Below are 135,637 nucleotides of genomic sequence, written 5' to 3' on the forward strand. Positions count from 1 at the left end.
GCCGCTGCCTTACATCAGCGGCTACCTCCACTCAAGGAATTTGTGGGCGAGGATGGCGACTGGGGCGGCTTCCAGCGGCGCTTCCTCGCTCACCAGGAGGTGGCACAGTGGACAGACGCCGAGGCTCTCCGCGCGCTGCCAGCACTTCTCGACAGCGACGCCCTCGCCACTCTAACATCGGCTTCGAAGGAGAGGCGCTCCACGCTGCAGAAGGCGATGCAGGTGCTGTCGGCGGTATATGGTCCACCATCGGACTGTCGCCAACTCTTTTACGATCGCCAGCGAGGGACGAAGGAGTCGCCCCTGGCGTACCGCACAAGCCTCCTGGCACTGGCGAAGGAGGCCTTTCCACGAATGGATGACGAGGGTGTCGACGCCATGGTGACAGAGAAGATACTTTTGCTGGCGGACGACTTAGACATCGTCATTGTCGCACAGGACGATGCAGAGATGTGCTCCCTCCAAGCGGCCCGTCTTCTCCACGCAAACCTGTCCTCTCAACGACGGAAGGCCAGCAAGGCGGCGAGCGGGCGTGCCGTCGCTGCAGCCACCCTCCCGGCGGAAGAGGTTTGCGCCATCGACCATCAACGGCAGCATGGAGCGGGAGTACGGGAGGACCGGGCCGGTTCAAGCCGTCTACAACATCCATCGTCGTCACCAGCGCTTCCACGCTGTTACAACTGCGGCATCCGGGGCCACGTCGCCTCGGGGTGCCGCTCTCCTGGGCAGCGCAGGACGACACCTCAACGGGACGCTGGCCCTCGTCACAAGCTCCACCATCATAATCCGGCGAGTCGCGGCACCCCTCATGCTTGGCCCACGCACACGCCCGTCACACACTCAAACACCGCAGCGAAGGGGGGGCCAATATCGCGTACCATGGCACCAACACGCACCGCTCTGGGTACTCAGATTGAACCCAGCCAGTGGTCCGTGTTGGCCCATCGGGTTGTAGCCGCGTCGTCAGGGTCGTCGGCCGTTGTGGGCCACATCGATGGGGTCGAGGTGCGCATCCTGGTCGATACAGGAGCATCGGCGACCATTATTTCGGAGTTGATTTATAACATTCTCCCTGCCCAAAGCCGTCCTTTGATGCCTGTTAACGTGCCATTCTTTGCTGCTAACGGGGGTTCACTTGGCATCATCGGACAAATTCGTGCCCAAATTTGTGTCGGGGATATTAAATTGTCTGGGCCGATTTTTGTTTCCTCCTCGCTGGCGGTTCCGTGCCTGCTGGGGACGGACTTCCTGGCCAAAATGCCGATTACGATATTAATCGACCAGGGATGCATTGAGCTCCCATCGGGCCGACGCATGGCGTTTCTGCCATCCCCCGCTACGAGCCGGACGGCGTTCGCGACGGTGCCGGCGTTCGTAGATAGAACGGTGCGCGTTCCTCCGGGGGCGCAAATGTTGATTCCCTTGAAACTTCGGCGGCCCTTCGCTAAGGGCATTGGGGCTCAAGGGGTTCTGTTGGGACCGTCTAGGGCCGGGGTCAGTGGACCTGATTTACTCCCGGCCCAGACCATAGTGAGAGGGGAAGGAGAACCCTTCATCGCGGTCCTCAATGTGGGCTCGCAGACGGTGGTGGTCCCACAGGGGACCGTGCTTGCTCACGCAACGCCGGTGCCCTGTGAGGAACCCGTCGCGAGTCATGTCGGCGCTGTCCCTGCACCGCGACCACATTCGGACAGCGATGAAGGGTGGCTCGAGGCGCTTTGTGCGGGATCGACGGACCTGTCAAATTTAGAGCGTCAACGTCTTAAGACACTACTAAGGGAATTTTCCGACGTTTTCAGTCGGGATAAATACGATTTGGGCTGCACTAATCTGCTGCGTCACCATATTGATACGGGTGACAGCGCGCCAATACGCCAGAATCCTTTTCGGTTGAGTCCCGCCGAAAAGGACCATGTCAAATCGGCTGTTGATGACATGCTAGCCGCCGACATCATTTCTCCCTCCAACAGCCCTTGGGGAGCGCCGATCGTCCTGGTTAAGAAGCAGGACGGTTCGTTGCGGTTTTGCGTTGACTTTCGGCGCCTTAACAAAATTACGGTTGCCGACGCATACCCGCTCCCACGGATGGACGAATCGCTTGACGCCTTGGCGGGAGCGCGATTCTTCTCCACATTGGACTTACTTTCGGGATTCTGGCAGCTTCCTCTGGACGATGATTCAAAGCCTAAAACTGCTTTCCGTACTCCGCACGGCCTGTTTCAATTCAACCGGTTGCCGATGGGCTTACACTCAGCGCCGGCAACTTTCCAGCGGTTGATGGAATTGGTTTTGGCTGGATTGCAATGGGAGTCGTGCCTGATTTATTTGGATGACGTTATTGTCTTTGGCAAAACTTTTGATGAACATCTCCAGAGGTTGCGGGCGGTTTTCCTAAAGATGCGGGCTGCTAATTTGAAATTTAAGCCCCAAAAATGCCATTTGTTACGCGAGTCGGTGCGTTATTTGGGCCACATCGTGGGACGCTCAGGTATTTCTACCGATCCCGCCAAAACGCAGTGTGTAAGCTCCTGGCCGACTCCCACCTCAGTGGGAGAGGTTAGGAGTTTTATTGGGTTTGCGTCGTATTATAGACGCTTCGTCGCTAATTTTGCGACTATAGCAAAACCCCTACACGCTTTAACATCAAAAGGGGTTCGGTTCTGCTGGGGTCAGGAGGAGGAAGCTGCTTTTTGCTCCCTTCGGGACGCTTTGGTAAACGCTCCTCCCCTGATTTACCCTGATTTTTCAAAACCATTCTTGCTCGACACCGATGCGAGCAACACGGGTATTGGGGGCGTGCTCTCCCAGGTGGTTGACGGCGTGGAACGTGTGGTTGCGTACGGCAGTCGGGTGTTGTCTCCAGCGGAGCAACGATATTGTGTCACCCGTAGGGAACTGTTGGCAATTGTCCATTTCATCCAACAGTATCGCCCATATCTGTACGGTCGGCATTTCACCGTCCGCACAGATCATGCGGCACTGCAGTACGCCCTGAGGGTTCAACAGCCATCGGGACAATTGTCCCGATGGTTGGAGGTCCTCCAGGATTACGATTTCCAAACCACATACCGTAAGGGCGTTCGCCACACCAACGCGGACGCTCTGTCGCGCTTGCCAACCACCTCCGAGTGTGCATGCCTCCTGGGGTCTGGACGTTGCAGACCTCCAGGGGACACATCGGTTCCTGTCTTGGCGGCCGCCAACGACGACGATACAGTAGTTACTAATTCGATCGAACAACAGGGCAAAGATTCCCTGTTGGGGTTGCCCGTCATTGACTGGGGGCGCCTCCAGATGGAGGATGTGTCCCTCCTCGGGTGGCGACGTCGCGTTGGCGGTGCGGCGGGGGGAAAAAGAGGTGGTTCCGACGCATGGGAAATGTGCCAAGGCCTGCTGATGCATTGGGACGGGAAGTCGCGTCGACATCGGCTGGTGGTCCCTACTGGGTTGCGGGGCAGGGTGGTATGGGCCGCTCATGAGCGCCTCCTACACCTGGGGACCCAAAAGACTCTCGCCTTGCTGCAACTTGATTTTTATTGGCCTGGCATGACGAGGGATGTTGGGGATTTGTTGGGATCATGCCCTCGATGTGCACAACGCAAACCGCCGGCACGGGAGTCTAACCCGCCCTTGCAATCGATCAAAGTGTCCAGGATAAACGAGCTGGTCGCTCTGGACATTTTGGGACCATTCCCCGCCACCCCCAGGGGGAATAGATATTTGTTGACTGGTGTCGAGTATTTTACACGCTGGCCTATGGCCTGGCCTCTGGCCAACCAGTCGGCAGCAGCCATCGTGGAGGCCTTTGTTCAGGGTTATGTCCTGGACAAAGGTGCTCCGGAGAGGCTGCTGACCGACCAGGGCAGAAATTTTTCCGGTAAACTACTCAGACAAGTCTGTGATCTCCTGGGCACAAAGAAAATTCGGACCTCCCCATATCACCCACAAACTGACGGGATGGTCGAACGGTTGCATCGCACCATCACGTCCATGTTATCACAACAAGTTTCGGACTCGCAAACGGATTGGGACCTACAAATTCAGGGGGTCTTGGCGGCGTACCGGATGGCACCCCATGCAGCTACGGGGTTTTCTCCCTTTTACCTCATGTACGGCCGAGAACCAGACCCGCCTGTTCGTGCCCAGTTGCAGATCCCCGTGCCGCAGGGAAAAACTAATCTGGCTGACCACGTTAAATTTAATCTGGACAAATTGACCGAGGCACGGGATGCTGCAATGCAAAACTCTGACCTCCGTCAGAAGGCGAATGAGCGCCTCAGATTGAGTCGAGCGCACATGCTGCAGTGGAAGCCGGGGGACAAGGCATGGCTGCACTGCCCCCAGGTGCCACTGGCAACCTCCTCTAAACTGGTGCGGCCGTGGCGGGGCCCTGTGGAAGTGGTGGAGGTGTTACGACCGCAGTGCGTGCGCATCAAGTGGGGGAAGCGGCGATGGTTCGTGCACCCCTCTAGGTTAAAACCCTTCTCTGCGGTACACAATCACACTTCACACGCGCGTGGCCAAGCATGTGGGGGGTCGGCCGACTCGCTGGGTCCGTCTCCGTCGCTCTCACCTAATGCCTTGCCGGCTGTGCCACCTTCAGGTGCATCAGGAGTGACGGGCTCACGCCCAATCACCCCTCCTGCGGATACCGAGGGTCACGCGGAGTCGGATGAATGCTCACCCCAAGACGGACAATTGCCACCTGATGGTCCGCCACACGCGGTTACCCCGTGTGAGGGGCCCGCTGCAAGGACGCGCGCTAAAATGCGCAAACTGTTGTGAGGCCGGAAAATGTGTACATAGCTGTTGTGTTCATTGGATGTTGTGTGGGTGGTGTGTTCCCCACTCCTCGGATGTACATATGTTGGCTTCACCGTGTGTTGTGTGTGCGTGGTGGGTTCCCTGCTGATTGTATATAGGCTGTTTTTTTTACGGAATTCGTATTTATTCGGGGGGGGTGCGACGGGTTGTTTTCTCATCTTGCTGTTGCGTTCTTGTTCTGGTTCCTGTTATTGTTCAAAAATAGTGAGGCACACGCGCGGTCAGGGGGTGAAGGCACCTTTATTGTCAAATTTTTGTATGTTGGCAGCCGGGACGGCTGCATGCTATGCGGGGGGGAGTGATGTAGGGGTGTTAGAGAGAGAGCCCGTTATGCATGGCAGCCTATGGTAAACAAACACAGTAGGCGGGGCTACATGTGTGCACGAGCAGGTGCCCTCTGCGACGTCCGCGCCAGACACCCTGGGGGGTCGATTCGGTCATTATGATCCCCCGGGGCCCCACCCCTCAGGGAGGGGTTGGGTATAAAAGGGGAATGTATCGAGGGGCTCGGGAGTGTTGTGTTAGCTAAGAAGAGGAGACGGAAGACGTCCTAGATAGAGCCCTGGTCTCCCCCTGGCACGCCGTCCTTATCAGGACCGCGCAGGCTCGAGCCAGTGGCGTGGTACCAGAGCCAGAGCCAGTGCTGGTCTGGACTCTGGGTACCGGGCCCGACTGACCAGTGTCGGGCCAAGATAGCCTCCCCTAGCCCATTAGAGGAGGACTCAGAGGCAGGCTAGGGTTAGCCTAGAGGTGTGTCCTCAGATAGACGGGTGAGGGGGCCGATACCCCCTCAGTGTGTATGTCACAACGTGTGGTGTTAAATAAACAAGTGTGCCTCCAACTCCGGTGTGAACGAGTCATAAGCGTTACTACAACAGTAATCACCAGGTTTAACACGGCAATCACCAGGTTTAACACGGTAATCACCAGGTTTAACACGGCAATCACCAGGTTTAACACGGTAATCACCAGGTTTAACACGGCAATCACCAGGTTTAACACAGTAATCACCAGGTTTAACACGGTAATCACCAGGTTTAACACGGCAATCACCAGGTTTAACACGGTAATCACCAGGTTTAACACGGCAATCACCAGGTTTAACACGGTAATCACCAGGTTTAACACGGTAATCACCAGGTTTAACACGGCAATCACCAGGTTTAACACGGTAATCACCAGGTTTAACACAGTAATCACCAGGTTTAACACGGCAATCACCAGGTTTAACACGGTAATCACCAGGTTTAACACGGCAATCACCAGGTTTAACACAGTAATCACCAGGTTTAACACGGCAATCACCAGGTTTAACACGGTAATCACCAGGTTTAACACGGCAATCACCAGGTTTAACACGGTAATCACCAGGTTTAACACGGCAATCACCAGGTTTAACACAGTAATCACCAGGTTTAACACGACAATCACCAGGTTTAACACAGTAATCACCAGGTTTAACACGATAATCACCAGGTTTAACACGATAATCACCAGGTTTAACACGGTAATCACCAGGTTTAACACGGTAATCACCATGTTTAACACGGTAATCACCATGTTTAACACGGCAATCACCAGGTTTAACACGGCAATCACCAGGTTTAACACGGCAATCACCAGGTTTAACACGGCAATCACCAGGTTTAACACGGTAATCACCAGGTTTAACACGGTAATCACCAGGTTGAACATGGTAATCACCAGGTTTAACACGGCAATCACCAGGTTTAACACGGTAATCACCAGGTTTAACACGGTAATCACCAGGTTTAACACGGCAATCACCAGGTTGAACATGGTAATCACCAGGTTTAACACGGCAATCACCAGGTTTAACACGATAATCAACAGGTTTAACACGGTAATCACCAGGTTTAAAACGGCAATCACCAGGTTTAACACGGTAATCACCAGGTTTAACACGACAATCACCAGGTTTAACACGGTAATCACCAGGTTTAACACGACAATCACCAGGTTTAACACGGCAATCACCAGGTTTAACACGACAATCACCAGGTTTAACACGACAATCACCAGGTTTAACACGGCAATCACCAGGTTTAACACGACAATCACCAGGTTTAACACGACAATCACCAGGTTTAACACAATAATCACCAGGTTTAACACGACAATCACCAGGTTTAACACGGCAATCACCAGGTTTAACACGACAATCACCAGGTTTAACACGGCAATCACCAGGTTTAACACAATAATCACCAGGTTTAACACGACAATCACCAGGTTTAACACGACAATCACCAGGTTTAACACGGTAATCACCAGGTTTAACACGACAATCACCAGGTTTAACACGGTAATCACCAGGTTTAACACGGTAATCACCAGGTTTAACACGACAATCACCAGGTTTAACACGTCAATCACCAGGTTTAACACGGTAATCACCAGGTTTAACACGGTAATCACCAGGTTTAACACGGTAATCACCAAGTTTAACACGGTAATCACCAGGTTTAACACGGTATTCACCAGGTTTAACACGGTAATCACCAGGTTTAACACGGTAATCACCAGGTTTAACACGGTAATCACCAAGTTTAACACGGTAATCACCAAGTTTAACACGGTAATCACCAGGTTTAACACGGTAATCACCAGGTTTAACACGGTAATCACCAGGTTTAACACGGTAATCACCAGGTTTAACACGGTAATCACCAGGTTTAACACGGTAATCACCAGGTTTAACACGACAATCACCAGGTTTAACACGACAATCACCAAGTTTAACACGGTAATCACCAGGTTTAACACGGTAATCACCAGGTTTAACACGGTAATCACCAGGTTTAACACGGTAATCACCAGGTTTAACACGGTAATCACCAGGTTTAACACGGCAATCACCAGGTTTAACACGGTAATCACCAGGTTTAACACGACAATCACCAGGTTTAACACGGTAATCACCAGGTTTAACACGACAATCACCAGGTTTAACACAGCAATCACCAGGTTTAACACGACAATCACCAGGTTTAACACGACAATCACCAGGTTTAACATGGCAATCACCAGGTTTAACACGACAATCACCAGGTTTAACACGGTAATCACCAGGTTTAACACGGTAATCACCAGGTTTAACACGGTAATCACCAGGTTTAACACGGTAATCACCAGGTTTAACACGGCAATCACCAGGTTTAACACGGTAATCACCAGGTTTAACACGACAATCACCAGGTTTAACACGGTAATCACCAGGTTTAACACGACAATCACCAGGTTTAACACAGCAATCACCAGGTTTAACACGACAATCACCAGGTTTAACACGACAATCACCAGGTTTAACATGGCAATCACCAGGTTTAACACGACAATCACCAGGTTTAACACGACAATCACCAGGTTTAACACAATAATCACCAGGTTTAACACGACAATCACCAGGTTTAACACGGCAATCACCAGCTTTAACACGACAATCACCAGGTTTAACACGGCAATCACCAGGTTTAACACAATAATCACCAGGTTTAACACGACAATCACCAGGTTTAACACGACAATCACCAGGTTTAACACGGTAATCACCAGGTTTAACACGGTAATCACCAGGTTTAACACGGCAATCACCAGGTTTAACACGGCAATCACCAGGTTTAACACGGTAATCACCAGGTTTAACACGGTAATCACCAGGTTTAACACGGTAATCACCAGGTTTAACACGGTAATCACCAGGTTTAACACGGCAATCACCAGGTTTAACACGGCAATCACCAGGTTTAACACGGTAATCACCAGGTTTAACACGGTAATCACCAGGTTTAACACGGTTATCACCAGGTTTAACACGGTAATCACCAGGTTTAACACGGTAATCACCAGGTTTAACACGGCAATCACCAGGTTGAACATGGTAATCACCAGGTTTAACACGGCAATCACCAGGTTTAACACGATAATCACCAGGTTTAACACGGTAATCACCAGGTTTAAAACGGCAATCACCAGGTTTAACACGGTAATCACCAGGTTTAACACGGTAATCACCAGGTTGAACATGGTAATCACCAGGTTTAACACGGCAATCACCAGGTTGAACATGGTAATCACCAGGTTTAACACGGCAATCACCAGGTTTAACACGGTAATCACCAGGTTTAACACGGCAATCACCAGGTTGAACATGGTAATCACCAGGTTTAACACGGTAATCACCAGGTTGAACATGGTAATCACCAGGTTTAACACGGCAATCACCAGGTTTAACATGGTAATCACCAGGTTTAACACGGTAATCACCAGGTTTAACACGGCAATCACCAGGTTGAACATGGTAATCACCAGGTTTAACACGGCAATCACCAGGTTTAACACGATAATCACCAGGTTTAACACGGTAATCACCAGGTTTAAAACGGCAATCACCAGGTTTAACACGGTAATCACCAGGTTTAACACGACAATCACCAGGTTTAACACGGTAATCACCAGGTTTAACACGACAATCACCAGGTTTAACACGGCAATCACCAGGTTTAACACGACAATCACCAGGTTTAACACGACAATCACCAGGTTTAATACGGCAATCACCAGGTTTAACACGACAATCACCAGGTTTAACACGACAATCACCAGGTTTAACACGACAATCACCAGGTTTAACACGGCAATCACCAGGTTTAACACGACAATCACCAGGTTTAACACGGCAATCACCAGGTTTAACACAATAATCACCAGGTTTAACACGACAATCACCAGGTTTAACACGGTAATCACCAGGTTTAACACGGTAATCACCAGGTTTAACACGGCAATCACCAGGTTTAACACGGCAATCACCAGGTTTAACACGGTAATCACCAGGTTTAACACGGCAATCACCAGGTTTAACACGGTAATCACCAGGTTTAACACGGTAATCACCAGGTTTAACACGGTAATCACCAGGTTTAACATGGTAATCACCAGGTTTAACACGGTAATCACCAGGTTTAACACGGTAATCACCAGGTTTAACACGGTAATCACCAGGTTTAACACGGTAATCACCAGGTTTAACACGGTAATCACCAGGTTTAACATGGTAATCACCAGGTTTAACACGGTAATCACCAGGTTTAACACGGTAATCACCAGGTTTAACACGGTAATCACCAGGTTTAACATGGTAATCACCAGGTTTAACACGGTAATCACCAGGTTTAACACGGTAATCACCAGGTTTAACACGGTAATCACCAGGTTTAACACGGTAATCACCAGGTTTAACACGGTAATCACCAGGTTTAACATGGTAATCACCAGGTTTAACACGGTAATCACCAGGTTTAACACGGTAATCACCAGGTTTAACACGGTAATCACCAGGTTTAACACGGTAATCACCAGGTTTAACACGGTAATCACCAGGTTTAACACGGTAATCATCAGGTTTAACACGGTAATCACCAGGTTTAACACGGTAATCACCAGGTTTAACACGGTAATCACCAGGTTTAACACGGTAATCACCAGGTTTAACACGGTAATCACCAGGTTTAACACGGTAATCACCAGGTTTAACACGGTAATCACCAGGTTTAACACGACAATCACCAGGTTTAACACGGTAATCACCAGGTTTAACACGGTAATCACCAGGTTTAACACGGTAATCACCAGGTTTAACACGGTAATCACCAGGTTTAACACGACAATCACCAGGTTTAACACGGTAATCACCAGGTTGAACATGGTAATCACCAGGTTTAACACGGCAATCACCAGGTTTAACACGGTAATCACCAGGTTTAACACGGTAATCACCAGGTTTAACACGGCAATCACCAGGTTGAACATGGTAATCACCAGGTTTAACACGGCAATCACCAGGTTTAACACGGTAATCACCAGGTTTAACACGGCAATCACCAGGTTTAACACGGCAATCACCAGGTTGAACATGGTAATCACCAGGTTTAACACGGTAATCACCAGGTTTAACACGGCAATCACCAGGTTGAACATGACAATCACCAGGTTTAACACGGCAATCACCAGGTTTAACACGGTAATCACCAGGTTTAACACGGCAATCACCAGGTTTAACACGGCAATCACCAGGTTGAACATGGTAATCACCAGGTTTAACACGGTAATCACCAGGTTTAACACGGTAATCACCAGGTTTAACACGGCAATCACCAGGTTTAACACGGCAATCACCAGGTTGAACATGACAATCACCAGGTTTAACACGGTAATCACCAGGTTTAACACGGTAATCACCAGGTTTAACACGGTAATCACCAGGTTTAACACGGCAATCACCAGGTTGAACATGGTAATCACCAGGTTTAACACGGCAATCACCAGGTTTAACACGGCAATCACCAGGTTGAACATGACAATCACCAGGTTTAACACGGCAATCACCAGGTTTAACACGGTAATCACCAGGTTTAACACGGTAATCACCAGGTTTAACACGGTAATCACCAGGTTTAACACGGTAATCACCAGGTTTAACACGGCAATCACCAGGTTTAACACGTCAATCACCAGGTTTAACACGGTAATCACCAGGTTTAACACGGTAATCACTAGGTTTAACACGACAATCACCAGGTTTAACACGGTAATCACCAGGTTTAACACGGTAATCACCAGGTTTAACACGGTAATCACCAGGTTTAACACGGTAATCACCAGGTTTAACACGGCAATCACCAGGTTTAACACGGCATTCACCAGGTTTAACACGGCAATCACCAGGTTTAACACAGTAATCACCAGGTTTAACACTTTAATCACCAGGTTTAACACGGCAATCACCAGGTTTAACACGACAATCACCAGGTTTAACACGACAATCACCAGGTTTAACACGGTAATCAGCAGGTTTAACACGGTAATCACCAGGTTTAACACGGTAATCACCAGGTTTAACACGGTAATCACCAGGTTTAACACGACAATCACCAGGTTTAACACGGTAATCACCAGGTTTAACACGACAATCACCAGGTTTAACACGGTAATCACCAGGTTTAACACGGTAATCACCAGGTTTAACACGGTAATCACCAGGTTTAACACGGTAATCACCAGGTTTAACACGACAATCACCAGGTTTAACACGGTAATCACCAGGTTTAACACGGTAATCACCAGGTTTAACACGGTAATCACCAGGTTTAACACGGTAATCACCAGGTTTAACACGACAATCACCAGGTTTAACACGGCAATCACCAGGTTTAACACGGTAATAACCAGGTTTAACACGGTAATCACCAGGATTAACACGGCAATCACCAGGTTTAACACGGTAATCACCAGGTTTAACACGGTAATCACCAGGTTTAACACGGCAATCACCAGGTTTAACACGGTAATCACCAGGTTTAACACGGTAATCACCAGGTTTAACACGGTAATCACCAGGTTTAACACGACAATCACCAGGTTTAACACGGTAATCACCAGGTTTAACACGGTAATCACCAGGTTTAACACGTCAATCACCAGGTTTAACACGGTAATCACCAGGTTTAACACGACAATCACCAGGTTTAACACGGCAATCACCAGGTTAAACACGGCAATCACCAGGTTTAACACGGCAATCACCAGGTTTAACACGGTAATCACCAGGTTCAACACGGCAATCACCAGGTTTAACACGACAATCACCAGGTTTAACACGGCAATCACCAGGTTTAACACGGTAATCACCAGGTTTAACACGGCAATCACCAGGTTTAACACGGCAATCACCAGGTTTAACACGGTAATCACCAGGTTTAACACGGCAAACACCAGGTTTAACACGACCATCACCAGGTTTAACACGGCAATCACCAGGTTTAACACGGTAATCACCAGGTTTAACACGGCAATCACCAGGTTTAAAACGGTAATCACCAGGTTTAACACGGCAATCACCAGGTTTAACAAGGCAATCACCAGGTTTAACACGTCAATCACCAGGTTTAACACGGTAATCACCAGGTTTAACACGGCAAGCACCAGGTTTAACACGGCAAGCATCAGGTTTAACACGGTAGGATTTTGCCCGGTCTTTGCACCAGGATAGGCTCAGTGCCGAATCGAGTCAGTGCGGGGCCTGTAGCATATGTTGCAAAGGGGCCCTAAATAAAAAAACACATTTTTACTTGCATAGTAGAGTAATTGTATTTTTTCATTTGCGAAACAGCCAGATAATACAAATCGTTAACCTTAAAACACCCAGTTGTTCTAAAAAGTTGAAGACGGTATAGTACTATAGTAATAGAGCAAGTGCTGAATCACTGAATATAAACAATTCTATTGTTTATATTTATTTAAAGATGCGCATTTTGATGTGACGTCACATTTTTCACCCCCCCCCCCCTCGTCACAAATGTCTGACCCCCCCCCCCCCCCAGGTGCGTGACGTCATTTATGGACGGTCCTGAGATAGGCTCACAGTGATCAACATCGCATTTTACTTCTCCATTTCAGAGCGAAGACGACGCAATTCTGGCCAATCGCCCGATAGAGCTGTTTGTTGCAATCGCCAGCGAAACGTCGTGCTCGAATTGTAGATGTCGTGGGTCTTGTCTCCAGCACACCACCGGTGGGTGTGCTTAAGTAGCAACGAATTGGAACGTTTTGCTTACGTGACAAACTTTACTAATTGGTAGGCTCACAGTGAGACTAGGCTCTGAGGAAAGCTGTCTCTGGTGTGGACCAATCAACATCAAGGACAGTGCACATTATCAGAGTTGTGTTTTTGTTTGCATTATGACTGCAGGTATTGTGGTCTATGCAAACATGACTCCTATTTTTTACTGGCAAATGAGGTTCCAATGGTGGTGGTGGCGGGTTTAACGACACATTTATATTTTGGCGATCGAACCCAAAGAGAAACCTTTATGACGGTAAGAACCGCTCACTTCACTCGTATTTGTCGTGTGGCGGAACAGTGGGGGAAGGAGGGAGATTGTCCGACTGTGTATTCATCGCCATCGCCTCCAGTGTACAACTGTGGTCATCCATAACAGACCGTACAACATATAACGACGCGATGCCCGATCCACACACACGAAGCAGACATCGCAGCGATGCACTCCGCTGCTCCTGACTCGGTTATCTGGCTTGAGCACCTGAATGTGAAATTGTAGTCGTTGCTCTGCATCAGCCATACGAAAGAAGACTGCCTCCCATTGCTTGTCGGCACGTCTAACCGCAGTGAGTGAGTGCGGGAGGGACCAGCGGTTGCTGGGCACATATCCGTGATGGGCAGCGCAGGGCGGATTTCTCATCAGCTGCAGCGATTTGGGGGCAGATCGATGTAGCCAGGCCGGGTGGATCAAGCGGTGGTGAGAGCGGTTGGGGGTTGACTCGGCCCATCATCCCTCCGGGATCAATAAGTACCACTTTGTGGGGAAGTCAACAATGATTGACCTCAATTGATAGATTCGTCCCACCATGGGAATGTGGAATTTACACCACTGGCTCAGGGCTGTAAAACAGATAAGCACCGCCTCGTTTGAGCAGATCGCTTTAATGGACAGAATCGATTACACTGTGGTGGCGGAAATTGATTGATGTACAGTAGAGTTGTATAGAAGTCGTGTAGTAATGTCAAATTTTTTGTTCGTATTCTCGGATTGTGTGCATGTGCTTTTTGGCTGCTTTTTAATGGAAGCGACGAGTTTCTTATTTTCGCTAATCAGGTAAAGACTTCAGCTGTTCGCGGAAGATTCTTATATTTTAGTGAATGTGTTGTATCCCTTGCTCGGTACTTGTTTTTTTAAATGTTTGATTTTAGTTCGTCTGTGTGGGAAGGCAATTTACAAAGTGGGATTTGTTCTCCACATTCACAGGGGGTCTAAGCGTTTTCAAAGTGTGAGAATTTTCCAAAGCTCGTTACAACGATCCACATGGATTGATTGCTTCGAGTCGTTTAATAAAAAAAACTCTTCAAAATCGTTTACACAAACCAAACCGAGAAATAAACATGCACAATTAGAAACGAGCGTTCGATGCATTTATTGTTTTTTAAAGCGCTTATTTTTCTATGTTTTACCAATACAATCAAAAGATCAATTCTAATTGCTCCCATTTCTTCAAATGCAATTTCTCCAGTTAACATTGTTCAAATTAAGCAATAAATTGTGTGGGTTTTAGAAAGATTGCATGCAGGTTTTTAGAAACGATTATAGGCTCCCTGCTGATCCCATGAGCGAGGTACACGGTGCATCACTGCACATCACAACCAGAGGCCCATTCCCACCCGAGCAAAGACTCCGGCGTTAAAATAAAACCTCCCCAAATTTCCCATTTACTATACGCAACTATTACGAAGGGTCGCAGCGTGCATAAGAATTTATCAAATATTATTATCCTTCAGAAAAATATGCGGCGATTATTGTGAAGATCAGGGTGGCGATGAAGCCGTTTCCCCTGATGAGGCCGGGTGGTGAATCACCAGGGCTCCGCTTGCTTCTCACTCACAAACCGCCCGTGGGGCTCGCCGGCTCCCGGAGGCAACAGCGCCAGGAACAGCGGCGTCTCCGCCCCCTCCTCGGGGCTCTTTGGGGCTTTTGGTCCAGCCATGTCTGTGCGCACCCAGCCTGAGCGGACACAGATAGTTACAGACATTAGGCTGTGTACAGATGCGCGAAACACTCAAACGTTACGAGAAGCTCGGTGTACACGTGCAGCCTTAGGCAGCAGTAGCAGCAGCATGTCCGTATGAAGCGCGCCATCGTTACAATAAATAATGGGAGCAATTAATACTTGGCAAAGCTGTTTAACCCTGGTGGAGCGCTCTGTTTTTTTTTTGCATGGGCTGCGCCGAGACGGAGAGCATTGCACGAGGCTTCAAAGGCTTCGCCAACACGCGAATGGCTCCCAATGACTTTCCACGGCCAACATGAACACACGGATAAGTGGTATTGCAGAGAAGTGCATGTGCACATGTACTCGTACCCATGGAGTTATATCGAAGTAGTGATGAATTAGAAAGTGAGGCTTATGATGCACGATTGATTTTTGGGTTCGGTCACATTTCTGTTTCGAGATCCTCCATCACTTGACAACCAAATTAGATTTTCACGTGGTGTACACACATTTAACGCCCCAATTACTGGTGCTTCAGCTCATTTATTGTTAAGATGACTGGTAAGATAAACTATAACGTCCACAACCAAACTTCGCCATGAGATGCGACATTTCGCTTAAAACTGAATCATCTTCAGGACAAGTTCCAGGAATTCGGAATAACATTCAGAAAGTCATGACCTCACAAAACACCCAATAAGATTTAAACTAGATATCAGAGGTGGGACAAAGTCATTGTTATGCAAGTCCAAGTCGAGTCGCAAGTCATCAAATTCATGACTCGAGTCTGACTCGAGTCCAAGTCACATGACTCGAGTCCACATCTCATAGGTGGGACAAAGTCATTGTTATGCAAGTCCAAGTCGAGTCGCAAGTCATCAAATTCATGACTCGAGTCTGACTCGAGTCCAAGTCACATGACTCGAGTCCACACCTCTGCTAGATATTAACCATATTTATATCTAGTTTAAAATTCATCTGAGCTAACGATTAACAGTATCCACGATATTAATTAACACTCAATATGAATCCTATTCTGTTGTAGATGTCACTGCCCCCAAAGAAGTGTACTCGGGCTTCAGTTGTTCACACTATGGGTTCCACAATCCTAGACCTTTAGTCACGACTTTCAGATGACTTCTGCTCAGATGTTACCCATCTTCCACACAGAGTGTTTGGGAGATACACTATGCCATATAGGCAGCAACGTGCGGAATGCAGTTTGCTGCGTGAGGTCGGGTCAACATGAGTATTTTATTATCACAGTCGGGGGTCGTGGTTATGGACTACATAAGCCATCAAAATCAGCAGTTCAGACGAGGTCACTTCTTTCAACATCTGTCATCCTCATTGCAGGAGAAGCCAAGGTCAGTGTGTGGTAGTCTAGCAAAGTCGGGCCTGTCAGATGGGGCCCGATAGCTATGCCCTGCATCCTAGCGTCTCTTTGTGTATCTCTGCATTTGTCCCCATCTCAGCGGATCTGTTTCAGTAATTGCGTCTGTTATGTCTGTAACTATATCGTTTGTGCGCATCTCTCAATATTTGCCTTTGTGCATTGCCCGCGCTGATTCTATCACTGTCGCTCAATCTCTCGTGTCCCTGTGCATCCTGATGTTTATTCTTAGTGAGCTTCTGTCTCTCTCTACTCCAAGAAAATATTTTTTTTCTTCTTCCTGAAGGTGCATCCAGACCATCTGTGAATTCAAATGCTATCAGCAATGTAGGTCACAAACTTATATAGCGATAGCAAGCAGCCTTGTATAAAAGTGCGAAAGTTGTAATCAGATATAAAAAGGAGTATAATTACGTAATTTATCTGCACAGGGTGTGAAGAAAGAAGCAACGTGCTTTGTGCGGAAGGTGAGCAAGGAAAACATTTGCATGCAAAGAGATGCAAGCGGCAAGAGTGGGTTGATCGTAAAACAACGACCTCCGTTGACTAAGCACCTGATTGGGATGGCATCTCAAGACACCGTGCAAAGCGAGGAAGGACTCAGCTGGGTGTGAAAAACTTGACAAGCCAATAATAAGAATGGGGAGGATTAATGCGAGGGACTTATGAAGAGCGCTGATTACAGAAGCACCTGCGCAAGAGGCAGAGAGAGTCACAGAGCTGGATCGTCAGTAAGGCAGACAGCTTTTGATTGGATTCTGCCAAGAAGTGTGACTCTTGACTTTGACGCATCACCCCGCACGTGGAAGGAGTACTCCAGTCTGGGCAAGACTGGTGGATTGTAGTTAGAGGAGGCACTGCTTCCTACAGATTATTTTCTTGAGAAACGACCCCAAGCTGCTGTTATATGTTTGTGTCTCTCTCTCTGGCTGTACGTCTCCGTATGTATCGCACAACTGTGTATTTATGTCCGTGTCTGCAAGTCTCTCTGCCGCTTTCTCTTTATCTCCCACATTCAAAGTTGCTCTGTCTTTCAATAGCTCCGTCTCCCTCCGAGTGTCTATCTTGACTTCTCGTTTTTCTCTCTCTCTCCTCTCACAGCCTCAATAACCAAATTGCTGTACTTGAGCAAATAAATAGCAAATAATAATGACCGTAAGGATGCATTTCCGAATTGTGTTCAATGTAATGCCTCAGTTTTCATATGCTTGGCTGTGCAGGGGAGCACTTTGGCACAAACTGTTCAGGAAAGTTGCTCATCTTAACCGAGAAACTCACTATAGCCGAATTCACTTCCACTGGACACTTGCTCTGCCAACTCCCTCGCTTTATCCAAATCGCGCATAAATACGCACTTGTTTTTAAGGGCTTATTTATATTTCTTGAATTGTTTTGGGGTTGGATTTTATTGGTGCGAGCCTGACGGCGTGTGTTTTGTACAGTGCCTTGTGATTGGTGCTTTAACATCAGAACCAAGATGCAAGTTTATGGTTAAATTTGCAATGAATTAGTCTCTGCAATGTCGTGAGCAAGATCATGCCTCAACGTAGCAAATCAGAACATATCCTTACTTTCTAACCGTATTTTACAAGTCACATTCCATTTTACACATACCTGGACAGCAAGCATTCAGCAAGATGTTGTCATTCGGTCGATTACGACTTAATTCTCTTGCATGGATGAGTGACATCACAGTAACCCCGATTTTGGACACTCCGTAGGCCGAATTCGCCCATCCGTTGTCTTGGTGCCGTCCTTGCTTTAAGACAGATGACAATCACTTGGTGGTAAGTAAAAAGTGCTATAATGTGGTTAACAAGCAGATTTGTGTTGGCACAAACACGCAAAATGTATGGTATATTCTCAAACCAAGAAGACTAATTCTTGGCAACAAATGCACAGTGTGCATAATTAACCGTCATGCTCCCTCGTTATGAAAGGGCAATGATTACGGCACAGACACAGTTCATCCACTCAGCGGAACACATCACGGGCAGAGACAACGTACGCTCAATCCTCGCAGTGGCTTTTGGCTAGCCATCCAACAAAGAAGGTCACTGCTTCGCATGCTTTGAGATGCGCTTCTGCGGCCGTCTGGAAAGCTCTTCCTTCTGATATTAGGTAGCCACTGGAGCTATGCACTTTTAAATCTAGATTGCCAACTAATTTATTTAGAATTTATGTTTGTGTCTAGTTTGTTGTCCTTCCCCCGCACCTCCGGTTAGCACGGTTGGATACGTACGGTGCGAAAGAAGTTTAACATACATACGTAGAACGTAAATCCTGGATCACTCGCACTCTTGCTTTCCCAACAGAGGTAAGCCCTACGTGTTTTGCAGTCTGATGGGCAAATAGATATCGTGCTTAATCCATCAAACTTCCAAAGACTTAAGATTATTTGGAGATGCTACATAAGCGGTGGTGCAAAAGCACAATACAAAACTCACATTCGTCAAAAACACTGTGGCCTTAAAAGAAAACATTTCATATATATATTTTTATTGAAGGCTTAAATAAGTAACTTGGGAAGTTGCAATGAAACATGAATTATCCATCACTGTACTCTATTAATACTGTATTTTAGAACACACTGTATTGTCTCGATACTAAGTATGACTGACACAGGCTATAGTACTTACTGCCCTGTTTTACATCGTGTTACATTTGCAAAACACAGTGAATGTGGACTTGTGATCTTTTCACATTCATCCCACTGTATTTACACACCCATGCAAAACCCATATACACTTCCTCAAGAAGCTATCAGCAGCCATTCATAGCAACCCAATTCGCTGCCTATTGGGGCATCAGAGCCAATCACAGTGATCTGATCCGCTGCCTATCGGGGTTTCGGCATCAGAGCCAATCACAGTGATCTGGTCCGCTGCCTATCGGGGTTTCGGCATCAGAGCCAATCATAGTGATCTGGTCCGCTGCCTATCGGGGTTTTGGCATCAGAGCCAATCACAGTGATCTGGTCCGCTGCCTATCGGGGTTTCGGCATCAGAGCCAATCACAGTGATCCGATCCGCTGCCTATCGGAGCATCAGCAGCCAATCACAGTGATCTCGCAAGGATGGTTCTGCACTGTGATGGTAAACCCAAGAGATGAAACATTCTCATCATAGGCAAATCTGTGACAAAGCCTAGTAAAATATGTTTAATAACAAGACTGTTTACAATGGGTAATATAAAAACTAAGATGAATTAATAATAATTTACGGTCTTTATCCAAAAGCAACATATCAACTAATCGACGTTGCGTACGATAGCTACGTGACGCTACGTCCAGTAGGGACCAGAAATGGTGGCCTCAGCAAGGCTGCACTGCTGCAGATTTGTGCTTGCCGGTGTGTGCAGCCAATGCAGCAGTGCAGCTGCTGCACGTAGACGAGTCTCAACACCCGAGGTCGTCTCAGGCCAGCATTTCCTGCTTCGCCTGTGCCTACAACACACGTGAGAGGCCAGGTCTCAATCTCCCTCAAGCTCTTGTCGTGTGGACATGCACAGCGCCTGAGCGCGCTGGCCTATCTGACAGGTCTCTGGGGCATCATCAATTAGATCTAGATTAAATACTACAAGGTTAGTCAGGCAGGCCATCGGTGCACTGACATGTACATGGGAGTGAACTATATATAGAGATTGCACCTTTCATTCAAAGAATCAAAATATTTATTTGGATTGGAGGAATCCGATGTGTTATAAAGCTACTTTTTACAGATGTCCAGTAGTTTCACAGATGTCCAAAAGGAGTGTGGCCATAAGATAGCTGCATCTAATTAGTTGTAATATTTGCTGGGAATCCAAATTATTAGAATGTAAAATGCAAGACAAAACATAACATGTTCAAAATGTATGTCGTCAAATGCAGAATTATCATCGCCACAAAACTTTACATCAATGAGGGAAAACAGTCAACTTACCTTTGCGTCTTCGACGAAGTGATTCATCAGCTCGGTGAGTTCCTCTTCGGTGATCGTTTCACTGCGAAACTGGGCCTGGAGCTCAGCGCTGCAGGCAGCCAGCGCGCGTTTACTCTGCAAACTGGACACATTCACCACGCGTCCTCCAGGGCGCACCAGCTTCAGGAGAACCTTCGACACCGCCAGCGTCCCAAAATAGTTGGTTTGCATCGTTACCTCCGCCTGTGTTCCAAACGGTGTCGTGTCAGCCACTAGTACAAGGAACAAAACACATGTAATTTAGCGATACACCGCACGAACAATAACAAAAATTACCAAAAATCTCAAACAGGACACTCTGGAATAAAGTCATGAATAGTGAAGCTACTGCTGTTCTGTTTATGGCAACAGAATACTAAGTGTATCAATTTTGGAGATTGTCCATTTATAATCTCAATTCCAATTGAACAACAAAAGTACTAGGATCACGTTGCTTCCAGGATTATCTTGAATAATGAGATTTTATTTAGACAGAGAAATCTCAATAAGTTTAAGGCCATCAGGAGGGTCATGATGCATAGAAGTTTTGCCATGAAATTGTAACGCGATGCTCAATGTTTCGCACTCTTATAACCAACGCCAACATTTTGATATTAAGCAGCGATGGCGAGATGTTAACTCCCTCGCCTGGCATACAAGAGGTCGTGGGTTCGATCCCGGCCCCGACGCCTGTATATTTGGAGTTTGCACGTTCTCCCTGCGGTCGCGTGGACTTTTCTCCGGGTCCTACGGTTTTTCCCTAAACATTTAGAATCAACACGAGTTCAGAGTATTTGACTGCTATAAATTTCCACATGATAAGCCACTTCGTTGAGCTGTCATTTTTGACCGAGTCTCTCTTGAAAAAAAGAGCTATACCATAAACCCTCGCTATGCGCAAGTTTTGCAAACTCGCGAGTTACTAAATGCATTACCATTCCCCCTCCCCATTTTCCCCCTTGAACAAGGTTTCTGCATTCGCGAGCATTTTCAAGAACGTAACCCTCGCAAATAGAGGGTTGACTGTATAGCCCAGTGGGCCTTACCTGGTAAAAGAGAAACGTTTACAATTTTTTTTATAGTTTTAATTTAACCCAACTCTACTGGATATTGCAACAATGACATGGGTAGAAATGGGTCTTGAAAAGTCGAGAGCGTCATTGGATGCGGAACGAATTTTTGCTATCCCGCGGGGAAGTGAATGCAACGGACGACTCTTGACCATGCGGTTTGCTGTTTGATGTTTGCCACATAGCGGAACACATTGTCAACAGTTCAATAGCAATGCTTTACTTCCTAGTTTGTTAGGAAAATATGAACCAAAAAATATATATTTTTGTTGACGAGTGGTAATTTCATAACAACACATTCAAGTATTGGGATCCACATTGTATCATTTATGTAGCAGTCTTGGCTTTTGCTTCACTGCGATACCATCAATGGACTTGCCAAAGAGCCTATTGACACAGCATGGGCCTAATGAGTGAACTAGCTCCTGTACCTATCCAATTCTCTTAATACCATTCACGCCACACGTCATCCGAATAACGAATAAACATTTCCCACACAGATTGGTTATTGCAGCGAGCGCAATAACCATTAAATACGTGCCGTCTGCTTCACAGTCAACGTTAAAGATCCTCTGACGTCATTCGAAACGAGTATTCTGTGCTGGCGTCTTGGGTCCCAATTTGGCAAATGACTCAATTGGGATTACACATGGCAGTAATTGCCCCCTACTGGTAGACTAATGCCCGCTTGCAGATCAGGTGTGCCGAGTCACTTCATGCTGTACTGAGACAGCTGTCACTTTCTCACATGTGCAGCAGACGAGATGCAAGTCACCGTTTACTGCGTTGTAAAGCACTCCGAGAGGCCGCGGTGTGAACGGCGCTCTATCAAAAACAAGTCATTGTCATAAATCATCATCATTGCCACATATTGCTATGCCTGGAAAATTGACATCAGTCTATCCATATACACTTCATATGTTATGAAAAAATACCGACAAAACTCCTAATCCGACTGCTATAAAAAACCCTACCACAACAGCGCTTACAATGCCAATTCCCAGACCTATTGTAATTTTTTAGTAAGACTGACAACACACACTTTTGAAAAAAAGTGCTTTTATTGAAAAATACTAAATTACCATGAGGCTGCCTGCGTGGCTTCGAGACGCGCGTTGAGGTGCGCACGCCTGCGGATGTCGGTGCCTGGCAGAGCAAGCGCATAGTGGGCCACGCGCGCTCGGGGACGCGTGCCTCCCGGCTCGAGGAAGCGTGTGCACGCAAACGTGTGTGCACGTTTGTGTGTCGGCGTGTTTCCACACGAGCGCTTCTGGACCGCCCAATCCTCCAAACAAAGTGGAGGCTCGCTTAATCGACTGGGCCTGTCTGCCATCTTTTAGTTGTCCTTGAAGAAGATGGATGAAAGCAGTCTCTTAAAATTACGAGCCACGTTCACTCATCGGTCTCGACGTGACATCCTGCCTGCTCTGATGAATGAAAACTCTCCTCTGCTTTCAAGCCCTTGACAGAATGGCTTTAAAATAGTAAATTCTGTCGATTTGCCATTCAAACATGGAAAAGAAGTAGCTTCGGGATAATCATGTTCTGTTAAAACAGCCAACTTTTTTTAATTACACAACAAAAAGATTGATATTTCAAGGCATATCCAAGTAATTAAGCAATGCCCTCAACCACACAATAGAGATGCTGCATACATGTTTAATTAAAAACATAATGGGCTGGTGTAAGCAATATTCCCTTCAGATAAATATGAAAACAACATTTGCAGTTATTTGGGACTCGTTAACAGCTGGTCGGAATATCACCGAACAGGGAACATTGCAGGCTATAAAAGACCAATCATGCAGAGACCCTAGACTTTGGACATCACCCTGGACTCAAATCTGTTTTGTTCAATCATGATACAGTCAAATCTGAAAAATGTAATCTAGGTCAGACTGCTTGTTTGTTAAACATCCTCTGCCAAGGGTTGAGACGATCCTCTTGGCTGGTTCTACTGAGGCTCAATTATCACAAAATATGTTTTTTCCCTGGGTCTTTCTGCAAAGGGACTCAAGAGGTAACCAGATGCACAGCTCTGAAGCACACCTTATTTTAAAATTCTGGGATCAGGTGACTCCTCTCTGGAAGAAAATGCGCTGGATCCCGACATTTGAGATGCCAGTTATTGATCCCATTATAATCGCATGAAGTGCTCCGAGAATTGGCCTCTACTCAAAGTGTATTTCTATCATCGCCCAGTGAGGCAAATCATCTTCATGATCAGTACCCATGATCAATCCACTGCTGGATGACGGCCTCCCCCAAGAGTGAGGCAAACTCATTCTGGCGATCGCCAACTTCTCCACGAATACCCAGAGACTTCCAAAAGCTGCTCTGTCTGCACACCTAACCATGCAATAGCTACCCTTAAGCCTTAGGTTTAAATCCAGGAAGCCGTTATGGATACGCGTCTCTAAAAATAAAGACAAAAGCACTCGATGGTCTGAATGTTGGGCAGCTAAGAACGTGGTAAACAAAAGCATCATTGAGGACCCGACCATGGAAGTACCGATATTCTCTCATGACAAATGTGGACCACACTGGCGCAGCATGGGAGATGCGCCTTGTCGTACACGTTGCTCCACAAATGGAATATCAAAGAATTGCCAAACTGCGACTGTGGAAAAGCCCAAACGATAAAACACATCACCGACAAGTGCGCCATTCACGCACACCCTGGCGGTATTGCTGCGATCCACACAGATTAGTTGAAGCATTCAACTTTGACAAACTGTTTCTTCCCCCCCCCCCTCATGCCATACGAAAGAAGAAGAACCTGTGGTTCAGTCCCCAAATATAAATCAGTTTATGGCATTCTCGAGACTTTTTATTCTTCATGCATACATCAGCTCACCCCAGACAAATAGCATTGTAGCTGGTTTTGATGAAAAAGATAGGAAGTTTTGTTGGAATTGTTCCTACTACTAGCCCATGAGGAAAGTGTGTTTGTGGATTGGTTGTCATTTCTCCATGTGCCATAGTAGTTCTACAACAGCTGGTTCACTCACCCGGCCGCTACTTTGTCTCGGCTGCACTTTGGGACACGTTTAGAGTGAAGTACAGCATAAAAAGATAAGGATGATAATCAATAAAATTTATAAAATGTTCCTCTAAAACTTCGCGATTTTAGATTTTGTGTAAACATAAAATGCACATTTTAAACTTTATATATATAAATTATATGCTGTATTATGCTGCAGGTTATGTTAAATGTGCAATCTTATTTAAATAATTTCAAATATCACTAATCACATTGCCAAGAACGTTAATTTTTATATCACAACAAAGGCATTAAATCATGAACTACAATTTGGAACTTAACCCGAGTAAGAAAGGAAAAGATACCAGGCAGCTTTACTGCTTCGGAGAGTCGTGCTCATGTCAAGTCCTGCAGAGAGATTCTGGCTGTGAAGCTGGGAATCCACCCGTGATGAGATCTGAAGTGAACTGCAGTGAGTTGTCTCAACTGATCACCATCGGCTATATTTGGGTTTTGTTTAACTTGGCCCCACGCTACGGTGTAGAGAATTGCGAGACGATGGAGATGCGTTTTTTTTAAACCACTGTTCAGAGCCAGACCTTTTGAAGTGGCTCGTTTTTCGAGATACAAGCAGGACAAAAACGGTGATACAATCCAAAAAAGGTGGTCAATAATAAATTTAAATGTAATTGCATTTGGTAAAAACAATAGAATATTTATTTATACTGGAGGAATCCGATGAGCCATGAAGCTCTTTGTCACACATGTTCAGTAGGGACGGGGTCAGCAAGTTACAACAAACAATGCAAAAACCCTGATAGGAGTGCAAAGTAGAGAAAAGGTAAGCAAGTCACGCAACAAATATATAAATAGAAATAAAGTATACGGGTGCAAATTGCATACGTACGTAAAATCCTACCGATTTTTCAACAAATGCATGACAGAGAGGCCATGTGAAAGAGTCAAGCAAACGAGCCACACCGATCTGGACAGAATTAAAGTGAAATACTCTTTCAGCAGCAAGACTGAAATCAATGGCACTGATATAACAATTATATAATCCTCAAATCATTAACAAAACACAGCATACATTTATGGAAACACCACACCCCAATGACAATATGAATGATCTTGGTCATGTTTTTCTCGAGTAAACTGACACTTTTGTATACTGCTCACCTTTGAACGCGATGCCGGCATTGTTAATCAAAACGTCGATGCCTCCGTACTTCTCGCGCACAAAGCCCGCGAAGCTGTCGATGCTCTTCTTGTCAGTGATGTCCAGCTGATGGAACACTGCCTCCTGGTCCCCGTGAGTCAAGGTGGACAAGGCTTGGACGGCGCGCTGACCATTTTCTTCGTTACGCGCCGTCAATAATATGTCTCCGGTCCACTTGCCGCAGAGCCCTTTCGCAACGGCCAAGCCAATGCCCTTGTTGGCGCCTGTAACGACCGCTACTTTCTTTAACATTTCTCTGTCAAAAGAGATTTATATTGCACATTTCATTATTGGCATTTTTTTTTGGTTATAATTATTATTGAGAAATTTAATTTTTAACCATACCCACAAACGTAACAAAATATACATTTATGGAAAAACACCATTGGCACTTTATCAGAACTGAATGCAACTAGAAATACACTTAACATGATCGTATCTCATCGTTGATATATAATGCATGCGCAATGTTTATTACGAAGGTCATTGGGGTGCATTGGTGACTGCACATGGCAGTGTTAAGCATCACCGGGCTACGGGAAGTTTTTCCCGCCACCACTGACTGGATGTGCTTGTTCAGTCTGTTCATGATAGGTCACAGATACAAGCACAGGCGGAGCCAGTGGGGGGGGGGGGGGTGGCACGTGCCACCCCAATGATCCGATCCAAATCCCTAATTTCGATCGGATCATTGGGGTTTATTCGTAATAAATTGGCATTTTTCGACCCCCACTGCCACTGTGTAGCATATTATTGTGCCAGGGACTCTATGAGATGATAGGACAATAGTCTAAGTCCATAATTGGCAATAAGTAACGGCAAAGTAGTTATAAGCGACTCACAGAATTGTGCGCAGTTGTGTATACAGTACACGACTTCCCTGAAGGCATACCTTCAGCGAACGCGATGCCGATCACACACGGTTCGAATTCGACCCTCGATCGATGGCTGCGCCATCGCCGCACACGCGTCAAATAAAAAGCAACGGACAAGTCCTTACTTACTAACAACTTCTATCATTTTTCATTGCTGGAGGGGTTGCCACCCCCAACTGAAAATCCTGGCTCTGCCATTGGTTACAAGTATCAAAAATAATTCTGAATAAACATGCTTATATCGAATGGACTGCCTTAAGGCAGCTGATTATAGATGGTTTTTTTAATGACCAGGACACAAATTGCCTAGTTGAAGTTGGGCCCAGTCAGGGTCATAAGCCTTATATAATACAATCCTTGTTTTAAGTTTGGTTAATGGCTGTTACTTAGTTTTATAGATTTTCCAATCAGTGGCATTTAAAAAAAAAATGTGGCTTGAAATCATAATTCCACCACGTTGGGCAAAATGAGCATGTTGTTACAGTGAGTGCAGCCTCTGCTCAAGTTCAGCACATTGTGGGTGACCGATCACTACGAGGGAATGGCTCTTTGCAATCGCCCTCCTCACCTGCTTCTCCATGCCCACCTCTTTGCTCCATCTCCCCACGTATGATCTCCCCGTCTGCCAGGCCAATTCCCCTCATTCACATCGTGTCAGCGTGTCTCATCTCTCTTGCCTCTATTTCATTTTACACCATGTCTTAACAACAATCCTCTCACCTCCTCTCACCTCACCTCCCTCATGCATTTTCCTGTCTGTCGTGTCTCGTAAGTATCTCTGCTCACTGCCAGTCGGCACCCCATCCCCATTAGAGTGTCCAATTGCCAGTGCGGGTCTCGCCGTCAGATCACACCTCCACCTGCCAGAGCCTTCTGACCACCATAGATGCCGGCACTGGCCATTCACCTCATTGGGTATATTTAGCTGAAAGCAAACCTCTCCTCAGTGCACACCCAGAGTAGAGGAAGCACGGCTGAGTGATGCAATGGGACCGGACTGTCCCATGGAAGACTCATGAGAGGTGATGATGGTGATAGTTAGAGGGGGGCATGTGGGTGACTCACAAGTGATCCGGATCCGCTCTTCAAAAGCTGGAGTTCTCCACACCCTGGCCCAACACAAAATAGGACAACTTAGATGGGTTTGACGCAGCAATACAATATGAGCAGATGTTCACTTCACAGTCTCAATTCAAAGTTTTTCTGTGTGTAAATTAGCATTAGAGCAGCATTCCACATTCATATGGTGGGGACATGTTCATAATAAACTTTTCTGGGTGAGATCGCGTTATTTATAAATGTGTCGTAACCATCCACCACCCGACATGGCCAATCAGCAAAAAAAGTGTCACGTTGACAAAAGACAAATAGTTCACTACTTTAGCCCACCGGTGTGTTGTAGAGTGAAACCACAACATTTACAATTTTTGAGTACAACGTTTCGCTAGTAATTGCATCCAGCATTATCGGGCAATTCGCTAGATGCTGGATGCAATTGCTGATTGGCCGTGTCGGGTGGTGGAGGGTTACACCACATTTATAAATAATGCGATCTAACCCAAAAACGTTTATTATGAATAATATTGGTCGCGAAAGCCTACGTGTTAAACAGGGGACATGTTGATTCACAAGATAACCACAATTAACTTCCCACATAGTGTTATTCATTTTATAGATCATAGAGGAATAATGGGCTGTGTCGAACTGACAACCATCCAAATGAGTCGAAATCTGCTCAGAGCTACCCATATGCAGCGTGCCCCATGTTGTCCTCTTCCTCCCCGTGATCTGAAAACATGTAATTTTTTTCATAATTGATTTCTGGGTGAAGCCAAGTAATTATATGGGTAATCTAAGTCGTAAGACCTTCCAAACAAATTCAATCGTCACACGTACATGTGCTAAACGTTCCAATTATTGTTTAAGCTCACCGTGTCGTTCATAGCAAATCTCACAACCAAATTTTGCGATTAGATTCGCGAAGTCCGACACCGCGCCAAACGACGCCGTTTTGGCTTCACAGTAATGCCTGCATTACGTCCGTACGAATACGAACCGTTAAATTTCAATGACTGCAACATCAAAGGAATCATGGCTTATTTAAAACCAGAAAGGCCAAAACAACTGCGTCTGCCAACAAGATGTGTTACCGTCACATGGATGCCATCTGCAGCCTCAAGTTGTCGGCTCCTAATCTCGCACTGATTCACTCTGGAATTCCCTTCCATGGTCTCTTTTGCGAAGCTCTTCGGGAACAAAAACGTTGCTCAATTCGAGAAACGCGTTAACTTCTCACCTGTTACAACACCTACAGCGATGTTTGTTGATGGCAGTTGAACACTTTGAACCTCTCACTTTTGAATGTTTTTGTATCCTTACAAAAGCCCAAGTGTTAAATGTTATGTTAATGATTAACCACTTACACAACCGTTGCTTAACCGACTGGCTCCGTCGAGTCGCATACACGCTCCCAGTGTGACCCCTTATCCAGGCCTTCACAAACAGCGCCATACGACACACCCTGACAGTACATGTGCAGTACTAATGCAGTACTGTAACAATACATATGCAGTACGCTGTTTCAGTGTTACAATAATGCATATGCACTGTGTAACAGTGCACTGTGTAAAAGTGCATAGGCGGTAGTGTACCACAGAAACTCAGAGTACTGCATGTACCGTATTGTGCAACCACTGTTACAGAACACATTTATTATGGTTTTAGGACACATGCGGAACTATTGTACTTCTAATTTTACACACAAACTGTGACAAAAAACACATAGGTGAATAATTGTACAATTTTCCCAATGGGATTGTGAATATCATACTTCACACCACGCCGGTCGGTGAAGGTTGGCGAAGGCAAGAAAGATTAGATTTTAAAATAGAGTAAAAAAAAATTAAAAGTAAAGATTTTTTTTATTTTAGCAGGTAAGGTCCACTGGGCAATGTAGCTCTTTTTCAGAGGCGACCTAGCCACAAATGATAGCTCAACGAAGTGGCTTATCACATGGAAATTGATAGCAGCCAAATACTCTCAACGCATGTTTCTAAATGTGGAGGGAAACCCGAAAGACCCGGAGAAAAATCCATGCGACCACGGGCAGAGAGAGACAAGCAAACTCCAGATATACAGCTGGCGTCAAGGTCGGATCAAACCCACGACCTCCTGTATACCAGGCGAGGTAGTTAACATCTCCTAGCGACCGTGATGATGATGAGAGACGAGCAAAATTCAAAATATACAGCAGGCGTCAGGGTCGAGAGTGAACCTACGACCTCCTGTAGACCAGGCGAGGTAGTTAACATCTCCTAGCCAACGTGATGATGATGAGAGACACCGCAAACAAAAAATATACATGTGTTAGGGTTGAGATCGAACCTACGACCTCCTGTAGACCAGGCGAGGTAGTTAACATCTCCTAGCCAACGTGATGATGATGAGAGACACCGCAAACTCAATATAAACATGTGTCCGGGTTGGGATCTAACCTACGACCTCCTGTAGACCAGGCGAGGTAGTTAATATCTCCTAGCCAACGTGATGATGATGAGAGACAACGCAAACTCAATATAAACATGTGTCAGGGTTGGGATCTAACCTACGACCTCCTGTAGACCAGGCGAGGTAGTTAACATCTCCTAGCCAACGTGATGATGATGAGAGACAACGCAAACTCAATATAAACATGTGTCAGGGTTGGGATCTAACCTACGACCTCCTGTAGACCAGGCGAGGTAGTTAACATCTCCTAGCCAACGTGATGATGATGAGAGACAACGCAAACTCAATATAAACATGTGTCAGGGTTGGGATCTAACCTACGACCTCCTGTAGACCAGGCGAGGTAGTTAACATCTCCTAGCCACCGTGGCGTCCGAACAGTCGAAGTTGCCCCATTGTAGGAGCAGCACGATCTGGCAGACTCCAAAACCCCCCATCACTCACCCTCCAAAGTCGGGAATCTCTTTAATCACCGAGGGGGCGAATGCGACTTAAAAAGAGACACCTTCTATGGGAAACACATTGCGACTTGTCACCGAGACTTGGATCTCGCTTCTCGCCCTGCACACAGGTGACTGTGGACCGCTTTGGTGTATATTGTATAGGCACCAGGTGACCGCTTTGGTGTATATTGTATAGACACCAGGTGACCGCTTTGGTGTATATTGTATAGACACCAGGTGACCGCTTTGGTGTATATTGTATAGGCACGCAGGTGACTGTGGACCGCTTTGGTGTATATTGTATAGGCACGCAGGTGACTGTGGACCGCTTTGGTGTATAATGTGTGCAGGCATTGAAGCGCGATCCGAGTCTCGGTGTCCACTCGCAATGTGTTTGGAAGTCGTGTTTGTCCCCCCCCCGCTCGGTGATTAAAGAGATTCCCGAGTTTGGAGGGTGAGTGATGGAGGGTGAGTGATGGGGGGTTTTGGACAGGGGCGGTTTCTTCATTAGGGCGATTGGGCGACGCACCACCAATGTCATTCAACCACAGAGTCACGCTAGCCGTCACTGTGCCTCTGGATATAGTCCAATCAGCGTCATGTCACGTTCTGTGGAGTACCGCCTCTTTTTGGGCGATTTCACTCCGGCTGAGAATCGCCCAGAGTGGTCCCATAGACTTACATTCAAAGATGTTTTTTTTCTAACGGGGGGCGCTGCAATGCATTCTCTATGGCTTCCGGGAAGGCTCGCACTAACGTGCTTACGTCATCATACGTAAGCACGTTGCATCCAACAATATTATTTGTCGCCACCTAGTGGAATCTTTAATAAAATAAACTTGAGTGGATTGTATTAATAGTGAGTATAGAAACAAACAAGATGTATTGTAAGAGTCACTTTATTTTTCATTAATATTAAAGAAGTGAAGTTGCCTTTACATGCTTAAGCTGTTAATTTATCCTTTGCATGGGTGGACCTTATCCTTATAAATCATCCAGACATTTGCCCCCACTGAGAGATTTTGCAGGAGCCGCCACTGGTTTTGGAGTCTGCCAGATCGTGCTGCCCCTACAATGGGGCAACTTCGACTGTTCGGACGCCACGGTGGCTAGGAGATGTTAACTACCTCGCCTGGTATACAGGAGGTCGTGGGTTCGATCCAGACGCCTGTTGTACATTTTGAGTTTGCGTTGTCTCTCTCATCATCTTCATCACGGTGGCTAGATGTTAACTATCTCGCCTGGACTACAGGAAGTCGAAGGTTCGATCCCAACCCTGACACGTTGTATATTTTGAGTTTGCGGTGTCTCTCTCTCTCATCACGGTGACTATGATATGTTAACTACCTCGCCTTCGATCCCGACCCTGACGCCTGTTGTATATTTTGAGTTTGCGATGTCTCTCTTCATCATCACGGTGGCTAGGAGATGTTAACCACCTCGCTTGGTATACAGGAGGTCGTGGGTTCGATCCCGACGTCTGCTGTATATTTTGAGTTTGCGTTGTCTCTCTCTCATCATCACGGTGGCTATGAGGTGTTTCTTGCTGTGGATTTCACACTTAATGATGATTGCTTGTATTGCAGTCGAAACTGCAGTCGTGTGAATTTTTATTGTATTAAATTCGTATAATTTTATTATTTCCCTTCTACGTGACTTTACCGAAAGAACCAAGAATATGAATCCCTGCAGTCACGAAAGCTTTAAATGAAATAGTTTTAGTTGAGTGCGATAAGTTTACAGGTCACCTCGTGGTCGTACAACAAAAGGCAAAGCTCCCCCGTGTAGCCTTAACAGACGGCTGGGGCAAGAGGCGTCAGCGAGCACCACCTAGGAAAGCTACCGGGGCAAGGCACACGAAGAGGGTGGACAGCACGCCCGACCACCTTTGTCTCCCCCAGAGACCAGGTACTCATTTGAGGCTGAGTCGACCTAGGCAAGGTCCCGGGACAGGGTTCAGATGTGATAACCACGTTGCTGGAAAGATTATTTGACAAAATAGTTAAAGATTGTTAATGGTGATGGTACCGGTGAGTTGTGTAGATGACGATGTTAATGCTGATTGTGTTCATGACGATATAGTTGTTATGTAACGGTGGGGTTTATGATGTGATTATGGTGATGTGAATAGTGATGTGATTCTGATGTGCATGGTGATGTTATGATGATGTGAATGGTTATGTGATTATGATGATGTGATTATGATGATGTGAATGGAGGTAGTGATGTGGTGATGATGATGTGAATGGTGATGATGGTGATGTGATTATGATGTTGTAATGATGTGAATGGTGATGATGATATGGTGATGATGTGAATGGTGATGATGATATGATTATGATGATGTGGTGATGATGTGAATGGTGATGATGATGTGAATGGTGATGATGTTGTGATGATGAAATGGTGATGATGATGTGAATGGTGATGTGAATGGTGATGATGATGTAAATGGTGGTGATGTCGTGATTATGATGATGTTGTAATGATGATGTGAATGGTGATGATGATGTTGTGATGATGATGTGAATGGTGATGATGATGTTGTGATGATGATGTGATTATGATGATGTTGTGATGATGATGTGAATGGTGATGATGTTGTTGTGATGATGTTGTGGTGATTATGATGATGTGGTGATGATGATGTGAATGGTGATGATGTTGTTGTGATGATGTTGTGGTGATTATGATGATGTGGTGATGATGATGTGAATGGTGATGAGCGTGCGCCGCCTCACCGCAATCCTGAAACTCGGAAGAGGAGAGGTCTCGGCAGCCAATCAGGGCGCGCGACTTGACGTCACCCTGCGAAGTCGAGGCAATGACGTCATGGCGCGTTGATAAAGTGACGTCATGGCGCGTTGATAAAGTGACGTCAAAACACGTCGAGACAGTGACGTCAAAAACGTTGAGACAGTGGCGTTGTAGCGTACCGAGATAGTTGCGTCATAGACTGTCAAATTTATCGTGACGTCATCGACGACAAGCTAGTGACGCCATAGCGTAGCTATACAGTGGCGTCATAACGTGTCGAGTTTATCGGGACCTCATCCCGCGTGTCGATGCGAGCGTGACGTCATCCGTTGAGTGCAGATGCGGCGACCGGTGACATCTCCACAATGGATAGGTGTGGCGTCATGTCTCCGCGCTCGCTCAGACAAGGATAATGGTCGTGTTAAAATAATTCAGAAACATGATTCAACTGCTTCCCATATCTCTCCCTCCACGCAGCAAATATAAGCATATACGCATTCATTTATTTTTTTAAAATAAAATGAAACATAATAGGCGACGTTTCGGGCAATTGCCCTTCACATCACGTTGTCTGAAACGTCGCCTTTTAAGTTGTTTTTGTTCCTTAAGACACTGTTGGTTTTTTGACGAACGTGTTTGAGTTTGATTTTTTTTTATGTCATTTTGGATCATTACACAAACATACCGTGCCAACCCAGGCGGTTTAACCGTATTATTGTACTGGGTCATTGAGTTTTCAGGTCCATACGGCGCACAGCCGTTTCAATAGGGCAACATTTAGTGTCTATTCGTGTTTTTCCCTTGTGATGGGACTTTACAGGATGAACGTTGAGATTTATAAGGGCACTGGGTGACCAATAAGATCTGAATTGGTCTGTAAAAAGGTTGGCACTGATAGGGTTTGTGCATAAATGACTGGAGCGCAGCCGTGCAATTGGTGGTTTGCGTTGGAGGTGGTATAGCAGGGTAGGTCGGTCGGTCTCGTCACTGAACCTGTGGCTCCCGGGACCTGCAGGGCGACCCGAGCTCCACCATCAACACCCACGCTCACTGCTCGCCCTCCTCCTACCCCCACCACGTGCCGCCCTCTTCACCCATGTGCCGCACAGGGACAGCTGCCTTATACAAATAACTGCGGCTTGGGGGTCCCCTAGGTGTAACAAAAAACAAAAAATGCAGCTGTAGGTCATTGGAATGATTGAATACTAAACGACTAACTTTTTATTTTACCAGGTTAGGCCGACGGAGCTGTACAGCTCTTTTTCAGAAGCGACCTGGCCACAAATGATAGCAGCCCAACGAAGTGGCGTTATTGTCATCACGTGGAAATGTATAGCAGCCAAATACTCCCAACGCACGCTTCTAAAGTTTCTAAATGTGGTGGCAAAACTGGAAGACCCGGAGATTTCCTGTAAGGCTTTGGGTTTCTCAGTACAGCATCCTGAAAATGCAAATCCGTACACAGTAAATCCAAAGAGCTGAGTTTTATTTTCCTTGCCGAAGCTTCATAGGTGCTCGTTAACCGCACTTGCCCCGACATCGTGTCAAGAGCTATACGGGGCATCTTTGTCTTTGTGTGGAGCACAGTGGCGGGACACGCCCTCCATTCATTCCCCCCGGCAAACAATCGCACATCCCTCCGCACATCATCTTCATCATCATCTATCTACTTCATCTCTCTCTCTCTCACTCTGCCATCGTCAACCATGATCCTGTGGTGCGTCTGCTGCTTGCTGGACGCGATGGCGAGAGTTCTGGGAGTGCCCGGTAAGGCGCACGCAATCGCCCACGAGCAGAACGAGAGAGACATGTGTGCGTGCATCTCTCTCTCTGTCTCTGACTCTCATCTATACCGAACAGAGAATACCGTGATCATCGGCGTGGGGCGTCGTGGGGACAATGAGCCCCACAGTAAATAAGCGGACCCCCCCCCCCCTCCGCATAGCGAAGAGACAGGTATTGGGAGAGAATGCGTATTGCATTGTCTGGTTACTGGTTTATTGAGTGTGGTACATACGGACACGTGTTTGCTGGCATTTAACCCCCTACGCTGGGGATGACGGATGCGGCTGTGTGGGCCACGCTGCCTGCACGCTGCGTGGGCTATCGTGTGGAGCTGGTACTCTTGTTGAATCTGTGTAAGACGAATAGCCCAGCAATCTTCCACGTCCCTTTAATAAGGATGTTAACGGAATTGTTCATATTCTAGCTGGGACGGTCGGCTTCGATTGTACAAAGATAAGTTGTTTCCTGCCCAAATGATTATGTATAATCAATGAGGTGGTGCTCATCTCCGATTAGCACGGGTGGCCACGCACGGTGCAAAGGAAGTTCTCCAGTTTACGACCCTGAGCCAGTGGTGTGGAAAATTCTTTATTCCTATTGCCATGGCGAGTTTATCCCCAATAAGTGGCACGGTACTTATTTTCATGATCTCCACAGGGAGGGATAATTGGATAAGTTTCAAACCCCAACCAGATTTTGAACTCGCATCCTTCCGACTGTGACGAGTCGCTCGCTCTACCACCGAGCCACTCAGCCGGTTTGACCAGAGTACGTACGTACAGGGGACATCTGGAATGACATCGCCACAATCTACCACACACCTGAGACTCGCACATACACTCTTGCACTCTGCTGCGTTACACTCCTGTTCACTATGGCAGGTCATGATTTAGCCTATGTTTGCGGAATAGATGGAGATACGAGATGTAAGCGCCGAATTGTATTCTTGTGTGTGCCAGCAATATGTTAACGAACTAGATGCCAATGTCGAGGTCTGCTGGCCACGACAAGAGGATTTCAGGAGAGAATTCGTGTAATTTTGCTCCGTTGAAGGAGCGCAGACGACAGTGGTTTATTATAATGGTCCATAGTTTTGCTTGCATGGCAGCAATCTCTTTGTCTCTCTGTCTGTGGGTTTGCTATATCGTCCATAGTTTGTGTTGCATGGCCACAATGACACTACTCTGGCTTTTCTCTGACTTTCCATTCACGAAGGGGATGTGCGATTGATGATTACACCGCCGTCTTCGAGGAAGAATGTAAAAGCGAGGAGGTGCGATTGATGTTTGGGTCCTCGAATGAGATGTTGATTCTGTGAACCAGCATTCTTCGGGATCTGGGTGCGATACTGGGGTGGTGACAGCACCCCGATCCCAGAAGGTGGGGAGGGGGGGGGGGTCTGCTAATTCGTGCTGCATGTAGCCGAGACTGGCGATAGACTTCTCGGCGTCACATTTCACCCAGCTCCGTGTCGTGACAGGAGTCTCTGTCTTGTGTAGCAGCTGTGCGCTAAGCATCGGTGGGAAGAAACAAAATCCTAATTCTGGGCAGAATGCCCGTCTGTCAGCGCCGTCAGATTTGAGTGCCATCCCATTGGGGGCAGCATTTTAAAGGGGATACTTGTTCGTCAATAGCCGTGCAGAATTCCTCGGAGGAGAGATTTTATTTTGCGTGCACCGTTTGACAGCACCTAGTTATCCAGAGTCGCTCCATTCTGCGTAACTGTTCTTTTTTAACTTCTTGTGGCACAATAGAAATTGACATCCCCATCCACCCAATTATTTATTTAGTAGTAAAAGTGTAACCGGGTTTGTTTATATTGCTATAGGTTTCAACAACACGTGTGTGTGTGTATATGGGCAGTCTATCGATTCCGGTCAATGGGTGGGTGGTGGGGATCTTAAGTCGCCTTTTGTACCCCAGCCACGTGGCTAATGGAGGCCTTATGCCGACCTGCTCAGTGTGATTTACGCATTGTTGCATTTTACAGACGTTCAAAATCAATGTCATTATCGATCTGGAGCCCCTCACCTCTTCAGCTCGAACGTGCAACATTTATCGAACGAGTCACACGCGGCTGGTGTTTGGGGCTGTTTTGCACGCGTACGTGGTATTGTCCAGCGGTGCATGTGGTCATGTCCAGCGGTGCAGTGGTCTTGTCCAGCGGTGCACTTGTCGGCTCGCTGAAGGAGGGATGAGCGTGATGTGGTGCGACTCATGACCGTAGTCAAAGAGGAGGCAGCAGCAGGCTCCTGAGATGTATGTTGCAAGGCCGTGGCCAACATTGGGGGGGACCAAATCTTCCAGGGGGTCTAGGCCCCCCCCCCTCCAGAAAAAAATCTAAATTTGGAAACAAATTTCCTGCCATTTCCTGCCTAAAATATTAAAAAATTCACTAACACATGGAATTGACTTGTTTTACAATAATATCAAATAGTGTATTGTATTACATTGCTCTGTTTTTTTACCTTTTCTTGTTTCATTGTAATGACAGAGATTATGGCTTTATAAAGTACAACCATAACCACAATCATATAGACATAAATCTATGCATTGTTATATGAAGACAAGTCCAGATATTGTGGCCAAGGTTTAGCAAATTTTAGTTTTTATTCACATAGCATAGAATTTTTTAAAATATATTTTGTTTATAGCAATATATTGGGTGGGACATTTTGAACATATTTGAATATTGGGGGGGGGTGTGTCCCCCTCCCCCCAATATATTATAATATTATAATTACGGCCTTGGTATGTTGAACTTCTTTCGCATCATATGTAGCCAACCGTGCTCATCGTAGGCGCGGATGAAGGACAACAAACTAAACACAAAAATCAATTCTAAAGAAAAGCGTTCATGAGATCCCACCAGGGTGGAATCAGTACAGATCTACGTACAGCCCACACACATTAACAGAGAGGCTTTCATGGACTGTTGGGGCAAGTTCTGTTTAGTGAGCACCTGCGAGCGAAGCGTGGCACGGCGGCACAAGCCGGCGGCGGGGATGGTGGTTGCACCGTCACCGAGAAGCGCAGGACTGGTAAGAGCGCCCGCTCGGGGTGTTTGGTGGGTGGGCCTCCCGTCAGGAGTCTGGTTGGTCAGCTCGGGCCAAGGGGGGTGGGTGGGAATTGGTTGTGATGTCTCCCTTCGTGAATCGCACCCCAGGTCAGCGACTTGATGATGGGTTCCAGTACGAGGGAGGCGACGACCCCCGAGTGTCCAAAGACCCCCCCCGTGTGTGCCCCGCTAATGGTTGGGATGTGAGCAGACTGCTGGGTGGGGTAGAGAAAATGTATCATTTAAGGCCCTTTTCTGCCGATGGTGGTCGCCGCACACTGTAATGCTAATGGGGGGGGGGGGCTGTTTGACCATACTTCACCACTCTGATCAATGTATTTAACAGATTAAATGTTTACTGAAAATGTAAGCACATTTTCGTTGCAAGTGTGCATGTTTTTTTGTGATATACACCCAGAATAAAAATAAAATACAGTTTGATACTGAAAAACATGACGCGTTAATTCAGCCCAGCTGAGTAAACTGTGCCACACCAATGCAGTAGCATATCTTATCTCTTTTCTATAAGAAATTTGAACAACCTGCTATACGGCTCTGTTTGTGAATTGTATACTCTATAATAGTTGTTACTGCGGGGTGAAATATTGTGTTATAAAGAAATCAATAAATAAAAAATGCACGGCAAAGTAATATTTCCTGTGCAGAGTTTGCTATTTCTCAGACAAAATCAAGTGCCTATGTTTTTGTATTTCAGTTGTTGAGGGTTGCATAACGAGTCGGTGTCTTTACGCTCGGACAATCTACGGGGTTTCCCCCGTGATGATGGTCGTGAGCCAGTTGTTGACATTATACATTGCCATGGCAAGACCCATGAGATTATCTCCATATATATAAAAGGCAAAGTTGTGATTATGTGTGTCTGTTCAAAATGTTTAGCGTACTTCCCGACGTGAAACAAACTTTTAATTTGCCATGTGGGTACTTTACAGACTGTACACCATGCAAAAATTCTAAAAATACACTTTTGGGGGGGGGGGGGGCTCAATAATGCATATATTTTTTGCACGGCAAGCGAGCTGTGACGTCAAATCTGTCACGTGACCCGCGCACGTGGAAGCGTAACGCATTGTAGTGTAGTGGTTAGCGCGCTGCGCTACGAACCCGTCCACACGAGTTCGATTCCCGCTCACGGCCACCAGCGGTGACGATTATTTTAACCGCTCCTGGGCCTCCCCTAGGTCGACTCGGCCTCAACCGAGTAACTGGTGTGGTGTGTGAACATCGCCACTGGGGAGACAAAGGCGGCCGGGCGTCGTGAATCCAAGCTAGTACCGTAGATTATATGTTACAGTCCCACAAAGTGATATTCACTTTATCGTATCTATATTCAACTTATTTCGCACAATACGTAGCCAACTGTGTTAATTCGAGGTGCGGGGGAAGGACAACACACTTAAGGGGCCGTCCATAAATGACGTCACGCGATTTTGGCCGATTTTGTACCCCCCCTCCCCCCCTCGTCACACGTCGTCACAAATATGACGTCACAAAGCTCTGCCCTCCCCCCAAACCATATTTCCATTTTGAAAATAAAACATGCTTCAAATCGCTTTAAACTATTGTCATTGTAGTGCGTATTTAATGTGGCACTGCACTCTGATGTTGTAGGAGAAAACATGGATTAAAAAGGAGGCGTTGGAAGCTGAAATTTAGCATAAAATTCACTTGAAAATATTCAACGTCTAACTAAAACTGCAGATGTTCAGAATATTCTCTTGACATTTTCTTACAATTATAAAATATTAAAAGTAATTATAACAAAAAAAAATACTTGAAACTTTGTAGTAGAACGAAGCAAAATGGAGAGTACAATTAAAACAATGACATATTCATTCCGCAGAATGAAAAGCCCTGGTAGAATCATTAAAATGAAAATGTTTAATAACAATCATAATTTTTTTAAAGAAAATGTATGCGTCTCCATTCTCCAATGGAGAAGCAGAATGCTCCTTCATGGAATATATAAAAGATGACCTTAGTAAATTTAAATAATAAAATAGTTAATAATGAAAATTTATTTAAAAAAAATTGTGTTGTTATAACTATTATATTGTTTATATTTATTTATCGTCACACATCGTCACAAATGTCTGACCCCACTCCCCGCCCCCCCCCCCCGCTAAGTGTGTGACGTCATTTATGGACGGCCCCTAACACAACAAAAAGGGGTGATGAAGGGTGATCATCTGAATTGCCCCCCAGCTGGAACATGCATCACCTGGTTGAATGGCCACCGTAATGTTCCACGTGGGCACCGTGATGAGGTTGTGTGTGGTATTGGTTTTTGGATGAAGTGCCATGTTTCATACGGAGTGCCCTTGCCAAGAAGACCTGGTAACCCAGCAGCATTCATTATCACCAACATCACAAAGCGGGGAGGTGAGCACCACCTCAACGATTGCTTGAGCAGGAAATCACTTTGGCTTTTTTTTGTTGTGACTTTGTTTTTTGTTCTTTCAGCCATTTCATCCTCAATCCCAGCCACAATCGCAAGCGTACGGTAAAACACCGCACGGCTAAAATCTCGGTGGCCGAGAGAAGACCTCAAACAGAATGCAGGCCTGGCCGTTTCAATCCCACTGTGTTCACTGGCTTCAAAAGAGTTTTACGCGCGTGCACACGATACTCGACACGATACTCGACACGGTGTTTACTGGCATCATGGAACATGCGGCATTTGTTATCTTCATGTTTCATGAAATTAGCGCTTGCTTATAAACTGCCTCGGTGATCTTGTTGTTGTTTACCATAAGGATCGCTGCTACTGTGATTGTATATTTGCTGTATTCATTAAAATTACAAAGAAAAATCTTAAATGAAGGGTACAATATATTTCGATTTAAAGCTTTCGTGACTGCATGGATTCATATTCTTGTTTTTTTCCGTAAAGTCACGTAGAAGGGAAAATAATAAAATAATAAAAAATAAAACATAATAAGATAAAATTCTCACGATGTTTCGGCCAAAACGCAAGCAGCCGTCCTCAGGTAAAGAACGAAAAATATTTGTTTGAAAAAAAACCCCTAACTTTTACTTGAATAATAATCGTTAAAATGTCTCTCTAACACAAATATACTTTGTCAGTTGCTGGCGGTTCTCCTCTGGAAGACCGGATGAATGGGCTTGAAGTCACAACGCCAGCGTGGATAATAAACCAATCGTCTGCCACTGTGAGTAATGCTCACCTCCAGCCAGTGTCAGCTGGTATTTACTAATCAAGACATCTGTGTGCATTAAGTGATTTCGCCCTGTGTTTGTGTGCTCGCTGCCCCTAACCAACGACAATCAAGGGGGCACGCCGTGCCCGATCTCATGAGAGCCCGGAAGCCAGTGCAGGGCTGAGCCTGGGTGGTGCTGGTGATGGGCGGTCACCACCGTGCACAGAACAGGGTGCTGTAGGCAGCTGCTATGGGGCGACATCCGCAGATCGTAGTGCAGGCAGTACAGCGCTGTGTTTCCACGCTCAGAAGGTTTATGCTTCCTCTTCGCAAACCCACATTGACCGGCATTGGTGAAGTATAGAATAGTATGGCAGTGGGGATGCCCTCATCCAGCAGTGGATTTACAAAGATGACCTGTACGTGTACATCCGCTGCTGCCCGTACGGTATCTATGCAAGGGCTCGCTTGGCAAAACGGAACGTTTGTGCCAAGCTGCTCGCAATGGCCGATTCGGTGACTCACTCGTAAACTCATGCACTGAGGCACGGCTACACGCCAGCGGATGAAGCGTCATTTGAGCTGCGTTGTAAGAGAGGCTGCAAACAGATCCTGTTAACGTTCGTGTTAACCCTCGAGTCTGAATGAACCCTTGGGCTAATTTCACGAAGGCTGTTGAGAGGCATTTGGGAGGTTCCTGCGAAGAGTAAGCGTGTACATATGGAGAGGAATGAGGATCTTGCGAAGGGGTTAATGTAAAATGACTGGCTGGAGCAGAGATGAGAGTGAGGAAACAGAGAGTGGTCCATTAAGGAGATTAAACCGTCAGCAGCTGCAATAAAAGGATCGAGATTTGAGAGCGAAAGCGATTGGGGGTGTAGAGGAAGGACATAAATAAGTAGTCGCTGCACAACACTCTTCGTGTTTTCCAGGTGCATCCTGAAAATGCAAACATCGTGGTGAGGATTGCAGGAAAAAGATTGATTCTCCAAATCAAGAGGAACCGGTGAGCGCTGCGGTTTCTGCCCTGAACCATTGTAAGATGGCATGGATAATGCGGGGGAGTATACCTTCACTGATGCGTGCAGTATTCCCCAGTGTGTCATGCGAGTCATGGCCGGCAAAGTCATACCCGACGCACATCAAGGGGCACTGTACTTATGTACGTGTACGATTCTATTCCATTTGAAAATGATACGTTAAGAATGCTTTTCGAGGGTAAGTGGAAGGGGAGGGTATGAGGAGGCGGAAGGCCGGGTAACGATGCCTGTGGAGCAGAGGTCGCAACCGGGTACCCGATACCCGTACCCTACCCGATACCCGGCTACCCATACCCTACCGGGTACGTGTACCCGTTTGCGACCCTGGTGCGGCCGGGTACGGGTACGGGTAGACCGTGAGTCACTGGTGAGTAACCGTTTGTCACTCATTTCCCAACGTCTTGTCTCTTCTCACAATTCAAGTTCCTAGAATCAACCCACCCGCGCCTGCAACATGGCTTCATCCCAGAGGTCGCAATCAAGTACCCGATACCCGTACCCTACCCGTACCTGGCCGGGTACGGGTAGGGTACGGGTACGGCCGGGTACAGGTACGGGTACCCGTTTGCGACCCTGGTGCGGTAGGGTACGGGTACGGCCGGGTACAGGTACGGGTACCCGTTTGCGACCCTGGTGCGGCCGGGTACGGGTACGGGTAAGGAATCAAAACCCGTTTGCGACCTCTGCTGTTGAGCTGAGCCCAGACCTTTGTGACTCTTTTGAGGGTGGCGACTCAAACCTCGGTGCTCTGGTCCTGTTTCCAGCCCGGAACGGGGTCGTTCCTGGGTGGCTCCCAGGCCAGCAGAGCATGGCTCCCAGTGTCCATGGAATATTAGGAATTTGGGACCTTGTCTAAGAACTTGCATTGGAGAGTACAAGTCTGGGCGACTCAATGGAGCTGAGCACACATTGCGTTCCTGTGAGCACCTTTTTGGGGTGAATCTGTTGAAGGGTTCTCAATGTTGTGAGTGTGAAGATGCAGCGTACGTGATGTTCGCACACACTCCTCATGACGGCCCGAGTTGCGTACGACGCCTCGGTGTGCGGCGCGCACGTCATCGTGGCGATTGAGACGCGTATGGTAACGTCGCGTTTGGTTTTGACTTTCAGGAAACTTTTGCCGCCTACGTTTACAGTAACGCACCACCTCGCCAATGGCTCGCTCATCACAGAGACGCCCTCGTTGACACTGGTGAGTCTCTCCTGTGCACCGAGCGGATTTACATCTCTATCGGTGTCTGGGCCCTGAGAACTCCTGGACCGCTCCAACAATGTCATTAAGTCGAAATGATAAAATATATGACCATGACCCAACAATTTGACTTGTCAGGCCGGACCATGATTAACTGCTCTACCATTTATAAATGCCCATCATGTCACATGTCCTTGTTTTTAATAAATTGTACAACAGATTGGAAGGTGCTGTTAGGAAAGGGTCTGTGGGTGGTATGGACTGGTGAGCGGTGAGGGTCAGGTGAATGGTCAATGCTGCATCCCATGATGGCTGTACACACCTGCCCTGCTGGGCGGTGTAATTTACCTCCTCGTTGTGCAGAAGCGTCCAGTGAGTGTGAAATTCGGCTTCCATTTGTCTGCCAAGGTGTTGCGACCTGGACACGTAAATCAGTGGGAGTGTTTGCAGTATAATGGGCACTTTATTTTGAGCCCCCCCCCCACCCACACTTATCGCTGGCATTACCAAGGCACTCTTTAAAGTCCATGAGCGCTCGCATACCTGGCTGATGATGCCGATGATGGTGGTGGTGGTGAGGCTTCCAATGAGTTGTTTGATGGAGCCGCCCTCTTTTTACACCACGGCACTTTACACGTGATAAGCGAATCGAGTCACATCCCATCTCAACCATTTGAATGGGCGCCCCCCCAGTGGCCAATTGTCCCTTTGCGGCACAAGGTAACTTCACGGTAACTTCAACACAAGTTAACTTCAACACTTGACCTGCAATACAACATTGGTCTGCCGGTAGAGGAGCGGGGGGGCGGGGGGGGGGGGGGGTTGGACAACGGTTGCTATGCGTAACCCAGTGGAATAATTTTTAAAACTTGTCGATTTCGGCCCGTGAAGGCGGCGCGTGACGGCCTGCTCGTTTGAAATCACATCACGGGATCTTCAACGTCCGCTGCGCAGCAGATGGCGCATATTCCATGGTTGATGCACCCCGCAGTAATGACCAGATGCAAGGCGTTTCCAGTGGTGACTGTTGCGTGAAGGATAATTGAGTGCAATGAGAGCCGTGAAATGCATAATTTTCACGGCGACATTGCTCACCACGAGGATCAGTCTGTGCTGCCTCGGTGGAGTGTGGGTAACGGACAGGTCCCTTGATTGTGCTTTTACAGAATCACTGCCTTTACCACGGACGCGTGGCGGGTGAGCGCGACTCCCTGGTGGTGCTCAGTACATGCGAGGGGCTCAGGTAAGATCGCCACGAATAGCCAGCTGCACGCACGAGACAGACAAAGATCCCCCCTATAGCCTTAACAGACTTTTGGGGCAAGTGCTGTTATCGAGCCCCTACGAAGGCGGGCACGGTACACAAAAGGGTGGGTGGCCACCACCACACCCGACTGCCTTTGTCTCTGCACTAGCGATGTTTTTACATCACCCCAGGTACTCATTTGAGGCTGAGTCGACCTAGGGGAGGCGGATGACCGGTTCAGATAATTGTCACTGGTGTGTTGGCCTTGAGCGGGAATCGAACTCGGGTCGCCGGGTTTGTTAGTGCGGTGCGTTAACCACTGCGCCACCGCTCCCCATGCAGTGCACACGCATGCACACACACACACGAGCACAAAGTGGTCGTGACATCCACTGTGACTGCTGTGCAGCATTCACCGCGGCCTTGATGGGCTCCATGTGTCCATCACGCTTCGGTTGTATGAATAGTGAGCGATTGATTTAACCCGCACGATTCTGCACGTTGAATGCCATTGTCTAGAATCGACGGAATCGATTGCCCCCATGCGTCATTACATCCCGAGCGTGCGTGAAAGGGCAGCGATGGACTCCCTTGCAGGCAGAGCCGGCCCAGCCACTAAGCGACCCTTGCAATTGCAAAGGGCCCCGTGGCCAGCAGAGGGCCCCCTAGAGTCACTGCTAGCTAGTGGGTGAAAAAAATCATACATCAAAGGGGCCTCCAACCAAATTTTGCTTAGGGCCCCCAAAGGTCTAGGGCCGGTTCTGCTTGCAGGGGAGGAGGGAGGGCATGTCGCTGACTCGCAGGCACCGTCACGGTGGAGTGCAGAGTGAACACATTTCACACCACTCTCAAATAATCATGATCGGCAGCAGTAGCCGTGATCTGCCCACTGCTGGATGAAGGTCAAGCTGTCGCCATCGCTCACAGGTCTGCGATGTCACAAGTCCAAACGAAGTGAATTATATTATTTATAATGTCACTGCATACAACTAGTTGGTTGTGGTAGCTGCGACCAGACGATTGGATATTCGCATGTAGACTGTTCTAGTGACTGCGTATTGAAGATGGGGGAGGGTTGGTGTTCGGCGGCGAACGCCACGCCAGCTCTCTCCAGGGCGTTTTTAAACTCGAGCGACACTCGTGTTCTGAGGGGAAACGGCAGTAAGCGCTGGCTGCAGGGCCAATCGGATTCATCCCGCCACAAACCGTTTCTACGTTTCCATATTTTTGTTTGTAGATACGAGTTGTGGATAAGAATATCAGCACCCGATATTCTCACCTCAGATTCGCATGGTAGGCGACATAGGGTACGAAAGACGTTCAACCTCCATAAATCAGCAGCAGGAGCAGCAATGAGGAGCTGCATGAATATATATTTTTTTGCATCATGGCTGATGTTTCTGCCAGAAACGGTGCCATTTTCTCCACCCACAAACAATAGGCTGCTTCAGTTTCTAAATCGGACACCACCTCACGTCAATTCCACGTGGAGAATAAAATGTATCAGAAGAAAATGTGAACACTGAGGACTATGCCTCTTAACGACATATGTATGTATAATCGATGACATGTAACCATCTGTGCAGGGGAGACGAAGGTGGCTGGGTATAGTGCTGGTCCCACAACCCCCCTGGTGCGCCGTGCTAACCTGAACAGGTCCTCACGAGCGGCACCTGTCTCAAGTTGAAGCCGATTTTGTCGCAGATCTCCGAACGAACTCCTCGCCCTCTCCGCTTGCAGGGGCTCCATCGTCGTCGGTGCAGATCACTTCCTCATCGAGCCGCTGGGAAGACGCGGAGAGTGCGGGCGGCATGCTGATGAAGACAAAGTGGACGGGAATTCTGAGGAACACGATACCGACGAGGGGATTGTGAATGCCGCGGGCACCGTCGGCGGGGCGGTCAGAGGGCCTTGCTTTCGTCGTCGCCGCGGCTACCACTATCACTGCTGCCCTCGTCACGCTGTGTCACGGGCTAGGGATCGCCAGTCCGGGCACGGAGGAGGCCTCGGTGTGGCGTACGGCCACACGAACCTCACCCAGGCCGGCGCTGTCGCTCAGTCAGGCCGGGCTCGGACGCGGGCGCCGCACATCCGCGTGAGTGGCCACGGTCGCGGAACGTCAGGCCTGTTAAACAGGGTCCTGCCACGTGAACAAGATAAAACACGTGACGTATGTTCGATGGTCAATGTCAATAGAATAACAATTGTGGGAGTTTCGATTATTGCCCCCATCACTCCCTTACTCCGTCCAGTAGCTTGATGAAAGAGAAGAGGGGAGGTTTGAGATGGTGAGATGGTCGGCACGTGGGCAGGGAAGAGGAGCACCAGTTGGGCCACGTTCAGAGTGCCGGAGACCGGGAGATGAGGCTCAGGGGAGGAGGAGGAGGAGAGGTGTTGGTGAAGGCTGTGGCGTCAGGAAGCAAAACGAGTAGGCAGCACTTTACCATCCTCACAGCTGTAAACACTACTCCTAGATTATAAAATCAAACAATGCAACATTTTTTCTCCAATATTTAAAGTAAAAATTTGCGTTTTAAAATAATTATGAATGAGCTGATTTAACCTTGCCTGCCTGTTACGATATCCAATCGCTACAACACAGCTTTTGTAACATAATGAGCTCGATCCGCCAGCCCGAGTGCTGTTTCCTCAAAACCGCACAATCCAGGCTCCCTTTGTCTCCTGTCCATATATATTTAATTATTTATCCAGGAGAGCCACGTTAAGTCAGGAAGGTCCTGCTACATTTGGGGTTTTTTTAAAGGTATTTTCAGCTAATTAATGAGCGTTCATACAAGTGATAGGAAACCACAGTATCTGCAGAGGGGGAAACACATTATCCCATCCAGACGGAATGGGTGGGAATCCACATTTTGTTGTTCTGCCTTCTGGCAAGCCAGGGTACGGCCTCCCCTCTAAGCCCACAGGAAGGGAGTTTAGCAACATTTGTGTGATCCACAAACCTTTCCCCGCACCTCCGATTTGCACCGTTGTCTACGTACGGTGCGAAAGAAGTTCAACATGCGGTGTACACATAACGCTCGCCACCTCCACAGCACTGACTTACAGGCAACCACGTGCAGCGTAGCGCCCCCCGCCGCTCGGCTAAAGCCTCCTGTCATCTCGAATGCCGCCTGGGTGATGCCGTGAACGGTGCCGGGCACTGTGTTTCAGCTCAAGCGCAGCAGCGCGTGGAGGGCTGCTAAACACGTGGAGCTCGTGCTCGTCGCCGACCATGCCGAGGTGCGTTGGGTTCACGCGTGCTCTCGCGTTTGGGGTGTCGTGGTGGCGAGACGTTAACTACCTCGCCTGGTATGCAGGAGGTCGCGGGGTTTGATCCCGACCCCTGACGCCTGTTGTATATTTGGAGTTTGCGTGTTCTATCTCGCCGTGGTCACGTAATTTTTTCTCTGGGTCCTCCGGTTTTTTCTGCATATTTAGAAACTTGTGTTTAGAGTATTCGGCTGCTATAAATTTCCACGTGATAAGCCACTTCGTTGACCTGTCATGTGTGGCCAGGTCGCTTCTGAAAAAGAGCTATATAGCTCAGTTGGCTTTACCTGGTAAAAAAATAAAATAAACGTTAGTTTAGTAAAGTCACGTAGAAGGGAAGTAATAAAATAATAAAAACAAAACGTAATAAAATAATATAATTCCCTTCTACGTGACTTTACCGAAAGAACCAAGAAGATGAATCCCTGCAGTCACGAAAGCTTTAAATCGAAATTTAAACGTTAGTTTAGTTTAAATAGTTTGGCATTGGATTTGTGTAACGGTTCACTGGTGTCCACCACCGCTGCCGCGGAAAGGGGAGTAGAGTCAAGGATGCAATGCTCGGTAAAAGTGAAAGGAACGGGAGAGGGAAGAGAGCAGAGAAGGAATGGGAAACGAGAAGGAAAAGGATGGAAAAGGAACGGAGAAATAGGCGCAAAGAGGTCAGAAAGGATGAAGAGCGGGAGGAAGAGGAGCCCAACAGAGACGAAGAGGGCGCACGGCTCAAGGTGAGCAGCAGGAAGTACGTAGGAGTGCCAGGCAGGGGGGGGGAGAAGGAATCCACCGGGCCAAGATGTCGGGGATAAGAAGGTGGAGATGATGATGAGAGGCTAGGTAAGAGAGGCAGAAGAGCGAAGGAAGGAGCAGACGTGAGCTGCACAAAGGAGGAGCAGCAGCGTCTGTATACACAGGGGGCGGGGAGAGGGGGTGGCTGCACAGAAGTCACGGGATTTACGAGAGCTGATCTCTATATAGATGTCCACCTTAATCGACGAGCTCATGTTGGGTGAATCTCGGCAAAAGTGTGAAGTCATGCATGCCGTATACGTTTGTGAAAGCGCGATGTGTGGAGCACAGTTCAGCATTGTGTTACCTTTCCCAAAGATGGTGAAATGCCTGGAAGTCAACCTGGCTGTGCACTTTATACACCGTTTATTAAACCTGTCGCAGTTCATGAAAATGGGACACGACTACTGGAGGACGGCGCTGCGTATGATGGAGATCGCCAACCACGTGGACAAGGTACAACGGCCACCTCTGCTGCATGAAATAATAAAACGTAAAACAACTGGGCTGTTCACTATGTGTGGCGATGAGAAGACATCTTCCCGTGCCCACGAGGCCTGTCTGGGGAATTCGAGAGCATCTTGCACGTGGTGCGGTAATGCAATCGGAGTGGGACTTGAACGCACGGAAACATTTGGCCCCCATAGTGCAGCTCACCGCGTTCCATTTCGCTGTTGTTGTTCTAAAGCTCCGGCAGAGGGGGACATCGTGGGCTGTATCTTGGGGTAAATTTGGTGACTTTGCTCCGTTCGCTGCGCCCGTGTCTACGCCAGTTTTACAGGGCGCTTGGAGTGCGCGTGCCACTGGTCGGCGTGGAGATCTGGTCATCCGGGGATGAGACCCCCGTGCCCCATGACCCCTACCAGGCCCTCGCCCACTTCCTGTCCTGGCGAAGAAAACATCTCCTGCCCAGGAAGGAGCACGACAACGCCCAGCTCGTCACGTGCGTCCACAACGCAGGAGGATGCCACATCCTCAAAAAATGTGCAACGTTGGCCCAAAGTTGGCGTGCGGTTGGAACCGTCGGCCCAACGTTGGCCCAACATTGGCACAACGTTACACGTTTACTGGGTTGTGCAGCTGCGTATCTAGCAGAGTTGTTGAACGGCAACCAGTGAACCGGTACTTGTTTTCAGAAACTGTTACCGGTTCCAAAAGTCAGGAACTGGCAATCGTGTCAAGTGGGCATGCCGGAACCGCCCACGCCGATTGGCATAACCGGACGTGCAAACTGCACGGCAGCCCAAGTCACCGTGGTGTCTATTTGCCCTCGTTCCTCAGTTAACGGGGGGTAAAGGTGTATTTGGCCATATATGCGGTGGCTAAATACCAATGTCGAGGGCTGTTGGCCAGGACGAGAGTGCTTCAGGAGGGAGAGTTCGTGTAGATTTGCTATTCCTCTGTTCAAGGAGTGCAGACTGCAGTGGGTTACTATTTTGCCCATAGTTTGGGTTGTATGGCCAACGTAAAGTGGAATGTTTGTCGCTTTAGGCACTTCCATGTGCGCGGCAATCCGGCAACCGGGTTTTTAAAATGTGGTCACCGGAAATGCAAGTAAATAAACAAACACCCGCGTAACAACGCCGGCGTGAAGCTTGCGTCTCGTGTGCCGAGTGTGCTGAGAGAAACTCGAGTAATAACGGCGCCTTTTCTCCTGTCTCCAGGGGCGCCAGGTTCACCGGCGTGACGGTGGGCATGGCACCACTTATGGGGATGTGTTCGCGCGAGCAGTCCGGAGGCGTGAACATGGCAAGTCATCAGTATCATCACCATAATTGTCGCGCCGATAATGGCGACACGAGCGTGTTCATACAGCGGCGCCATTCACGCCGACTGCATCGCGCAAAGCTGCACGTTGCGCGACACGCGGAGACGTGCCTAGACGTCAAGATGTTTTCAGCCGATTTAATAACGAGTTTCATACGTGGGGGAGGAGCGAACCACGGAACGTCCGGAGAAAACCCAGGCAAGTGAGGGGGTCAACATTTGATTCCACACAGATGGAACAGATGGATATTAGTCCACACACTTGCTGTACCGCCTTCTCTTGGCAAGGCAGGGTATGGCACCTTGACGGCCACAGGGAGTTGAGCAACATTTGTGTCATCCACCAACCTTAATAGGTGATGACAGCGCAGCAAATGGGTTTCTGGCGATCTGTCCCTATGAATGTTGAGCATTATCTCCTTGCAGGCATGGGTTTCCATGTACATAACACTCGTTAGAAGGAAATGGGCCAAATGTTCCACTTTAGCAAAAGAACTGAGACTTGGTAAAGGTTTTCGAGATATAAACAGATAACTTTGGTTATGAAGTTCTATGCATAGGGGAGGGCATGCTCAGGTCCAGGCAAAATGAGGGTTTAATGCAGAAAATGTAATAAATGCATGCACTAGTTGTGCCTCCCGCACCTCCGATTAGCGTGGTTGGCTATGTACGGTGTGAAAGAAGTTCAACATACATACATGTGCTTGATACGCTATCAGTGTCCGGCGTGGAAAGCTTCATTTGATCAATTCGTTGCGTTTGGCGATTGTTGCATCCATCTCTGCATAGGACCACACGGAGAGCGTACTCGGTGTGGCCTCCACCGTGGCGCACGAGATGGGCCACAACTTCGGACTGAACCACGACGGGGATGCCCGTCGGTGCCCGTGCCAGCACTCGGCGCAGCAGGGCGGCTGCATCATGGCGCCTGCTACTGGGTTCGTAACGCTCCTCTGGCAGGCGAGGCTGCGTTGGCTGGATCATGTCGCCCTAATGCCCAGCCACCACATGCCCAAGTACCTTTCTGTCTGGCAGGATAGAGGGGGATAAAGGGACACGGCATGGGCAAGAGATGAGATAGAGCTGATGCGGTACAGGAGGATGTGGAGCTGAGTAGATTTGCCTAAGACTGATACTCCCAGCGGTGTCAAGATTGGCCTCTTTGGAGGGCGTTCGTGAAGGGCGCTACTGGGCAGTTAGAGGCAGTCACCCTCCACAACAATGGAAGGCAGAGGAGAGACGCTCAAAACAACGAGCCGGGTGGCTAAAACGCAGAAAGTTGGCACAGTGGAAAGCAGAGGTGGTGCATCTGCTAGCCATCACAGTCAACCATTGGCATCTGGGTCTGTCTCGTGACCTGCCAGTAACAGGCCTTCCAACAATCCACATTGCCTCAAAGTGCACCTAGCCTGGCACAAGAGCTGTGGGGATGCCATCGACAATTTGTGGCGAACACCAGTGACGATTATCTGAACCGGTCCTGGGCCGCCCCGAGGTCGACTCAGCCTAAATGTTTAAAAACATCACCACTGGGGAGACAGACGGTCAGGCATGGTCCTGGCCACCCACCCCCTCATGTGCCGTGCCAGCCTTCATAGGTGCTCGCTAACAGCACTTGCCCCAACAGTCTGATTAAGGCTATATGGGGGATCGTTGTCTTTGTCCCTTGCAGGCACCCGTACCCCCACGTGTTCAGCTCGTGCAGCGTGCGTGCGCTGCGAGCCTCGCTGCTCGAAGGGGGCGCCCCCTGCGTGTTCAACGCCCCCGACGTCACGGCGCTGTACGGCGGCGGCCGCTGTGGCAACGGCTACGTGGAGGACGGAGAGAGCTGCGACTGCGGAGAGCCACAGGTGTCATTGTCATCCTCATCATCATCGTCGTCGTGGAAACAACGCATCTCTCTCGTGATAAATTATCCAGAAGAGCTACGCCTAGTCGTAGGACACTTTTTCAGGGGGGGTCCCTGCATTGGGTTTTTATTTATAGATTTTTTTTCAGCCGATTTATTATACACGTGGGAGGAAACCCACGTGTACGAGGGGACAACACACTATCCCATTCAAATGGAAAAAATAGATTAGTCTAGACTTGCCTGCACCACATTATTCTAGCGAGCCAGGGCATGGCACCTCCCCGACTGCCCAGGGGAAAAGGAATTGGGCAATGTTTGTGCGAGCCACCAACCCTCGCTGCTGCCTCCACAGCACTACTGGATCCAACGTCCCATAGAGCACCGTAGCCACCACCAGCACGGTCACCGCTGCCTGGCTAGAGGTGCGTGTCGTTGTGTGCTCTAGGAGTGCGACAATCCGTGCTGCAACGCGACGTCATGCGCGCTGGCGCTGGGAGCAGACTGCGCGCACGGGGAGTGCTGTGACAGGTGCAGGGTAAGTTGCTAATGACAGCGTTTGTTGCCTATGTGGTCATTACTGCTCTGATGTCTGTTTTGTTGTTTTTGCTCTAATTTATATTTTCTTTGTTGCAGTTAGTTTCGTATTATTATTGTTGTTTTTGTCAGTTTGGTGCCCCCCAGGTCACTCTTGTGAATGAGATCTCACCCAGTCACACAAAATAAACCTTTAAACTTTTGAGCAGGTCCCGTGAAAAAAAATCTGACACGCTTAATATTCATTTCCCGCGTCCTCTCCACTCTACCTCCCCTCTGCACACGCACCATCCGTCTCCCCCCCCCCACCAGCTCCAGGGGCCAGGGCACCTCTGCCGCGAGGGAGCGGGGGAGTGCGACCTCCCGGAGTTCTGCACGGGGACGGCGGCGCAGTGCCCCCAGAACGCCCACGCGCACGACGGGCAGCCCTGCCGGGGGGGCGGCCACTGCTTCACGGGCACGTGCGTCACGCTCGGCGCGCAGTGCCTGCGGCTGTGGGGGCCAGGTGACTCCACGCTGCGACGCCACAACACAATGTCACACCGCGATGTCACGTGATGCCACAACACAATGTCACAACACAATGTCACGTGATGCCACAATATTATGTCACGCTGCGATGTCACACCATGATGCCACGCCGTGTCGTCACAATGACGCCACACCGCAATGCCACCCCTACGGGCCGCGCGCATGGCCACGCAGCTGCGAGCGGATCCTCCATGCTAACCAAGAAGCACGGCTGCAGACCGTGGCCGCCCGCTGTCCTCGATCAAAGACAAAACGCCACGAGGACAAACGTTAACATTCTTACATTCGCTTGAACCTGTGCTGCCCATTTGCTTTGGTTGAACTTAAATGGGTGCACCACAGTCAGTCGATGGGCAAGTCGCATGTGATGGGGTAAAATGTGGGTACTGACATTCGATGAGTGTGTTCGAGTTAGAGGGGTTGTCTGGAGTCTTCTCTAGTGGAGGCCATTTGGCCGGCAGTGGCGTGGGGTGAGAAATGGCAGGGCTGCGCCTTTATTAATTACACTACTGTTTGTCTCAGGCGCAGATGATGTCTTATTTGATGTAAAGTATGTAAGCAATGCTATGTCGTCCTCTTGTCCAAGAATCCTATTGCGTATGCAACCAGGAGAGCGGAAATTCATTCCTCAGTGTTAAATGAGTACCTGGTGCCGTGTGTGTGCACGTCAGCACTGGGGAGACAAAGGCGACCGGGCGTGGTGCTGGCCACCCGCCCAGTCGTGTGCATTGCCAGCCTTTTAATAGGTTGCTCGCTAACAGCACTTTACCCAACAGTCTGTGAAGGCTATTTATTGGGGGGGATCTTTGTCTCTGTGATTATAGGTGCTTACGCTGCCCCGCGCGAGTGCTTCGTGGAGGTGAATGGAGCAGGAGACAAGTACGGAAACTGTGGCAAGGACACGTCTGGGGAGTACGTGACCTGCACGGAGGAGTAAGTGCTGCCTGACAAGTCCCCCCTGCGGTTCCAGTTGAATCATTTCCTCAATCTCCATTCACCAAATTCTGGCCCCAATTCAGAGCGATCTCCTGCTCACGTGAGCACTGAGGTGCTGTGCGCATCTCCTGTCTACAACCCCGAGAAAATGGTGGAAATTCCACATTCCTATGGCAGGGGGCGAATCTATCCATGGGAAAACCATGGCCTGTTGACTTCCCGATAAAGTGGAGCTTATTTTATTGTCCCCGAAGGGATGATGGGCTGAGTCAAGGCAGCGAGGATTTGAACTCGCGGCCTTCTGATTGCGAGCCGCCCGCCCTCCTGCCGCTGAGCCGTACAGCTGGACTTCTTGATTGGCTATGAAGAAGACTCTCCGTTTGTTTTTTAGGCTGCACTTGCAGCCAATTTATAGCAACCACTCCCATATATTTTCGAAAATATCCTCTTGCAAGTGAGCATGTTTCCATGGCGGTAAATCTGAGAAAATATGTTTTCGCATGCATGCTTTGTTGTCACTTTAATTTACTTTATAATTTTTCCCACGTATTTTGTGCCTCGTTTCTCTATCCACATTTTTTGTCCCCCCCTTGTTACCTCCCCCAGATCTCCCTTGCAATACGGATTTTGGGTCTAATCGGTGTTGTTGGTGGCAAGTCACGGTGGAAACCGTTTCCACCGTGACGGTTGTGCCAGGGTGGCATTTGCCGGGTTGGTGCTGGAGTCCGACGCGCTCCTCCCCATCGTTGGGGTGACATGGGCAAGGCCCGTGCGCCACCTCGGATGGCAGACAAAAGTAAGACAGAGGGGAGGTGCCCGGCGGTTCCATTAAGGAGTCGTGATGTCATCGATAAATTCGCCCCCGTTGGCGTCCGTGGATCAGGGCTGAACTGGGTGCCACTTGATGTGGAGGAGTGGCGTTGCTTCCTTAGATGGACACCACAAGTGAGTTCGTGAAATACTGTTCGAAACTATTCTGTGGTTATTGCCTCCACATTTTGTCCATGCACAGAGACCTTTTTGTCTCAATGTAAACCTTGCTGGCCACCTGTATTCATAAGAATATTATTGCATGTGCTTATATAGTTTGTCGTCAAACTAGAAGCCATATCTAAGAGGGCCCTTGCCTATAAACATCTGGCAGCTCACCAGCATTGGTTAAAGCGAGGCTGACTCTGCTGATGAGGCAATGAATGTCAAAACTGGTCCAGAGTTTGCTTGTGTTGAACCAATGCTACTGAAATTATGCACTTCAAGAAGGCCACGTGGCTGATGGGATGTGTGGAGGGCTCAGGCATATGTGATGGAGGCATTGTCTGCTTATTTATTGTTTATTTAAGTCTTTGTTTAACACCCGACCATTTTTGTCTGTCCTCCATAATCACTGTGTACTTGCCATCTTGCTCCGGCTGGCGCGTCCTAAGTCAGACCACGGCCCCGCGTGCCGCGTGCCTCGCCGTGTCTGCGTGCACCTCTGGAACAGGCACGCCCTGTGCGGCAAGTTGCAGTGCGAGGGAGGGGCAGAGGCCCCTGTGGTGGGAGGAGGGGCCGTGACCATTCGGACCACGGTGCCCACGCGGGGCGGCCGGCGCGTGCTCTGCAAGGGCGTTCACGTCTACTCGGACATCCCGGACCCGGGCCTCGCGCTCGCCGGAACGACGTGCGGACCGAGGAAGGTATTTTGCCAACGCCTGATATTCCTCTGTGCCTTTTTAAATCCTTTATATTAAGTTCGCTTGCGTGCTTGCTTGCTTGCTTAGGACCGTGCAAATCTTTCGCTCGTCATTTAACCCACTTCCCGTGATCCAATCGAGCTGACATTTTCCACACAGACTCGTTGTGCGAGACAATTAATGTTTGTGAAAAAAATGTTAATTTTTTTTAGACTTTTTAGGCAAAAAAATGTATTTTACATTTATTCAAATACGTCACAGTGTAGGAGCCCAGAGTGTAACCCCTCCACAGGCCGTGGCGGAGTAGCGCAGTTGGTAGCGCCCTCGCTTCCCATGCCAAAGGTCGCGGGATCGATCCCCGCGTCCTCCACAGGCGAATATATTTTTAAATCCTTTATATTAACTTCGCTTGCTTGCTTAGGACCGTGCAAATCTTTCGCTCGTTTTTTAACCCACGTCCCGTGATCCAATCGAGTTGACATTTTCCACACAGACTCGTTGTGTGTGACAATTAATTTTCGTGAAAATTTTTTTCCAAAATTTTACACTGTTTAGGGAAAACAAATTAAATATTTAATTACCAATTGCTTAATACTGGCAGATAATCATCTGACCCATAGGTGGCAGCCATCTCAAGCCAGAGGACGAGAAGACTCTAGCCGCCACGCATATAAAGGATTTATAGTGAAAAACTTTGTTTTTACGGGTTTACTTGTTTAATTGCCCACCGCAGCTGCGTAAGAAGCAACCGGGCGGCGGCAATGGTAGCTACGCTGCACGTGGCCTGTAATGCAGCACTGTGGAGGCAGCGGCGAGGGTTGGTGGATCACCACGCCAATGTTGTGAACCTCCCTTCCCGTGGTCCTCGAGCAGGTTGCATACCCTGGCTCGCCAGAAGGCAGTATAGCAAGTGGACTCAAGTTTCAAGTTTAATTTATTAGGTATAGCCCTGTGAGCCATGCGGCTCTTAAGTCGGGTGCAACCGCAACAAACAAAATATGAACGGAGAACATCTTAAAGCGACGAAACATCCTGGATAAACCAGCAAATGTTCCAAAAAAACAAACGCTGTGTGCAAAAATCCCAGTGTGATGCAAGTCAAACAATAACAACCATAATACAATTTAGATTACCCATCTGTTTTCGAAATCACCAAGATAACGCTATAAAAACAATGTAACAACAGTAATCATAGGAACTGTCATTTAAATTGAACAATAAACGATGTATATAACATGTACAACCAAACATTGCAGCGGATAGTGTTGTGCCCTCGCAGAAGGTGTGGGTTTTCTCCAGGTGCTAGGTTTCCTCCCACTTGTGTAAACACTCAATAATTGGCTGAAAACATCTTCAAATAAAACACACAATGCGGCAGGACCCTCCTGGAAGGTCCACCCTGGGCTCAGGGCTGCGATGAAGTGGGGCTCCGAGTGAGCGGCCGGCTGGCCAGCCTCACGGAGTCCCCACCCCAAGACGGTCGCCGTGGAACTGAGCAGAAGGTGGCAGCCCGTGGACTCCTCGCACTCAGTCAGCGATGAAACCAATGTCTTGTCTATCATTTGCTCACAGCCTGCTTAGCATTGCATACCCATCTCGAGAGCTCTCGAAATAATCCTACAGCTGTGTTCCTAAACAGTTTTCTTCTTTTACCAGATCTGCCACAATCGGGAGTGTGTTAACGTTTCTACCCTGGGATTTGAAGCGTGCTCATCAAAATGTAACGCTCATGGGGTAAGTGTTCATTGTGCACAATCTCGCACCGCTCAAAACACCACGCGGGCGGCAGGGTGGTGGCAGCACAGCGGTGACGCTCGCACCTCAAAGCAAGAAGGGCCTGGGCTTGATTCCCGACTCTTTCTGTGTGGAGTTTGTACGTTCTCTCCCTGTGTTCTGCATGGGTTTCCCCCTGGTTCTCTGGTTTCCTCCCTTAAATAAAATAACATACGAATGTAACTGGCGTTGGCCAAACATCCCAATGCTGAAAAACTGCCTGCAAATTACTCTATCGGATTACAAACAGCAACATCGCTCCCAACTGGGATAACTTGGCAGGACCCTCCTGAAAAAAAAGTCTTGAGACCCAGTGAGGGGTTTCTGGGTAAACAAACGAAAAAAGAATACATGTGAAAATGTATGCACGAGTCCAGTATCTGGACATTTTCAGTATTTAATGATGCAACATTTAAACCTCATGGTGGGACCCCGGGGTCCCATAAGTCCCCGACTCTCGCATAAACATTATATTATAATGTAATAAACAAAAACTTTGCTCTTTTTCACCAATGGATTTGACGGATGGTGGCAAGTGTTGTCTTGTTAAACTATGCCTTTAAAACTGAAAACTACTTACCTGCAGTACCTCTTTAAAGACACTATACAAAAAAGTATTTACACCCCTCTGTCAATCATCGTGTTTCTCAGTGTGGATTTGTGAACACACTTTGTAAACATATTCTTAGGTTTTTTTCGGTAAAGTCACGTAGGTAAAACATCAAAATTAATAAAAATAAAATAAAACAAAAATCACGACGTTTCGGAGGCAACACAAGTCTCCGTCATCAGGTGGGACCGTCACAGCCGGATTAGCTGCATCAAGTGAGGCAATGATTCAAGATGTAATCCCTTAATAAGTATAACCCGTAAAAACAAAGTTTTTCACTATAAATCCTTTATATGCGTGGCAGCGAATTTAATATAAAGGATTAAAAAATATATTCGCCTGTGGAGGACGCGGGGATCGATCCCGCGACCTTTGGCATGGGAAGCGAGGGCGCTACCAACTGCGCTACACCGCCACGGCCTGTGGAGGGGGTTACACTCTGGGCTCTTATACTGTGACGTTCAGCCAAAGCCAAGAATGAGTTCTATTTGAATATATGTAAAATATTTTTTTTTTGCCTAAAAAAAAACGAGTCTGTGTGGAAAATGTCAGCTCGATTGGATCACGGGAAGTGGGTTAAAAAACGACCGAAAGATTTGCACGGTCGTAAGCAAGCAAGCACGCAAGCAAGCACGCAAGCAAGCAAGCATGCGAACTTAATATAAAGGATTTAACAAGTTTAACCCGTAAAAACAAAGTTTTTCACTATAAATCCTTTATATGCGTGGCGGCCTGAGTCCTCTCGTCCTCTGGCTTGAGATGGCTGCCACCTATGGGTCAGATCATTGCATGGCAGCATTAAGCAATTGGTAATTAAATATCATATTTTTGTCCTAAAAAGTGTAAAATTTTGGAAAAAAATGTTCACCAACATTAATTGTCACGCACAACGAGTCTGTGTGCAAAATGTCAGCTCGATTGGATCACGGGAAGTGGGTTAAAAAACGACCGAAAGATTTGCACGGTCGTAAGCAAGCAAGCAAGCGAACTTAATATAAAGGATTTAAAAAGCAAGTTGAGGGGGAGGAGAGGGGGGGGGGAGCTCATCAGAATGTGGTAGCCAATGAATGGAACGCATCGGGAGGGGGAGGGGGGGGCGGGGCCAAAAGAATGCACGTCGGCGTGGACGCCGTTGGTGTTGCACAACGCATCGGGAGGGGGAGGGGGGCGGGGCCAAAGAATGCACGACTGCGTGGAAGCGGTTGCTGTTGCACAACGCCAACGCATTGGACAGAGAGGGGGAGGGGGAGGCCTGATACACATGATAGAAAAAAGAAGAACGAAAATGCCCATGTTTATACCAATGCTGGCTGAACAATGAAGAGAGTACTGTTAAACACTAGGGATGTTAACACTCGGTAACGTAAAGTAAGATAGTGCCTGTCAGATAAGATGGCCAAAAAAGTGTAATTAAGTCTTTTTTGCGTGGTTGATAACATCTTTCCAATGATTACTAAGTTTGTACCCCTCATCACGGTTAAAATTATGTCTGTGTTTGTATATTTGTATGGCTTCGTGTACAAACCTTTGATGGTAGCCGGGAGGTTTGCAGAGAACCTTGGTCTCGGAAAAGACAATTTCATGAGAGTACACCGAGTTGTAGCAATGATCGGCAACGGCCGAAGAATCGGTTCTGCCGTGTTTCAGATCTGACTTGTGCTCGCGGACACGATCAGAAACATGGCGTTTCGTTTCTCCAATGTAGCAATCACCACAAATGCAACTCAATTTGTAGACTCCAGGATACTGTAAGTCAGGAACGACATCCTTCACAGATGGAATCAGATCACGGATTTTATGCACTGTACTGAATCGGACTTGGATCTTATGTTTGTTTAGAATTTTGGAGATCTTTTTGGTCACGCCTGCTATGTATGGTAACGTGATAGTTTTGGTCGGAGCTTCATGTGGCTGTTCCTGTGTGGTGGGAGAGACAGCGTGGCGGATAGTACGGTCAGAGTATCCGTTCATCCTGAGGGTCCGATGTACATGTCTTAATTCACCGGTCAGGTGGTGTTGGTCAGAAATGCCATGGGCTCTATGGTATAGCGTTTTGATGAGAGAATTCTTTGTAAACAGTACATCAAATAGTACGCGTTTTCAATGGGCTGTTCATATTGTAACAAGCGTTTATACCAATGTTACTCTACAGAGTAGTGGGTCGCCGCTCCTCTTATGCGCATTGATACGAGCGGTATGTAGGGACTATGGCTTATCCGCAAAAAAAAAACCTATCTGCACAGATGCATATGGACAAGAGAAGTCTTATCAAACAGGAGGAATTAACGGTGCAATGCATCTCATCTGTTAAATATCTGCAGGTAGTAGGATTGTCATTGATTGATCCTGGCTGCAGACATTGGTAGGTCACAAATAATAATGAAGATAAGAGAGCAGTTTCACTGTATTATGCATACCGTTATGGCAAATAAAGGACTTAAGTCGTATAGGCAGTTTGAGCAGCTTTGGATAAGAGTAATGATCCTGCCCATACCCAAGCATGGAGTGCATTCACTTGTTCAGCTCTTCTGCGCATTCGTCCTCACTGCTGTGCTTGGACGACAACAGAATGATCCGCGCCAGGTGGGTCGCGGCGTTTATGTGCGCGGTGGGACGGAGTCGCCAAAAGTAAATTAATTACAATTTTGACTTCCGTTTATTCGGGACCCCGGGGTCCCGCCATAAGGTTCATATCTCGAGCAGTTTTGTTTATGAAGCCAGATTTAAAGAGATTATCGGAAAGTAAATGTCAATACCGCGTGTGTAAATCTCTTCGGAAAGGAGCTCTTGTTAATCTCTCCCCGTGCTCTTGCGGCTGCCCGCGCCTGCAGGTTTGCAACAGTAAAGGGAACTGCCACTGTGACCCTGGCTGGGATCCGCCGCTCTGCGATCAGCCGGGCAATGGGGGCAGCGTCGACAGTGGGCCCGTTCCTCCGGCCACCGGTCAGTGGCAGGGCAGCAGCATTTCCTCCCATGCCGCGATCCCCAATCACCTAGTTGCCCATCCTTCTTCTTGGTTCTTTCGGTAAAGTCACGTAGAATGGAAATAATACAAATAAAACATAATAAAATAATTATCACGACGTTTCGGCCACAACGCAAGCAGCCGTCCTCAAGGGAAGAACAGGTCTGTCGATAAGACAGTCTGTTCTTCACCTGAGGACGGCTTCACCTGAGGACGGCTGCTTGCGTTGTGGCCGAAACGTCGTGAGAATTATTTTATGTTTTATTTTTATTATTTTATTATTTCCATTCTACGTGACTTTACCGAAAGAGCCAAGAAGATGAATCCCTGCAGTCACGAAAGCTTTAAATCGAATTTGCCCATCCTTGTTGGCAATGATCTCTATATATTATGAACTTCTTTTGCACACGACGTAGCCAACCATGCTAATCGGAGGCAATATGGTTCAGGAGCTAAATAACAAACTGCTAGAGGCACGGTTTTGTAATAACCAGGATTGGGAAAATGTATGTTAGAATTGCAAGTTTGTAGATGACCACAAAAATACTTTAAAAAGTCACCTTCCCATATTTGTCTCTCCAAAATACAAATATTTTCTTTACACATCTCATCAGCCACACGGCCTTCCGGGAGTGCATAATTTCAGCAGCATTAGTTCAGCACAAGTATTCATGGGACTAATTTTGACATTTAGTGTCTCATCAGCAGTCACGCTTGCTTGAACCAATTCCAGATATTTATAGACAATGACCACCCTCTCTGTTCAATATGGGGCCCCCAGTATTTACCAATGAAGCGGCATTACCTTGCCATTGCAACGTCTGCTCTCGGGTCGCGTGGCTCTAGCGGTGAGGGAAGCGAGACAGAGATGTGTGGTGCAACGGGGGGGCGCGTGTGCGTTGTTTCACAGGCGCCGGCGTGGTGGCCGGTGTGGTGGTGGCGAGCCTGCTGGTGCTGGGGATTGCACTCACGGCGCTGGCCATCAAATGTCTCCGTCGCCCAGACTGGTCGGTCACCACGGTCCTCGGCTCATTTCGGTAAGTGCCGATACTGCGGCGTCAACATTAGTGCCGTTCTATTCTTGCGAAGGCTATACAGTTGGGGAGCTAAATAACAATGTCGAGATCTTATGGCCTTGAGAGGGCTTCAAGAGAGTTTGTTTAGTATTGCTATTCTGTTGAACGAGCACAGACTAGTGTTTTTCTTATATGGTCCATTGATTGAGTTGCATGGCCACAATGGCGCAACTGTGGCTTGTCTTCAATTTTATATTCATCAAGTGTGCATCGGCCTTGTTGATGGTTACACCAGTGGCTGAGGAGGAATGTCAAAGCCATGAGGTGCAAAGTGACGATACACACAGTGAGCTGGGAATATGCATGCTTATGACGAACAATTTTATTTATTTTATTTGTTAACGTGGGTTAAACATTCAACCATCAGCTGTTTTACAACAATGACCCACAGAGGAGCTTGAAGAATAGGAAGTCACATCAGCGTATGTATCATGACATTACACACACCGAGTAGCAAGTTAAAACACCGCGAAATGTCAACGACAGCAAGGATACTGTAGCCATGGTGACTTGAATTCCCCAACATCACGATGGGCAGAAGTGAGCCCCCCCACCCCCGCCCTGTCTGCCTGGACAGAGTGAGGCGGCGAATTGGGTGCACAGCAGAGTCTTTGAAGAGTCACATTCCTCCAAAAATATACCAGGCATCATTTCGGGAATTGGTCCCTTTATAGCAAACAGCAGAAAGGCCATTGCCTGAAATATGACTTGAATATTTCTAGAGCTTCCTTTTTAAGGCTACAAGTATTATTGAGGAATGAAGTGAATTATTGTCATTTTTCTTGTACTTCACTGCCAATGCCAAATGACTAAATAATTAGGTCTGTATACGGCAGATACACAAGAAAAGCAGCATTTCCAAGGTTCGTGAGGGGATGAGTGTTAGGTCAAGCGTTTCATTTGCAAGCAAGTGTTGTGTGTACATGTCGGATTGTGTGTGCAAGTGAGCATACACAGTCCCACATGAGTAGAGCGTGGTTAGCGCAATACACTACGAACCCGCCAACCAGGGGTTCATGGCCAACATGAAGTGCCAAATATATAAACTGAACTTTGGCCTCCTAGGTTGACTCGGCCGTAAATGGGTACCTTGTGCGGTACATACACATCACCAGTGGGGAGACAAAGGTAGCCGGGCGTAGTGGTGCTAGCCTTCTGTTGGCTTTCAGAGGTGCTCGTTAACAGCACTCACCTTGCCTGTGTGATGCACCATGTGTCACTGTGGTCGGGGTTGGAATGACTGAGGCTGCTTCTTCCTTTCCAAGGCATGGATGGCTGTGAGTGGAGGTATCCCTTTCACATCTCCTGCGCAGAACTCCTCTCACACACAGAAGTGCGAGGAGGCTTCTGTGCCACCACTGTGTGTGAGGTGGGGTAGGGGCGCAGCCGTTGAGAGGTTGCGGTGCAGCCCAAGGGGTGTGTGGTCACTGCTCCATTGCTTTGTGTGACCCTTGGAAAAAACGACTTGAGTCTCAATCAACTCTCACTTGGCTTAGAGCAAACATGACTTAAAACATGTTACTCGAATCTCACCCACCCTCCCTCCCAGGCCTATTGCTATAGTGTTTCCCAGCACTCATCATTAGGTCCTCCCCTTGGTGAGCAACCCCTGGGCAACATCCTCACGTGGGAGTTGCTGTTTTCTTGTACCTGTGGATACAGGCGTCGGTTTCCCCCAGACTCACAGGGTATACACCTTCACACGTCAGCCTTGAGTCGCCGCACGTCACCTCTTCACTCTCAACGCACGATTCAGTTCTTGCTTGAACACACCGCTGTCCGTCTTCATTTGATGTTGCTTGTGGATCACTTGTATCCTGAAAAACCATTGTCTTGGCAGTAGCAGCAGCTGATTCAACCGAAGACTCAGTATTTTTGTCGCAAAGTTTGTGCAGCTCTTGAGACAGACTGCGTACGCGAGAGGACATTTGGCAGCTGACGAGAAGAACGATGTTGCCACCAACTCGTAGCACCCTGGAAGAAAATAATAATAATGTAGAAGTGACGGAATATCGAGACCACAATAATCTAAATGTTGAGAATTTATCGACCGATTAAATTATTTATAGCATGCAAAAGTACTCAAACAGTTATCATCGTTGTCAGAAGTTATAATCAAGCCACTGAGGGATGAAGGTCTCCCCCACGCCTCCTTTAGTCTCAGGACTTTTTCTAGGTTCCCTGTAGGCAGTCGGCGAGTCCCACTCTCAGTGTGCGCACGTTCAAGGAGGAAAGAATGTACACTGTCCTTACAAAGTAGGATAGCAGCCTGCTTGTGGTGCTGCCTCGTGCTGGCATCTTGCTGCCCCTGCAGGTTGGTGTCAAACTGGACTTCCCCAGATTCCCAAAACCCTTCGCATAATCATTTGGTGGAGGCGTTTGTCACCACACCAGGCCTCGGTATGCGAAGGTCCCATTGGCTTGAACTTTACGGTACAGTTAAAGAGTTTTGTGTTGGAAAAGTGAAAATTAAAACAATACCACCAATTATTTCAGACTTTAACCAAGCAGTGTTTCAACAACTAAGATCTGGCACAGAGTAATAATTGACAGTAAAAGTTAGCGTGGAAAAAACTATGAAGAAAATATTTGAAGCAAATTATTTTGCCAAAATAATTCCCGGAGAAAATAGCTCAACCGTCACTTTTCATTAATGGCTTGTCTGTAGCGGCTGTGTTCCATACATCTACAACGTCATTGTTATGTGGGTGTACCAAAAGGGCTCTTGTGATTTCCATCACATCATCTCCCTGCCTAAAATCTCGTGCAGTAGCGCGGCTCTCCATTGGTGGTTTTGAGCTAGCGATGGGAATGCCGCATGGCTGGCGTGGCAGCCAGTTTCTTTGTAGAACAACCACCAGAGGTCGCAACCGGGTACCCGATACCCGTACCCTACCCGATACCCGGCTACCCGTACCCGGCCGGGTACGGGTACCCGTTTGCGACCCTGGTGCGGCCGGGAACGGGTACGGGTAGGCCGTGAGTCACTGGTGAGTCACCGTTTGTCACTAATTTCCCAACGTCTTGTCTCTTCTCACAATTCAAGTTCCTAGAATCAACCCACCCGCGCCTGAAACATGGCTTCATCCCAGAGGTCGCAATCAGGTACCCGATACCCGTACCCTACCCGTACCCGGCCGGGTACGGGTACCCATTTGCGACCCTGGTGCGGCCGGGTACGGGTAAGGAATCAAAACCCGTTTGCGACCTCTGACAACCACTCGGGCCTGCCACGAGGTGGCACTTAGGAGCAAGCCCTGACTGGAGTTTGAACTTGGAAGTCTCTGGCTCTGCTGCTGCTGCACCGTGGCCCCTTGGGCACGCGTGCCTCGACAGGTTTCGTCAATGGACCCATCAGCGACGACGATAACATCGGGTGTAGGAAAGGTGCATGATTGTTTCAATTTGGAATTGGCTATGATATGATTCATATTCTTAGGTTTTTTCGGTAAAGTCACGTAGGTAAAAAACGACGTGATTTATTTTTGTTACTTTTATTAATTTAAATTTTTTACCTAATGTGACTTTAACGAAAAAACCTAAGAATGTGAATCCTTGCAGTCACGAAAGCTTCAAATCTATAATATGATATGATTTTTAAAAAACTACAGAAAGGTAGCATTCTCACGCCAGGCAATACGACATTGACTAAAAATAATTACAAAACATGCTTACCTCATCATTTCTTGTAATATTTTTGGCATTAGAGTCTTCATCTCTTCATCACTGCTATACTTCTGTCCAAAAGGAATGTCACAGATGATGACATCAATAGCATTGCAGGGGATCGGCAGGGCTAAAAGACAGCAATGTTCACATACACAACATTCCATAGTCATGTCTCAGCCATAATGGGATCAAACTTTATAAAAAATAGACATTCAAAAGTGACACAATCAAAAGTTACTCTAGGCTGCAAAGGGAAAATATACAAACATGCACAGATTGCCATATTTCACCTGTGACAGAAGCTTGAAGCAACCCAACCCTATGATCCAGTTCTGCAAAGTGAATGTTCTCTTGTGCTTGCGCGAGTTGCTGTGCGTCCACATCTGTTCCAAGGCAGCGCACGGTCTGGAAAAACATTTTTGTTGCGTAAATCTGTGCTCTTGCCTGGTGCGACCACAATGATCCAACAATGATATTTACGTACATTGTGTTACGGACTGTGGACTGAACATAATTCATATAAGTCATACTTTGTTCGTGCTTTAAGACAAATGTGTGTGTGAATTTGTGTTTGTTGTTAATTGAGCTATTGATCTCCTTGGGCCACGCATTCTATCACATCCCAGCTCAGGCATTCTCAAAGGAGACCCCCCCCCAACACCCAGTAGCAGCTGCCTCTGTGCGGAACAAGTTGACTCGGCACTTGGCCTGCAAGCGGACAATAGTTTACCAATAAGGGGCGATGCTTGCTGCTCTGAGTTATCCCGATTGAGTAATAAATTGACACCGGTATCAGTGCCCAAGCAGTGAGGTTCACTCAGCTTGTAAATCCCATGGATCGTTTAGTTTGCATGGTAGCTTCAATGATGGCCAAGACGTTTTTGGATGTTTGGCGAATTCCTTACGGAAGAAAAATACAGGTGGCCTATAAAGCACCCCACTCACCTTCCATGCCATAGCAGCCTCCAATAGCAGTGTCCCCATGCCACACATGGGGTCCATGACAACTGCATGTGGCTGACAAAAAACACACAACACACACATTAGTGACTCCTGTGCATCGCACTTTAGCCACGCATTCGCTTTGAGCATTAAGCAGTTACTAGCTGTAAGATGCATTGATGGTTTGAACCTCCATTAAGAAAATTGTTGATTACTGATGACATCAATATACCAAACATACAAAGTTGTTTGTGTAATTAATTCAGATGTAATGCGTAGGTTTTTCACAGACACGATCTGGTCGATTTTATGTTTTAAGGCCCTCCCACCACCTGACATAGCCAAACAAATAAAATTCTCAATTCTTAAAGTCTGTCCCCAAGATGCTTGGCAGTTTCAAGTGAAATGCCGTCATCTGATATATTGCCTGAAACTGACTGAAACATATGGAGCTGTTTGGCTTCGGCGTAGCCTGAAACGCCCTGCCCTGTCCCCTCTAGCGGTATCGCAGTAGTTAATAGCTCAGTAGTTAATAGCTCGGTGGGCTTCACCTGGTAAGATAAAAAATTGTTTAATTTAATTTGTATATATTTTTTAAGTGATCTGTTTACCTTTCCTACACTTTGCACTCCGATCGTGTAATAATCTTCTGACCCGCTCCTTACTGGATATCTGTGAAAAAGAGCTTTGTAACTCATCGGATTCCTCCAGTATAATTCTGATTCTGACAGCCCACGTACCACGAGCTTAACAATGGGACATTCACGTCCCTGGCTCGCACAGTACCTGGATTCCCGCGAGGCTGGCCATAGCATACGCCACGGTGGAACGCAAACCGGAGCGAATGCAGTACCCTCTTTTTGACAACGGAATCCTGGGAAGAACATAACAACTTTCATTGATTTTGTTCATATGCAATACAATTAAACATTTGGAAACATTATGCTCTGCACTTTAAAACAAATTTCTTTAGAATTGTGCTCTTTGTGTTTAGTTGTTGTCCTTCCCCCACACCTCCAATTAGCACGGTTGGCCACGTATGGTGCAAAAGAAGTTCCACATATGTACATAATAAAAATAAAATATTTTTACATCATTGACAGCTTGAATAAAAGCGAGAGATTAAATAATGTTTGTTTTGTTAGTGAAACATCGAGTCAATATCTTGCAATTCTTGGGAATAGTTTTTTTTTCTCAAATGTATGTTATCTGTGGACTGTCAACAATTTGCATACAAAGGTCGTAAGTTGTCTTGTCCTGGTATTCTACTTCGTGATTCACAGATAACAGGAAGAAACAATTGGTAAATATCCAGGAAGATTGGAGGATTATCTGGATCCTATGGATAACTGGAGTCAGGATAAGACAGCCACACACAAAACTTTTATTTTTGATGACATAATTGAGATTGTGAAATAAACAGTTTATGTACAATTGGCTTAGATAAGGTGTGAGCTGCTGCTGACTCACCGTGTAACAGGAAACGCCACAACGCAATACAAATCATTCAAATGCACGAACACCTGCAAAATAACACAGCCAAGTACAGGGCAACCGACCGTGAATACGAGGGACAGTGTAATTTATCAACTATCATGCCTTATGAATGGAGTTGGCCAAACATCCAAATAGAGAACCCCACAGAGCTTGGCAAATTGTTGGCGCTAACTTTGGCTGCCTTCCCGCTTGCCTGTGGTTTCCTGTGCCTCCGAATCGTTTTCTCTCCGCATGACAGTGAATGTAAACTGTGCGTGCTACAATGGTAAAATTATTAATATACGGTGGAATAGGATAAATAATCATTTAATTTTCATATGTATCCAAAAGGAGTTAAACATTTATTTTGGCCAGCGCGATTTTGGTAGAGTGGGGCACAATCACATGCTTCAGATCGCATTCAATCATCTGATCGTGAACCAGTGTGATCCGCAATTCTGCAGATCTCACTGGGATCCGACAACTCCAGGTGCTCACCAATGCCTCCGGCAAAATCACAGGTGTAGCCGCTAAGTCACAGGTTGCAGCCACTACCCATGTACGACGCCACGCTTATTATAGAACAACGCCACGCAGTGTCACGTGCGGCCACGCGGAGGCGCTGCAGTACTTATAGACTGCTAGAGTTGACACGCGTTGTTGTGCAGCTTGGATGGAATGTCTATTAAAAGTGGATGTTCAAGCCACCGAGCGTTCACGCGGATTTGCGTGCTGCGTACAGAAGCACCTACACGCGCGAAAGATGTCGGTCATTTACGCATTTACGGATGGCAAAACAGACATTGACGACGAGCCATTGCACTGAAATGATCCGCAGAATGCTGCCGATTGGAAGAGATGATTATTCTGAATGATGAAATGAAAATAGGCTTTGCCCTTTCCGGAAATAATACAGGAGGTGTTAAGATGGTCAAACACCAAATAGACACCTATTGCAAGGCATCAAGTCTGCATTAACCACTTGCTTGTATTTCGATTTAAAGCTTTCGCGACTGCAGGGATTCATATTCTTGGTTCTTTCGGTAAAGTCACGCAGAAGGGAAATAATAAAAGAATATTATTTTATTATTTTCCTTCTACATGACTTCACTTGCTTGTAGTCAAACATGCAAATGCACGTTGACAAGACAACCTCCTTTATGGCCGTGTCTCACCAGTGTTAGACCAGAGACCTGTTTTAACACCCGTATTATTGCCGGAAAGGGTAAAGGCCTATTCTTTTTCCATCATTTGGACACCGATAATACATGGTTCCATAGATGATTATTCTGCAGCCCCGCAGAGTTCCATCATTCAGCTGGAAACATCGCAGGGGAACTTCCGATTAGCCGCCAGGATGCACAGGGCCCGTTCCAGGAGTTCTGATGTCCGTTTCAGACACTTTAATTTGTATAACCGTTGGTATGATCGCAAGTGGATATTTACATGAGCACCAGTTAAGTCTATCATTCACAAATAGATCAGTCATCCACTTTGTTATTCACACTGGGAAGGTGGTGACGATGCATTCATTTTCATGTGCATGTGAAACCAACTTATTCCATAAGTCAAGTTTTCAAAAAACTATAGAAATTAATTACCTTCACAATTACTCCCCAGATGTGATGTGGAATCTTTCACTGTGAGGTTGCCTAAATTGTAGAACTACCCGCAGGACATTTTTGTCGAAAATTTTAATTCCACAGTGCACACAGTCGGTATCCACAATGCTATTTGCCATATGTCCTTCTGCGATGCCAAACCAGAGTTTTGTCATAGTGGTATTTTAAGTCTGACACGAAGAAAAGGGACTTCAGTGTTTAATATAACGGAGTTTACCAGTGCAATAACAGGTCCGTTGGTCGTGTACATCTTTCGTGTAAACACGAGTATTTTACTTACAACTGACATTTCCCGTGACTTGAAAGTGTTTTATAGCACCGTACCAAATCCCAGTTAGTCATGTGCTTCTTAAATGCAGCATGCAATGTGTGCATAGTTGTGGATGACATTAAAATAGGAATGTGTTTGTCGTAAATGCTTGTCAACGAGTGTTGAACCTACTTCGAGCTGTGGATGGCGTAGGTCCGTGTTCCACCCATAGGCGTTTGCCAGTGCCTTCCCTACTGCCTTACCCAGGTCCTGAGTGCATAAAAAAAAGACAACACACACAGTGAACCACAGCCAGGGCACAATGTGTCACCCACCTCGGTGCACACTAGGAGGTGTGGTCGTGGCAGCCCTAAAGCAGTGGTGGAAATGTCACATTTCTATGCCAGGAGACAGTCTCACCCCACAGTACAAACGCTGGTGACATCTCACAAGATGGGGCTCGTTTTATGGACTCGAGAGAGGATGATGGGGCCGAGTTAACTCTCAACCAGGATTTACACTTTAGATCTTCCCATTGTGAGATGAGGGTGTCACAACAGTGTTCCACAGCTGGATAAACAAAAGTTCGTCTCTTTGCAATGAGACGAACTATTTTCAAACATCAGTTTTAGATTAAATCCATCAGGGTGGTGCTTTGCCAAAGAGTTATAATCAAAAACATTCGCAGTGTTCCCGCAAGTGAACTGGAGTCATCGTCAATGCAGCTTAGAAACGCTGACCAGACTATTTGGTATCCGTCCTCTGTGAAACGTTCATCATCATCATCACATCATCAAAAGGTTTTCATTCCGTGCAACGCTTGAATATAAACTATGAGATCTCTTTTACCAGTGGCAAAATATAGTAGTTGGTTTTTTACCCTTTTAAACTGGTACAAAACTGACACCTTTATGCAAGGCATCATGTTTGCAATAACCACAACACAAGTAGTCAAAAAAGCTAACAAAAAGAAGCAACTCTGATAATGATAATAATATGCACTGTCCTTTAAGTTGATTGGTCCACACCCGAGACGGCTTTCTTTAGAGCCTAGTCCCCATTGGTTTTGGACCAGATGACACCAGAAGGCGTACAACTCAAACATATGAATATAAAGTTGGTACATTTAGCAGTCTAGAGGTAATCAATATTGCCTTGCAGTAGCTGGACTTCTGTACATAGGCTATGATGCAAAATTACGTTCAGCTTCATAAGTGGTTCAATTGTGTAAAACACTACACCATCCATGCACCCTAACTGCTCCATCTTCTGTTGCAGAATCGCCAGCAGCCCGGCCAATGCATTGGTGAAGATGTGCGGAGCTAAAAGCAGCCCAGATGGCCGGGAAGGGAATTAAAAGTGCCCCTCATTGAACAAGGACATTTGTGCGATTCCCTGATGAGAAACACGAAGCTTCCCACTCTCAGTGTGAGCCGAGGCCAATCGGATACCTGTCTAAGGTGCCAACTATGTTAAACCGTGAATTTCCATGAAATAACTTTAAATCGGGTCCTTCAGGTGGAGCTTTTACATTTGCATATGCCAGCGGGAATAAACTCCTATTCACGATTTTAAAGAGGGGGCCCCTGACCTAACACAGATTTCCTTTGTGCTTGTGGTCGAAAGTGGCTGCCAGCTGTAGGGGGTTGGACCCCGCTTGCACTGATGAACCTCCGAGTGGCCTTTGTATTTAGTTCAAATCCGGGTCGTTTTGCTTCGATGCAATCGCCGCCACTTACGAGTCCCAGCACGAAGTGCGCCCCCCCCCACTGCTCCCCCCCCCCCCACTGCTCCCCCCCCCCCCCACTGCTCCCCCCCCCCACTGCTCCCCCCCCCCCCACTGCTCCCCCCCCCCCCCACTGCTCCTGGCAGCTGCCTGCACAGCCCAGGCCAGGCGCTGCGGCCGTCACTCTGCCCTGGGGGCTGCCTCGCCGTCAAGTACAGGTTTCAAGTCGATTTTGTGTCACGAGGTTGGGACATCAACATCAAGAGACCAGGCCGAGTGTCATGAGACCTGGGGAATCCGTCTACCAGTTAGGGGGCCAATGATGGATGTGCATAATTATGAAGTGCCTTGTTTCCATTACATTTAGCGAGGAGGCAATACTGATTACAAAGTGATTGAAATCTTTAAGATGGCAATCTTGATACTGCAGCAATACCTTCCCTAATGTGCCCACACATTGTATCTCCATCTCACCAACACGTGATTCTTTGTCTGTCCGGCTTCATTTTAACATAATTTACTTGATAATGTGTATTGTCATTAACCAAATTGCTGCCCACTTGAAAACAAGCATGTAGAATTATAATTTAATAATGTGATATTTGAGTGCCTTTAACATCTTTGACTCATATTTTGTGGTTTCAACTGGGGACCAAAGAGATCATCAGGGCTCAATAGATGGCACAGGGCGCACCAGTGAGCGTGAGCAGGGATGGGGGACGTTAGAGGAAGCCTTTGACTGTCGTGGAAGGCATCCCCCTAGCAAATCCGCAGCCGCGCCAGGTGAACAAAGGTAACAAGGGAGAGAAGCTATGCACTCAAATGATTTGGGTTCATGTGTACACCAAGTTTGTATGTATGTTGAACTTCTTTCGCACCGTACATAACCAACAGTGCTAATCTGTTTGAGTTAAACTTCATGATTGTTATTTATGTATTTTGTGCAATATATTGTGTACGTGACTTTTTGCGACAGAAGCCAAATAAAATCACAAATAAGTGTGACCTGCATGGTGCATTAACTCGACCGTATTTCACAATGCGATATTATTGGCATTCAAATGACAAACAAAACACAAACGCATAAAGACATTAAAGCAGATACGCATACATCTTTCATGGCATTCACATGGAAAATATATGTGGTAGGTAGAGTGTAACAAGGATCACACTGATTTTTCAATAACACTGGCCTGAACTTTTGCAGCTGATTTAGACTAATTTCAGGGTGCTGATTTCAAATCTGAACTCAGATTTGCTCCATCACATCTCATTTTTATGTTATCGGCATACCCCATTTTCATTGATTTTACCAGAAATTAACTCTGTCACTTATGATTGCAAGTTGTTGCGAGTCAGTGACTGCTTTAGTGTTAAAATATGGTGCTGTATTTTTAGGATAGTGTGTTTATAATATCATTTTATGTAGATATCCACATTTATTAAATTTTTCTTCTGCAGTTTTTATTGAAAATACAATATTTGATATCTCAAAAACCTGATGTGATAGACAAAAACTGATGCCAGATTACCTTAAAACCGTTGGAATACCTTATGCCAGAAAAAGTGTGTTGACCAGTGTAATCACATCTCACATCTAATTTACAGAAACGAAAGTCGAATTGATTGGGCTGAGCATGTACTGTGCCAGAGCTGTCGAGCTGTCCCCAATCCTCGTGTTCTCTCAATGCAAGAGCGGTCATCTGAATGGCATGTCCCGTGACATCACAACCAGGCCAGTTGGTGGCTGCTGTATTGGAAGCAACCCCAGAAGAGGGCGAACATCACTGGCCAGTGAAATGGAGCCAGTAGGCCCCCTGGTCACTGTCTCACTCGTTCACTAAACCACATCTAACCCACACGCGACTCCTTGTTGTCAACAACCACCACTGCATCCTCACGGCTATCGTGAATGTGTGCCTTTGGCATGGCAGTGTCATGGTCAAGATCATGTTACTCAAAGGGCATCCAAACCTCCCTCCCAGGCCTGCTGCGATAGTATATCTCAGCACTCACCATTAGGTCCTCCCCTTCGTGAGCAATCGCTGGGCACCCACAGAACCCATCTCAAAAACAGACCTCCTCCACTGTGCACACTGCATCACATCCTCCTCTTCCCAAGCACTGCCTCCATGTGACTCAGTGCTATCGATCCACACACTAACCCCCCGTTTTCACTTCCACCTACAATCCAGCGCCAAACACTTCCTTTAATAATAATGATTTGTTTTTGATAGAGCGCCCTCTACACGTCTGAGAACACCCCCCGTGGCAGGTGACTCGGCACCTGGCCTGCAAGGGGGCATTAGTCTGCTCGTGGATATGAACCTTATGGCGGGACCCCGATGTCCCATAAGCCCCCGGCTCTCGCATAAACTGCGTTGCGACATCATTTTATGTCTGTTGAAGGCGAACGATACGGCAATCCATTCCTCTCTACGAGCTCTGCACGATGCGCTAATAAAAGTTTCGCTTGTTCGGCTCTTCTGCGCATTCGTCCTCGCTGCTGCGCTTGGACGACACAACAACAGAATGATCCGCGCCAGGTGGGGCGCGGCGTTTATGTGGGCGGTGGGACGGAGTCGCCAAAAATAAATTATTTACGATTTTGCCTTCCGTTAATTCGGGACCCCGGGGTCCCGCCATAAGGTTCATATGATTCACTCTCTAACTATCCGACCTTTTCGGTAACAGAGATATTACTTTCTCAAGCCCTAAACGGCTGACTTTCCCCCCTCTTCTTTTCCAATGTGGTTGAAGAATTCGATCAATTCCCAACCCGCTGGGTGCATCTCCGCACCTCATGCTCACGAGCTCTTACGTTCCGCACGTTTCTACCACTCTCAACTCTCTCACACATCCGCCACATCGCCCCTGTAAGTAACGCTTGTGAGAATACCTTGAGAGAGGCACCCCGAACCCACGTTGTAACTTTTGTGAAGCTCGTCTCTACGTTTCGGGATTCAGCAATGCCGTACATCTCTAACAGCATCCCCATGGGAGAGGCATACTAACAGCAATGCAACGGGTGCATTCCACAGCGATTGTGCTCCAGTTCAAGATGCACATGTTGTGATGGAGTTCTGGCCTCCCTCCCTCCTCCCAGCTGCGGAATGCTGTGATTTTGCGTGCGGTTTCTCAGCAATTGTTTTTTGCATCTTACAATTTCTGAACATAGGGCCACACCCCTCAAAATGTCAAGTGGCCAGCAGCAAACAGCACTGTTAACATTTGGTGAGATTAAACAGTCTCAGTTATGTCCTAGTTGCACTACAGCTCTACGCACCCAGGCCCACACTGGATTGCAAACTGCACGATGGAAAAAACGTCCTGTACAAAATATTTTGCCAAAATGGATTTATGATGGCTCAAAGCACTGTAAAAAAGAATCAGCGTGTCACGCTGCGCTTTTAAAGCAAATTTCCACCGTTACATACTGTGTCCCACAAAACAAGAAACTGTCACAGTATATGAATCGCACGTTTTAATGTTTTAACTTGAATATGAACTCGTTTTAAACCGATGGACCTACCTGAGAGTTGTAATGTTGACTGTTGTTCCCACTACATCGGAAAGACACTCGGAAGCTTTCAACATCGGTTGGCGCGCAGATGCGATGGCGCATCATCTCAGAGCTCCCAGGCTGCGCCTCAAACGCAGATTCACCTCCTATTTCCACAGGCCTCCGTGCGTCACACCTGTCTGTATCTTGCTCAGCGTTCTCCAAATCGAACTCCTTAGCCTCACGTTCGGGCACAGGCTCCATCCTTGTCGGTACAACTTGCGGATCGAGCATTGGCGATGTCCTTTCCTTCTTGCAGCAAGAAGCCGTTTCACCTTGAGCACGCCTCTTTCTGTGGGATACACGGTCACCGGGAGGGCCTCGTTGCACAGCCTGCAGGCCCTTCCACAGCGTCACAGCGTCGCCCCACGACGCGAGGTCCGACGTCACTCGCTTGGAGATCATCCTCAACCCAGCGCCTGCAAATAAAGAACGGGGTTCAACGTACGTACAGGAAACGCACAAAACAATTTAACCGGAGAACTAAAATCACTTGATTATGAAAACCACCTTATTTAAATTTCAAACACAGCTCAAGAGGCTTTATTGGCAGTGGTGCATTCGCAAAGACTTAATGAGCCTCCCAAAATGAATTGGTCCGAATGAGTTATCACGTAAGTACAAATGGAGATGTGAATTGAAGGAATGGGAAGCTCAGTCAATGGTGGTAGAAGACACTTGGATTTCTATGCAATCTAAGTGCTTGTAATTGCCAACACACTTTATAATAACCTCACTTGCAATTGCATTTGACGAGTGTATCCTTCGCAGTTTACACATGAGTCCAACTCACCCTATGTCTATTTTATGTTTTTTTACTGATACCGTACTGTGATCAGTGTAAAAATTATGTTCCCAAGTAGACTCATGCTGCAGGGATTTTATTAGTTAACATTTATTTATATTTGTGCAATATTCTTTTGGATTTTTCAGTCGAGTTATTTTTTGCTTTGATTTTCAATAGCTTCATTGCTGTACTTTCTTTATAATTTGTTTTTTTTTCGTCATTTTGGTGATGCAGGTCACTCTTGCATGTGCACGCAAAACAACGTATGCTTTGATTTGTTACTGTGGCAATTGCCACTTAACGTGAAACGTTACAACAGAGAACATGCACACATTAATGGACAAGAGGACAATTTGCAATCCATGAAAATCAGTGGAAGGGAAGAAAACTTAATAAAAATATGAAAGTGTATTCATTACCTTTGTTCCGTGGCAAAGTGACCGATGGGATTTTCTTTACGAGCACAAAGAGACGCTCCACAGACTTCAGCTCCAATAATTTTTCATCTCCCTTCGCCATGAAAAACACTTTACCGTCTGAAGTTTCTACCTAAACAAGATAGAAATGCAATTTGAAACAAAACAGAAATAAGTCAAACGCAGCCTTGCTTGACTGGCGGAATAACAAAGTTGGGAAATAACTGAGATTATTTCTGCCACAATTGAACATGAAATGACAGATAGTGACCGATTACAATATATTTCTAGAATCACAACATAAGCATCATATCATGAGTGCGATAATCCATTATTTTATTTGGTCAGTATATGTTGTAAGTCTAACGTCCTGGTTTCATAACCTGATCTTGCTTGACAGTTTCAAGCAAAACATCGTGTCTACTTGCAAATTTTGGTTGTGATAATTATTCTTTAACTTACCGGTGAAATACAAAAAAATGGCCTGTTGGTACACATGACAATTTATTTTGGCAACGTCGACTGGGGGAGGGTTACATGACAAATATTTGGCCAGATAAATCTGGTGCCAAACCCAAAATATCTATTATCATCATATTGGCTGCGATAATCTGCATGTAAGTATTCGACAAAAAACCTCGTGGCCTAACAGTTTGCGGAAGCTATCCGCCTGCATTACTTATGCCCTAACACTGACCTAATCCTGCCCACTCCGAATCATTCTGCAGCATGACCAGTGGTGGAATGGGCAACTTTCTGTATGGAATCAGCCAAAGATTAATTATGAAATGCGGAAGGGCTCTCATGTTACTTGGAAAGGGCCGTCATTCTGCCAAAAAGTGGTACAATTGTAATGAGCGACTTCCGCGATATGTCGTGTAGAGGGTTCTCTTCTTTATTCCACGTACGGGCACAGCACAGGCCAACGTTATCGGCTTCCTCTCCAAATACACACTTAGATTTTAACGTTCTGCAGACTACACACACGGTTGATCACATGGCGGGTTCCGCCCGTCTGCTCCCGGTCTCGCCGCTGGCTGACGGCGTGCCGGGAAGGGCGGTGGAACTCCGCAGGAGATCCGCCACGTGGCCGAACGACGGAGAGAGATGACGGCGAGCAGCGACAGTCCGGACCCAAGACTCCCCACACCGATCCCGAGTCCTCCTCCGAGGCGCTTATATTGCCACAGGCGCGGCTAGGCTCCGCCTCCGGCCACGCCCTCTCGTGGAACTTTCTAGCCGGTTCTCGGAGTTTCTCGGCCGGCCCTGCTCTTCTTCACCTTTGGCCTAGATACATCTCCCTTTGGGGATTGGATAATGTTTATAATGGTGCCTGTACCCGTGCTTCCCTTTTCCAACCAGTAGATGTCACTATCTCATTACAAAATGACTACCAACATATCGACACAAAACAGGCCCGAGACGTGGGACACCCCTCTATAAACAGAAAAGCTCGACCAACTTTACTAATCGTCAAGATGTTTACTGTACCAATGTACTTCGAGACCAAAGTTTATAATCAGTCGATATCACCTGCCGTGACACATCAAATTGAAAAATGGATGTTCTCAAAAACGGAACAAAATCTGAAAAGCGCATGGAGTATTACATACTTGGGCAAGGTGCATCGCTAAAAGGAATGATGGCCAGCAGTTGAGACAATGGAATAGCAGTCAAACGATGGAACACACCCAAGAATACGTCCATCGCATAAATGGAGTGATGAGATCAGCCGGTGTGCGGGAGCTAAATGGCTTGTTGCAACGTGAGAAGTTAAGCAATGGTGGTAGCTTAAGGAGGCCTTCATCCTGCAGACATTGTTGACCGATCGTGAGCAGGTTGAGTGGGAGCACGGATACTGCCGTTAAATTCTTTTGTGCAGCTGCCTGCACACGATTGCTCAAACAGCAGCTGGGGAAATCACCGTTTCCTTCCCAAACGATCCTCATTCTCAAGCGTTTCACACGTGTGACGAACAACCGTGCGTCACGCGCCCCGACACCTTTCTCCTTGTGTTACTTCAGAGCTTAGGGACCATTTATAACTTGTGATAGGCCACAAGTGGCGATTGAGCATGCCTGCGAGAGACGAGAGGAATTGAACTTGTAACTTTACGATGAGAATCTGATGTTTTAAATGTAATTTGTTGTCGACCATATTTGTTTTTTTATTATACCTCAATTTAATATAAAACAGCTACACCTTGTATGGCCGATATTAATGTGTGCAGAACTGCGAAAACATGTAAGCGAAAGACATTACTTTATTATCACATTGCATTTTCAATAACAAAAAATAATTTCTACATTAATGGTTACCATAATACTGCAACAGATCTAATGCATCCGAGAGGATATCCAATGTTGAGATGGAGTAATTAAATCAGCTCATGTGTAGGTGCTAGGTGGAATATTACATCGTCGTCAGAGATAGCGGGAGCTTTGGGGAGGTTTTAATCCAGCAGTGGATTGACCATGGCTGCAAATAAATAATTCAACTACTTATCACAAAACAAAGGCGCGCACACACACAGGTGTAGAAAAATACATGCGGAGACACACACACACACTTATGTATATAAACACCAGCAGAAATTAGCTCTACTGCTCACAATGTACAGTTGTCAATCACTGCTGCATGAAGGCTCGACATGCCGTCTTGGATATGGGGGTTGTTTTTATCATAATTCACCACACCGATTAGTTCGGTTGGTGACAGGAGGGCCAAAGACCGGTTCAGATATCACTCGTCGCTGACGTTAGCTACGACCAGAAATCACGTGCAGTGTTAACCCCTGTGCCACCGCTGCTCCCCGCTCCACCTTAGGCTGCTCACAAGGTGTTGATGATTTCAAACGGAGCTTCTTTCTCACTACATATAACGCACACAGCTCATCACAGGGATTCTACTGGGAAATTCAGGGGGTGCCTGTGTGACCCCCCACCTCCGGCACAATCATCCTTCACCACACACCGCCAAATGAAGGCCAAATGAAGGCACGGACGGCACAGCAGTTCAAATCCGTTCTTGTGATCACATCAGCCGCTCTTTCATCTCAACGCTTCCCGGAGCAGCCCGTGTAATAAATCAACAGAGTGGAATGAGCCACATGATTTATTTAAAAGTTTGCCTTAAGCCACTTCCTGCTCCCACACTGATCCAGCCTAAGCGATATTAAATATCTCTTAAATCTTTCTTGTTGTTTTTTTGCTCTTTTATATAAGAGGGTGAAATACTCTCTTTAGTCTATAAAAGCAGCCACATATGTATTGAATGTCATGGTTTAATAGGAATTATTCCAAGGTCATTAAGAGAAGCACAGAGGCTTTCCATATATTTCAATAAATCCATAAAATCTATGTTAATATCAACATTTATATCCAATGTGAAAGAGAATATCTTCCAATACAAGCTGATATCTACATTTTATATTGTAATTGCATTTTGGGCTTCTGATATGAAAAATTATTAAACAACTCATGGCAAACAACTCTGTCCTTACACTTGCCTCAATGTTTGCAGGTAAATTTACTTTGAATTATGGTGGAACATTTAGTGTTGGTATCGGTTTGCATAATACACAACAGCATCCATCTTATTTTCCGACAATATAACCTTATAAATCACAATATCAGGGGGCCCCAATAGCATCCCACAAATGGTTTTAAAGAGTTGCTCGTCTGTCATGTGCACACGGCCACATTCGCCACTAATGCGATTGGTGAAAACAGAGCTGTTGCTATTGATGTTCTTGACTCTATGGCAAAGTGGTTTATTGCCAAATTACGAAAAACTATGGCCTCAACCTACTTCTCTGACTTGGGCGAGGCATTTCATCCCAGGCCATGCCGTGCGTAACGTCATTCGTGCAATGGCACCCGCGCTGTGGCTCTGGGGTTGGTTTCTCAAGGGCTCTCTCTCTCTGGTTTTTATAGATTTGGTTAAAAGCCACAGAACCTCATTTTGTTTCTTTCCCTATTACTAAAAACTTCCATATGATGTATTTTTTTCATATTGTTACAAACCAAAACCTTTAACCTCAACACAATCTGTGAAAGTAGATATTTAATTAAAAAAAACATTCTTGGAATTCTGACAAATCAGTTGCATGTAATAAGAAAAAAAACAGAAGATCTCTGGTTTGGATTTTCCACGAAGCTTGTGGTACACCCTAAACCTCATCTGCACAAAACATGGTTGATGCGGATACCTGATACACATATAGAAAATTAAAACTCCAGTAATGTGCGACTGTGGGTCATCCAGAACAGACCGTACATCATATAACGATGCAATGCTCAATCCACAAATATGAAGAAGACATCACAGCGATACACTCCGCTGTTCCTGACGCAGTTATTATCTGGCTTGACCACCTCAATGTGACAATGTAGTTGTTGCTCTGCATCTACATCAGCCATATGAAAGAAAATAAGCAAAAACTCAACATGCCAGCGAGGCTTAGTGAGCACAGAATCGATATTTGCCTATAATGGAAACCAGCATCTCTAGTAAATGCTGTTGAAATACAATGTCTATTGCTGTGCTGCAAGGATCTTGAAATTAATAAATACTCCTTCCCACAACAAACATCCTAAGCTGCAATATTATTGCCAGGCGTAGACGATACTTAACTAAACTTGGTATATTTGTAAATCGTTTTTGCATGGTGTATTGTTAAAAGTTTTAGAAATCAATATAAATAAGTCAATCAGCAGGAAAGCTAATACAATGTTGCATCTAGACGGATTTTCCATATGATATATTTGTAAGTGCACTGGTGGAGCCAGTGGGGGTGGTGGAGTGGCACGTGCCCCCCCAATGATCCGATCAAAATCCCTAATTTGGATCGGATCATTGGGGTATATTAGTAACTAGCGGGAAGTACCCGGCGTTGCCCGGGTTAAATTTATATATTTAAAACGTACTCTGAAAAATCTAACAGCAGTGCATACTGACTGTGGTGGTACCTGCTATGATTACAGCAGTGCATACCGACTGTGGTGGTACCTGCTATCACTACAGTAGTACATGTTGACTGTACAGCAGTATTTATCGACTCTATAGCACAAAGTACTCACCTGACAGAGTGGCGTGGTGAGGCCTAGTCCCGTGCAGAGCCTCTGGCCTCACCTAGATTGTCCAGCCGGCCGAGGTGGCACCTTGGCAGGCTGGGGCTGGGCTGCTACCCCTGACCCCCCCCCCCCAGCCACGATCTCCCCGGCCGCTCTGCAGTAATATCTCGGCCTATAGTGGTAGCATTTAGCGACTGTATAGTAGTAATCTAGATTTGAAGAGTTTTAATCTAGTAGTTAAATAGTAGTAACTGCACGCATCGGGGTGGGGGGGACATCACACAGTGAAGAATTTACCTGCGCGTTTAGTGTATTTTTATAGTATTTTTAACGCCAAAGAAAATGTCCCCCACACTCCCACTGAAGGCATGCGACTTGGCTTGAGCCGTCCTCCCCACCAAAGGCGCGTGAGTTGGTATGGCCATGCACGTGTCATAAATAAATAAATACATTGGGAACGCCCAGAAATCGCACTAAATCGCTAATTCAACTAATTAAAAGTTGATAAATGTGAAAAAGAAATAGCGCTTGCTTATGGCGGGGCTTACGGCGTGGTACCTGGCTATTTTTATTTTACGTAAACCCCACTGTTGGAGAGCCAAATCCTTCGCAAGCGCGCAAACACACACAAACCCACACACAAACCCACAGACAAAATTGTATTTTTATATAGAAAAAGATAGAAGATATCCAAATAATGTCCTGCTCCAATGAGCAGTGGTGGATATTATATATTCACTAGCCTTTTGCCCGTCCAAGGACGGGTGTATTGCAGTAAATCTGAAACTTGCAAGCGAAAAGCAGACCGCGACGTGATATTCATTGCATCCATTCGTGTGTAATTTGTAAGGCCGTGGTGACACAGACTTATTTCATTTAAAGGTTATAATCCCTTGTTCATCATGTCCTTTTTACTTCTATGTCTCAATAGCATTACGGAGATCGCGTGACGTGAGGGTTCTGCCTTTGTAGTGAGGGTTATAAGTTGACGCTGAGGAGGGGGGAGGAGGCGCCTCACCACCCCATGTGGAGTGACGTCACCCGCTAATTATTATTAATGGTGAGGGAGGGGGGTGTCCATTTGGAAGACATCACCTCTTCATGATTATTAAAGAGGGGGGGGGGGCTACATGTGGAGTGACGTCACCCGCTCATGATTATTGAGGGGGGGTTGGCCTCATGTGGAGTGACGTCACGCGCGAGACACACACACATTCTTAGCTCATTATAGTAGAAAATATGGTGGGGGGGGGGAGTCTAACCATAGAGCAACCACTGCCGACTTCCCAAGAAGTGGTATTCTATTTTATTGAACCCCCACCCAGGATTTGAACTCGCAACCTTCCAATTGCGAACTGCTCACTCTACCACTGAGCGTCTTGGCTGGTTAATGACGGACACAGAATACGCCAGTGTGTATCCTGGATTTTGAATCTAGACCCAAGTTTGTTTGGTTTTTCTCGTCATCCTAAATTTAGTTTTCTGCTTCACATCTCGGTGCAAACGTACATAGTGGATTTGTAGACGCAGCCTATAAGCCACGTCTCGGCCTCATGAGCCAAGAATCAGATCAATAAAGTGGCGACTAAATGTGGAGACCAACAGTGGTGCAGACTGAACCCGGGGCAGAGACTCAGAAGAGGGGGGGTTGTGAGGGCAGGGAATGTGGGACAGGGATCAGAAGGCTCGCCTGCGTGGCCCCAAGTCGCTGCTCGATCTCCGCGGCGGCCAGGGCCTCCAGGCCGCGCCCCACCGTGCACATGAAGGAGCCGAGCCGACACGGGGAGGAGGCCTCGCTGGTCATGGTTTCCTCCACACCAAACATGGGCGCCAGGTCCTGGAACGAATACATTATAAAGTTGCACTCATTACACAACAAAGTGCTTGCCACAAATGAACCACAATACCTTGCTGATCTCATCAAGGAGCATAATCCATCACGCAAACTCCGGTCATCCTTGCAGCAGCAGCAGCTTTTGGCTGGCTATCGAATCAAAGACGGTCACCATATTGGGCGCTTTCAGATGTGCTTCTGTGGCCGTCTGGAACGCTCTCCCTTCTGATATTAGGAAGCCACTGGAGCTGTGCACGTTTAAATCATCTAGATTGAAAACTCATTTACTTAGAACTTATTTTTGTGTTGAGTTTGTCGTCTTGCCTCCGCACCTCCGATTAGCACGGTTGGCTACGTACAATGTGAAAGAGGTTCAACACACATGCATACTTGTCAACCCATATGCTTTACCCATATTATTGTACGGGGAAATTTAGTATTTTGATCCAATCGGCATACAGCCGTTTCAATATGGAATTTGTAGGATGAACATTGAGATTTATAAGGGTACAAGGTGACCAATAAGGTCTGAATTGGTCTGTAATAAGGTAGGCAATGATAAGGGGTTGACAGGTATATGCATACGTACAAGTCAGGTCTGAGATCAAAAGACAAACAATAGCGAGAGGACGGTGGCTCCATGGCCAGTGGACACGCGACTCCTGCACCAACTCAACGGATCCCCTAGCATGGCAATGTCCTGGTTCCAGTTGATGCCAGTGTAATGACCGAAAATAACAAGCACTCACCCCAAGCCAATGTGCAAGCATAACGGTTATTCAAAAATAGGCCAAAGTCTCCGATTGGCAGAAAGAGGCTTCCACAGCGATTGGTGGGGAAAGTCTATTGAAGTGATTGGAAGAAAAGGTTTGGGGCCATCCATTTAGTACGTACACATGGAGGGGGGAGGGAGGGGTTAATGCGTACGCTTGCGTATGGGGGCCTACTGACAATGTACGTACACATAGGAAACGGGGGGGGGGGGGTGTGAAGCCTCGATAATAATTTGTCTACATTGGCCTCCAAATGAGTTAGATAGTCCGGCGGTAGACTTAGTGTTTTTTTAACACGTTAATATTATTCATCCTTGATCGTTTCTGCGTGGATTAAATATCGGCCGTTCTATAGGATTCTGGGGGGGGGGGGGTGCGTCAAGCGTATGTACGCAGGTGGGGGGTAAAAAGTACGCGTGCGTACAGGGAGGGGGGAGTGGTCAAGTTGACAGATTTTTGCGTATGTACTAAATGGATGCCCCCTTTGAACGTAAATAGTGAAAGCCAGAGGCGACGGTTGGGATAGGACTGAGATTTGCTGGGGGAGAAAACATTGAGAGATATAAAAGGGCAGAGCACAATGGGAGGGGATGTCCGAGGGAAGACACGACCTTCAAGACCAAGCATGAAGCCCAGACCTCATATTGTTACGGTGTTCTAATAAGAGAGGCTCCTTGTAGTTCGTCGTTCGAGTCATTTCACAAGCGTGGAATACAAAATCTGCTTTGTTTCAGATGCAGGACCAAAACGACAAGCGGCCAAGTAACCAACAGCACAATCAAAGTTGTGATACGCGAGTTCACATTTATTTAATAGAGCAAGGTTATAAGAGCTTTGGAATATATGATGGGAGGAAACACCATAATTGATGCAGAACCATACAAAGCGACCTACACTCGATGCGGCTGGCGTAGGGTCTGAATCTGGATTCCACGATTACTCTGGATGCGCAAGGGTAACGATGCATGCATGAAATCGCAAATGTACACTTTACATTTATGTAAATTTTAAACAGGTCTGCTAATTTTCCAAAGTTTCACCTCTTATGTCCAGTTAGCCATCTGATCAATGAGTGCTCTTTTTCATAGCGTGCTGTTCAAGTTAACGAGGCTGGAATTCAAGAGATCAGAAAAACAAATAAAATGAAGCCAATAGCACATGGTGAAGGGCTTTGGAAGCGCAGCAGTGGGTATATCATGGACGGTGATGATTGATCTTTTTTATGGATATTGCAAAGACCTAAGCATCCACAACCTCCACAAGTCGGAACGTGTACCGTTGTAATGGCAACTTTAACCACCACAGTACCGTGGTACTTGTTAACCTGGTTAAAAGTCCTTACATTCAATTTCCTGTGTACACTCCAGAAATGTTCACCTGAAGATGGGTCCACTCTCCCCACCAGAAAAAAAGGGGAGCAAGAAGAATAAGGGAGCCAAACGATCCAAGAAAAAATATATAAAACGGGTTCATTTCCGTAATGTTAAAACATAAACATGACTTTTCGATCGCAACACAAGCAATCGTCATCAGGAGAAAAAATAGCAGGAAAGCTGCCGAGGCAGGCTGTTTTAAAGGTTTAAAATGCGTGATCGGATCCCACCTGTGAAGGATGTGATCCCTGACATGCAATACCCCGGCGTCTACAAACTAAGCTGTGTCTGCAGCAGTAGTTACATTGGGGAAACTAAGCGACATGTCTCAGACCGTGTTCGTGAACACAAGGCAGATCTGAAACACGGTAGGACCAATACCTCGGCCGTGGTTGATAATTTTATTAATGCGGTGGGCTCACACGAAATTGATTTCTCTAAGACGAAGGTACTTTGCAAGCCCACTGGCTATCAACAAAGATTCGTTCATGAAGCCATCCATATATATAGACACAGACACAATTTCAACCGAGAAGATGGGTACAAACTGAGCAATCATTGGAAGGACGTTATTAACCAGTTTAAGTCATAACTAGCTGTGATGTTTCTATCCTAGCTTCTGCTGTTAGTAGTTATAATCGACTCTCTGGTTTCACATTAACAGGTTAAATGTCTCTCGATGTGGCGGTGGCTCTCCGATCTTCCATTGACATGCAAATTTCTCACTTTAACATTACTAGCCCAGCCCACTTCGCTTATGACCCTTGGGCTACACCCATTTGAAACCTTTTAAACAGCCTGCTTCAGCAGCTTTCACACAATTTTTTCTCCTGATGACTGCTTGTGTTTTTTTGTTATTTTCTTTGATCCTCTCTACGCGACTTTACCGAAAGACCCAATAATATGAATTCCTGCAGTCACGAAAGCTTTAATACTCTTAGGTTTTTTCGGTAAAGTCACGTAGGTAAAAAAGTATTAATAATAAAATATGTTATTAATAATAAAATATTTTATTATTATTAAAATAAAATATTTTATTATTACTTTTTTTTACCTACGTGACTTTACCGAAACAATCCTAAGGGTATTAAAGCTTTCGTGACTGCAAGAATTCATATAAAGTGAAATATTTTATTATTTAATAAAATAATAATAAATAATAATACAATTTATTCTTATTTTTACCTACGTGACTTTACAGAAAAAAACCTAAGAGTATCCTTGCAGTCACGAAAGCTTCAAATCTAGAACGAAATCTTTAAGTCAAGAAACGTGACTTAGTTGGGCGAAACCATTTCACCCCCCCCTACTTTGTCACCCCCTCTGTAGGCGCCACATGGTTGAGCCCGCGCTCACCCTGGACGGGCGTGAGTGCCCGGTTCGCTGAGCGTGGTGCCTCGCAGCCTCTCTCAGAGTCTCTCAAACCCTCGCAGAGTCTTCCAGCGATTCGCAAGAGCGCTCGCAGACTCCGCTGAAGGGTTAAAGGGACGAGGCACAGAATCGGCCCTCCAACTCTCGCGCCGACCACGCCAACACGCGCGGATCCGCGTTTTATTGGCAGACGCGGATCGTCTTCCAGAAGCGAGTTAAACGCAGCGAAGTCTTCCGGAAGACTGCGAGCTCTTCCGGAAGATGATTGATTTGGCTTCCTGTTGATGAGATCTTCTGGAAGATGACCACCTCTTCCGGAAGTTGTCTACCACTACTTCTAGTTTACAATTATAATATTTTTTGTTTCAAATAAGAATGTTTTATCCTTTCTGGCTAAATAATCTGGCTAAAAAAAAATACCAAATAGATAAATTTCGCAAGGAATCACACGTATTTGTGGTGAACATGCAAACAAAAAACATGTTCTGATAACAGATGATGCATTGTGTTTTTTTTTAACTGATTGGCCAACCTACACCAGCTTTGAGGGCCCAGTCTCACCAGCGTCAGACCAGAGAACGCCAAAAGGCGAACAGCATAAGAACAATGCACTATCGGAGCATTTATAGCCCGGAGTGGGCAGCTACGAAATGGGATCTTTTTGCCGGTATCAAAGTATGAAAAAACAAGAATAGGTTTTAACCTTTCTGGTATGTTCACAACAAGGACTGTTAATTGTTTTTTACCCTTTTATCTGGCAACAAAACTGACACCTTTTTTTTTATAAGGAGTCATGTTTGCATTGACCACAATACCTGCAGTCGGAATGCAAACAAAAACATAACTCTGATAATGTATGCACTGTTCTTGAAAAAAAACCAACCAATTATCATATTTTGCTACTGGCAAATGAGGTTCCAATGGAACAAGTACAGTATTTGGTTAATTCAGACCTGATTCATTGCAAACTGTTTATATTTGGCGTTTGAACATCTTAAACACCTGTTTTATTGCCAGAAAGGGTAAAAAGCTATTATTTTTTTATACTTTGATTCCGGCAAAAAGGTCCCATTTTTTAATTACACGCTTTTATTTAACTCACTCTGTCTGTTGTCATATCTTCAAATCTTGTAACTCAATTTTAACCCACTTCCCAATGTGGTATCGACTTCAAACTTGGTATACTTATGTCATACTGATGACAATACTATATTCTATCCTTAATTTTTTTTAAAAATAAATATTTTTATATCTTAAGTTTCGGCTTGGGTCTAATTGTCCACGCTCAACTCACGTTGGCTGTAATTGGCCACAGCCCCTTATGTTGTGGCAAACCTCGGGGCCACTTCTTCGAGTCGTGGAGTTCTTCCATTACTAGTGCGGTACATTTCATTAAAGCGTGTTTAAAAAAATATATTTTTTAATGTTACTTATTTTGTATTTATACAGCGTGGTCGTCGCCGTCCATGCAAATCTCAATCTCTCCAGGAACCGCAGCCACGGCATGGCAGGCAACAGCAGCAGCCTCGCAGCGAGACGGTGCTTCCAACGATGATAAACCGGTAACCGTTTTCACAATCGGAACGTTCGCAGTGAACGCACGGCCGTCTCAGTCATGGCGTGGTCCGTTTTGCCCTCGTTTCCCCGTTAAAACTTGGAAAAGTGTCAACGTTAGTAGAGGCGCACGCCCTGCAATTTCCTCGGTCAAGCTACTGCTGTCGGAAGGGCATCCACTAGGGGGCGCTGTAGGGGGAGGGGAAGGGGGCCTTTGGTCTACTCTTCCACACGCGACCTGCTGGGTGGACAGAGGCAGTGGATGGGGTTTAGAAGCTTTACTGTTTCAGCTGCCATGGGGCCGTCCATAAATGACGTCACGCACCTGGGGGGGGGGTCAGACATTTGTGACGATGTGTGACGAGGGGGGGGGGGGGTGAGAAATGTGACGTCACATCAAAATGGGAAACTTTAAATGAATATAGACAACACGTTATACTTAATTAAATATACGTTTCAATAAATGTTTTCTCCTACAACATCAGAGTGCAGTGCCACATTAAATACGCACTACAATGACAATAGTTTAAAGCGATTTGAAGCATGTTTTATTTTTTGGGGGGGCAGAGCTTTGTGACGTCATATTTGAGGGGGGTCTGACTTTTGTGACGTCGTGTGACATGGGGGGGGGGGGTCAAAAATCGTCCAAAATCGCGTGGTCATTTATGGACGGGCCCTAAGGCTATACGGGGATTTTTGTATTTGTCGTATCTCGTGAGTGGTGTGGGTCAGGCGTGCCAAGCATTGCTCCACTGCAGGAGCTCATTTAGTGTAGGTAAATAAAAGCAATTTTTAATGATAGATATTTATATATGCGTGGAAAATCGGTAACCAATTTCTCCCAGGTTTTATTTGTACCATTCGGTTACCGGTTATGCTACCGGTAATACAAAATACGGGTTTACCAAACCAAAAATTATGATGAACAACAATGTAGCAAAGAGCTGCACAGTACACATCGGCGAGGTGATATGCCAAACGCAGGTGGTGTTATTCACGCCGTCTCTGCGCGATTGCCACATTCAGAGGAGCGTTGAACGCGAGGCAATCCGCCGTTGGTGCTGATTGAGTTGTGTTGACGGCCCCTGTATGACATTACCTGGGGCTGCCAATGATTGAGGCAGGGCTCCCACAGGACGCGCTTCGCATGAAACGCGTTCACACCACCACAGTGGAGCTTAACATTTAAGCATACGTGTCAACCCATACGGTTTACCCGTGTGCTTGTACACGGAAATTGAGTTTTCAGGTCCATACGGCATACAGCCGTTTCAATACGGGCAAAAATATCTTTGTGTTTCTCCCTTGTGATGGGAATTTGTAGGATGAACATTGAGATTTGTCAGGGCAATTATAAGGAATTGATAGGTATGTAAAAGCCAAGTGACGTGTCGTGTGGTCTGTGTGTGTGTTCATAGTTTAGGCTCAACCTAGGCCCAAACCATGAACATTTATGCAGTCATAACACAATCCGCCAAGTAAAAATAGTTTTTGATGAATGAAATAAAATTATGATTACCTACCTTTTCCACATCCCAAACCCGAACGCATTTCTCAGTCAGTTTAGGTCTACCACAACTGCATTCTACTGCTGTAACATCAAACGCAGTGCCACCAGTTGAAATCAATTCCTGCTGCCACCCCAACACAAATTTAAATTTCCGGACTGACCGATTCAAATCCGGGCAGGTGGCAATCTTACCCTGTGCTGTTGCAGAGCACCATAGCTGGCTTTCTACCCCATTGGGTTGCAAGGACCCAGGGATAGGTCGGCTGATTTCTGAACGTCCATATAAATTACAGGGGAAAGGGTCCTGCTTAGTGGGTGCATAGACCCTTGGCAATGACAACTGTTGACAGTTCAGATAATGTTGCCACTAAACTTTGCTTGTATCTCTCCACTGTCACACCTGTCTGGCGATGGTATGGTGAAGTGCAGATCTTCACATTCAGCCAATAACAGAGATCACGGTGCAGGTAAGAGCTGAAATGACCTCCCTGAATGGTTTGCAGTTTCACCGGGGGTCCTGACAATAAAAATTTGTTTAGAGGAAGACCTCAGTGATTGCATCAGGAGTCTGACCTGGAATTGCCTATGTGACTACATATGTTTGACTAGGTTTACATTTCTGGAAATATGGATTCCATACATTTGTGTCTGCAATATGCCATCTTTCTTTGACTAAATCCAACATTATTATTTGGCAAGCAATAATATGAACACTTAGTTGCATCATTTAACTTTTCCTATTCTCACCATTGTCACCAGATCTAAGGCACCTCCATCCTTCGGATTGTTTCCTTTTTCAGTGTCCAAGTCTCGCATCGGTGCAGTCCCCTCAACCACACACAGCCGTTATAATCGGAGTTGAGTTCTCACGCTCAGCCCTTGGTTGGCCAGCAATTTGTGCTGCTGTGCAGTTTCTGCTGGCTGCCTTTGCCATTCTAACATCTTTATTGATCTGCTCTTGGCTCCCATGCTTATGGATTATTGCCCCAGGTATGGGAAATCAAGTTTATTGGTGTAACCAGGTGAGAGGTAACCAGGATATCCACATTTAGGATAGTCATATTTTTATTCCACCAATCTGTTTATTTGCCACCAATGCTGTATTATTCACCAAAACGTGTGGCACTGCATCCACTGCGGCCCGCGTAGGTCCTGGCCCGCGGAGCTGCATGAAGATCCGAGCAGAGCCGCTGGCGATCGACAGCGTTATCCTCGAACCCGAGCAGCAAGAGAGAGAGAAAGAGAGGATTTGTGTGTGCGAACAAAACACCGCATCACCAAGATAAAAAGAATGTGTTACATTCCACAATCTGCACGCTGAAGGGGAACACAAGATGTGGCTGTGAGCCCCCCCCCCCACCCCGCAGCGTGTGCGACAAGCCAATCCGGCGGTGGTGCCGCGCTGCTGGAGCGGGGGCCGGGGTCACATGCTGGGGAGCGGTGGCCTCGCGCTCCATCTCCACTCCGCGCTCACGTGCGTGCGCCGTCGAGGATCGCACTCTGCGAGGGTGGCCGAGTGAAATGCCGCTGCTGGCTCTGCTGCTGTGGGCGCTGGGCGGGGTGGAGCGCGCACGCGGTGGCGCGTGCCACGCTGGACCGGCACGCTATGCCCTCACGTTCCACGCCGAGTGGAACGCGCGTGCCTTCCCCAAGCAATACCCGCTCACCCGGCCGCCTGCGCAGTGGTCTGCACTCATCGGTGAGCTTAACGCGCCACAGTAACTACACTGCTCTTTCTCAACACATGATAACATTTATACGGGATCGCTACTTGTCCTCGGTTCGACCCGGACAATATAAGAATGGGCATCTTGTGTTTGGGGTGGCAGGAACCGATTTGTACTGAGAGCTGGTTAGGGTATTGTGTTGAACTGTATTATCACAGTCTGTTGCACAGTTTTGATAATAGACTGATGCTGACTCAGAAATACGTCCCGGTTTCGCCTATATTGAGAAAGGTGGCTCGGCTATATTTACACAGCTGCGTGAAATCCGTGTCCGCCGTTAGTAATCGGCACATATGGCAACGGTATGTGGTCTGTGCTCGGGTAGAGATGTGTGGAGTGTGTGGATGAGGCGAGGTGGTGATATGGGCTGAGGTGGTTCTTTGCTTGCTTAACACAGAGTCATGGAACGACAGTACAACTACAAGCAGCCAGGAGTGAGGGGTTTTGGGCTCGTTCTTTCTTTCCAATAATGGATGAGCCAATAATGGAAAACATCAGTTGTCACCAACACTGCCTTATATCAGACAAATATAGGTTCAGATGAGAATAAAGCACACGGCAACATAGTGCAGCTGACAGATCCAATAAAGGAGAACATGCGAGTACACACATCACATACACACGAGTCTCCGTGGATCAGCCATCATGTGACCTCAGGATTGACGGCAATATCCAAAACTCCGCGGGTATCAATTACACTCACATCTGTTGCACGATAATCGCTCTGAAAAATAAAGGGAGGGACCCCGCGTGGCGCGCCAGCGTGCATTCAACAGGACGGCACAAACATCGCATCCACATTGGTTGCTATGGATCGGATGACGAGAGCGACCTCTCATATGTCGCAATACACAGTGGAGCTGCGAAAAATATGGAGAAAAACAAACCCAAACAGTCTACGCGCAATAAACGTGGAATCGCACATCATTGTGACGCCGTAGTAACAACTCATGACTACCGCGTCACAATGGTTTAGATATCCTACTTGGGCATCTTTCTGTGTAGAGTTCGTGTGTTCAACCCCTGTTCTGCATGGGTTTCCTCCTGGTTTTCTGGTTTCCTCCCATAGCTCAAACAACAATGTAATTAGTTTTGGCTAAACAGCCCAATGTTTAACTACTCAGTGGAGATTGCATAAAGCAACATCACCCCCCACTGCAAAAACTTGGTAAGACCCTCCTGAAAAAGAGTTGACTCCGAAAGGCTTTTCTGGGAAAACAAGCCAAATAGTGTAATAATCATAATCAAATGGCGGAACCAGCATAAACCACCTTATGTTAACCAATATTCATACACACAACATGCAAACAAGATCTATACGAGAGTGAGTTATATCAAATTATGGCGAGGTATGCGTTGAAATGTATGCCGCACGCATTCCCAAGACACCCGTTATCTTTCGATTTAAAGCTTTCGTGACTGCAGGGATTCATCTTCTTGGTTCTGGCCACATTCACCGTCTATGTCCGTGGCTGGCGCGCAGGTGTAGTTCACAGCAGCACGTTCAGCCTGTGGTCCGAGGGCGCATTCTCGTCGCCAGCCTTCAAGACGTTTGTGGAGCAAGGAGACTACAGACTCCTGCGCAGCCAAGTGGAGGCCTTGATGAGCAGGGCAGACTCTGGCTCTGCTGGCGCAGGATCCAGCCCTGTGCTCAGCTGGTTCTCCGTTCCTGCGCTGCGAGCTGGAGTGGGGAATTCCACCACAACTTTTCATATCGATGCCCAACATCCCATGGTACGTGACAGGTTGAGGGTTGTCACTTGTTTGGGAATTGGCGTCTGTGTTCGGGTGGCATGAATTGATATATACCAAGACATGGTGGTATTCTTTGTACCGTGTATTTTATTGTGCCTTGTTGTATTCTATATGTTGGTTGTCCACGTTGATGCATGACCTTGTCATTCGGAACTTGACCATGTACAGTTGATTTTGGATTGTTTTTGTTCATGTTTTTTTGCTGTTACCAGGTTTATATTGTGTAACCAGATCTCCAATCAAAAATGACATTGCCCAGTGGGTTTTACCCGTACCAAAATAAACCAACACCAAACCAAAAGGAGACATGGCGGCATTGTGTTGAGGTTGAAAACCGGATACTGCGCAGTTTTGGAAACAGACCCAGGCTGACTGAGAAATATGTGCTGGTACTGGTAGGAACCTCCTGGTTACACCAGCCCACAGGGGATCATTGTGCCCGTCCGTCCGTCCATCGTGCATCCAAAAGTGGGAAGGGTGGGGCTGGGTGGAGAGGGGAGGGTGGGGAGGGGCTGGGTGGGGAGGGTGGGGAGGGGCTGGGTGGGGAGGGTGGGGAGGGGCTGGGTGGGGAGGGGGGGGGCTGGGTGGGGGTGGGAGGGGTGGGGCTGGGTGGGGAGGGGCTGGTCACCCCGTGGTGCCCTTATAAAACTCAACGTTTAACCTACTCACGCCGGCTTGTGCCTGCCCTCACAGTCGGGAAAATTTGCGGAATACACCACGCCGCCGTTGACCCTGGCCATTGACCGAGCAACCCAACGTTTCTACCAGCTCCCTCCGCAGGAATGTGTTTTAGTCTGTGCTGGAAAGGGTGGCAGAATGTGGTGGTTAAAAAATCCAATCGTGAGTGAGCGACAAATCATGAACATGTTCTAGAGAGGTTCGAGAGCTCAAATTTGGTACATGTAGAGTAAAGTTGGGTCTATGCTGGTAACTATAAAAGTTCAAACCCGACACTTTCTGACCTTGGGCCAATGGACGTTGTTTTGTTTACATTTGTTCAAGTTGGCAGATGGAGGGTATGAAGGGCGCCGACTGCAAACTATAATAATAAACTAACCGGGGCCAATCCTGCAGGTGTCCATAGTTGTACGTCTCATCCCGAGTCCGGACTGGTTTGTGGGAGTCAGCTCTCTCGACTTGTGCTCCGATGCCGGAGACGGAGGCTGGTCGCCGTTGGTGAGCCACGATCTCCAGCCGTGGGACGGTGGCACGGACAGTGGCTTCGCGTTCTCGTCGCCCAACTACGCGAGCGAGCCGCAGGAGCCCATCTCGCTCATCACGGCGCAGAGGCCGTCGCATCCCGCCAACTCCTTCCATTACCCGCGCCTCCAAGCGCTGCCCAGAATCGGCTTCCTCGAGTTCCACCTTCAACCTGCAGACCACGGTTCACATTGATCATTTCTGGATTTGTAATACTTTTTTGTGTTCGTGTGAAAACTGCATGCATAACTGTGAACTCTTTTGTACTGCTTGTGCAGCGTTTTATTTAACACTCCTAACATTTTGAGGGGGGAAATCTTATTACCGACAATTGTCCATGAACACGAGATTCATCTTGAGGAAGATGGAAAACGCTTTGCCACTTGCGAGCCTCCGATAGCAATGAGCAGCGTAACCACAGCGAGTGAGCAGCATCCCCCTGCACTCGAGTGGACCGCTTCCAAACCAGCCGCTATTATGAAATTAATGCCGGCTTGAAAATAACATATTTACTATTTTGGAAAAATACGTCACTTATTTATTTTACTTATTTATCCACGAGCGCTACACTCAGTCATAGGACTATTTTTCAGGAGGATCCTGAAAAAATTAACTCGTAAAAACAAAGTTTTTCACTATAAATCCTTTATATGCGTGGCATCGGTTTTATTTTATTATTCATTTCTGTTTTTCTTGAGTAAGAGTTTCATTTTTATTACATTGGTATTTTAAATTAAATATGATTTTTTTTCCTAAAAAGTGGAAAATTTTGGAATTTTTTTTTTCACGAAAATGAATTGTCACGCACAACGAGTCTGTGTGCAAAATGTCAGCTCGATTGGATCACGGGAAGTGGGTTAAAAAACGACCGAAAGATTTGCACGGTCGTAAGCGCGCAAGTAAGCAAGCAAGTGAACGTAATATAAAGGATTTAAAAAGAGTCCTATGTCACTAGCCCCTCCTCACTCACTCCCACACCCTTTCTCAACTGAACAAGGTGCCGCACACATGCCCCAGCTTTCACAGTCGCGCTCACGCGCCAGCCAACATTTGTCTCGCAGGAGCAGGCGAGCACCCAAGAGCATCGGGTCAATGCAAACTTCACTGTGGGCGTTAATGTTGTTATGCCCATGTGTTTTTGGCGGTTATATAATGTTACAGATTCAAAGGACTCGACGTCAGACTTGCAGAAACAGGAACAGAATGAAAACGGGACGATGGACGAGATGACTCCAAATGAAAACTCAATACAACAAAACTCCAGCAAGCATCCTCACGGCATCGCCAGCCAACTCTTCAATGCTATCAAGACCGTCATCCAAAGTGATCCTTTAATCTGTACACACTACAAAAGCATAAAACTTGATTTTTGTTAAGGTAACAATCGTGATTATCTTAAATTATTGAATGCAGATTTTCAAAGTTAAGGTGATATCTTATACCCTGGGCCAGTGGTGGAAATTCCATTTTGCTAACGTGGGGATAATCTCTCCATAGAACAACCACTGTTGACTTCCTCACAAGTGGAACTCATTGTATCGACCCAAGAGGGAAGATTGACTGAATCAACCCCCCAGCCAGGATTTGAAATCTCAACCTTCCGCTTGCAAGTGGCTCAGTCTACTGCCAAGCCACATGGCCAGATGACCTCATTTGTAAACACTGACAAATAGTGAGGTCGGGTATGTTTGCACACAAATTCGGTTTGATGTGAATCGTGGTGCAGTTTCTCCACTGCGTCTCATGTCAGATTCGGGCCAGAGAGAGGAGCCTGCTGGAACGCCCCTGGACTGCGAAGTGTCGGACTGGGCGGCGTGGGGGCTCTGCAGCCGGACGTGCAGTATAGGGGTCAAGCGCAGCACGCGTTTCGTCATTCAGACGCCTGCCAACGGTGGCCGACCCTGCCCCGAGTTGCACATGGAGGAGGCGTGCGTGGAGCAAGCCTGTGCTTCGGTCACCCACAACCCTGTGACCTGTGCAGGGGGCCGTGCGTGCGTTGAGACCGCGACGGTGGCAGATACAGGCAACTCATCGGTTGCCTCTGCTGCAATTGAAACGGCGGAGCCCGAGAGCGCGAATACACCAAACAGTACGGCCCCAGTGCTTGGAAACAGAGAAATGGCCACTTCTGATATGAAGCCAACGTCGTCATCTGCGATGGCTGCGGAGAAAAAAACTGCCGTTGTGCCCAGACCTGAGAAGACCACGCATTCAGCAGGCACTAATTTGAGGAGTCCTCTTTTACAAACTCAAAGGCCACATGTAGATTTTGACCACGGCTTCGCAATCGGTGAGTGGTATTTGTGATTCTTCAATGCCGTGTACTTATAGCAATTTTAATTAAAGTACTGATTTGCCCAGGAAAGCCACATTGATCCAGGATGGTCCCGCTACGTTGGGATGTTTAGCCAATTCAGATACATTGCAAATTTTTAGCTATGGGAGGAAATTGTAGAACCCAGAGGAAACCCATGCAGAATAGGGGGAGAACATAATTAACTCTGCACAGAAAGGCAACCAATCCAGGTCCTTGTTGCTGTGTGGCACAAGTGTTGCCACTGTCGCCCTGCCGCCCAAGTTTAACCAGTAAATACGATTATGGGGAGTGAGTGAATATTGTTTCTGTTGCAATGGCTGTCGGCTTATGGCCACAACAGTACGAGCCATCTCGTCAGTAACGTGATCTCAAGTATGGCCATGTTCCCATCGTGGTCTTGCCACTTTCCAATTATTCTCCATGAACTCACTTGTGGTACAACAAATTACAAGAAACCTCTTCTCTCATTAAGCAGTTTCACGATGGAAATTGTATTTACATTGTGATGAAGATGTCTGCGGTAGTAGTGCGTTGCGAAAGCTTGAGAGAATTAACGCTCAACACGCGGCCCAGGCGAGTAAACCGCACTGTCATTACCTGTGGCTGCGATAACGTATAGTACGTGTTGAACTTGAGGTGTGCTTGAAAACATCGTATTATTGTCATTAACCGTGCTTTGTGGCATATTTTTTGATCAGATCTTGAACCAACACATGTGGAGCCCACAAGGTCATCAATAGTTTGGTCCACACCCACTTCGGAAACGAAGATTTCTGACCCGGACGATGACCCAGAGCTGCAGCAGTCGCTTCGGCTGAGCCCTTCAGCGTTCACAGCGATGCCCGCGCCGAATGTCAAACCCCCGCCGAGGAGACCGGCCGAAGCCAGCGCCCGGGGGGCCGCCGCCGTCGCAAAGCACGCCAAGGCGTCGGACGGGGATAGAGACGCGGACGGGGTCCCAGCGGGGAGCAAGGGGGACTGTGCAGTATCTCCGCTGTCTCCCGCGGGGCCCTGCAGCCGCTCCTGTGGCTTCGGTCTCCAGCGGATGTCCCGCACGGTCCTGCGGCCATCGATAGGGGGCGGCCGGCCCTGCCCCGAGCTCTTTGCATACGACGTGTGTCTCGTTAGAGTCTGCTAAGGCCCTGTGAATTGGCAGTGCCGGCTGCGAGCCACGACATCCTTGCCAGGAGTGTTTGGTACCAATGCTGAGAAAGTCGCTAGCTCGTGCACAACTCGGAGTGTTTTAAAGAATATGACCAAAGCTGACGCGGGTGGCTCAGCAGTAGAGCGAGTGGTCCACAGCAGTCGGGAAGGTTGCGAGTTCAACTCCTGGTTATGGGTTAATTCGGCCCATATTTCCCTCCGAGGTCGATAAAGTGAGTACCACTTTAAGGGGGAAGTTGCCCTATGGATAGACTCGACTCTGCCATAGGATTGTAGAATGTCCACTGCTGGCTTATTTGTGCAGGAACTCACTTTGATGTAACTTTTCTGTGAAATAAGCTTTTCAGGATAATTACAGCAAGATGCAGTACGTTTATATTTTAACCGAAAGGCTTGAAACAGCTGTTGTTAAGTTGAAAGTTACTTTTTTCAAGGCTGTTTCCACTTCTTTGCGGAGCACAAGCACTACACGTAACCACTTCAGTGTTTTTGTGCATCGATGTATTGTGTCTCAGAGCGTGTTTGTCTAATTCTGATGACTCGTTAACCTGCAGCGAGTAAAGAGCAACGTTCAATGTGCACTTTAATTTTTCTATTGTAATACCTGTATTGTCAAATCCGGTTCATTTATGGACTCTCAAATTTACATGTATCCAATATGATTTTCAAATAATCAACAATTTTACTTGAAGTTGTGCTTCATGTTGTCATGTCTCCTCGTATTCATGGGTACATAAAAAAATAGACACCTAAAACCAATCTTCCGTGATCTGCACTGGCTACCAGTCAGCTATCACATACGATTTAAGTTAGCTGTAATCACTTACAAAGCTTAAAACGGCCTTGGTCCTCATTAACCTGCAGTCCTGTCTGACCCCCCCAGACGACTGGTAAATGTACCTTGCGCCCATGAGGCCTTCTCGAGTGTGGCGCCTAAGATCTGGAACTCTTCCACTGACCCTCAGATTGTCTCCGAGCAACAGTTCAGGAAACTGCAAGACTCATTTTAAAATCCTTTATATTAAGTTCACTTGCTTGCGCGCTTACGACCGTGCAAATCTTTCGGTCGTTTTTTAACCCACTTCCCGTGATCCAATCGAGCTGACATTTTGCACACAAAGACTCGTTGTGCGTGACAATTTATTTTCGTGAAAAAAAATGTCCTAAATTTTCCACTTTTTAGGGAAAATTTGTTTCATATTTAATTTAAAATACCAACGTGATAAAAATGAAACTCTTACTCAAGAAAAACTGAAATGAATAATAAAATAAAACCGATGCCACGCATATAAAGGATTTATAGTGAAAAACTTTGTTTTTACGGGTTAATTTTTTATTTGATCTTTTTCCTTGAGTATGTCCCCTCATTTAGATATTTTTTTTATTTGTCTTGATTTTATAGGTAGGGGCTAATTTATAGTGTAAAGTATTTCGATGCCCTCTTTCGTGGGTGTGCGTTTTTCCTAAAAAAAAATACATTGAATTGAATGAATTTACATAATGGAACAGCCACTCGAAGCCGCCGCTTTTTCTGCCGGTCTGGGGACGTGACGATCCTCACCCGGTTACACAAAATAAACTGAAATCCTCCGAGCATCTTGCACGCGAGCTGATTCATCGCTCCATCTCCACGCTGGGCCCCCTCTCATTCCCGCTCTTGGCTAGCACTATGGTGCATGTGTGTTCCTCTTTTTTTAAAAATGTAATTCCAACAATTCAAATCACAATTTTTCTTGGCCAACTCTTTAGCAGAATGAATCCGTATCAGCGAGTTTATCCGGTCATGCACTTCGTACCACACCTGAGCTCTCCATCGCACCTGCAATTGCATCGACAAGGATGTCAAAAATCCCATAGCGTGCAGTCTTAATAATGGGTGGAAAAAACCCGATTTTTCAGCGGCAGGCATCGGGTTTTTTCTTTCATACAATTAAACCCGATTTCGGGGAATTAAAACCTGGTGTTATGAATACGAAACTCTGATCCAAGGCTGAGGCTGCTTCCTCGTCGGTGCTGCTATCGTACTCGGGGCCGTCGGGCACGGGGTAGTCGTAGAATGTGGCGGGCAGGTTGGTCTTGATGAACACGAGCTTCTCCACAATCGTGGGCGCCAGTGAGTTCCTTCGCTTGGAATGGATGAAGGCGATCGTTGAGAAGTTGGCGAAGTGCGGTTCTGCAATTAGAACCAATTAAACCGGATTTCTCCCAATCTCAGATGATCGGGTTTAATATTAAAAGACAATTAAACCCGATTGTAAAAAACCCGACTGTGCCACCCTTGGTCTTAATTGCCACACGGCTCGACGACTACAACTCCCTTGCTGCACGAAGTCAACGATGGCCTCGGCAAATGTCTCCACCGTCTCCAAAACGCTCGTCTCGCCAGTCGTTTACCTGCCTCCCACCTCTCGCTCGCTCCTTGTGAAGACGCTCTGCGCTGGTCACCAGTGCAGAAGAGAATCTAACCTACCTAACCGATGCCATTCACTCATATTTACCATCACGAAATCTATGGTCATCTGGCACGGACCTGCTTGCTGCTGTGTTAAATACACTCGGCTTAAGATGGCAGAACCGAGTTTCTCATCAGCAGTCCTGGTGGCCTGGAATCATCTCTGCCAACTGAAGTCTCGTCAGCCGTGAAACAGTCGGTGATTTATTAAAGACCGGAGCAAAAACATTCTTTTCTCTTCTGCTCCAAATTTGGTTTCATTTCCTAAAGTGCCATCCATGCTTCCGTCTCAGATTTGTGCTGAATATGATGCATTAGAAATGTTGGATTGACACGTTGACTGTTAAGTGGGCTTGGGCAGGTCAGAGATGATACGATGGGCATTGTCACAGAGGGGGGAACACGCACAAAACATCCATCACGGAGATGGAGCGATGAAATCAGCTCATGCAATAGTTAAATTGTTGCACCGCGACAGCTTTGAGGTGGTAATGACGTGAGTAGGCCTTCATCCAGCAGTGGATACATCATGGCTGATGATCTACAACAAATTTGGAAGTCAGATTTGTCAATTAAAACGGACACTTGCTACATAGTGCAAAAAATTATGTCCTGATTAATTTATCTTGCACAATTGGTTCGTGGTAACTCTACGACCACTGGTCTACACGGATCACAACGACAAAACATCCTGAATAGGATGTGACCTCAATTCTAATATTTTACGGAGATTGGAACTCATTAACAATACTACAATGCAATGAGTTTTTTGGAATCTGTTACAGCAAGAAGCTGGAGCCCATTCGTTTCAACAGCATAGTTGGGCTTGGAAGAGTTCACATGGCCGAGTGTTCTAAAGTCCATTTCAGATCACTCGGCCGGCACGGCTTCCACGGGTACCGCATTTATTCATCACATACTTTTGCATTTTCTATCTATGGATGAATAAGGTTTCGGTTTGTCATTCAACGCTCATGAAACCACAGCAAGCATCGTTACCCGACTCGATATGACGCTCTGCTGAATACGTTTCTTGACGGAGGAATGTCTGTTTCTTGACATAAATATAATAGCACAATTGGAATATCATTCGGAATAAAAAAACACACAAATATTTTTCCAAGCAGGTGGATGAGCAGGTGTCATGCCCATTGTTTAATAGCATTGGTACAAACAATTTAAATAATTTGAAGCAATTCGAACATTTCAACACGACCTCCTGTCCTGCTTTCAGTGGTTCTATTAAGAAACATGGATTTGTTGGTTGTTGGTAAATTGAGTGATAATGGATAAAATAATACTGTGAAATATTAAACAATTGAAAACAATATTCAACACAAGTGCAATACAATTCACCCTCGAGTAATTTTAATCAATATTCAGACAAAGCAAACACTATCTCACACATCTGGCCATATCCGTGCAAGTGAACATGTGCTGCAGGATGCACGGGTTTCATATCAGCACTTCTGCATGTACATTTCAATCACTGAATTCACTGTGCCACCCCGTCACGTTTTTCCCAGTTCTTTGCCTCTCAAATTCGAAGCAATTACATTAGGATAAACAAAAAAACTACGTAAAATCGTATTTATTGTTGTGTGAGCAAGGAGATGTGTACATCACTACAGCATGTCAAAACCAGACATTTCCTCTTGCATTGCTACACAAAAAAGGTCACGTGGACAATATGTTCCAGGTGGTGCGTGCGAACACACAAACACACAGGCCCCGCAGAGCCACACGCGCTGCTGAGGCAAGTATTTTAGCGAACATATATTAAATCTGGTGTGGCACGCGAGGGGGTGGAGTGGCCATCATTATACTCAGCTGCCTCCATCTCCCCAATACTTATCATGAAAATTCACAGATCCTCATTTAAGAATGAGCTAGCAGAGGCCCAAGATGAGGGATCAAACTTAGGTGACCAGGTCTGTGGCATAGTATACGAAACGCTGCACGACGGTATCCATGTACACAGTCTGTGCAAGTTAAGCTCTTCCAGTCATAGTTTACAAGAAAACAGCCATGTCACCTATGACTGGATTTCCAAGCGTCAGGTTCCATTCCGAATCTGACGCCTGTATATTAGGAGTTTGTATGTTCTCCCCGTGGTCGCGTGGATTTTTCACATTTAGAAACATGCGTTTCGAGTATTTGGCTGCAATAAATTTCCATATGGGTAAACCACTTCGTTGAGCTATAATTTGTGGCCAGGGAACTTCTTAAAAATAACTATATAGCTCAGTGGACCTTACCTGGTAAAATAAATAAATTTTTTAAAGTAAAATATGAGATGAATAAAGTATAATCAATCAGCAACAAACACCAAAGCTGGATCGCAGATTTAAAAAGGAAGAATAAAAAGCACCATTTTTCTACTTTATTATATACCCGTAATTACATAATTATTGGGATCATTGCCGGCACAAACTGCATTGGAGGTCCCCTGTATTTAATGCCTTGATTTAAGTCATTGGCAATTCTTTTAACCGATATTTTGTGCCTCCAAAAGCCCAGGTCAACGGTGGGAAAACCGGATGAGTGAACGTCTGGTTTACGTATTTCTATAATAATTTTGCATGTTCCACTTTGTTCCAGTAAAATATCACGGATAATTTAAGCCACACTAAGGAAGGCATTAAAGTTGTTATGCTGAGACAATCATGGATATATTTAATACATATCCTCGTCTGTTTACATACGAGGGCAAAAATCAGCTGAAATCTATATTTATGTTTCTGCCACTTAATTTTACCGAAACGTTTTATACCGTTACTGTGAATGGTTTTGTATAAAAGTAATTTGTCAAAGCCAACTTTTGTTACTGGAAATATATATTTTTTATTTTACACAGCATAATGTGAGTGTTCTGTTTTTCGATTCCTTTTGCAACATGATTGTTTTTGCTCTGATCTGTATTTGCTTCATTGCTTTGCTTAGATATATATTTATTTTTAATTTTCGTGACCCAAATCACTCTTGCAATTAACACTCTCCTGCTCTCTTGAGCTCTCAATAGGTTACACATAATACTTTTGAATATAAGGATGCACAGTTTTCTCATTAATCAGACTAATTATGAAGACTTGGTTGCTAATTATGTGATGTGGGCCTGATTTCAATATTAGAATAATCTATTTAGCCAAATCAGTAGAAACAGCAGCAAATGGCGATAATGCTGATGATACCAGTGGTGCTGCATTCATGATGAGCGTGATGATGGCTGTGGGTAAGGATGGTAATGACATTTTCAGGTTGAGGATGTTGTGAACAATGGTAGTACTCTGCAGTAATGTGTTTGGTTGTTGTGGTGGTAGTGATGATGGTGTTGATGAGGCTGATGATGTTGATGGTGGTGTTAATGACAGCAGCGATTGTAATATGAGTGACGATAGTGGCGGGGTGCGAGGAGTGATTATGATGGTGGCAATGGGCGAAGTAAACAGTGCTAATCACTAAGGTGACAATGGCGATGCCTTTGAAGGTGATTAAGCTGGCAAACCACAAGTTACATTTATGCAATTTAACAGCTATACTCGTGGAGTTAAAAATTATGTTTTTTTCATGAAAACTTTAAGGTACCAATTGTGTAATTATTCACATGTAATTCACAGTGAGTAATTTTATTTCGGTATCTATTTGCGACTAAAATCTAATTTTAAAACAGTGTGAGTAATGGTGAGATCCTCCACGGATAAAATGTCCCAAATTGTTAAGTCAAACCACCCAGGCTGCTCATGCTATTGGGCTCTAGAAACCTATTCCTTGAAAATATATGTATAAAAGGCTAATTTAACATGCACAGCCGGCTACTAGCAATTGTCGAATTAATATCGTACTCAACTCACCCCTTGCATTTCACTGGGTTGGTTTCTCATGTGTACTTATACTTCTTCATTAGCTTAAGCATGTCGGGGAAGAGGCGCTTCGGGGCATCCATGCCCCAGATGAAGTCCAGGTGCTCCCAGTCCTTCAGGACCTTGTGCTGCACCAAGTTGGGGATCTCGGCGAGGAGAGCGGCGGTGTCGGTAGGATCGGCCAGCCAGTCTTGTCCGCCCGACCACAGGGCCGTAGGCACCGTCATGGCGCTAATGTTGTACGCAGGAGGTGTTGCCTGGCAAACATCAACACGGGGTGGGGGAGGTTAGTAGGGGGCTCAGTCACCCCTGACAACTACTTTAGGGTAAGCCACCTTCACCTTGTCACCTTGTACCGTCACGTCGAGTACGACCTCTAGTGACATCCATGACCAGACTCTGCCATCCACCCCTGTCTCTCGCGGCCTCTCGTAGCTGGGTTAGTGTAAGGCCAGTGGTGTTCTTGATGTCGTCCATCCACCTCCACGGAGGTCGACCTCTGCCCCTGCAACCTTCTCCATTCTCAAGCAAGACCAATTATTCTAGTCCAGAGGTCCTCATAACGTGTCCAAAGAATGAACATTTCTGCTTCATGAATAAGGCCTTGAGTGGAAGAGTGGGATCGATTTCTCTCAGGATGGACATGTTTGATATTATGGCTGTCCATGGTATACATTGCATTCTTCTCCAGCACCACATCTCAAATGCGCTGATCCTCTTTCACTCATTCAATCTAGGCGTCCATGACTCGCATCCATATAGGGCAACAGGGAATACCAGAGCTTTGACAAACCTCTTCTTGGTGTTTATGGTAATGCAATTGTTTCTCCATATACTATTGAGCTGTGACATGGCTGTTCTACTGAGAACTATCCGTATTCTGATCTCGTGGCTACACTCCCCGTATTCAGTAATCAAGGAGCCCAAGAATACAAAGTCCTTCACAACTTCGATTGGTTCATTTTCCAGACTAAATGAGTTTAGTTGTTCTGTCGCCATCACCTTCGTCTTTTGGAGATTGAAGCAGAGTCCAGCCTTCTCACTAGCTTATTTAACATTTACCAACAGGATCATCATTTCAGCTTGGCGATTTGCTAGTCGTGTGGTATAATCAGCATATCTTAAGTTGTTTATTCTTCTGCCTCCAATCGTAGGGTAAGCATTACTGTCAATTATTGCATCAGCCACACAGCCTTTTGAGAGCGCATCATTTCAGCAGCACGGGTTTAAAACAACCAAACCTCTCAACTGGTTTCGACAGTGTCCCAGACACATAATAATTTCAACTTGTAACACGCAGAGTATCACTCGCTCTCGAAGAGAATGAATGACACAGAGGCACAAGGAACCACAGACAAGAGGGAACCACAGACAAGAGGGAAGACAGCCACGAGGTGAGCTGGCACCAACAATTGCCAAAGCTCTGTGGTCCACTATATATTAAGGTGCTATCAGCCAAATGATGAGTGTTAACATGTGGGAAGAAACCGGAGGACTCGCAGAAAACCCACACGTGGGAAAGGGAGACACTCTATACCATAAAGATGGGACAAGTGGAGTCCACCATTTTGCTGTACTGCATTCTTCTTGTGAGCCAGGCTACAGCCCCTACTCTACATCTACAGGGAGTCTCACAACATTTGTGTGATTTACCAATACTCTCTACCTCCACAGTGCTGGATTACAGGCATGTGCCACCACCACCCAGAATGTCTCACAGAGAAGGTCCTTGCCTATGGGCATCTGGCAATTTGGTGGAATTGGTTGAAGCAAGCCTGACTACTGATAAAACACTGGATGTTGAATCTGGTCCAGTGGTTTGCTTGTATTGAACCATTGTTGCTGAAACTATGCACTCCCAGGCCGTATGACTGATGGAAATGTTAAAAAATATATATCTTATTTATGGTGTGCAAACAGATTTTGGAAGGAGGCATATTGTATCTTCATGTATTTTGTTACTTATAATCCCCTTTATGATGTTAATTATTTTGCATTAAACCTTGGATCACCATAAATAAATGGGGTCAGATTGACTGAATGCACTTGCAAATCGTCAGTATTCAGTGGGAGTTCTAAGTGGCCATTATTGCAGAGACCAAGCACCCATATGGGATTCAAGAGCCAGGAGACTCAGTCGAGATTGGTTCTGTCCAAGTGTACAAACACTGGGAATGAAGTCACTTGGGCGGAGGCGATGGTGGTAGCATCACCCGCTGTCACTCTCCACTCCCACATAGAACACGTGGGTGGGATGTGTATAGTCGGCCTTGACTGCAAATGTCGAATCATCGAAGTGAAAATGTGAACTCCCATGAGGGGGACGGAATATTTCCCCCTCTCAAATCCAAGGTCTTAATAAACAAGACCTTAATTACAACAAAAGAAATCATAAAAGCCAAGCGCAAGAACGGAACAGCTTCAGTGAGTTTTGTACGAAAAAAAGACAAGGCTCTATGGCTATTTACAGCGACATTGTAAAATGTTTTCTTAAAATGCATGGAAGATATGAAGACAAACATAGAGAGAGAGATATCACATCAGATTTAGTAGTGGCATAGTAACTATAACACCCAATGGAAACGAACTACGAGATATGATCTAAGAACTTAACGAGGAAGATTGAAAAGGCAGCACCTGATTGTAATGCTTCATGTTCAGCCACAAGCTCCCATAGTCGTAGGCCTGAAAGCGCCCCGACTTTGCAGCCTGGAGAAATGCAAAACATTTCAGACAAAGTTTTCACTAAAATCCACAGCATGGGTCAAGTGCACACACAATGTCTCTTTGTGAACACAGGTGCACTACCTGCCCATCCTCACCCATAATACCCCCAAAGCAATATTCAAATAAAAATGTAAGAAAAAAAAACAGCAATGGAGGAAAAACTTTTTGTATAAAAAAAGTAACTACAGATAACGTATTCTGGAGCTTAATATTGCAGAGCTTTAACGAAGTAAATAAGCAGACAACGTCCATCTCCACCTCCGATTAGCACGATTAGTTACATACGTATTCTTTGGGTCTTTGTAAAAATTAGTTTTGTTCTACGTGACTTTACCGAAAGACCCAAAGAATATGAATTCCTGCAGTCACGAAAGCTTTAAGTCAAGATTTAGTTACATAAAGTGCAAAATAATTTCAACATACATACAGTATCTGTTCAACACATTTTTTTTTTAATTATTTCAGCAATTATGCTGTAAAGTGCTTATAATGAGGCAAAATTAAATGCTGCCAGATTTTACAAGGTGGTATTTTATGAGGAAGCCGTAATTATATACACATAGAAACACTGCATTCCTGCCCATGAAAGTGAAGCCTACTCAGGTAACACACGTCGCTATGTCTAATGGTGGAGATAGGCTGGTATACTACTGTAGGCCATACCAGCGCTTCCCACAACACAAAACCTGTGTCTATCTTCAGAACGATTCCTATACCTATACTCTGATGTTTCCTCAGAGGAAATGAAAGTGTGAGAATGAGAGTGTGTGATGGTTGTGTCAGAGAACATGGACTGTAGTTCTAAGACGTTTCCACCACTGAGTGCAGAGCTACATTGAAAACAGAAATCAGTTCTACTACACAGACCAGTTTTCAGTTTTTCATTTATTTGGTATAGCCCTGTAAGCCGTTCGGCTCTTGAATCGGGTGCAACCGCAACAAACAAAAAACAAAAATCCAAATACCAACCTGTCGCCAGTGAAGCATGTTCTGAATCGAGGTTCCAGCGGGGCAGTGAGAGGTATAGACTGGCACTCGACTCTGTGAAAAATATCCACAAACAGCAGCATTATTATAAAAAATATTGGACAAAATTTGTATACTCTTGCAATGAAATGTGTTACTTTATGTGAAACTCAAAAAACATCTTAGAAATCCTCAGTTTCCAACGACGATCTAACCTCTCCTCACACAAGGATGACTGACATCCAAGCACCCCCCGTGTAGGCTACTCAGGCTTTTGGGCAAGTACTGATAGCGAGCGCCTAACAATGCCGGAATGGCACATGAGGGGGTGGGTGGCCAGCTCAACGTCCAGCTGCCTTTGTCTTCCCAGTGCTGATGCTTACACACCGAACTAGGTACTAACATTAAGCTGAGTCGACATAGAGGAGATTCAGGACCGGTTCAGATATTCATCACCAATGTGAGCTGTGAACGGGAATCGAACTCGAGTCGCTGGGTTCGGGGCAAAGTGAATCTTCTCATCCCCACACACAGGAAATCAACCTCATCTCCAGCTCCCAAACTTCATGTCTCAGGTGACATTTCTTTCTCTGAACAGATTCTTCTCCAAGCCTGGCTTTGGATTCCCTTCCATTCTCTCATTAGCCAAGTTCTCATGACCTTGCTCAATTCAATGTGTTCACTCTTATCTATCAAAACTTTGATTGTGTTATTTGTTGCTGGCCGTTTGACATGTTGGCCTATTGGGATGTGCTCCGCAACTGTGCTTAAACGTAGTCTAACAAATTTGTAACATTGTAAAAAGCTCGACATAGGGAAGGACTAATTCACAAATTCTCCTTTTTGTTTGGCTTATTTTGGCTCCCTCTGTCTGTGTGTCTCTGTAGCTTTTGCTTTGTCTCTGACTCTCCGTAATTGGTTCTGTGTATGTTTGTGTCTCAGTCTATACGAGTCTGTCTCCCAGTCATGTCCGTCTTTTTTTCTCTCCGTCTTATCTCTCCGTCATTGCCGTCTTGTCTCTCTGTCTCGTCTTTCTGTATCTGTCTCTTAGTGGCGGTTGTTGTTGTCACAGCCAGTCTCACGAAATTTACTTCTCCTTTCCAAGCATAGGCTGTGGTCATGTGCCTATGGTGGACCACAGAGCGCAAGTCTAAAACCACGATCTGTATTTGCACATTTTCCTTTTTTTTATTCTACTGAATATGCATTTTTAACAGCCATTGACCAATTTCAGAGTGATTATTTGGGGCACCCTAATTCCGCTCATACACATGACGCAGCATATTAATGTTCTCAGATCGCCGCGCAATGACCTACACAAAGTCACAACCATCTCGCTACTTCTATTAGTTGTTTAAAGTGTTTAAGAGTTTAAACATTTTAGAGTTAGCAAAGTTTTACGCTTTGGTTTCGCCTCATGTTTAAGACTTTGTAAAAAAAATGTGCACCCTCCAGCGCCACCTAGAGCAATTGGCGTGTAGGGCACACGCACGCAGTGTAGTCCTTCTCTCTATAGCCCAGAGGTCGCAAACGGGTTTTGATTTCTTACCCGTACCCGGCCGCACCAGGGTCGCTCCCTACCCGTACCCTACCCGAAATGAGTGACAAACGGCTACTCACCAGTGACTCACGGCCTACCCGTACCCGGCCGCACCAGGGTCGCAAACGGCTACCCGTACCCGGCCGGGTATCGGGTACCCGGTTGCGACCTCTGCTATAGCCCTTCCTTTTTCTCTCCATTTTGCCTCTCCTTTACTCCGTTTGTCTCTTGACGTCAGTCTCCCTTTTCACGTTGTTTTTTTTTTTATGCTCAGGGAGCATCAACGCAGCTCAACGACGAGTACAACACTACACATGTACAGAACCGATGTGTTGCTTCGTAATTATTGATTTAATAATGTTTAAACATTTTTTGTAAAGCTTAAAGTTTCACAAGTTAAATGGCACCCAGCACCCACAATTACTCCACTCACCACGTTCATGTTCTTCTCGTTGAAGCCACAAATGACGAAGAAAACATTTTCACACAAGTCTTCGATGATTGCCTTGTCACAAATTTCTGCCGACAGCCATTTGAGAATGTCACTTTGAGGCAGGAAGTCCTTTTTTCCAAAAATCACCTAAAAAAAAAAATACTTGAATTGAAATATTACACTTTCACGAGAACTACTATTATTATTACTACTACTACGCTTGATTACCCAGGAAACCCTGAGTGTAATAACTTTTTCAGGAGTATCCTGCCAAAGCGTTCCCAGGAGGGAGGCTCTATGATTGCTATGTAGATTCCAATTGAATAATTTGCAGGTAAATGCTGTGAAATATGGAAAATGTGGATGACACAGGCACATAATGGCCTACCCTTGTGAATAACGTCAGGGGATCTTTACTGGCCACTGTGAAGCAGGCGGCGGATCGTGTTGTTTTGGTTGTTACACCAGGGCAGCTTCTAACTGCAAACCATCTACCACTGGATCATGTCACCTCCCCAACGGATGAAACTCTAAACATTGCACATTTACCTCGATGAGCCAATCTGGAACGTCAGCCAGTTTAGCCATGGGGCTTGTGGAGTGGTGCACGCTAACCACAGCCGCAAGCCCTATGAAGAGCTTGATCTTCTTCGCCAGTTTAGGGTTGGAAGAGAAAGCAGCCAGGGCTGCAAAGGCACACAAGCTGAATGTGAATCTCTCACTCTTTAACAAGTACACAGATAAGTACGACCAAAGCACCCTGAGTGTGCTTAATCTCGCCACATCTTAGAGCCCGGTTAGTATTTGGATGGGCGGCCACCAGTGCTTGCCAGGCATTGCAGGTGCGGACCTGCAAGATGACCAGCAGATGGCAACGCACCACTATACACCACTGCACCACACCATACCACTACACTACTACACCATAGCATTACACCACTACACCACACAACTTCTGCCTATTTCTATTATTACAGGATGCTTTCATGAATGAGAGACACCACGTACCCCACTTCCTCACCAGCAAGAGAAGACCGACTACAGCTCATAAAGTTACAACATCCAACAACTGGTCAAGTTTCAAATTGTTTTTGTTTTATCCGCCAGGTGTGAGAATCCAAGGGATCAGGATGAGTCTCATTTGCAAGAGTGACCTGGGTCACCCACAATAGGGACTCACCAATGGTAGTTCCCTGGGAGTGCCCCACGTAGATCAACCGCTCTTGTTTGGTCTCGTTGAGGATGAAGTCCACCACGGCAGGGAGATCCAAAGAGGCCATTTCATCGTAGCTGGTTGGACAGAATGGACGAAGCAAATATACAGCGATGGCTCGAGAAACACAAATTGCTTAAACTCTTCCACACAACCACTCAAGTTGTGTGTCACACAGCATCAAAAGAACATGAACAGCATCAACTGGGTTGGTGGATCATAGAAATTTGAGTAGAAATGCATAATTGTAGCTGCATTGGTTCAACACAAAGAAACTCTGGGGCAGTTTCAACATTCAGTGTTACTTCGACGTAGAACTATACAATACGTAACACAAAATGATAATTGTGGAGTATATACGAAACAGAATAAAGAAGCAGACAATTTGCCATACTTCACATAGCTGTCCCTCTAAATAAAAAAAATTAAGTATTTTTGAGACATCCCATCAGCCACATTCCACCTTCTTAATTGACACGATCATGGTTCAGGACACTGCCTCTACGTGACAATGTGCTAATTTCCACACACAGACACACACACCCCCACATTTCCAATTTACCTCCACGCCCAGAACTCCTCCTGATCAGGCGTCAGGGTACGGTGGTGGTGCGACCAGGTGTTTCCGCGGCTGTTTCCGATCCACACGTCGTAGCCGGCATCGGCCAGGATGAAGCCCAGACTGTCGTGGGGGAAGTTGGACACCCAGTTGCTTCCGCCAGCCAGCAGCCCGTGCTGCAGCAGCACGGCGGGACGCACTGCTGTACCCACACAGCGGCAAGACACCACTAACTCGGTCCACAAACACGCATCCTCATCTTCCGTTTACACACGGATGCAATAATCACCCCAATACATACTCTTTGTTACGTTCCTCTAAATTATCTTCTTGGTTCTTTCGGTAAAGTCACGTAGAAGGGAAGTAATAAAATAATAAAAATAAAACATAATAAAATAATTCTCACGACGTTTCGGCCACAACGCAAGCAGTCGTCCTCAGGTGAAGAACAGGTCTGTCATGTTTTATTTTTATTATTTTATTACTTCCCTTCTACGTGACTTTACCGAAAGAACCAAGAAGATGAATCCCTGCAGTCACGAAAGCTTTAAATCGAAATTCCTCTAAATGAGTTTTACTGTCCGAGCCAAGTTTGGTTACTGGACTTGAAATGTTCTTAAAAATGTATGTTATGTTCACACTGCTTTTAATTTCTTCTGTAACAGGCTTGGTTATGCTCCAATTTCTATTTGATTCGTTGTTGTACATGTTTTCATGTTCTTGCTTTCTCATATTTGTGACCCAGGTAACTTTTGCAAATGAAACTCTAATCCTGGTCTCTTGAGTTTTCAACCTGGCTATGCAAAATAAACTTTATATATTTTTTTAAATAATCACAAATCTTCACCATATTGCCTTTTGTGCCCTGCTCAGGAGCACCGATGAAGGTCAGCACGGTGCACGAGCGGGTGGTGTGACAAGGACCACTCTGGATTACACAGTTATTTTGGGTCATCTTTTTATCATACATACCTGCCGTTTTGTCCTTCAGTCCACGTGGGATTCTGTTCACACTCAGGATAAACCCATCTGCAGTTTCCACCTCGTACTCCACATTCGGATATCCCTTACTAGAAATAAGTTCGCTCTGAAGGGACACAGAAACATACACATGTTCATCAGAATATTACTTTTTTCCCCATACAAACAGTAACCTTCATTAAAGCCTGCAAAACGAATGTACTGCATGTTTTGAAAGGTAATACCTTATGCAATCACTATGCACATGTGTAAAGGTTCCACAATAGTAGCATCCAAGTGCCCTTTGCACTCCCACAAGCTAGGCACCCCCGATTAGCACGGTTGGCTATGTACAGTGCGAAGGAAGTTTAACATACATATACAAATCACCATCATTCGTTTATCAAACCTGATTGCTGATGAGACAATCAATGTCAAAACCAGTCAAGAGGTTGCTTGTTTTGAACCATTGCTGCTGATATTCTTTGGTTCTTTCGGTAAAGTCACGTAGATAGAACAATAATAATCAAAAATCAAGTTGATAAAAATTATAAAATAAAAAAACACTAATGCAGACTGTAGCCTGGTTCTTAATCGGAATGAGTGTACTGGCAGTCTATAATGTAGACTGTAGCCTGGTTATTAAGTTTGGTGAGTGTACTGGCAGTCTATGATGTAGACTGTAGCAATGGTTATTAAGCTGGGTGAGTGTACTGGCAGTCTATGATGTAGACTGTAGCAATGGTTATTAAGCTGGGTGAGTGTACTGGCAGTCTATGATGTAGACTGTAGCAATGGTTATTAAGCTGGGTGAGTGTACTGGCAGTCTATGATGTAGACTGTAGCAATGCTTATTAAACTGAGTGAGCGTACTGGCAGGCTTTTTGACTTATGGGATGTGTAAAAATATATTTGTTATGTGGAATGACAGATGGAAAAGAGGCGTATTGTCTGCTTATTTAGTCAATAGTTGCAATGTCTATTATTCGACAGGCTATACATGCATCGGTAAGCATACAGGCAAACACATCTGCATAACCGAAAGCATTTTAACACAACACTACAATCTAGATCTATCTTTCTTTGCAGATGACAAACCAGGTTTTCCTAGAGTATCAAGTTGTTTATCCCAGTCCAGTCACCCATGACTTCCTATTCATTTTATATTTGCAACAAGCTCAGGCTTCTTTGGCAAGACCACAATAAACCACTTCCCGATTTCACAGCTCAATGAGGAAATCATTGCAAGATGTGAAAACACACACAACTACGAAGGGAGTCACAATGTGTAGTTTGTTTCATAAAAAAAGATCTGCGTAAAATATTTGTTTTCAAAACTGTGTTTAAAACACAGGGGCGTAAGTGCAAGGTTAGCTATCGGGCGTTGTGTTATTGTGACCTCCAATTGACGATACGGGGCAGCAGAGCAAATAGGGGAGGGCCTTGAGGAATCTGAAATTAAGGGGATGGGAATGGTGCAAATGGGGAGGATGCAGTAGACCACATTGGGAATGTGGATTCAATTGGGAGAGACAGGCATTTGAGAGTGGAATGTGGGAGCAGGGTGGGAGATGGACAGAGGAGGGAGGCAGAAAGATTGCACGGGAAGACACAGTATAATTGAGAGTGTTAGGGAGAGGTTGAGAGAGAAGGATGTGGGGGAGTGTGGAAGAGTAACAACAGGGTGTGAGGCAGACAGAATTAGGTTAACGTTTTTTTAAATTGTGGTTCTGTAGGACCAGTTGTAGATAACGTTGTCGTGCACACATATGCTAGGATGTGGATATTGTGTTGTTTTCACAAGATTATTTTGTTAACACGAATTGTATCCTGTCCGGTTATAATTAAAGTGTCAGTCCATCTGTATTGAGTGCAGTGAAACTCTGTCGCCTCAGAGGTGGGCCACAAGACATGCACTTGATATAGCCGTTCATTATTCTGACATTTGTTATTTATGCATGTAAAGTGTTACTGACCAGCACATTTTGCTTCACCTACCCTGCATTCAGCAATGACTGCATCTAAAATTCAACTCGTGCACCAATTCCTAGTCTGCCGTAAAACATAAATGCAATAATTGTTTCTACACAATAGTTAAGATCGTCGACAACAGAAGCGCAATTGGCATGAGCACCTTAGGTTATAAACAAACGTGACGCACAACGATGTCCTGCACTTACAATGTTCATGTAAATTTCTGGGTCGCTGCGTAGGCCGTTGTACTGATCAGGCAGCATACGACCAGACACAAAGCCCACGCCAAACAGCAACAACGTGACACGCAGTGCCACAATCAGCGCCATGTTCCTGATCAAGACAAAGCATAATTAAATCCGCAACATGCACAACACTGCGGGACAATCCGAAACAGACAATTAAAACGATTTCAAGTGGTAGCACTAAACCTTGGACTCATCGCATGCATTTGATGAGGTTGTGAGCAAATTTGACAAAGTAATGCAAACGTTTGTCAATACAATCCTGTACATTTTCCAACTTCCTGGATTTTGCCTGCACGGAGTGAGCCATAGCCTCCTCTTAAACGACGTAATTTATTTGCAATCCGCCTCCTTCACAAATGTGTATTTCCACGTAAAAAAAACAAGCGTTTTGCTTAATTTAAAGAAATGCTGCTGAAATGATGCACTCCCAGGTCGTAGGTTCGATAACAACCCTGACACCTGTATATTTGGAGTTTGCATGTTCTCCCTGTGGTCATGAGGATTTTTCTCCGGGTGCTCTGGTTTTTCCCTCCACGTTAAGAAGCATGCGTTTAGAGTAGTATTTGACTGCTATAAATTGTCACATAAGCCACTTCCTTTAGCTATCATATTTGTGGCCAGGCCTCAAGTGGTAAAATAAAATAATTTTAGTTTAATAGCTACTATTTGTGTGAAAAAGGATGACAGAAAAGGAGATTGATTATTTATTTTTCAGCAAAGCTCTTTCACAACAGTGCAAAATGAATTATGCAAGGTCAAGGCGGGTCGCCTGATCTGGCACGGCGATGGTGATGACATACCCGTTATGAAACACCAGTTACATGGCTCCCGACCGACCTACTCTGTAGGAGCTGGATAGAGCGGAGTGTTCAGGTGAACCTCTATAGCAGGGGTCGGCAACCAAAATAACAAGAAGAGCCATTTCTTTCCAATTCGGTACAAAATTCAGTATTTCAAGAGCCGCAATGCATCTATGTACATACGTACATATCGTCAAGAAGCAGCCCGTAAAGAGCCGCATGCGGCTCCGGAGCCGTAGGTTGCCGACCCCTGCTCTATAGGATCACACAATCTCATGCCTACCCTCATGCCACTCCTCACCCCCCTAACTCACCCCTCACACCCACAATTTACCTCCCCCCCGCACACCTCACCCCCGTAATTCACTCCTCACCCCCATACCTCACTCCCATAACAACAACCACAGTTCACTACTAAGTGGCAGTGATGTCACCACGGCACTTGTGCCATGCTAGGTGCACTTCGAGGCCACGTAAAGTGTGGTAGGCCCGATGGCAGGAGGTCATGGAACAGACCTAGGTGCCATGGGTTAGCTCAAATAAGTGGCTTATCATGTGGGTATTCATAGAAACCAAATACTCTACACGCATGTTTCTAAATGTGGAGGGAAAAACCGGACCCGGAGAAAAATCCACACAACCACGGGGAGAAAGAACACGCAAACTCCAAATATAGAGGCGTGAGGGTCTGAATCGAACAAACGACCTCCTGCATACCAAGTGAGAAAGTTAACATCTCGCAACCACGGCGCTCCTATGCACTGCTTACACAATCCAGTCTGGTTAAACCCAGGATGGATCGTACGCAGGCTAGCCTAAATGTTTCAAGCCGGCGCAAGTGTTCCTTTAGAAGGCTCCACGTTTCGCAAGCATAGAGAGTGGAGGGCATAACTTTGGCCGAGAAGACACGTAAATTACTCCTCACCCTTGACCCGCATAACTCACCCTCATGACTCTTCACCCCCATAACTCATCCCTAACCCCCACCATAAATCCTGGCACAAATATAAAACTGCACAAAACCCTGCCATTGAGATCAATCAACTTATTTTCTCACATTATTTAGTGATGCGCTGCTGCGTTACAACCACAAACAACATAAATTGAACACATTCGTCAAAACACTGCGGACTTTATAAACAAAAATATATAAAACAGGCGACGTTTCGGGCAATTTCCCTTCAAAGCCAGAGATAGAGTGGATAACACGAGTCGGAGACTGCACTCTACACCATGGGGCCTGATGAGAATTACATTTCACCTCATCACTCATCATCACACACCTCTTACTTTGTCTACCCGATCCGTCAATCATCTCGTCGCCCCATCCCTCACATTACACCTCTCACCTCGTCACTAACCTCTCTCACCTCGTCTTTAACCCCTCTCACTTCGTCTTTAATCTCTCTCACTTCGTCTAGATTTGAAGCTTGATACAGCAGTTTTGCTGTGACGGTTTCACCTGAAGACTGAAGCTTGTGTTGCCTCCGAAACGTCGTGATTTAATTTATTAAGTTTTTTTAACCTACGTGACTTTACCGAAAAAACCAAAGAGTACTCTCTCACTTCGTCCCTCTCAGGCTCTCACCTCGTCTTTAACCCCTCACCTCGTCACTAACCTCTCTCATCACGTCTTTAATCTCTCTCACTTCGTCTGTAACCCCTCTCACCTCGTCACTAACCCCTCTCACCTCGTCTGTAATCTCTCTCACCTCGTCCCTCTCAGGATCTCACCTCGTCGCCTTCCGTCTCCGCGCGTTCCCGCAGTCCGTGCCGCTTCCGCGTTCCCACGTGACTCTCGCGGGGGGGGGGGGGCACCGCGGGCTCTCCCCCGCCCCGACGCGGCCATGTTGCGTGGGGAAGACGCCCGTGGTGAGTGAACGAAGGCGCGGAGCCGTCCATGTTGGGTGAGGAAAGTCTGCGGCGTGCTGACAGAGCGGTCCAACGCGGCCTTCACACGCTGCTCGTGAAGGGCTTTTAGGGGCGTGGCCGCTCGTGACTCCGCTCGCTCTTGCTACCCCGGGCTGAGCGGGAGGTGGTGGTGCTTGGTGGCGATGGCGGCGCGGGTTCTCGTGGTAGGCGCGGGGCCTGTGGGAGCGATTATCGCGGCGCTGCTCGCGAGGCGAGGGAGCGGCTGCGCGGTGCGCCTGTGGGACAAGGCCCGGGGCCCAGGTGTGTGCGTGGGGTCACTCTCCCGTCTCCATGGAGACCGCAGCCCCCACCCCTCCCGTCTCCATGGAGACCACATTTGCCCTCCCGTCTCCATGGGGACCACTTAACCCCTTCCGTCTCCGTGGAGACCGCAGCCCTCAACCCCACCCGTCTCCTTGGAGACCACATTTGCCCTCCCGTCTCCATGGGGACCACTTAACCCCTTCCGTCTCCATGGAGACCACATTTGCCCACCCGTCTCCATGGGGACCACATTCCCCCTCCCGTTTCTATGGAGACCACATGCCGCCCAACACGATGGATGGCGTTCACAATAAAAGTATTGTCCCTTTGAGAGAGAAAAATATACATATCGTGATTATTGTTGCTTATGTTTAAGTACCTGCATTTCATTTACTATCATGAAGTAACGAAAACAAAAATAAAATATTTTCAGGTCCATACGGCGTACAGCCGTTTCAATACGGATATTTTTGTGATGGAACTTTGTAGGATGTTCGTTGAGATTTATAAGGGCACGGGGCGACCAATAAGATCTGAATTGGTCTCTAATAAGGTAGTCACTGATACAGGGTTGACAGGTATGATGTTTTATTTGTTTTACAAAACACTTTAGGAAGGATTGACTGCATCGTGGTTATGGATGTCATCACGTCTGTACTTTATTGCATTATTTAGTTGCGTCTCGTGTAACAGCTCGAGCGATATAAACCATAAAGTGACTGTGATTAGAAGTCTAATGGATGATTTTGAGTGAACTACAGTTGAACTTCTAAGTAATTTTTTTATTTATACTAAAAGTACAAACAAGCTTAAACGCCATACTCTGTACTTGAACGTTTTGGTTTTCAGGTGGAAGAATGAGCACAAGTAGAAGCCCCAACAATGAATCCTGTTCAGCTGACCTTGGAGCACAATACATTTCTGCCACACCAGCGTATTGGCTGGAACATGAGAAGTATGCCATTCCTTCACACCACATCACACCGACCATCACACTGCCTCTTGCCATTCATCCGGCCAGGTGACTCAGTGGCATCGTGAGCGGCTTTCGAAAGTAAGGTTGCGAGTACATATCCTGGTCAGTCCATAATCCCTCCGGGGTCAATGATATGAGTACCACGTTGTGGGTAAGTCACCAGTGGTTGTCCGATGGATAGCATTTGCCCCTGTTTCCGGAATGTGGAATTTCCACCACTGGCTCAGGGCTGTAAAAAAAAGTTGAGCACCACCACATTGCTCACTTGAGCAGGAAATCACTTGGACGATTATGCGATGGAGTATTTATTTATTTTATGGTTTTACGTGCAAAATTAAAAACTGAGAAAAACAATTTGTTTTATGTATTGGTACGATTCGGTTCACAAACCAATTGTTTTGCCCTTGTGGAGCTTACGGGTAGAATTTAGTCTCTATTGATACAAGACATGGGCAAGGCCATGGGTAAGGGTCATGCCACTGTGTCCAGATGCTTTACAAACTTTAGACAAATTCTAGAATACTTTTATTACTCTAGAATGCGCTATTGCAGCTGTTTTTATCCCACGTGTCTATGTAATTTTAGATTATATTTCAAGCCTATGCGTTATATATTTCAATAGTTCCCTTATTTAGTCTCCAAATATGATTAATATTCATTATTCTACAGGTTTAATATCTAACGTATTTTTTCATACACTTTCAAAACACTGGGAGTGAAAGCATCGTGGATATATACAGAACGTTCTCTACTCTGCACTGCACATTGGTTAGACGATTACACATCAGATTTCTATTTTTCCATTCATGTTATATGCGGAATATATTTATAAATGCTGCTTTGATAACATTTAACCTCATAAATAACAGCATACCATTGATGCGAGGTGTATGATGTTAGTTTTGCATGTGGATGCTAATATGTGCATTGATAAAGTTTTGTTTGTAAAATGTAGGCAGTGACATTGCCAAGCGGTAGAGCGTTCGCCACTTCTTGCAAATGTTCACGGTTCGAATCTGGTTGCCTACCATTGTTAATCCTGCGGGTGTATTAATCATTAGATATTATGCATAATGTGCGTCACAGTGGACGTTAAAGATCCTCTGATATCATTATAGCAGGGTAGGCCATTGTGTGCCATCGTCACAGTCCAAAATATCCGAAAAAATGTATTACTCAATTGGGATTACACATAGCAACGTTGCCCTAATGGAAGACTAATGTTCACTTGCAAGCCAGCTGCTGAGTTCGCTTTGTGTCACACAGGCACAGTTACCCTTTGTGTTGAGACATTTAAGTGAGCGTCCTGTACATGCAAAGATTGCGATGAATTATTATTAAAATGTACACTTTAAATATCTGGCTCAAATGTATAATCAAAGCATGTGTTTTTCTTTGGAGGTTTTACGAGGAGCTCCTAGATAGGGGAATACTTTATCCCCTTCAATCACAAGTCGACGGGATGAAGGAGTATGAAGAGAACATCCGGCACTTCATTGTTCCAGAAGGGACTTCTTCTTTGGTGAAATACTATCTTCAGGAGTCAGGTAACCGCTGTACAATACTGTATTTGAAAGTCGCATTATCAGGCACTTAGCACAGGGTGGGAGACAGAGGGAAGTTCTGATGTAAACCATGTTACAAAGGATGAGGGGCTTTATATATATATAATTATACATTTATAACATGCAGAGTTTTCACTAGATTAAAAGAATCAGAGGTGTGGAAAAGCACAGACAAGCGGGAAGGCAGTCAGAACCTGCCCCAGCAATTTCCCAAGTTCTGTGGCTCTATATTGGGGAGTTTTTCCAACTCCATTCATGAGCAGTTTTACACGTGGGAGGAAACCGGAGTCCCTGGAGAAAATCCATGTGCGTGAGGGAGGCAACACTCTTCACCTGTACAGATGGAATACAGATGTGAATTAATATGTAATTAACTATATTGCAATACCCTGGAAAATCAGGAGATGGCGACCTCAATTCCCCGCAACATCCTACTTTTTTCTGGATGTTGGGGGTCACCCATGAAACGCACCATCTAGATTAAAACTCTGCTTAGCTTCCGAGATACAACACTATCGGGTGGTTTCCGCGTGATTTTTACCTAGGCGATGTTAATCCATATCTCTCCGATGCATTTTCAGGTTGTACTGCGACTTGTTTAGCATTATTGTTAAAATTTCGCTCCACGTGCTGAGAATTAAAAAATAGATATATATTGCCTAACTACGTGCGGTGTAACCTGAAGACACAGTGCAGACCTATACAGTACAGCCAAAAAAACAGCAATTATGCTGGGATCCATAAAACAGCATCACATGCTAAGTCCACGAAGAATATTGTTACATTGACGAGAACACGTGTACATAATCACAAACATCAAGTATTTTTATAGACTGATAAATTAACCTTATGGCGGGACCCCGAGGTCCCATAAGCCCCTGGCTCTCGCACAAACGACGTCATTTTATGTCCGTTGATGGCAAACGATACGGCAATCCATTTCTCTCGGCGAGCTCTACACGGTGCGCTAATCAAAGTTTAAAAGTTTTGTTTATGACTACGGCAATTTTGGCAACGACGGGTGCTTGGAGAAGAACGAGAGGATTGATTTCTGGTGGGTCGCGGCGTTTATGTGCGCGGTGGGACGGAGTCGCCAATAAATTAATTACGATTTTGATTTACGTTTATTCGGGACCCCGGGGTCCCGCCATAAGGTTCAAATATGCACTGCTATCTGTTGATGGGGATTACCTTAGGGTTATTTGATGCCTTGGCATGTGATAATTGCCTTGCCATCTCACTGCGTGTTGACAGGAGCAGAGGTGCTGTATAACCACCACGTGCAGCGAGTCCATCTCGGTGATGGGGTGGTGACGGTCGAGAATCAGGACGGCTCATCGGCCTGCGTCGATACTCTCATCCTCACCATGCCTATCCCACAAATCCTGCAGCTGCAGGGCAACCTGCAGGCCAGTACGTATCTCGGTTATACTCCATTTGATTAGATTATTTTACACAGGTAAGACAAATTCAGCCGTGAGCTGTTTTACAAGAATGACCCGCAGAGAACCTTGGTGTGAAAAGAAATGACAGAAAATAAATCATAACAGCGCAGAGACTGAGTAGCAACTGCATTCAAGGAAAGCAACGTCCAACTCATGCACCATTCAAATAAACACTGGCAGATGATGCACATCAACTCTGAAGCACCAGGTCACACCAAGTCCATTAAGCACACATGCAGGAATGTTGTGCATATCAGAAATAGAGGACCAGATCGCACGGGTTTCGCTAATCACGTGCAAGGAGCGGGATGTCTTACATCAAGGAAATATTTTTCAAAGGTCAGGGAAGGGAGGCATGCAATCTATTACACTGCAATGTATTCATCATGTATGATTAGCGTACTTCTCTTAAGGTGGCTTCAAGTGGTTTAAAAAAAAATTAATACGAAAGTGTACATCCGTTATTAGATTACCTGTCTTCTGAGAAGAACTCGTATATTATACACAGAAGTTATGGAAAAGCTAGGGAAACACCGAATGCATTTTTTTCTCATATCAAATACAACATAGTTTGAGTATGTGTCTAAATGGTAAGGTGGTTTTTACATCGAGCAAGCCCTAACCCACATTATTGGCCACATACCATGCACCCCACACCAGGGATGTGTTCCTGATTTTTGTTATCTGAAAAATAATAAAATCGTACCTTGATATTAAATTTTGGATAATACCAAGAAAATCTACTTTCATATTGATCCAAAAGTAAGACGTCACATGACGTGACAGCACTTGTATTTTGTCACTTTCATGCTGTTCCCGTAAAATGTGGTGGCATTGGGTGATGTCACTTGTTAGCGCGGAACCACATTCAGTTATTATACGATGTAAATGATCTGAAAAATCCGTAAAAAAATGCTAACTTTTCCTTTAAATGTGAATTCCACTTTTTTAAAATCCAAAACTTATCCCTAATATGCAGTTATTTGTGTGGAATGGTTGCGTAGTGGTTTTAACACTGCGCTAAGAACCCATCAAGCTGAGTTCGATTCCTGGCCATAGCTAACATAAGTGGTGATTATCTGAACTGGTCTTGCCCCCCCCGGGTTGATTCGGCCTTAATTGAGATGGAGCAGTGAAATCATTTACGTGCAAGTGCTGGGTGGATTATTACATCGCAAGATCGCGACAGGTGGTGGTGGTTTGGGGAGGCCTCCATCCAGCAGAAGAATTACCATGGATGATAATGTTTATGATGTAGTGCAGATTATCAACTTTGAATGCACACTTGTGTTCAGAATATCAGAATCAGAATATGTATTTATACTGGAGGAATACAATGAGCTATTAAGCTCTTTTTTAGAGATGTTCAGTAGGGGCGGGTAAGAACGTTACAACAACAAACAAAACAAAACATGATAGGAGTGCAATATACAAGAAAGGTAAACAAATCACCCAAACACAAACAAATAAAACGAAACCATCCACCATCCTATCAGACAAAGCCCACTGAGGTATTCACTTCTTTTTCAGAAGTGGCCTGGCCACAAATGATAGCTCAACAAAGTGGCTTATCATTTGGACATTTATAGCAGAAAATTTATGTAAATAATCTCAATGCATGTGTTCGCTGTAGTGTGCTGACTAATGGTGCTTTGTAAAACGGTGTTGTCAGTGCTGAATGCAGATCAACGCAGAGCCCTCGAGATGGCCACTTATTCCTCGCGGTTTGCGCTGGGCCTTTTCTATAATTCTGATGCTGACTTTGAATTCCCCTGGACTGCCAAATATGTCTCGGACAACTCCGTCATACGTTACATCGCTGTCAACAAAAAGAAACGAAGTCAAGGTCAGGAATTGTTGCTTTGAGTAAAAAAAAAAATGCAATATAATCACAAGGCATCACATAACGTGTGTAAATTAGCGCAACAATCAACCATGGCATCACTGCAACCTATGAAACATTCACTTCATAACGTGTCAGCTGAAGAATTTCTCTGCTAGACAGTCTTCTCTTCAGGTAAACATCTATAGGTTTACATTTGCACGTATTGAAATTAGAACAACTTATGCCGATGTCACTCTGAGTATACGGCTCTCCTTGCTTCTCTGCACGCTTTTCAGTTTTTTTCCCATTTTTTTTCATGACCTTGTTTCCTATGCATATGTCACAGCGGTTAGTACACACTGATCCAAACCCGTTCTCTCGCAGCGCATTGCCGTGCCGCTTTCATTATCACGATCAACTTTCCCCGATTCGCAACCACAACGCTGACGACCACCTCTACTTCATCAGAAAGATCCCAGTTTGCCTTAAGTAATTGTGCCCAATTTCAGAGTTTCTAAACTGTTTTTATCATTATAATTTACATCTCCAATAAATGTATGATATATATCCTCATTTTCAATTTAATAATAATGCGCTTCATAACGTGCACAATATTTCATGGAAATAAATTGCCGTGAAAATGAGGCGCCGAGTCGTGCTCAGTGTCGCTTGCAAGCCGGCAAGCGGCTGTATTGGTCCTTTGTGTCGAGAGGAGGAGGTTGTGAGTGGCGCTTCTGTGGAGAGCTCTACCTTGAACTCTAGTGCAGGGCAACGGGGGGGGTGTGGATGAGGGAAATGAATAACACTCAGAGGCTATTTTAATGTCCCACATGTTTTATTGGCAATTAAATGTACTATCATGTTTGCCAATTAAGCACAACCTGATCATAAAACAAATGAGTTGAAAGTGTGATGGTAGGTTCTGCTGTGTACACGGTAGCTCTATGCTGACATGTATTTCAAATCTCATGTCTGATCTGATTTTTCCATTGAATGAGGAATGTTCAGAGTTTGAGTATTATGTCAATGGTGTATACCATGAAATACATTTCACTGTTTTCAGCACTGCCCTGTTGCAATGGTCGTGAAGTGAACGTCACTATTGGCTGTGTGCCCTGTGCTCCCTGTATGTGCAATGCTTTTCACAGAATGTGGTTCAGTGGGCCCTTCCCTGGTGGTCCACACAAATGTGGCATTTGGGCAAAAGTACGTGGATGAAGATGTGAATGTGGTGCAGCCCTTCATTCTGGCAGAACTGAACAGGCTCCTGCCCGGGCTGCCTCAGCATGCCTACGGAAAGTGCCACAAGTGGCGCTATTCCCAGGTAGGCCAGTGTCACACTCTTCAGAGGAGGACGCAATGGCTGCTGTTGATTATTTTCATCCGCTTGGCATCTGTATTAAAAAAAAATATTTAAAGTTGACGGTCAAACAAAAACTAATGTGAACAATAACTGGAATTTTAAATAAAATCTACAATAATACCATAAATACGGTTTATAATGGATGGGGAAAATGAAGGAGGTACATGGATACATGCTATCATTACATACATAGGATTGTATTGATATATAAAGTTGTGGTGGAGTTCTTCATGGGTTGGATAGGATGTGGCATGACACTAACACAAAACAGATCCTTTGTGTAAATAACACTGTTCATCTGAAAACAATTATAAAATGTAATTTATAGCAGGCCCCCGTGATGTATAGTGCAGTTTCCAACTACTATTCACGCCATCTCTTTGGCCGCTCTCAATGTGTAATGAAGGGCCATTGCCTGAAGCATTGGCAATTGTGTGCATGTCTTTCCCTTTTAAGGCCGCAGTGTTGTTGATGAATCTGTTTGGTGTTAATCGTGCTCATGCACCATGGCCAATGCAGAATCAACATCGCCAAACGATTTATTTAGTTACGACAGTCGCACTCGGTTCTGCCAGACCGAACGGGTGGACCTCATGTGGTTTTCTCAGTTGGTGGCAGCCAATGGCGACGCGGCAGTCTCAGCCTTTATCACGGTAAAAAAAAACACTTAAAAATTCTGACATCTGCCTGATGATGCTGGTTGTAACAGGAAACGTACCAAATTGTTAAATGTGTGTGGATCGCTCTCCAACATTATTGGTGGTGTTCCATGGTGTACAAGTTTGTTCCCATGACAATTTCATTAATTGGCTGTGTCGGGTGGGGGAGGGTTTACGACACACATTTTACTCACGCGATCCCATGCAAGAATCAATTTTGAATCACCTTCACATTATTACGTAGTCCAAGCTTGGTTTGTTTCGACGTGTGAAGCCGTATGTCCCCATGCATTCCGTTAGTGGCAGAGGACACATGCTTTGCTGACACAAAATAATCGCTAGCGTGATTGAGGAGAATACGCTTATACTAATAGGGGTTTTCCCCTTTTTTCTGGCAACAAAACTGACACCTTTTGCAAGGAATCATGCTTACATTAACCACAATACTTGCAGTCAAATGCAAACAAAAAACAATACTCTGATAATTTATGCATTGTCTTTGAAACTGATTGGTCCACACCAGAGACAAGTATTGTGGTTAATGTAAGCATGATTCCTTGCAAAATGTGTCAGTTTTGTTGCCAGAAAAAAGGGGAAAAACCCTATTAGTATATTTTGGTACTGGCAAAGGAGGTCCCATGATGAGAATACGCTTCACAATCGAATTAGCATTGCATTGTTGATGTGTTTCAGGTGACCAGGCCCGTTGGTGGGAGCGCAGGACATATGGTTCTGAGCGCGGAGCCTCTCATTCTGTGTGCAGGAGACGGATTCACTCATTCCAACTTTGATGGCTGTGTCAAGTCAGCCCTCTCGGCCGTTGAGGCTTTTAAATCTATATTTTTAGATGGAAAGTCTGGACATTAAATACCCACATGCTGATGTTTTCCATTAAGAGATGTCAGATGCAATTTATTCTCTGGCATAGCGTCATGGAAACCATTGCTGTAACATCTTCTGCTTTTTTGATAACCGCAGTACAAGATAAGCTAAAATTGTGCATTTAATGCAATAATATATATTTGAACATTTTTAGGCATCCAGCAAAGAAAATAATCATTTTATGAAACAATAACGTGGTTCAGCCTGATTTTTTATGAACGAAAATGGTACGTTTGTGCATTCTTGTACATTTCACAAATGCCTTGCATGTATTACTTTTCCCAAATCTAAACGTCCATCGTCATCATGGTAGACATGCAATGTGATGAGCAGGATCTCCCGAAGGTAGTGGCCAATGTCGCATGGCTATACAACCGTGGGGAGCCCTTGTCTAGATCTACGGAAAGCAGGGCAGCCTCAGAAACCAGTGGTATCCACAGCAGAGCAGCGGCACTGGAAACTCATAATCTCACCATAGGGTGATGAGAATCTATGAGGTCAACAGCATCGGAATCTTACCCACCGCCTGCCATTGCGCCTTGGCTTGAGCCTTAGTGAATTCCTGTGTGGTTTCCAATGTCACCAATATTGGCAAGGTTTCCATTGCCAACCCGGGTTCCTCGGTAGCTTTAAAACGTGAGTAAGCAGACCCTCGTCATAACTGGGTTATGTATGTATATGTATGTTGAACTTCTTTCACACTGTACGTAGCCAACCGCGATAATCAGAGGTGATGATGATAATATCACGTAAAGGAAAAAATTACATTAATTGAAATTTGAAGATAATCAGATGACCAGTAAGGTTTGAACAAGGTCGGCACACTTGAAGTAAAGATTCTGATTGTGTGAGTGCTGTGCCAAGTAGTCTTTCTGAATTTCTCGTGCCAGTTTTTGCTGTGATTTCTATTTGCTTTAATTGCTGTACTTTATTTTTTTGGTGACCCGGGTCACTCTTGCAAATGAGACCATTGTTGTGTATTCATCTCTTACCTCGTTACACAAAATTAACTTGAACCTGATGATTTTTTTTTTAAACAAGGTTGCTAAGCACAGAGCCGAAGGGCCAAGCCATCAAGCGGTTAGCAACAAAGAGCACCATTAAAGCCGTGATAGATACAGAGTTAATACGTTTCGTGAATTTAACAAGGTTATAATAAAGTAACGCATGCTTGCTTGTTAAGCGGCACGTGGTTATGATTGGTAGGGTTAGTGAAACGTGATGTACTCGTGTAAGTTGGACTCTGTTTCCTACACGTTGGGTTTGGTACCAAAGTGGACATCGTTGCCACTCACAGAGGCCCGAGGGAGAAGTGGTTCAGACACTCCACATTATATAACTATGGGAGGCAGACACATACACAAAACAACAACTAGTGCAGTCCCCAGTTAATACTCGATCGCCACACTCTACACTATATATAGAGGAGCACAAGCGCTAGTCTGCCTGTGGCGTACTGCCTGTCCGGTCCTTGGATGCTATGGCCCAGATGTCCAGACCTTCAGGGGTGGCGTGGCTCTCCTGGAAGAGTCGACAAATAAAAAACAAATAAATAGCGGTGACGGGCCAATGCCTCCATAAGTCGATTACTGTGTTAGAGTCTTCTGGTGGCAGATGACATCTTCTTTAAGAGACCATGAGATGTCCTACATATTATATGAATATATAATGACTAAAGAATAACTAACACGTTTGTTGTCAAATGTGCTTTTATTATCCAAGAAAGCCACACTAAGTCATGGACTCTTTTTTCGGAAGGCCTGCAATGAGTGTTTACTTTAAGATGTTTAAGATGTTTTCAGATAATGGTGAGTGTTTATACGTGTGGGAGGAAACCAGCGCACCTGGAAACAACCTATGCTCACAAGGGGGCAACAACACTCTATCCCCGCACAGATGGAAACGGATGACAATTAGTCCACTTGCTGTACTGCCTTCTGGCGAACCAGGGTACAGGCCCTCCTCGATTTTACAGTTTTTTTTAATTGATGAAACCCGATTCAAGAGCTTCTGAGCTCACAGGGCAATTCTAAATAAACTAAATACAATTTTAAATAAATAAAATAAACTCAGCCAATCACCACACTGCAGGTCACAGTACCACTCAGACACTCACCCACTCACCACACTGCAGGTCACAGTAACACTCAGACACTCACCCACTTACCACGTCACAGTAACACTCACCCACTCACCCACTCACCACACTGCAGGGCACAATACACTCAGACACTCACCCACTTACCACGTCACAGTAACACTCACCCACTCACCCACTCACCACACTGCAGGTCACAGTAACACTCAGACACTCACCCACTCACCACACTGCAGGTCACGGGAACACTCAGACACTCACCCACTCACCACACTGCAGGTCACAATAACACTCAGAAACTCACCCACTCACCACACTGCAGGTCACAATAACACTCAGACACTCACCCACTCACCACACTGCAGGTCACAATAACACTCAGAAACTCGCCCACTCACCACACTGCAGGTCACAATAACACTCAGTCACTCACCCACTCACCACACTGCAGGTCACAATAACACTCAGTCACTCACCCACTCACCACACTGCAGGTCACAGTAACACTCACCCACTCACCCACTCACCACACTGCAGGTCACGATAACACTCAGACACTCACCCACTCACCACACTGCAGGTCACAGTAAAGCTCAGACACTCACCCACTCACCACACTGCAGGTCACAATAACACTCAGAAACTCACCACACTGCAGGTCACAATAACACTCAGACACTCACCCACTCACCACACTGCAGGTCACAATAACACTCAGTCACTCACCCACTCACCACACTGCAGGTCACAGTAACACTCAGACACTCACCCACTCACCACACTGCAGGTCACAATAACACTCAGAAACTCACCACACTGCAGGTCACAATAACACTCAGACACTCACCCACTCACCACACTGCAGGTCACAATAACACTCAGACACTCACCCACTCACCACACTGCAGGTCAAAGTGACACTCAGACACTCACCCACTCACCACACTGCAGGTCAAAGTGACACTCAGACACTCACCCACTCACCACACTGCAGGTCACAGTAACACTCAGACACTCACCCACTCACCACACTGCAGGTCACAGTAACACTCAGTCACTCACCCACTCACCACACTGCAGGTCACAGTAACACTCAGTCACTCACCCACTCACCACACTGCAGGTCAAAGTGACACTCAGACACTCACCCACTCACCACACTGCAGGTCACAGTAACACTCAGTCACTCACCCACTCACCACACTGCAGGTCAAAGTGACACTCAGACACTCACCCACTCACCACACTGCAGGTCAAAGTGACACTCAGACACTCACCCACTTACCACGTCACAGTAACACTCACCCACTCACCCACTCACCACACTGCAGGTCACAATAACACTCAGTCACTCACCCACTCACCACACTGCAGGTCACAGTAACACTCACCCACTCACCCACTCACCACACTGCAGGTCACAGTAACACTCAGACACTCACTCACTCACCACACTGCAGGTCACGGTAACACCCATTCACCACACTGCAGGTCACGATAACACTCAGACACTCACTCACTCACCACACTGTAGGTCACGGTAACACTCAGACACCCACCACACTGCAGGTCACGGTAACACTCACCCACTCACCCACTCACCACACTGCAGGTCACGATAACACTCAGACACTCACCCACTCACCACACTGTAGGTCACGGTAACACTCAGACACTCACCACACTGCAGGTCACAGTAACACTCACCCACTCACCACACTGCAGGTCACGGTAACACTCAGACACTCACCACACTGCAGGTCACAGTAACACTCAGACACTCACCACACTGCTCTTTCTGCTTATTTCCCTCGCCACCTTGAAAATCCCTCCCATCGTCTCTCCCCCCCCCCACCCCCAGCTCTAGGAATAACTTTTCTCAATTCAAGAAACGCGTTGACTCACCTATTGTACTTTGACGGTGCATTTGCCGTTTTATGTTTTGGTCCTCTGGGCCTTGGCTCGGCGACAGTATAGAGAAAAAAATCTCTTACTTCCCACGGATGGGGCTGCACAAAATAGCACAGCCTGGTTAACTCTTGTCAGCCACTGTGTTCACGATTGACTCATTATTTGTGTATGCGAACAATTCATATCAATGCTTCCCAACAACGCCCCCTCAATGTCCCAAAACGCGCATGAGACGCATTCGTCAAGCCTGCCGGTGAGCGATAGTTTGGGTGAATTCAAATCTCTGAAAAACGTGGAAAAATGAATGCCGGCTGGAAACATCATGTAATGTACCCATGCGTCTTCGTGAGGATGAAACCGGCCTACAGCTGTGTCTTTGCTTCCCTCCTGCCTGTTGTTGGGATGGCTACACTTTCTCAACTATTTGTGTCGACGTTCTGAGCGATAGCATGCCCGTGTATAGGCATCATGTATGTATGTTTAATTTCATTCGCGCCGTACGTAGCCAACCGTGCTAATAGGAGGTGCGGGGAAGGAAAACAAATTAAACACAAAAATCAATTCGAAAGATAAAAGATTTGGCTCGGGGAATCGAGGCAACTTTGTTTATATACAGCCCCAGTATTAACCAGGGCGGCCTGCCGGAACCGAGCCGCAAACCTCTGCAATGAGTGGCGAACGCGCCACCGCTGAGCCACTGCGTCACACGCCCTGAACATGCCCACACAATTTGTGTTTTGACGACTTTGATAAAGTGATTGATCGTGTGAAGCTGAAGAAGTCATTTGAGGACCTCAAGAATGCAGTAGTAGAATGCAGAGACTGGCATCTGTTTAGGATCGTGGGGACTCGTCCGTGCTTTGGGCAACTGCTTATTTTCAGTGGGAAATGTCAAGGTTTCATATGACACCCCTCGTGTCTGTCTGTCATCACTGAGTGTGTGTGTGTGCTGCATGGTGAGTGGTGCGTGTCTGGTGAGTGGAGTCGTGTCTACAGTCTGTTAAGGGGCCGTCCATAAATGACGTCACGCACCTGGGGGGGGGGCTCAGACATTTGTGACGATATGTGACGAGGGGGGGGGGGGTGATAAATGTGACGTCACATCAAAATTCGCAACTTTAAATAAATATAGACAACACGTTCTACTTAAATATACTTTCTAATAAATGTTTTAACCTACAACATCAGAGTGCAGCGGCACATTAAATACGCACTACAATGACAATAGTTTAAAGCGATTTGAAGCGTTTTTTTATTTTTTTGGGGGGGGGGGGGGGGCAGAGTCATATTTGAGGGGGGGGGGGTCTGACTTTTTGTGACGCCGTGTGACGAAGGGGGGGGGGGTCAAAAATCGTCCAAAATCGCGTGACGTCATTTATGGACGGCCCCTAAGGCTATACGGGGATTTTTGTATCTGTAGTATCTGGTGAGTTTCTGGTGTGGGGGTCTGCTGAGTGTAAGTGATGATTGTCTGGCGAATGTGAGAGGTGAGTATCTGGTGGGTGTGAGAGGCCAGTGGTGAGTGAGATGTGTTTGGTGGTGGTGGTGGTGAATGCAAGGCGTGATGCGCGCAAAGCTGGTGAGTACTATTCCAATACGTGCAACAGCTTGCAGTCTGTTAGTCGCTGGGTACCATCTGAGGTGGCATAACCTGAGTGGTCAGCAATAATGAGTTATGTCATCATTTTAAATGAGTGGGTTATCAAGTACATTAATTTACTCTGATTAGCCAAATCAACACATCGGTGCCATAGGTGGTACCAATTGTTGCTGTTCCCCCATGGACCACGTGTTTGAGAGCTCGTGTGCCACCTTTGCAAGTGCGTTGTGGCCACTATGCCAATCCGCCCAATTATTTTATTGGAATGACATTAAATTTCGATTCATAGCTTTCGTGACTGCAGGGATTCATCTTCTTGGTTCTTTCGGTAAAGTCACCTGAGGACGGCTGCTTGCGTTGTGGCCGAAACGTCGTGAGAATTATTTTATTATGTTTTATTTTTATTATTTTATTATTTATTATTAAGATGGAATGACATTGTATGTATCTTGTACGCGAGTAGTGTTTGTGTTTTGTGTCTGTACCTCGCTTTACAGTGGCTTGAGATTCCCTTTCACTGATGTATGCACTCCAATGATTAATATTTGGTAATGAGCTGATTACCCAGGGTTCGTTATCCAGCCGCAGGGGCACTGGCCGCGAGGCGGCTCCGAGTAGTTGTACTGCACAAGCTATGGTCCCACAGTCCCGTCCAAGAGCCCCTGTATTCTCCAATCAGGTGGCCTAGCAGGGTCCATGGGTTTTGCCAACACATTTAATGAGTACATTCTGCAATATTCTACTGACGCTATGCTACAAAATTATTATGCATTATAATTGATGTGACCTAAAAGAACTGTAGAAACATAAAAAAAAGATTTACTTACTCTTTGGTTCTTTCAGTAAAGTCACGCCGGTGAAAAAAATAAAATAAGAATTTAAATAAATAAATAAAATCACGGCGTTTCGATTGCAACACAAGCAATTATCATCAGGTGTGACAACCAGTAAAAAAATTATTGCTGTGGTTGTCACACCTAATGATGATTGCTTGTGTTGCAATCGAAGCGTCGTGATTAAATGTATTTATTTTAATTATTATTTTCTTGATAATTGTTTTTTACCCTTTTATCTGGCAACAAAACTGACATCTTTTTTTTACAAGGAGTCATGTTTGCATAGACCACAATACCTGCAGTCATAATGTAAGCAAAAAACATAACTCTGATAATGTATGCACTGTCCTTGAAGTTGATTGGTCCACACCCGAGACAGCTTTCCTTATAGCCTAGTCTCACATGGTGTTGGACCAGATGACGCCAAAAGGCGCACAACTCAAAGACAATGTACCATCAAAGTATGAGAGCTCGGGGTAAGCATTTACACCATTGGAACCTTATTTGCCAGTAAAAAATATGATAATTGTTTTTTTACCCTTTTATCTGGCAACAAAACTAACACCTTTTTTACGAGGAGTCATGTTTGCATAGACCACAATACCTGCAGTCATAATGCAAACAAAAAACATAACTCTGTATGCACTGTCCTTGAAGTTGATTGGTCCACACCCGAGACAGCTTTCCTTAGAGCCTAGTCTCACAAGGTGTTGGACCAGATGACGCCAAAAGGCGCACAACTCAAAGTTGTGCGCAAACATGACTCCTTGTAAAAAAAAAAGGTGTCAGTTTTGTTGCCAGATAAAAGGGTAAAAAAACAATTATCATATTTTTTACTGGCAAATGAGGTTCCAATGGTCCTATTTTCTTTTTCCACCTACGTGACCTTACTGAAAAAACCAAAGAGTATGGATCCTTGCAGTCACGAAAACGTCAAATCTAGCGATTTACCTTATAACACAGTGCATGCAAAACCTGCCCTATGTTGAAAGCAAACTTGTCCTGCGTTAAAACTAATCACTGATACTTAAATCATAATAATCTGTCCCTCGCCATAATACATATGTAGTGGCGATACGCGCTGGGGTAGCGATCAGGTGCCAGCGCGTCGGGATTGGATGTGTGTGTGGTGACGCGCGCTGACGGTGAGGGATCAGGGGTCAGCGCGGGATCGTGTGTTGTGTGGTGCTGATTGGCTGGGTGCCGGTGACGCGCTGGTGTGGGAGTGATCGGGTGGCAGCGCGGCGTGATTGGGTGATGAGTGGAAACACGCGCTGGGGGAAAGCGGATCGTAGAGATAGCGCGTCGTGATTGGTTCACTAAGGAGCGATGCTCACATCGAGGTCCGCATCCGCTCCGTCTCCCGGGAGGAGGGACTATATAAGGTGATGCGCACAGGCGCACGGGGAGAGTGTAACCAGCGAAGACTGAAGACGGAGAGGAAGAGACAGGGCCCTGCGGTACCCAGTCCCGCTGTCCTGTGAGGACCCGGACTCGATGTAACCCAGAGGCGGAGTGTAGGGGGAGCATGCAGTGTCAGCATGCGGAGTGTGTAGCCAGAGAGCTAGAGTCTACACGAGACGAGTGATGTGTGT

General features: G+C 46.2%; 6 protein-coding genes across 15 annotated transcripts; 3 read left to right on the forward strand and 3 right to left on the reverse strand.

The window, feature by feature from the left end:
- Positions 1–14,820: 14,820 nt before the first annotated feature.
- On the reverse strand, positions 14,821–33,658 carry CBR1 (carbonyl reductase 1). 2 transcript variants are annotated; one of them, XM_078859785.1, is made up of 6 exons: positions 33,581–33,658; positions 27,955–27,998; positions 25,975–26,270; positions 20,725–20,975; positions 18,416–18,560; positions 14,821–15,419 (listed from the first exon to the last, which is right to left on the reverse strand). In XM_078859785.1, the coding sequence occupies exons 3-6, from the start codon at positions 26,264–26,266 to the stop codon at positions 15,271–15,273; spliced, it is 837 nt and encodes a 278-aa protein (XP_078715911.1). In that variant the 5' UTR covers positions 26,267–26,270; positions 27,955–27,998; positions 33,581–33,658; the 3' UTR covers positions 14,821–15,270. The 2 variants fall into 2 exon arrangements, with proteins under 2 accessions (XP_078715911.1, XP_078715912.1); XM_078859786.1 differs by lacking the exon at positions 33,581–33,658 and adding an exon at positions 29,313–29,382.
- Positions 33,659–35,179: 1,521 nt separating this feature from the next.
- On the forward strand, positions 35,180–72,613 carry LOC144934205 (disintegrin and metalloproteinase domain-containing protein 12-like). 4 transcript variants are annotated; one of them, XM_078859787.1, is made up of 20 exons: positions 35,180–35,363; positions 41,545–41,630; positions 42,551–42,624; positions 43,769–43,850; positions 45,017–45,093; positions 46,837–47,191; positions 48,271–48,339; positions 49,540–49,611; positions 49,929–50,098; positions 50,820–50,904; positions 51,712–51,860; positions 52,595–52,772; positions 53,220–53,309; positions 53,621–53,813; positions 54,664–54,772; positions 56,259–56,451; positions 58,105–58,182; positions 61,663–61,774; positions 62,707–62,833; positions 72,110–72,613. In XM_078859787.1, the coding sequence occupies exons 1-20, from the start codon at positions 35,303–35,305 to the stop codon at positions 72,186–72,188; spliced, it is 2,439 nt and encodes an 812-aa protein (XP_078715913.1). In that variant the 5' UTR covers positions 35,180–35,302; the 3' UTR covers positions 72,189–72,613. The 4 variants fall into 4 exon arrangements, with proteins under 4 accessions (XP_078715913.1, XP_078715914.1, XP_078715917.1 ...); XM_078859788.1 differs by lacking the exon at positions 58,105–58,182; XM_078859791.1 differs by lacking the exons at positions 58,105–58,182; positions 61,663–61,774; positions 62,707–62,833; positions 72,110–72,613 and adding an exon at positions 55,030–55,153 and having other exon boundaries at positions 56,259–56,287.
- Positions 63,129–87,920, reverse strand: THUMPD2 (THUMP domain 2 tRNA and snRNA guanosine methyltransferase). 3 transcript variants are annotated; one of them, XM_078859794.1, is made up of 11 exons: positions 87,734–87,920; positions 84,088–84,234; positions 77,326–77,455; positions 76,090–76,538; positions 71,024–71,101; positions 68,954–69,006; positions 68,270–68,357; positions 67,487–67,558; positions 66,832–66,946; positions 66,548–66,668; positions 63,129–64,522 (listed from the first exon to the last, which is right to left on the reverse strand). In XM_078859794.1, the coding sequence occupies exons 2-11, from the start codon at positions 84,220–84,222 to the stop codon at positions 64,495–64,497; spliced, it is 1,269 nt and encodes a 422-aa protein (XP_078715920.1). In that variant the 5' UTR covers positions 84,223–84,234; positions 87,734–87,920; the 3' UTR covers positions 63,129–64,494. The 3 variants fall into 3 exon arrangements, with proteins under 3 accessions (XP_078715920.1, XP_078715918.1, XP_078715919.1); XM_078859792.1 differs by having other exon boundaries at positions 63,129–64,846; XM_078859793.1 differs by lacking the exons at positions 84,088–84,234; positions 87,734–87,920 and adding an exon at positions 78,191–78,205 and having other exon boundaries at positions 63,129–64,846.
- Positions 87,921–92,258: 4,338 nt separating this feature from the next.
- Positions 92,259–99,666, forward strand: LOC144934207 (spondin-2-like). The gene is made up of 6 exons (XM_078859795.1): positions 92,259–92,511; positions 94,023–94,273; positions 95,369–95,678; positions 96,656–96,817; positions 97,245–97,784; positions 98,510–99,666. The coding sequence occupies exons 1-6, from the start codon at positions 92,334–92,336 to the stop codon at positions 98,947–98,949; spliced, it is 1,881 nt and encodes a 626-aa protein (XP_078715921.1). The 5' UTR covers positions 92,259–92,333; the 3' UTR covers positions 98,950–99,666.
- Positions 99,667–102,547: 2,881 nt separating this feature from the next.
- Positions 102,548–118,520, reverse strand: LOC144934211 (putative lysosomal acid lipase/cholesteryl ester hydrolase). Of its 3 annotated transcripts, none has more exons than XM_078859809.1 (10): positions 118,442–118,520; positions 115,866–115,992; positions 113,698–113,812; positions 112,729–112,927; positions 112,134–112,243; positions 111,503–111,639; positions 110,954–111,100; positions 108,984–109,055; positions 107,925–107,996; positions 102,548–105,544 (listed from the first exon to the last, which is right to left on the reverse strand). In XM_078859809.1, exons 2-10 carry the CDS (start codon positions 115,986–115,988, stop codon positions 105,305–105,307), a joined length of 1,215 nt encoding a protein of 404 aa, XP_078715935.1. In that variant the 5' UTR covers positions 115,989–115,992; positions 118,442–118,520; the 3' UTR covers positions 102,548–105,304. The 3 variants fall into 3 exon arrangements, with proteins under 3 accessions (XP_078715935.1, XP_078715934.1, XP_078715936.1); XM_078859808.1 differs by having other exon boundaries at positions 118,420–118,514; XM_078859810.1 differs by lacking the exon at positions 110,954–111,100 and having other exon boundaries at positions 118,420–118,514.
- Positions 118,521–118,553: 33 nt separating this feature from the next.
- On the forward strand, positions 118,554–128,607 carry RNLS (renalase, FAD dependent amine oxidase). Of its 2 annotated transcripts, none has more exons than XM_078859812.1 (7): positions 118,554–118,782; positions 119,732–119,837; positions 121,260–121,405; positions 122,678–122,836; positions 124,541–124,714; positions 125,842–126,017; positions 127,409–128,607. In XM_078859812.1, exons 2-7 carry the CDS (start codon positions 119,740–119,742, stop codon positions 127,580–127,582), a joined length of 927 nt encoding a protein of 308 aa, XP_078715938.1. In that variant the 5' UTR covers positions 118,554–118,782; positions 119,732–119,739; the 3' UTR covers positions 127,583–128,607. The 2 variants fall into 2 exon arrangements, with proteins under 2 accessions (XP_078715938.1, XP_078715937.1); XM_078859811.1 differs by having other exon boundaries at positions 118,554–118,879; positions 127,409–128,606.
- Positions 128,608–135,637: the final 7,030 nt, after the last annotated feature.

Source organism: Lampetra fluviatilis, chromosome 9 (assembly GCF_964198595.1).
Source record: "Lampetra fluviatilis chromosome 9, kcLamFluv1.1, whole genome shotgun sequence".
Classification (NCBI taxonomy): Eukaryota; Metazoa; Chordata; class Hyperoartia; order Petromyzontiformes; family Petromyzontidae; genus Lampetra; species Lampetra fluviatilis.

What these genes read in the sequence shown, in the direction of transcription:
- CBR1 (XM_078859785.1), bottom strand. Translation starts at nt 26,266, where the DNA reads ATGTTAAAGAAAGTAGCGGTCGTTACAGGCGCCAACAAGGGCATTGGC. An exon ending in TGCCGGCATCGCGTTCAAAG is followed by an intron (nt 20,976 to 25,974) that starts GTGAGCAGTATA and finishes TCCTTGTACTAG; the next exon opens with TGGCTGACACGACACCGTTT. An exon ending in GCTGAATGCTTGCTGTCCAG is followed by an intron (nt 15,420 to 18,415) that starts GTATGTGTAAAA and finishes GTGTCCGCTCAG; the next exon opens with GCTGGGTGCGCACAGACATG.
- LOC144934205 (XM_078859787.1), top strand. Translation starts at nt 35,303, where the DNA reads ATGATCCTGTGGTGCGTCTGCTGCTTGCTGGACGCGATGGCGAGAGTT. An exon ending in GACAACGCCCAGCTCGTCAC is followed by an intron (nt 50,099 to 50,819) that starts GTGCGTCCACAA and finishes TCCTGTCTCCAG; the next exon opens with GGGCGCCAGGTTCACCGGCG. An exon ending in CCTGCGGCTGTGGGGGCCAG is followed by an intron (nt 53,814 to 54,663) that starts GTGACTCCACGC and finishes CTGTGATTATAG; the next exon opens with GTGCTTACGCTGCCCCGCGC.
- THUMPD2 (XM_078859792.1), bottom strand. Translation starts at nt 84,222, where the DNA reads ATGTTTGGTGTGGAGGAAACCATGACCAGCGAGGCCTCCTCCCCGTGT. An exon ending in GTCAACATTACAACTCTCAG is followed by an intron (nt 71,102 to 76,089) that starts GTAGGTCCATCG and finishes TTATGCACTCAG; the next exon opens with GACCTGGGTAAGGCAGTAGG. An exon ending in AGGCTGCTATGGCATGGAAG is followed by an intron (nt 66,947 to 67,486) that starts GTGAGTGGGGTG and finishes ATGTTTTTCCAG; the next exon opens with ACCGTGCGCTGCCTTGGAAC.
- LOC144934207 (XM_078859795.1), top strand. Translation starts at nt 92,334, where the DNA reads ATGCCGCTGCTGGCTCTGCTGCTGTGGGCGCTGGGCGGGGTGGAGCGC. An exon ending in GCAGTGGTCTGCACTCATCG is followed by an intron (nt 92,512 to 94,022) that starts GTGAGCTTAACG and finishes GCTGGCGCGCAG; the next exon opens with GTGTAGTTCACAGCAGCACG. An exon ending in TCGATGCCCAACATCCCATG is followed by an intron (nt 94,274 to 95,368) that starts GTACGTGACAGG and finishes CCAATCCTGCAG; the next exon opens with GTGTCCATAGTTGTACGTCT.
- LOC144934211 (XM_078859809.1), bottom strand. Translation starts at nt 115,988, where the DNA reads ATGGCGCTGATTGTGGCACTGCGTGTCACGTTGTTGCTGTTTGGCGTG. An exon ending in ACTGAAGGACAAAACGGCAG is followed by an intron (nt 112,928 to 113,697) that starts GTATGTATGATA and finishes GTGTGGGTACAG; the next exon opens with CAGTGCGTCCCGCCGTGCTG. An exon ending in CTCCCAGGGAACTACCATTG is followed by an intron (nt 111,640 to 112,133) that starts GTGAGTCCCTAT and finishes GTGCCTTTGCAG; the next exon opens with CCCTGGCTGCTTTCTCTTCC.
- RNLS (XM_078859811.1), top strand. Translation starts at nt 118,762, where the DNA reads ATGGCGGCGCGGGTTCTCGTGGTAGGCGCGGGGCCTGTGGGAGCGATT. An exon ending in TATTGGCTGGAACATGAGAA is followed by an intron (nt 119,838 to 121,259) that starts GTATGCCATTCC and finishes TTTTCTTTGGAG; the next exon opens with GTTTTACGAGGAGCTCCTAG. An exon ending in GCAGGGCAACCTGCAGGCCA is followed by an intron (nt 122,837 to 124,540) that starts GTACGTATCTCG and finishes CGGTGTTGTCAG; the next exon opens with TGCTGAATGCAGATCAACGC.